Source organism: Choloepus didactylus, chromosome 6, assembly GCF_015220235.1.
Source record: "Choloepus didactylus isolate mChoDid1 chromosome 6, mChoDid1.pri, whole genome shotgun sequence".
In the NCBI taxonomy this organism is placed as follows: Eukaryota; Metazoa; Chordata; class Mammalia; order Pilosa; family Megalonychidae; genus Choloepus; species Choloepus didactylus.
In genome coordinates this window covers 11,382,854-11,523,919 of record NC_051312.1, presented here as the reverse complement: position 1 = coordinate 11,523,919, position 141,066 = coordinate 11,382,854, and the positions used below count along the sequence as shown (strand labels likewise).

The following is a 141,066-nucleotide window of genomic DNA, read 5'->3' as shown; positions in this document are numbered from 1 at the left end:
GCAGCTGGCAATTACCCAAGAACTATATGAAACAGTGTTTTCGGGGTCTCCAGTAACCAGTCACACATTGGACACAAGTTTGGAATTGGAGGAAAAGCTGAGACCGCAGGGAACATTGTAAGTTCCCCGGACCAGGGGTCTGGCACCCCTCCCCACCCAGACCTCACAGACTGTCTTGCTGCCAGCTCCCTGAAAGGGGGGAAAAAACACCAAAAAACAGCAATCTGCTGAGGGCAAGAAGAGATGCTCAACCCAGCCTCAACTGCAGAATTAATTAACAAATTAATTAACTAACTTTGGGAGCTGGGGTACTAAAGAAGGGCTGGGCTCCAAGAAGTGGGGGCACATAAAAGCGGGCACCCATTCCCAGACTCCAAAAGAGCCATTTTTTTTCCCCCTACATTTTGTCCCTTCTGGCTTCTCACTGATCCCTTATCTTTTTGCATTTCAATAGCCCCCGGCAGGGGTGGAACTGAAGCGGTTGGAGAGTAATTATCAGACAATAGCCCAAAGCATATCTTTAAATGCTCTATTCTGACACTGACAAAACTTCCAGGCTAGGGAAAGACTTTTAAAAGAGACTCTTTTTTTTTTTTTTTTTCCTTTTTTCTTTTTCTTGATTTCTTTTCTACTTTTTTTTTTTAAATCTAAAAGTAATATATGTGGTTATTTTCTATCAGAAAGCCCAGGTTGAGGGACTAGGCTGGGCTTGGGGGAGACAGAGTACCCACAGTGTCTTTGAATTCCGTATTCACTACTGAAGGCCTCCACCCCCGTCTTTAATTGGCAACTCAGGCTGACCAAGGAATCTACCTGGAGAGGCCCCAAAGAGGAGAGAGGAGAAGGGAATAGTGCCCCTGAGAGACAACTGGAGTTCTGAGGATTGGGAGAATGGAGGGAGGTCCAGCTCAACTGGCAGTCCTCATTCTGGGAATTCAGACCCCAGGGGCTGGAATTCAGATTCTGGCTTCAGTCAGCCACGTTCCTGACAGGATCAGAGTCACCAGGAGAACTAAAGTCTCCATACCTCCTTACACTGGTGGGGGAGCTGCGGGCTGGCCAGCGCCACTTGCTGGACAGGAGAGGAAAAGCACCAATTCTGAAGGCCTCATAGGAGGGTCTCATTCTCAGGAAAACTCCATACCCTCCCAATGAGACCTGGGCCTCACTAGACTGGGAAAATCTGACTAGGGTCGACCATATCTGAGGAGACCCACTCACAAAAAGGTTACATAGAGGCAGAGCAAGAAACAGAAAAAACAAGAGGGGAAAAATTCTGATCAACTAAATAGAACCTAAGTTAGAGGTCTAGAATAAGTTGAACTGAATAGCAGAGGCCAGAGAACAAAGCCAACCAACAAGAAAACCACTAGGTAAAAGACAGAAAACAAGCTCCAAAATAAACTAATCAAGAAAATCAGATGCCTAGACAACTTAAGATAACAAGCCATACCAGGAAACACGAAAACATGGACCAGCCAAAGGAACAAACTAATAGCTCAGCTGAGACACAGGAGTGGAGGCAACTAATGCTAAATAAATTTGATGAAATGAAGGAAGATATAGTAAAAGAGCTGAAGGATATAAAGAAGACACTGGCTGACCATAAAGAAGAATTCATAAACTTAAAAAAAAACAAATGGCAGAACTCATGGGAGCTCCATTTTCAATGGAGGAGATGAAAAACACAATGGAGGGACGCAACAGTAGATTTGAACAGGCAGAAGAAAGGATCAGTGAACTGGAAGACAGGTCATTCGAATTCATACACACAAAAGAACAGATGGTGAAAAAAAATGGAAAAATATGATCAGGGTCTTAGGGAGCTGAGTGACAACATGAAACGCACAAATATACATGTTATGGGTATCCCAGAAGGAGAAGAGAGGGGAAAAGGGGCAGAAAGAGTAATAGAAGACATATTCACTGAAAATTTCCCAACTCTTATAAAAGACAGAAAATTAGAGATTCAAGAAGTACAACGTACCCCAAATAGAATAGATCCCAATAGACCTACTCCAAGACACTTACTGGTCAGATTGTCCAATGTCAAAGACAAAGAGAGGATTCTGAAAGCAGCAAGAGAAAAGCAATCCATCACATACAAGGGAAGGTCAATAAGACTATGTACAGATTTCTCTGCAGAAACCATCGAGACAAGAAGACAGTGGCATGATATATTTAAGATACTGAAAGAGAAAAACTGCCAACCAAGAATTCTATATCCAGCAAAACTTTCCTTCAAAAATGAGGGAGAGATTAAAACATTTTCAGACAAACAGACACTGAGATAGTTTGTGAATAAGAGACCGGCACTACGAGAAACACTAAAGGGAGTGCTACAGACTGATAGGAAAAGACAGGAGAGAGAGAGTTGGAGAAGAGTGCAGAAATGAAGATTATCAGGAAAGGTAAAAGGAGAGGAAAAAATAAGATATGACATGTAAATTCCAAAAAACAAAATGGTAGTAGAAAGTACTGCCCTTACAGTAATAACACTAAATGTAAATGGATTAAACTCCCCAATAAAAAGACACAGACTGGCAGAATGGATTAAAAAACAGGACCCATCTAATATGCTGTCCACAAGAAACTCACTTTATACACAAGGACAAACATAGACTGAAAGTGAAAGGTTGGAAAAAGATATTTCATGCAAACAACAACCAGAAAAAAGCGGGAGTAGCTATATTAAAATCAGACAAGTTAGACTTCAAAAGCGAAACAATTAAAAGAGACAAAGAAGGACACTATATATTAATAAAAGGGTCAATTCATCACGAAAACATAACAGTCATAAATATTTATGCACCAAACAGGAATGCCCCAAAATTCATGAGGCAAACACTGTGATCACTGAAAGGAGAAATAGATACCTCTATCTACAATAGTAGTTGGAGACTTCAATACACCACTCTCATCAATGGATAGAACATCTAGACAGAGGATCACTAAAGAAACAGAGATGTTGAATTGTATGATAAATGAACTAGACTTGACAGACATTTATAGAACACTACATCCAACAACAGCAGGATACACTTTTTTCTCAAGTGCTCATGGAACATTCTCTAGGATAGACCACATGTTGGGTCACAAAGCAAGTCTCAACAAATTTAAAAATATTGATATTATACAAAACACTTTCTCAGACCACAATGGAATGAAGTTGGAAATAAATAAAAGGCAGAAGGTCATAAAATTCACAAACATATGGAGGCTAAACAACACCCATTTAGAAAACCAGTGGGTAAAGGAAGAAATTACAAGAGAAATTAGTAAATACCTCGAGGCAAATGACAATGAAAACACAACTTATCAAAACTTATGGGATGCAGCAAAGGCGGTGCTGAGAGGGAAATTTTTTGCCCTAAATGCCTATATTAAAAGAGAAGAGAGAGCAAAAATTGAAGAGTTAACTGCTCACCTGGAGGAATTAGAGAAAGAACAGCAAACTAACCCCAAAGCAAGCAGAAAGGAAGAAATAACAAAGATTAGAGCAGAAATAAATGCAATTGAGAACAGGAAAACAATAGAGAAAATCAACAAAACCAGAAGTTGGTTCTTTGAGAAAATCAATAAAATCGATGGACCACTGGCTAGGCTAACAAAAAAAAAAGGGAGAGCAGATGCAAATAAATGCAATCAGAAATGGGAAAGGAAATATAACTACCGACCCTGCAGAAATGAAGGAGATAATGAGAAGATACTATGAGCAACTATATGCTAATAAACTAGACAACTTAGATGAAGTGGACAACTTCCTAGAAAAGCATAAACAACCAACATTAACTCAAGAAGAAATAGATAACCTCAACAAACCAATCACAAGTAAAGAGATTGAGTCAGTCATCAAAAAGCTCCCAAAAAGGAAAAGCCCAGGACCAGATGGTTTCACATGTGAATTCTACCAAGCATTCAAGAACGAATTAGTACCAATCCTGCTCAATCTCTTCAAAAAAATTGAAGAAGAGGGAAAGCTACCTAACTCTTTCTATGAAGCCATCATCACCCTAATACCAAAACAAGACAAAGATACTACAAAAAAAGAAAATTATAGACCAATTTCTTTAATGAATATAGATGCAAAAATCCTCAACAAAATACTCGCAAATCGAATTCAGCAGCACATTAAAAGAATTATACACCATGACCAGGTGGGATTTATTCCAGGTATGCAAGGCTGGTTCAACACAAGAAAATCAATTAATGTAATACACCACATCAATAAATCAAAGCAGAAGAACCACATGATCATCTCGATTGATGCAGAAAAGGCATTTGACAAAATTCAACATCCTTTCCTGATGAAAACACTTCAAATGATAGGAATAGAAGGGAACTTTTTCAATATGATAAAGGCAATATATGAAAAACCCACAGCTAACTTCACACTCAATGGGGAGAGACTGAAAGCTTTTCCTCTAAGATCAGGAACAAGACAGGGTTGCCTACTATCAGCACTGTTATTCAACATTGTGCTGGAAGTTCTAGCTAGAGCAATTAGACAAGAAAAAGAAATAAAAGGCATCCAAATTGGAGAGGAAGAAGTAAAACTTTCACTATTTGCAGATGACATGATTCTATATGTAGGAAATCCAGAAAAATCTACAGCAAAGCTACTAGAACTAGTCAATGAATACAGCAAAGTAGCAGGCTACAAGATCAACATGCAAAAATCTGTAGTGTTCCTATACACAAGTAATGTGCAACAAGAGGAGGAAATCAAGAAAAAAATCCCATTTACAATAGCAACCAAAAGAATCAAGTATTTAGGAATAAACTTAACCAAGGACACAAAAGACCTTTACGTAGAAAACTATAAGAAAATGCTAAAAGAAATTGAACAAGACCTGAAAAAATGGAAGAACATACCATGTTCATGGATTGGAAGACTAAATATAGTTAAGATGGCAATTTTACCTAAACTGATTTACAGATTCAATGCAATACCAATTCAAATCCCAACAACTTACTTTACAGAAATAGAAAAACCAATAACTAAATTTATTTGGAAGGGTAAGGTGCCCCGAATAGCCAAAAATGTCTTGAGAAAGAGGAAAGAAGTGGGAGGTCTCACACTACCTGACTTTGAAGCATATTACAAAGCTACAGTGCTCAAAACAGCATGGTACTGGCATAAGGACAGATATACTGATCAATGGAATCGAATTGAGTGTTCAGAAGTAGACCCTTACATCTATGGACAACTGATCTTTGATAAGGCAGTGAAGCCGAAGCAACTGGGAAAGAGCAGCCTGTTCAATAAATGGTGTTTGGAGAACTGGATATCCATTTCCAAAAGAATGAAAGAGGATGTCCATCTCACACCTTATACCAAAATTAACTCAAAGTGGATCAAAGACCTGAACATTAGCACAAGATCATAAAACTCTTAGAAGAAAATGTAGGGCAATATCTTAAAGATCTTGTGAAAGGAGGTGGTTTCTTAGACCTCACACCCAAGGCATGAGCAACCAAAGAACAAATAGACAAATGGGATCTCCTCAAAATTAAACACTTTTGTACATCAAAGGACTTTGTCAGAAAAGTAAAAAGGCAACCTACACAATGGGAGATAACATTTGGAAACCACATATCAGATAAGGGTTTAATATCCTGAATATATAAAGGAATCCTGCATCTCAATAACAGAAAGACAAACAATCCAATTAAAAATGGGCAAAAGACATGAACAGACATTTTTCTGAAGAGGAAATACAAATGGCTCAAAAGCATATGAAAAAATGCTCAACTTCACTGGCTATTAAGGAAATGCAAATCAAAACCACAATGAGATATCATCTCACACCTACCAGAATGGCCATTATCCAAAAAACAGAAAATGACAAGTGCTGGAGAGGATGTGAAGAAAGAGGCACACTTATTCATTGTTGGTGGGAATGTAGAATGGTGCAACCACTCTGGAAGACAGTATGGAGGTTCCTCAGGAAGCTAAATATAGATTTGCCATATGACCCAGCTATTCCATTGCTGGGTATATACTCAGAGGAACTGAAACTTAAGACACAAACAGACATTTGTAAACCAATGTTTATTGCAGCATTATTCACAATTGCCAAGAGATGGAAACAGCCCAAATGTCCATCAAAGGACGAGTGGATAAACAAACTGTGGTATATACACATGATGGAATATTATGCAGCTGTAAGACAGAACAAAGACATGGATCATGTAATAATGTGGATGAACCTTGAGGACATTATGTTGAGTGAAGTTAGCCAGAAACAAAAGGACAGATTCTGTATGGTCTCACTAATATGAACAGACATTAATGAACAAACTTTGGGAGTTAAAAGCTGACAACACAGGCGACCAGGAGATAGAAAGAGGGCAGAGATCAGCCATTTGATGCTGAAGGACTACAGAATGTTTAGGATTGATTGCATAGATCCAGAAATAGATAGCATAATACTGTGTGATGGTAGCATGGTATTGTAAGTACACTGAACAAAGATGTCTGTGAGTAAAGCTGAAAGAGGTGGGATAGGAGAATGTATGACACCAGAGGTAAAGATAGATGATAAAGACTGGGACTGTATAACATGGCAAAAACTGGAGTGGCCAATGACTGTTACTAAATATACAAATATAAAAATGTTTTTGCATGTGGGAAAGCAAATGAATGTCAACCATGTAGAAATTTGAAAAAGGGATGGTATTCAGGAAAAAACATAATCAAAGCAAACTGGAGTCTATGGTCAACAGTAACATTGTAATATACCTCCATTAAATGTAACAAAGGCAATATGCCAATGCTAAATGTATATGAGAGGGGGATATAGGGGAGTAATATGGGATTCTTGGTAGTGGTGTTATTTGCTGTCCTTAGTAGTACCTTGTATTGTATGACATGTTATTTTTCTTTTTATCATTTTTTCTTATTGCTAAAAAAAAATTTTTTTTCTTGTAGTAATCAGTATGTTCAAGTGCTGATTGTGGTGATAAATGTACAACTTTATGATGATACCATGAACAACTGATTGTACACTGTGGATAAATGTATGGTATGTGAATATAACTCTATAAAATTGTAGGAAAATATATATATAGGAGTAAAAGTGTTGGAGAAAACATGGTGAGAGGGATGATGCCTCACCAATATGGACTAACTACAATGTGTAAACTCAGAATTGAATCTTAGAACATAGCCTAACGTGGACACAATAATTGTAATAGTCCCTAGATTGTAAGCTCTTACAGCAGTTAACTCTATCCCTGAATTGTAAGGCCTATCTCTAAACTTTGAGATGCTGATCCCCTAGCGTATAACCTAATTGATCTCTGGAACAATGCATATCTCTGAGACACCTGAAACTCAGAGCTAGAGCTCGGCAGATACGAATGTCAGTATTAGTGCATACAGCCACTGTCAAAAAAAAAAAAAAAAAAAGCTGAAAAAGAGCCCAGACTTCAATTAGTGATATGAATGAAGCAGGTCTGGTTAAGACCAGGGCAAGCCAGGCCAAAGGATAAAGGTTGAAACTGATTGTGTTTTAAAACTTCAACTTTCATATGAGACCAAGGGAATAGATATCTATTTGGTACAGGATCTAAATTTTCTAAACGGTACAACTCTACAGTTGATTTGTTCAAACACCACAATTGCATGGAACTTTGAATAGGAAGTGAGATACGGTAGGGTAGTATAGGCTGGAGTGAAATAGTGACACATCCTAGAGTAATTTGGGCAGATAATAAAAAATATATTTACAGCCTCCCCCTCCCCAGCCCCGAGGATCTGGGGGAAGGTGCGGATGTGTTGTACATCCTCACCTGGACTGGTGTTGATGTTGTCACAAACATTGGGACTGGCGGTTTGATGTGCTGAGCCCTCGAGCATGGGACTTGCCCTTATGAAGCTCATTACCACAAAGGAGAGTCTAAAGTTGTATGTAATGGTGCCTAGGAGTCTCCCCCTGAGTACCTCTTTGTTGCCCAGATGTGGCCCTCTCTCTCTCTAACTGAGCCATCTTGACAGGTGAACTCGCTGCCCTCCCCTCTACGTGGGACCCGACTCCCAGGGGTGTAAATCTCCCTGGCAACGCAGAGTATGACTCCCGGGGATGAATGTGGACCCAGCATCGTGGGACTGAGAGTATCTTCTTGACCAAAAGGGGGATGCAAAATGAGACGAAATGGTTTCAGTGGCTGAGAGATTCCAAATGGAGTCGAGAGGTCACTCTGGTGGACATTCTTATGCACTATATAGATAACACCTCTTAAGCTTTAATGTATTGGAATAGCTAGAAGTAAATACCTGAAACTACCAAACTCCAACCCAGCAGTCTGGACTCCTGAAGACAATTATATAAAAATGTAGATTACAAGGGGTGACAGTGTGATTGTGAAGACCTTGTGGATCACACCCCCTTTATCTAGTGTATGGATGAGTGGAGGAATGGGGATAAAAACTAAAGGACAAATGGGGTGGGATGGGGGGATGATTTGGGTGTTCTTTTTTCACTTTTATTTTTTATTCTTGTTCTGGTTCTTTTTGATGTAAGGAAAATGTTCAGAGATAGATTGTGGTGATGAACGCATAACTATGTTATCATACTGTGGACAGTGGATTGTATATCATGGATGATTGTATGGTGTGTGAATGTATTTCAAAAAAACTGAATTTAATTAAAAAAAAAAGAAATAGAGATGATGGTAGCCTGTTGTGAGAATAACTAACAGTGCTGAATGGTGCATGAATGCAGTAGAAAGGGGGAGCTCAGAGTCACATATGTCACCAGAAGGGAAGTTGGAGATTGAAACATGAGAATGTATAAAACAGTGAACCTTGTGGTGGGCAATGTCCATGATTAACTGTACAAATATTAGAAATCTCTTTCATGAACCAGAACAAATGTATGACACTGTAACTAGGAGTTAATAATAGAGGAGCATATAGGGAAAAAAATATACCTATTGCAAACTACATACTACAGTTAGTATCTTAACATTCTTTCATTAATGGCAACCAACATGCTATACCAATACTATGAGTCAACAATGGAGGGGGGATGGTTAGGGTATGGGAGGATTTGAGTTTCCTTTTTTTGCCTTTATTTCTTTTCTGGAATAATGAAAATGTTCTAAAACTTGAAAAAAAATTAATTGTGGTGATGAATGCATAGCTGTATGACGGTACCGGGGGCAACTGATTGTAGAATTTGGATCTTTGGATGATTGTATGGTATGTGAACAATCTCAAAGGAAAAAAAAAAAAAAAGGCCAACCAGATGGCCCTACTTGCCTCCTGCAAAGCACCAATTGCTGCACTCCGGAAGCACAGATCTGTTTTGAAGTCCTGAGCAATTTCTCACACCAGACGCTGGAAAGGAAGTCTGCAAGTCAGAAGTTTAGTGGACTTCCGATGATGTCTAATTTCACGGAGAGCCACAATACCAGGCTTGTAATGATGAGGTTTCTTCACCCCTCCAGTAGAGCGCACACTTTTGTGAGTGGTTTTTGTAGCCATTAGCTTCCGGGTTGCTTTACCGCTGGTCAATTTGTGGGCAGTCTGCTTTGTATTAGCCATGATATAGACCTCCTTACTTACCCCCCTTTTCCTTCGGCTGGAGCTCGGCGAGCTAGAGGCAGCTCTGGTGTTACAGAGTGCCAGCAGCGCAGCAGTGGCTAAGAACACAATTCAACCAACAACTTCCATAATAATTTTTTTTATTTAAAAAAAAATTATTTGCAGATGTAATTTTAAAAATATATGTATATTTTTAATTTAGATTGTTCACATACCATACAACTATCCAAAGATCCAAAGTGTACAACCAATTGCCGATGGTACCATCATACAGCTGTGCATCCATCAACACAATTAATTTTTTTTCAATTTTTAGAACATTTTCATTACTCCAGAACAAAAAAAAAGGAAACTCAGTTCCTCCCATACTCTAATCATGCCCCCCTCCACTATTGATTCATAGTTTTGGCATAGTACGTTTGTTACTGTTGATGAAAGAATGTTAAAATACTAATAACTATAGTATATAGTTTGTAATAGGTATGTATTTTTCCCTATATGCCTCTCTATTATTAACTTCTAGTTATAGTGTCATCCATTTGTTCTAGTTTGTGAGAGAGATTTCTAATATTTGTATGGTTTATCAGACATTGTCCACCACAAGATTCACTGTTTTATACAGTCCCATCTTTTAACCTCTAACTTTCCTTCTGGTGACATGTGTGACTCTGAGCTTACCCTTTCCACCACCTTCACACACCTTTCAGCACTGTTAGTTATTCTCACAACCTGCTACCATCACCCCTGTCCATTTCCAAACATTTACATTCACCCTAGTTGAACATTCTGCTCATAATAAGCAACTGCTCCCCATTCTTTAGCCTCATTCTATGTCCTGGTAACTTATATTTCATGTTATGAGTTTACATATTATAATTAGTTCATATCAGTGAGACCATACAATATTTGTCCTTATGTGTCTGACTTATTTCTCTCAATATAGTGCCCTCACGTTTTCTTCATCAACCCATTTTTTTTAAGATGCTTTTGTTCACACACCATACATTCCATCCTAAGTAAACAATTGTTGGTTCCCTGTATAGTCACATATTTACGTATTCAGCACCATTACCACTATCTATATAAGGACATCTCCATTTCTTCCACAAAGCAGAAGAAAGAGTCAAAGAAGGCAGAGAGGCAAAAGAAAAAGAAAAGAGAAAGAGAGAGAAAAAACAAACAAAAACACACCAAAACTTGATACCTAGAAAGTGACAAAAGGAAAGACAGCATTAACCTAAAGTAGAATAAAGAGTCAGACAACATCACCAATGCCAGGAGTCCCATACCCTTCCCCTATTCCCAACCCCACCCCCCCAATATGCATTTAGCTTTGGTATATTGCCTTTGTTATATTAAAGGAAGCATAATACAATGTTTCTATTAATTATAGTCTCTAGTTTGCATTGATTGTATTTTCTCCCCAATCCCACCCTATTTTTAACATCTTGCAATGTTGTCATTCATTTGTTCTACCTCATGTAAAAACATATTTGTACCTTTTATTACAATCATTGAGCACCCTAGGTTTCCCTGAGTTACACAGTCCCAGTCTTTATCGTTCATCTTTGTTCTGGTGTCCCACATGGTCCCAGCCTTCCTGTTTCAACCATACTCAGTCATCTTTGTTCAATTGTTGTGCTACTATCTCCCAAAATTGTTTTCCAAACCTCCCACTCCTGTCTTTTCCTTTCTGTCTGCAATACTTCCTTTAGTGTTCCTGTAGAGCAGGTATCTTGTTCACAAAGTCTGTCATTGTCTGTTTGTCAGAAAATATTTTAAGCTCTCCCTCATATTTGAAGGATAGTTTTGCTAGATATAGGATTCTTGGTTGGTGGTTTTTCTCTTTCAGTATCTTAAATATATCACCCCACTTCCTTCTTGCCTCCATGGTTTCTATTGAGAAATACTTACATAGTCTTATCAAGCTTCCTTTGTACGTGATGGATCGCTTTTCTCTTGCTGCTTTCAGGGTTCTCTCTTTATCGTTGACATTTAATAATCTGATTATTAAGTGTCTTGGCATAGGCCTATTCAGATCTATTCTGTTTGGGGTATGCTGCGCTTGTTGGATCTGTAATTTTATGTCTTTCATAAGAGATGGGAAATTTTCATTGATTAGTTCCTCTATTATTGCTTTTGCCCCTTTTCCTTTCTCTTCTCCTTCTGGGACACAAATGACATGTAAATTCTTGCTTTTCATTTTGTCCTTAAGTTCCCAGATACATTGTTTGTATTTTTCCATTCTTTTCTCTATCTGTTCTTTTGTGTGTAGGCTTTCAGGGTGCCTTGTTCACCAGTTCCTGAGTGTTTTCTTCCACCACTTCAGATCTGCTGTTGTATGTTTCCATTGTGTCTTTCATCTCTTGTGTTGTGCCTTTCATTTCCACAGATTCTGCCAGTTGGTTTTTTGAACCTTCAGTTTCTACCTTAAGTACACCCAGTGTTTCTTTATACTGTTCAGCTTTTTTGCCATATCGTCCCTAAACTTTTTGAATTGACTTATTATTAGTTGTTTCAGTTCCTGTATCCAAGTTGAAGTGTAAGTTTTTTCCTTTGACTGGGTCATAACTTCGTTTTTCTTAGTGTAGATTGTAGTTTTCTGTTATCTAGGCATGGTTTCCTTGGTTATCCCAATCAGGTTTTCCCAGACCAGAACAGGCTCAGGTCCCAGAAGGAAGAAATATTCAGTATCCAGTTTCCCTAAGGGTGTGTCTTAGAAAATTGGTACACCCTGTAATGCCTCAGGTCTCTGTGCTTTTCTGCCCAGCAGGTAGTGCCTGTCAGCCTGTAATTCCAGACTGGTGTAAGGAGGTGTGGCCTGTGACTGTTTTCCCCCAGGCTCTGGGGTCTGGTACTGAATGGAAGGCAGGTAGTAGAGCTGGGCCCCACCTCTTTCCTCTTAGAGAAGATAGACCCCCTAGGGAGAGGTCATTAGCACTTCAATGATCTCTCTCTGCCTGTGCTATCTCCACCCTTGTCTGTGTCAGAGCACTGGGAACTGCAAATGGCTGAGGCTTTCTCCACTGAGCCAAAACAGGGACAGAAAGTCCTCTTCATGGCTTGTCCATGGCGACCGTCCAGCTCTCTAAGGTCAGTCATCACCCAAAGCCTCTGTCTACTTGTTGGGGACTCGTACCTCATAGTGAGCAGTTCACACCATCTAATTAAAACCCCAGTTGGAGCTCAGCTGAGCTATATTCACTTGCTGGGAGAGAGCTTCTCTCTGGCACCACAAGGCTTTGCAGCTCGGGCTGTGGGGAGAGGGGTCTCCTGGCTTGGATCTGCAGTTTTTACTTACAGATTTTATGCTGTTATCTCAGGCATTCCTCCCAATTCAGGTTTGTGTATGATGAGTGGATGGTCATGTTTGTCCCCCTGTGGTTATTCCAGATTATTTACTAGTTGTTCCTGGTTTTTCATTAGTTGTTCCAGGGGAACTAACTAGCTTCCACTCCTCTCTATGCCGCCATCTTAGATCCTCCTGCAGATGTAATTTTTAAAAGACGTTATTTACAAAAGTTTTTATAGCGCATCAAGAACAAGTCTAACAAAAACTAGGCAGAATCTCCATAGGGAAAATTCTAAAAGCTTAAGATACAATAAAGGAGTCCTAATTAAATGGTGAGAAATATCATGTGCATGAACAGAAAGACTTAATATTCCAAAGGTATCACTTCTCTCCAAACTGATCTGTAGTTTTGGTGTAATCTAAATAATTGCAGTAGAAATTTTCATAGAACCTTAATGATTATGGAAATGTAAAGAGCCAAATAGAGTGAAGACTCTTCTGAAAAGGAAAGCAGAGAGAAGAGTCTTGTCCTGTTGGTATCAAAGCTTATTATGAAGCTATAGAAATTAATAAAGTGAGGTATTGGGTCAAGAATAGACATATTTAATAACCCAGAAAAAGACCAGAAACAGAGATGGAAATCTTTGTTTTCCTTGTGAACAAAAGTTAAAACGGATATCTACCTTATACCATATAAAAATAGCAACTCGATATGGATAAGAATTTAAAACAAAACTTTAAAATTTCATAGACCCACTAAGATGGCTATTATTTTAAAAAGTGAAAATGACAAGTGCTGGTGAATCAATTTTTAGGTTCTCAAAAAGTTAAACAAAATTACCAGATGACCAGTTAATTTCACTCCTAGGTTTATACCCAAAATAATTGAAAACAGTACTCAAATAGATATTCAAAGCACAATCTCTGACTACAATGGAATACAAATAGAAGTCAATAATTTTTTAATTGTAGCTCCACTATTTACTTCCTACATGATATAAAATACACAAACTCTAATGACAAATCAGTGGTTTTCAACTCAATGTAAAATATGTGTAATTTTTGACAAGAACTATATAAAAGTGGGGGAATGGAGGAGTATAGGTACATAGTTTGTGTCCTATTGAAATGAAGTTGGTATCAAAGAAAAACAAGATTGTTATGGATTTAGGAGGTTAATTTTAAGCCCCACAGTAAACACAAAGAAATTATCAGAGAATATGACCATAGAGATGAAAAGTAGAGTATGGGTTAAGAGGAATGGGGGAAGGGGCAATGGAGTGTTAAGAAATAAGTGTAGGGTTCTTGCTTGAGGTGAAGGGAAATTTCTAGTAATGGATGGTGGGAAGGTGATAGCATTAGAACATTCTAAATGTGATTAATCCCACTAATGGAAGGCTAGGGAGGGGGTGGAATGGGAAGATTTAGGCTGTATATATCTTTCCACAATTGAGAAAAAAAAAAAAAAGACAGTCTAAATAGATGACAATTGAATGCCAAGGATGACCCTGGATGGGATCTGAGGATGAAGGACAGGAGGCTCAAAGGGACACAGTTGAGACATAAGGAAAAGGAAATATAGAATGTAAGCTTTGTATCATTGTTGAATCTCTTGTACTTCTTAGCTGGGCTTAATGGGATTGCATAAAGGAATGTTCTTGTTCATGGGAACTGTATATGTGAATTATATTGTTTGTTCAAGGATGTGTGCAGCTAGCTCTCATATGTTCAGAAGACAGAGCAATAGATGATGGATGATAGGGAGGGAGGGAGGGAAAGAAACAGAGGTGTGACACCATGTTAAAGTTAGTGGATCAGGGTATCAGGGGAGGGTCAGGGAATGCTGGAGTTCTGTGTATGAGGTTTGTATTGTTTTTGCAACTGTTCCTATAACTTTGAATTTATTTCAAAATAAAATGTAAAAAAAAAAATCTTATATTCATAGATATTTCATGTTGATTCTGTTTCCCTGGAGAATACAGACGGTAAATTTGATGGATGGATCTGCCATATCACGAGATTTACATTTATCATAACCATGTGTAAAAGAAATTAATGTATGATGACATTTCACAGGTCTTGCCTTTAAATTACCCCTCCCGCACACACGTGCACAAACACACATGAATATAACAATGTAACCATCTTCTAGAAGGTTTAAATGTATAGTAAATGATCGGGTTGGTCTTTATTAAATGATGAGGGAAACCATAATTAATACCACCCCGGCATATTGTGAATGTCATTTTAAACATTGGTAGGTTTCATACGTGTTGCTGGATTGCCTCTCCTAAAACAAGACACTCTTGCTCGCCTGTTGGTGTCAGCCTTTGGGAGCCGGAGCCCCGTACGGCGGGCTGGCTCTGTCACCTCTGTGTGGTCACCACCACTCTGCTCAGTCACTCCCGAGGCTGCTTTCCCACAGCTTCAGTTCTGTCCGTGTCATCAGTTTCTTGGGACTGATGAACAGAGTCAGAAGCTGGAAGAATTGCACTGTGGCAGCGTCAGATGTGCTCGTCATGGATGAGAGGCAAATGTTGACTGATTGACCCAACAGGTTGGGGAAAAAAAGTCAATGCTTTGTTCTCTAAAAGGGACCATGCTAAATTACTATTGGTTCATGTAGTGCCATTGAACTGTTATTCAGAGATGCTTAATGCAAATTTAACTTACTTAATGTATTTCACTCATGTTTTCTTTTGTTTTTTCTTTTATTTCTTTTTTTTTTTTCTGAAACCTTATTTTGTTGTCTTTCTTTCACCCCTTTTGGTAAAAAAGGCATTCTCAGTCCCTCAATGCGAGGGTCAAGTTCATTTCCAGAATCCATGTCCCATGGCCCCAGGGATACTTACTCACCAGGGGCTCCTGTCCCATGTCAGGGGGAGGGTGATGCATTTATTTTCTGATTTGGGCTTAGAGAGAGAAAGTCCACATTTCAGCAACAAAAGAGGTTCTCTGGAGGTGACTCCTAGGCATAATTATAGGTGGGCTTAGCCTCCACTTTACAACCATAAGTTTCACCTGAGCAAGCCTCCGGATCGAGGGCTTGACTTACAAAGTAGCCGTGGGCTCCTCTCTCTCTGGGGTTTTCTGGGCACTATGGACCTGTGGAAGGCATGACTCTGTTGAAAGTTGGAAACAGCAGTCAGGATGTGTTTTTCTGCATAAATAAATAACAACTGTCATAGGGAGGGAAATTCTTAGTAGCAACAGTCAAGTCTAGATTGCCTTTCTCACTGTGGCCCCAGCTTGGAGTCATGAAGAGTGAGTCAGGCTGTAGAGTGGTGGGAGAGAGGAGAACCAGGTACAGGTGGGGAGGGGGTTGTGAGAGAGACTCTTCAAGTAATCCATCAAGTAGTAATTGGAAGTTTGACTGTGAATTAATTCTATGCCGTAAAAGACCAATCCAACCCTGTTTGAATTTGTAGCATCTTAAAAAGAAAAGAAATTTAAATAAAGCCCCAAAATTAAGAGGAAAAAAACTACAATAAGCTACCACTTCCCACCTACTAGGGTGACTATATTTTAACAATAGAAAATAAGTATTGATGAGGATGTGGCAAAATTGAAACCTACATACATTCCCAGTGGGAATGGTACAGATGATGTGGAAGATAGTTTGGCAATTCCTCAAAAGGTTATATTGACAATTATCATATGACCCAGCAATTCTACTCCTAGGCGTATCTCCAAAAGAATTGAAAGCACTGTGCAAACAAAACCTTCTACATGCATGTTCATAGCAATGCTAGTCACAATAGGCAAAAGTTAGAAACATCCCAGATGACCATCAACTGATGAACAGAAAAGCACAATGTGGTGTGTACACACAATGGGATATTATTCAGACACAAAAAAGAATGAAGTTCTGATACATGCTACAATATGGGCAAACCTTGAAAACATTGTGCTAAGTGAAATAAGCCAGACACAAAAGGTCATTTAAATGAAATGTCAGGAGTAGGTGAGTCCATACAGACAGAAAGCAGATTAGTGGCTGCCAAAGGTTAGGGAGAAGGGAAAAGGGGAGTTATTGTTTAATGAGTACAGGTGATAGTGGCTGTTCTAGTTTGCTAATGCTGTAGAATGCAAAACACCAGCGATGGACTGGCTTTTATAAAAGGGGGTTTATTTGGTTACACAGTTACAGTCTTAAGGCCATAAAGCATCCAAGGTAAGGCATTAACAATCAGATACCTTCACTGGAGGATGGCCGATGGCATCCAGAAAACCTCTGTTAGCTGGGAAGGCACGTGGCCAGTGTCTGCTCCAAGTTCTGGTTTCAAAATGGCTTTCTCCCAGGACATTCCTCTGTAGGCCTCAGCTCCTCAAAAATGTCACTCTTAGTTGCTCTTGGGGCATTTGTCCTCTCTTAGCTTCTCTGGAGCAAAACTCTGCTTTCAAAGGCCATCTCCAAAGTGTCTCTGTAAGCCAAAGCTCCTCTCTTAGTTCCAGCATGTTCTTCAGTGTCCCTCTTGGCTGTGGCAAGCTTGCTCCTTCTGTCTGAGCTTATATACTGCTCCAATAAACAAGGCCCACGCTGAATGGATGGGGCCACACCTCCATGGAAATTATCTCGTCAGAGTTATCACTTACAGTTGGGTGGGGCACATCTCCATGGAAACACTCAAAGAATTCCAATCTAATCAGCACTAAAATGTCTGCCCCATAGGAGTGCATCAAAGAATATGGCTTTTTCTGGAGGACATAATACATTCAAACCGGTACAGTGGCACAACATTGTGCATGTACTAAATGCTATTGAATTATACACCTTAAAATGGTTAAAATGGTATATTTTGTGTTATGTGTATTTTGCCATCAAAAAGAAAAAGTCTTGAGAGGTGGCGCTAGTGTTGTTTAATTTGGCAGCTCAACAAACGCAGATCAATGTGTTGGCTTCTGTGTGAATCTTTTAGCTTTCCCTGCATGCTTTCAAGATGCTGCCAGTGTCAGGCTTCTCACCCTTCCATGGAAAGGGAAGGAAAGATGGGGGCAGAGACTTCTCCCTGATGGTCTCACTCATTTTCTCAGGGAAGGAAATCCTTCCCAAGGAGCTCCCAGCAGACCACCCCTTAGATTCTCATTGGTTAGAACTGGGTCATGTGCAGACACATTAAGCCAAACACTACATAGGAACGGGATTCCAGTGCTTGGGTTAGACTGGTTATGGTTTGTCCAGCGGGTCTAGCTAGAGACTCTCCTTCCCTTAGCAAACTGCTGCCTGGTAACTAAACAAAATGGTGACTTTGTTAGCAAGGAAGAAAAGAGTCATACCTGTTTGATAGACACATCCTTCTTCTATAATAATATCATCCCAAATTTACTTTGGGAAGTCCCATACATCACTCTCAGAATAAGTAGTTTACATGAAGGTGATCTCACCCCCCAGGCTTCAGATGTGGACAGGTGACACAGGTAGAACCAGTCAGAGTGACAATGATGGTTCAGGGATGGGTAGATGACACAACCTAGCTAATAAGAGGCATTCTCTGAACTTTTCTGGAATTTACTGGACAAGATGTATTCATTCTCTGTTGAACTTGCTAAAGTACCTGATTATAAGCCTCAAGTGATGTTCATCTTTGCTACCACATAGTATATTTTGCCTGAAAATGAAATCAGTGCAGAAGACAGAGCCAAGAGATGATATGACATTCTTGATAATACCAAGTACACCCCTGAATCTAGCTGAGCCTGAAGCTAGGGCAGCCCAGACTTCTCAGAAACATGGGCTAATATTTTCTTTTTTTCACTTATCCAGTTTGTATATGGTTTCTATCACCTGTAATTGAAGAATCTTGAATAATACAGGAGATAAGAAGAGGCCAGATATTGAACAGCTTCAATATGAGGCTGAAAGGTTTAGATTTCATCCTGGGGCAACTGGGAGCTGAGGGTGGGTTTTAAACAGAGGAGAGGCATGACCAGATATGAGAGATAAAATCCCTGTTATAGAAATTGGGGAGCCTAACCTTCTGCCCTTGGATAGGCCAAAGTCAGATCCACCTCATGTACTTCTGTTTGAAGCAGGATGAATGATCAAATTCCCCCTACCCCAACACTATCAACTTCATCAGAGAGAGATGAACTCTGAATCAAAAGAATTTAAGGAAAATTGGTACCACTCCCTGGGTTATAAACAGAGCAGCCATTGAAAGCAAGTATGGATTTACGATGCCTCCAAGCCCCAGGCAGTGCAGGGTGGAATGCTATCTGATAAGATAAGTCCTGAACCATGCAAATGGGGAACATTCTTTTTAGACATACTTTTATATTTATTGCTTCCAAAAACATTTTTACTGCTTTTGGAAGACATGCTTACTTAATAAGTCACCTAGTAAGGGAACCAGCATGCCCCACAGCTTTCACTCTTCTAACTAAATTAAAATTGGAGGATCCAGGATTGAGATGGCAGAGTGAGTCACTTCAGGGCTCCTTTCCCCCACAGAAGGTTTGAACAACCTGAAAAAGCTGGCAGGAACATCTTTGTCAAAGCTCCAGAAAACAGCTAAAGGAGTGTAATAATAGGGTAAACCTGGGTGTGGAATTGGTCTGCTCCCTCAGTGTGGATCCCTGGTTCTGGCTCCAGATGGAGAAGAATAACCCTCATGCACATACTGAGAGCATGTCCATCTGGCCCAATCTGTCTGGTGGTGGCCACTCCAGAACTTGCCCTGTATGTAGAAGGCAGTTCACAGGACTCTCCTACAGACCACTGTGGGAGCATAGTCAAGTTGTGCTCCATGGGACAAGGGATTGCTGGCTGTGGGATATACAGTACAGTGCCTGAGACTATGAAGAAACTTTACTATGGAAGAGAGGACATTCATAACTGTATAAATGGTGGAAATCCCAGAATCACATGAGCACACACAACATAAGACATATGCACAAAAAGGATCAAGGAAGCCCCTATGCTTTGGTCTGGAGCTAATCTCTAAACTCATTGTATGAATAAGCCCTGAAGGAGGGCACTTGCACAAGTCAATCTGCAAAGACTGGGAAAGGTTTTTTTTTCCTTTGGTTAGCTCCTGGCATTCAAGGAAATCTCTGTCCTAACACAGCTTAAGGAAGAGATGCCTCAGAGTCTAAATTCCAGTGATAACACATTAAAATATCGAAATGTCTAGGTTTCAACAAAGGATTACAAAACATACAAAGAAACAGGAAGTGATGGCCCAGGCAAAGAAGAAGATTAAAGCAGTTGAAACCATCAGTGAGAATCAGACCTGGGACATGCCAAAGACTTTTTTTTAAATGGTCCTAAATATACTTGTGGCAGTTTGAACGTATTATGTCCCCCAAAATGCCATTATCTTTGATGTAATCTTGCATGGGCAGGTGTATCAGTGTTGATTAGATTGTAATTCTTTGAGTGTCTCCATGGAGATGCTCCCCACCCAACTGTGGGTGATGACTCCGATTGGATAATTTCCATGGAGGTGTTACCCCACCCATTCAGGGTGGATCTAAATTAAATCACAGGAGCCATGTAAATGAGCTGACAAGCAGAATGAACTCAGTGCAGCTGAGAGTGACATTTTGAAGAGGAGCTACAGCCAAGAGGGACACTTTGAAGAATGCACAGGAGCTGAGAAGAGAGGAGCTGCAGATGAGAGACAGTTGAAGATGGCCATTGAAAGCAGACTTGCTCTGGAGAAGCTAAGAGAGGACAAACGCCCCAAGAGCAACTGAGAGTGACATTTTGAAAAGGAGCTGCAGCCTAGAGAGGACTGTCCTGGAAAAAAGCCATTTTGAAACCAGAACTTGGAGCAGATGCCAGCCACATGTCTTCCCAGCTAACAGAGGTTTTCTGGACACCATTGGCCATCCTCCAGTGAAGGCACCCGATTGTTGATGTGTTACATTGGACACTTTATAGCCTTAAAGATGGTAACTTTGTAACCAAATAAACTCCCTTTATAAAAGCCAATCCATTTCTGGTATTTTGCATCACGGCAGCATTAGCAAACTAGAACAATACTCAAAGAAATGAAGGAAAACATGGACAAAGAACTAAAGGAAATCAGGAGAACACTAGATGAACACAAAGAGACTATCAATATAGAGATGGAAAATATGAAAAGGAACTAAACAGAGCTGCAGACCACAGTACAGAAATTAAAAATTCCCTAGAGGGGCTCAAGAGCAGATTGGAGCTAGCAGAAGAAAGAAGCAGTGAAAGTGAAGTAAGACCACTGAAGTCATCCAGTCTGAAGAGCAGAAAGAAGAAAAAATGAAAAAAAGTGAACAGAGCCTGAGGAACCTGAGGGACCCCATAAAGGCTACCAATATATGCATTGTGGGTGTGCCAGTTTGAATATATTGTATCCCCTAAACACCATTATCTTTGATGTAATCCTGTGTGTGCAGACATTATCAGTGTTGATTAGACTGTAATTCTTTGAGTGTTTCTTTGGAATGCACCCCACCGAGCTGCAGGTGATGACTCTGGATAATTTCCATGGAGGTGTTGCTCCGCCCATTTGGGGTGGGTCTAAGTTGAGTCACTGGAGTCATATAAATGAGCTGAGGGACAGAAGGAATTCAGTGGAGCTGAGAGTAACATTTTGAAGGGAGCTACAGCCAAGAGGGACACTTTGTAGAAAGCATAGGCACTGCAGATGAGAGACAGTTTGTAGATGGCTGTTGAAAGCAGACTCTTGCTCTGGAGAAGCTAAGAGAGGACAAATATCCCAAGTGTAACTAAGAGTGACATTTTTGAGGAACTTCAGCCTAAAGAGGAATGTCCTGGGAGAAAGCCATTTTGAAACCAGAACTCTGGAGCAGATGCCAGCCACGTGCCTTCGCAGCTAACAGAGGTTTTCCGGACACCATTGGCCATCTTCCAGTTAATGTACCCAATTGCTGCTGTGTTACCTTAGACACCTTATGGCCTTAAGACTGTAACTGAATAACCAAATAAACCCCCTTTTATAAAAGCCAATCAATTTCTGGTGTTTTGCATTCTGGCAGCATTAGCAAACTAGAACAGTGGGTATCCCAGAAAGGAAAGAAAGAGAGAAAGGAGCAGAGAGACTATTCAAATACATAATGGCTGAAAACCTTCCAAATTTAACAAATGACACAAAAATACACATCCAAGATGCTCAAAAAACTCCAAACAGGAGAAACCCAAATAGATCCACACCATGGAATATTATAACCAAACTGATGAATGCCAAAGATAGAGAATTCTGACAGCCACAAGAGAAAAGAGGTGTGTCATGTACAATGGAGGAAGTGAGATCTGGTAGGTTTGTACAGGTTAGTATGAAATCCTGATACATCCCAAAGTAATTTGGGCAGACAATGAGGATATATTTGCAGGGACCCGTGGGGAACTGGGGAAGAATGCGGGGATGTTGTACATCCCCACGTGGGTTGTTACTGGTGTTCTCACAAATGTTGGGAACTGACAGTTTGGTAGGATGAGCCCTCAATCTCGGGGCATGCCCTTGTGAAGCTTTTTGTTGCAAAGGAGAGGCTGAGCCTAGTTATAATTGTGCCTAAGAGTCTTCCCCCAGAGAACTTCTTTGTTGCTCAGATATGGCCCTCACTCTCTCTCTCTCTAAGTCCACATGGGAGTTAAACTCACTGCCCTCCCCACTACATGGGACTTGATTCCCCAGGGTATACATCTCCCTGGCAACACGGAACATGACTCCTGGGGATGAGACTGGACACGGCATCATGGGATTGAGCAAACCTTCTTGACTGAAAGGGGGAAGTGAAATGAAACAAAACAAAGTTTCTGTGGCTGAGAGATTTCAAATGGAGTCGAGAGGTCACTCTGGAGGGCATTCTTATGGAATATTCTTATGGAATATTGTATTGGAAAATACCTGAAACTGTCGAACTGCAACCCAGCAGCCTTGATTCTTGAAGATGATTGTATAACCATGTAGCTTACACGGTGTGACTGTGTGATTGTGAAAACCTCGTGGCTCACACTTCCTTTGTCCAGTGTATGGACAGATGAGTAGAAAAATGAGGCAAAAACTAAATGAAAAATAGGGTGGATGGGGGGGAATGGAATGTTTGGGGTGTTCTTTTTTACTTTTTTTTTTTTTTTGGAGTAAGAAAAAATGTTCAAAAGTTGATTCTGGTGATGAATGCACAACTATATGATGGTACTGTGAACAGTTGATTGTATACTATGGATGATTGTAGGGTATATGAATATATCTCAATAAAACTATATTTTTTTAAAAAAATGACTCAGGACTCCACAACCAAAGATGGAACCAATTTGCACTCAATAAGGATACTAACTGTAGTAAAGAACAGTGTAATGACATGACAGGTAGATGGTAAGCAAATTCCAGACCATAGAAACTCCACCAGATTTGTCAACAAATAAACTCATGCAAAATATGAAGAGGGAGAGGATCAGAAATTTATAAATTATAAGGAATTTAAGGATAATATCAAGTAGTTGCCATGTTAGGACTTTATTTGGATCCTGAGTCAAACAAACAAAAAGTAAAAATAAGTATGAATTACCTATTATTTGATAAAGAAAGCAAAGAAGATCACTTAGTTACCTAACATGAATCAATAAATGGGAGAAAGGAGTGCATGTATAAAAGAACCAAGAACTAAAACCAGACCCAGGACTCCCATCCCAGTAGCCAACAATTCAAACTCTTAGCTCAAAGAGGGAGAACAGTAACATATTCAGCAATAAAATTTCCCTCTACTCAAAAAAAAAAAAAAAAAAAAAATACAGGATTTGAATAGACATTTTTCCAAAGAAGACAGTCAAATATTGAATATAAAGATATTTGATAACTATATGAAAAGTTTCTCAGTACCATTAGCCATTAGAGAATGCAAATTAAAACTACAATGAGGTACCACTTCACACCCACTGGGATGGCTATTATTAAAAAGAACTGAAAATAAGAAGGTTGATGAGGATGCAGAGAAGTAGGAACCCTCATACTTTGTCGGTGGGAATGTAAAATGGTGCAGCCACTGCAGAAAGCAATTTGCTGGTTCCTCAGAAAGTTAAAAATAGATTACCATATGACGTGGCAATTCCACTCCTATGTATATACCATAAAGAATTGAAAGCAGAACTTGGAAAGATATCTGCACACATGGTATTATTCACAACAATAAAGCAACACTTGTGTTCATCAACAGATGAATGCATAAACAAAATGTGGCATCATATAATGGAATATTATGCAGCTGTAAAAATAAGTGAAGTACTGGCACATGCTACAACATGGATGAACCTTGAAAACATTGTGTGGAGTGAAATAAGCCAGGCACAAAAAGACAAATATTACATGATTTCTCTTTCATGAAGTGCTTAGAATAAGCAAATTCACAGAGACTGAAAGCAGAATAGTAGTGACCACGGGTGGCGGGAAGGGGCAATGGGAAGTTATTGCTGCTAAATGAGTATGAGTTTTTGTTTGGGATGATGAAAATAGTCTGGAAATAGTGGTGAGCATTACACAGTATTGTCAATGAATTGTCCACTTAAAATGGTTAAAATGATTTTATGTTATGTATATTTTATCAAAATAAAAAATAAATAACTTATTAAATTTTAAAAATGAAGAGATTAAGACATTCCCAGATAGACAAAAGCTGAAGGAGTTCATCAGCACTAGACTGATCCTACAAAAGATACTAAAGAGAGTTCTGCAAGTTGAAAGGAAAGGAGAGTAAGTGTGATGGTTAGGTTCATGTGTCAACTTGGCCAGGTGATGGTACCCAAGTATCTGGTCAAGCAAGCACTGGCCTAACCATTACTGCAAGGATATTTGTGGCTGGTTAATAAACCAGAAGGCTGGTTTATTAAATCATCAGTCAATTGGCTGCAGCTGTGACTGATTACATCGATGAAGGGCATGTCTTTCACAATGAGAGAATGCAGTCAGCTGGATTTAATCCAATCAGTTGAAGACTTGTAAGCAAGACAGATAGAGGACCTTCACTTCTTCTTTGGCTGACCAATGAAGCGTTTCCTGAGGAATTCATCAAACACATTCGTCAAAGTTGCCAATTCGTTGCCTGACGAGTTCATCGAACATCTTCATTGGAGTTGCCAGTTTGCTGCCTGCCCTATGGAATTTGGACTCGTGCATACCCACAGTTGTGTGAGACACTTTTATAAATCTTAAATTTATAGATATCTCTTGTAGATTCTGTTTCCCTAGAGAACCCTAACTAATACACTAGGCAATAGATCAAAACTGCAAGAATAAACAAAGATTCTAGTGAATGTAACAACATGGGTAAATAGAAATGCTGGTATTATTGTATTTTTGGTTTGTAACTTCACTTCTTACTTCCTACTAGATCTAAAATGCAAATGCATAAAATGAAATGATAAACCAGTGATTTGGGGCTCATAATGTATAAATATGTAATTTGTGACAAGAATTATGTATGTGTGAGGGGGCGCAGGCATATAGGAACACAGTTTGTGATACCATTGAAGTTAAGTGGTATCTAATCAAACTAGATTGTTATAAATTCAGGATGTTGAATTTAAGCCTTGTGGTAACTACAAAGGAAATATCAGAGAATATGCATATTCATAGAGACAGAAATTGGAGTACAGGTTCCAGGAGCAGGGGACAGTGGGAGGGAGAGTTAATGCATAATGGGTGTTGGGTTTCTGTTTAGGAAGATGGGCACGTTTTAGTAATGGAAGGTTGTGAGGGTACTACAACAGTATAAATATGAGTAATCCCACTGAATGGTATGCTTGGGAGTGATTGAGATGAGAAATTTTATGTTGTGTATATGTTCCCACTATTTAAAAAAAAAAAAGAGCAACTAAAGACAATATCAATTAATGCAAAACATGATCCTGAATGGGATCTAACAAGGGAAGAAGAAGGGCTCAAAGGGGCCTTATTGGGACATATAGAAAACTTGGACTGTAAGCCTCATATTAATATTCCTTGAACTTGATAACTGCACTTAAGGTGATTATATAAGTGAATTTTCACATTCCTAGGGAATATACATGGCAGTAATAAGTGTTCAGGGAACGTGATGTTTACAGTCTACACTCAAGTGTTCAGAAAATGGGTTGATGGATGGATGGATGGATGGATGGATAGATAGATGGTTGTTCAATAGATAGAATGATATGACCAATGCGACAAAATGTGGTGGGTCTGGAGGTATCTGGGATGGGGGGGGATGTTGGAGTTCTCTGTATGGGGTTTATTTTTGTAACTGTCCTGTAAGTTTGAAAGTATTTCAAAATAAAAATTAAAAAAAAAGTTAGAGTGTCCACCACATTCATCCTTGTTCTGGGTCCTGGAGGCCATTCATCACCTGGAGCTTGCTGGGCTGTCAGGAAGTGAGCATCAGTGTCCTTCCAGCTGAACCCTAAGACCCAGCTTTAGACAGCAGGATGCAGGAAGGAGCCAAGAAGCAAAACCTCCTCCCATGGAAAGGGGTGGAGTCTTTCTTAGGAAGAAAAGTTGTCTTATCTAGAAACTTAAAGAAGGAAGTTCACGTGTACATGCTGCGTGAACCTGAGGACAGGAGGGTCAAGTCAGAAGAGGAGGAGCATCTGGGAGGTGCCCTCTTTGAAAAGGCAGAAGTCAAAATACTTTTCCTTGTATATCAACAGGAACCTCCAAATGAGCCAGAATTGTAATCTCTTTTCCATTTATAATGTAAATTCCTTTTGAATATGTCCTAATTCGGTGTTTCAAAAATTTTAGTCTGCATAATAATCACCTATAGTCCTTGTTACACATACAGATTCCTGGAACTCTTCTAGAGTTTGATTCGGCAGAAAAAGTGGACAGCTGTGGTTTACACCCGCTCAGCATCCTTCACCCCTTCTTTGGGTATCCTTTAGGGAAACATAGTGGCCCTTGAAAAGGTATCCCCACATCTAACCTTGGAACCTGTGACCATTACCTTCTGTGGCAAAGATGATAGTAAGTATATTGAGAGGAAGAGATTATCTTGAGTTATCTGGGTGTGCCCTACATGCAACACGTACATCCTCGTAAGAGAGGCAGCGGGAGTTTTGAAACAGAAGAGGAGGAGGTAAATGTGACCACGGAATCAGAGATTGAAATGATGCAGCCTCAAGGAACACCTGTAGCCACCAGAAGCTGAAAAAAGAAAAGAATAGATACTCCCCTAGAGCTTTTGGAGGGCGTGTGGGGCCTCCAACACCCTGGTTTCACAATTCTGGCCTCCATAACTGTTATAAAATGCATCTCTGTTGTTTTAAGCCACTGCAACTAATACAGGGACAAAATGTGTAAGCATTTATCCTATAGCTCCTGTCACCACTGGTCAATGAAGGCCCCATGCTCATCAACTCTCTCTAGCTCCAGGATGCACCTGTGTTAGTGTTGAGCAGGTTTCCACAAGTGTCCCATTCTGAGGTATCAGAGAAGCCTCAGGGCAAGAAGCAGGAGGTACAAGTTTGGACAAGGTGCTATCAGGTTGTTCAAAGCCTGTCTAGAACTGGTTGCAGCAGCAACGGCTGGAGAAAGAGCTATAACCAGGAGAATTTGAAGTTTCCTATGTAGTCCACCTCTTAAACTGTTAGATCTGCTCATGCCCTTCCTTCAGCCCGTTCCATCACAAAAGGACTCAGGAAACAACCTACAGTCATTATCTTCCTTCTCTAGCCCCATTCTCAATTTCTCTCACCTACAGCAGCTTTATGCTTGCCTGGTGGGGAGACCCAGACCCTTACGCTCCAGGTGAAGAAAACACCGCTAAGTGGTAAAGTTTGTTGGGATTTTAACCCATCCAGTTGGTCTCCAGTGCCTACACTTTTAACCATGAATATTCCTATAGCACAGTGGTGAGAAAAATTTCATGGTAGACAGTACCTAGGTTCATTGAGGAAGAATGCCATAACTGACTAGACATGTCTATCAAGAATAAGGATGTCAGTAGATATGACATAAAAAGTACAAATGACAAAATAAAAAATAGATAAATTGGACTACATCAAAATTAAAAACTTCTGTGCTGCAAACTATATCAAGAAAATGAGTAAATAACCCATCAAATGGAAGAAAATATTTGTAAGCCAAGTAATTGATAAGAGATTTGTATTCAGAATATAAAAGAACTCTTTCAATTCAATAATAAAAAGACAAATAATCCAAGACTCCTGGAGATGTCAGTGAAAATGGTGGAGTAGAGAATTCTGGGGGTCCATCCCTCCCCAGACACACTGAAAACACTGGCAAAAGATGGTCAGAATCAATCTTCCTGGAGCTCCAGGAGAGAGTCAGATATTTACAGCAACCAAGTGAACATGTAACTAGAAGAAAGGCAACCTCAACACAGTAGGGGATCTTTATGGCATTTTAACCTAACTTAACCTGGCCCCAACCCCTCCTGGCATGGAGGCATCCTTGAAGAGAGCAGCTGCATCCCTGATGGGGTACCTAGCTCTGCAGGGAGCAGAGCAGAACTTGTTCCCAAGGAACTTTATCCATTTTGGCCTGACTGGGATTTCCCTGAAGGACTGATGCAAGGGGCTTCCCTTTTTTTGGCATAACTCAGAGCAGAGCAACTACACAGAAGATGTTCCTGATTAGATAGAAAGACAAATGAATGTGATTCTGATACCTGGTATATTAGTCAGGGTTCTCCAGGGAAACAGAACCAACAGGATATATATACACACACACACATATATATATATATATATGTATACATATATACACATATACATATATATATATATATATATATATGTACACACACATTACATAAATATTATGAGATTTATTACAGGAGTTGGTACTGTGGGTATGGGCAAGTCCAAATTTCATAGAACAGGCCATAAGCTGGGAATGCCAGTGAAGGTTTTGATGAATTCCCCAGGAGAAGATGGCTGGTTGAAATAGAGACAGAAATTCTTCTCTGTAAATGCTGAAATCATCAGTTCTCCCTTTAAGCCCTTCAACTGATCGGATGAGACTTCTGTCATTGCTGAAGGCAACCTCCTTTGTTGATTGTAGATGTAATCAGCCATAAAGGTCATCAACTGACTAATTATTTAAATCCACAAAATATTCTCACAGTAACAATCAGGCCAGTGCTTGCTTGACCAACCACCTTGACACCATAACCTAGCCAAGTTGGCACATGAACTTAACTGTTACATTGGGGCAAAAAAAATAACATTTAGGACAAATAATAGACATGTGAAAAGCCAGGAAGGAAAAGCCAGGGGTGAGATTTGGGGAGGAATAGGGCTTTGAAAAGTTGTCATATATACCATTTCTTACGTATACACACAAGCATAGGGTGGGACACATGATCAGAAAAGACTTGAAAAGACCATAAGCTTTCACCTCTAGCTGATATTTAGGCTCAGTGCAAGCAGGAAGTGAAAACTAATGCAGAGTTGTAAATAGACTGGCTTAGCATAGAAGGAGTGACCAAACCCAGAGCCAATTTGTAAAGACCTGGAGACTTTTTTCTTTTATTCTCTTTTTTTCTTATTTTTCCTTTTACTTCTCATTCCTTTTTTTTCTTCTTTTATTTTTAAATAAAATAAGGAAATCTATTTCAGGTCATTGGTTAACCAGTGAGATAATGGAACAGAGACTTCAGTGACCACACGTAATAGGGAATACAGACTTTGCAAAACCCATTTGGAAAAGTCAGAAAACAAATGGATGACTATAGCCCACAAAAAGCAACAACAGCAAACTTTGGAGAGAGAGGAGAGTCTGATTTTCAGAAATACTACATTATGATATTCAAAATGTCAAACTAGTAGCAGAACACTAAACTGAAAAAAAAAAACATTTCAGAGACCACACACAACAAAGAATGCAGTCTTGACAAAAATACTCAGGATAGCCAGTTTTTAGCAACAAAAAAAAATTATAAGGCATGCAAAGGAACAAGAAAGTATGGCCCACTCACAGAAAAAAAATTAACATAAACTGTCTCTGAAGAAGCACAAACATTGCTCCTACTGTCTTAAGCATACACAAAGAGCTAAAGGAAAACAATGACAGAGGACTAAAGCAAACAAAGATTGATATTTCAACAAATAGAGAATATTTGTTGAAATATCAACAAATAAGAATAAAGAGATTGAAATTATAAAAAGGAACCAAATAGAAATTTTGGAGCTAACAAGTGCAATAACTGAAATGAAAAATTCATTAAAGAGTTCAACAGCAGGTTTGAGCAGCAGAAGAAAGAATCAGTGTAATTGAAGATAAGTTAAATGAAGCCACCCAGTCTGGGGAGCAGAAAAAAAAAAGAATGAAATAAAATGTGTGGAGCCTAAGAGACCTGTGGGACACTCTCAAATATACCAGTATATGCATAAAGGGAGTCCAGGAAGGAGAGGAGAGAAAGAGGTAAAAAAGAATATTTGAAGAAATAAGAGCAGAAAACTTCCCAAATTTGATAAAAGACATGACTCTATCTATACATCCAAGAAGTTCATGAAATTCCAAGTAGGATAAACACAAAGAGATCCAAAGAGACCACACTGAGACACATTATAACCAAATTGTTGAAAGTCAGTTTCAAAGAGAATCTTGAAAGCAGCACAAGAGAAGAAACTCAACAAGAGAGCCTCAATAAGATTAACAGCCAATTTCTCATCAGAAACCATGGAGGCCAATAGGCAATGGGATGACATATTTAAAGTGCTAGAAGAACAATCCAAATGCTCATCAGCTGATGAATGGATAAATGAATTCTGGTATTTCCAAACAATGTAATATTATTCAGCCAAAAAAGTAAATGAAGTACTGATATATGCGACATAGATGAATCCTTGATAGGAGCCAGACACAAAAGGCCACATCTTGTATATTTCGGTTTGTATGAAACACCCAGAATAGGTATATCCATACAGACATAAAGCAGGCTAGTGGTTGTCAGGGCCTGGAGGAAGAAGGAGATAGGGAGTGACTGCTTAATTGTTGCAGGGTTTACTTTTGGGGTGATGAAAATATTCTGGAACTAGATAGAGGTGATGGTTGCACAATATTGTGAATGTACTAAATGCCACTGCATTGTGCACTTTAAAATGGTTGTTGGTTATTTTTATTTCATGTGAATTTTACCTCAATAAAAAAGGCAAATAATCCATTTTTAAAATGAGCAAAGGATTTGAATAGACATTTCTCCAAAGAAGATATACTAATGGCCAAACAAGCATATAAAATGATGCTCAACATCGTTAGTCACTAGGAAAATTCAAAGCAAAATTACAATGAAATACTGCTTCACGCTCACTAGGATGACTATAATCAAAAAGACAGACAATAAAAAGTGTTGGTGAGGATGTGAACTGCTGATGGGTATGAAGTTTCTTTTAGAAGAGAGAAACCCTCATTCATTGCTGATGGGATAGTAAAATGGTGCAGCTGCTGTGAAAACAATTTGGCAGTTGTTCAAAATGTTATGCATAGAGTTACCATATAATCCAGCAATTTCACTCCTAAGTATATACCCAAGAGAACTGAAAATACACATCCACACAAAAACTTGTACCCAAATGTTTATAGCAGCATTATTCATAATAGCAAAAAAAGTGGAAACAAATGTCCATCAACTCATGAGTGAACAAATAGAAAGTGGTATATCCATAAAGTGAATATTATTTGACAATAAGGAGAATTGAAGTACTACTACAACATGGATAAACCTTGAAAACATTATTCTAAGAGAAAGGGGCCAGTCAGAAAATACTACATATTGTTTTACTCCATTTATATGAAATGTACCGAATAGGGAAATGTATAGAGCAGAAAGTAGATTAGTGTTTGCTTAGAGGTAGAGGGTTGGTAGGATGTAGCAGGAATGGGATTGACTGCTAATGGGTATGGAGTTCTTTTAGAAGAGACAAAAATATTCTAAAATTAGATTTTGGTGATGGTCCCACAATCCTGTACATATGCTAAAAACCTTCGAATTATACACTTTAAATGGGCGAATTATATGATATGTGAATTACTATGTGAATTAAAATAAAACTGAAAATTCCACATCTTGGAAAACTCCTCAAGCCCCAGCAATCCAAAACGGTTTGTCCCCTTAACACCACACTTCACAGACCCCCCATTAAAAAAAAGAAAAAGAAGGAAGTCTGGGGCAGGATGTAGCATCTGGAGTATTGGTCAGTTTTCTGCTGTGGCAATTTTGTGTAACAAACATCCCTGACACTCACTCATTTACAACAGTAAATATTTATTTTTCACTCACAGGTCTCTGGTTCGACGGCAGTTCTGCTGGGCTAGCTGGGCTCAGCTGGTCTTGGCTCCAGGCTTCAAGTTGGGTTTGGGCCTGCTCCACATGTCGCCATGTGACTGTCATTCCAGAACCCAAGCTGAAGAAGCAGCATTTATCTGGGGCATGTTCTTCTGGTGGTGGATTAAAGAACCCAAGAGGCCAAACCATGCTACACAAGTGTTCCAGTTTGCTAATGCTGCTGTTTGCAAAACACCAGAAATGGATTGGCTTTTATAAAGAGGGTTTGTATGGTTACAAAGTTACAGTCTGAAGGCCATAAAGTGTCCAAGGTAAGGCATCAACAATCGGGTACCTTCACTGGAAGATGGCCATTGGTGTCCAGAAAACCTCTGTTAGCTTGGAAGGCACGTGGCTGGCACCCACTTGCTCCCAGGTGGCGTTTCAAAATGGTGTTCCCCAAAATGTTACTCTTGGGGCATTTTGTCCTCTCTTAGCTGCAGCTGCTCTTCAAAATGTCACTCTCAGTTGCTCTGACGTCCTTCAGTCTGTGAATTCCTTTATATGACTCCAGTGATCCAATTAACATGCACCCTGAATGGGCGGGGTAACACCTCTGTGGAAATTATCCAATCAAACCTTTCATTCACAGTTGATTGAGTCACATCTCCATGGAAACACTCAATCAAAGAATTCCAATCTAATCAACACTAATATGTCTGCCCCCACAAGATTGCATTAAAGAATATGGCTTTTTCTGGGGGACATAATATATGCAAACCAGCACAACAAGTATATGTAAAGACTCAACTAAGATAATAGTTACTGTACATCTGCTCACATTCCACTGGCTATAGGAAGTCCCATGGCCAAGTTCAAACTCAATGAGGTGGGAAAGTCTTCCCTACCTAATGAGAGGCCCTAAAATTCTCAAGGTAATGGGGCTGGGCATGTAATCTCATTACAGGAGGGAGTGGAATAGTTGGCAACAATAAGCTGTTGGGCCAAATACTATTCCTATTCTGTGTGACACTTGGGGACAGGCCAATAAGGATTGGCCTATTTTGTCCAATGTCTGCTGCATCGGGATCTTTTATTTATTTATTTTTAATACAAATGACTATATTTTAAATTCTAATTATAAAAACAAAAGCATCAGACAATACAGAAAAGTTTTTAAAATGTAAAGGTTAGCCATAATGTCACCACCTACAGCTAACCAATGTTTTTTCTTATAGAACTTATGTATATATAAATACATGTATACTATCTTTAACAAAAGTAGGATTATGATATACATACTATTTTGTAATCTGTCGGTTAATATTTCATGGATACCTTTCTATATAGATCTATGTCATCATTTTTAGAGTTTGCATGAATTTTTATGGTCTTAACACATTTGTATGTGTTTATAAACATTTTTTCACCAATGATGCTACCACCACAAATTATGTTTGCATAATCATAGCATTTAAATGTTTGTGGGTTTTCACACTTAACATTATTTCAGAAATGCTTTTCCCTGTTGTTATAACCCTTGTATCTATTTTTTTTGGTGTGGCCTAACACACCATCATTTAATTAACCAGTTTCCATATTTACATATTGTGATTATTTTTAATGCTTTTATGATCATATTCTCATTCCAAAAATTCTGATTGCATTTGATTGGCTATCTGAGTTTTCTCTGACTTTCTTTCCTTGATTCCTCCCTTCATGAAGGGCAGAGCTGGAATGGCGTTTGGCATTTTCCAACTAAGGGGAAGCAGAATCCAGTATATATATTATCTTGGGTGTAGTGGTGTGTATTTGTATAGTTGATGTCCCTTCCCTGGGGAGCAATGGCTTCCAGGAATTCCCCTAGTGCCCACCAAGCTGCCTCACCTCTTTTCATGGTAAGGTGATGCAGGGCCAGGAGTCGTTTGGTGATATGAGCTTGTCCTACAGTGCCCAGCACCAGATGCACTTGTGGAGAATAAGGGAGAAATGAGGTTTGAAATGTACAGAGCTAGAAGCTCTGCTGGAAATAATGGCCACAACTCAGAAAACAAAGCCAGTCTGCAAGGAGAGAATAAAGCTGATACCCAGAGAAGGACAGAGATCAGAGGTGGAAAGGAAGCCCTGGTGGCCTGTTATCCCCAAAGTCTGCCTGTATCCTGTCCTTCCATGATTGGGCACTCAAACCTTCCTTGAATTCCATGAGCCAATAAATCCCCCATTTCATTTGAGCTAGTTTGAGTTGAGATCTTTGCAACGAGACCTCCAAGGTCTAGGTACTGAACTGGTCACAAGAACATATGCCCTGGGCCAATGCTGGGACTACAAAGATGGACAAGAGTTGGACCTGTCTTCCAGGCACCCATAGACTCTGAAGGTCAGGGAGAGGCAAATATAATTATAGTACGGGTGCCAAGTTTCATAATAGAATTGTCCCAAATGATGATGCTGGAGCTGAAAGAAGGGGACATGTGACTACCCATGAGAATGGAAAAAATTTCACTTGGGAGTGAGAGGCTGCTAAGTTTCAGAGAATGAATAGGTCAAGTGGTGAACACTGCTATTGACATCATTGTTAAGTCATTATTGCTCTTCTTTTGATGACTTCTTCAGGATAACACTGGTGAGAGGATCGCTGAGCCAAAGATCATGCACTTTGTTTGGCTCTGCTGAAGAGTGCTACAAAATGCCAAGCAAGCTAGAGGTGAAGCCCCCTGTCTGACTTGGTCTTGAGGCAGCCCTCCTCTCATCTAGAGCTTTGTTTAGTTTTATTTCCTATAGCACCTACTCCCTGTCCCCCGTCTCATCACCACGGCCCTAAAATGCCACGAACAGTAAAATCTGGACCAAGCAGAAATGCTTCATCCCAGCTGAGGGGACATCTGGGGAGTGGCCTGGAGCAACTATTGCTGAGACAGGCACTCAGCTCACATCCCTGACCTGCTGCTGTTGGAGGAATCTCAGTCCAAGGCCAAATTCACTAGGTCAAAAGACAAGTTACAGACATAACTTGTTTGAAAAGCTCCCTCGTCCCTCTCTCCTCCACATGGGGATAGCTCAGCAATTCAGAGTCCATTTCCCTTCAGCAAATACTCAGTAAGCACCAACTATGTAACCAGTGGATGGGAATTCGTAATAGCTCCATCCACGAGAGTCTGGCACTTCTCTCATGCCCTTGGTGCAGAAAGAACTTGCTCAGAGTAATGGGAAAGAGGTTTTGCTGTCAGACAGAAGCACCTCTGTCACTTGCCAGTTGTTTGATCTTAACCAACTTATTTCTCTGGCATTCAGTTTCTTCATCCATACATGAGAGCTAATAACACCTCCTCTTTCATTTATTTAACAACTATTTAAAGCTCACTAAGAGATAATGTGGTACAGCAGGGAAAAGAGCTCAGACATAGGGGCAGCCAGACTGGAGTTGAGTCCTCTTGGCAATTTACCATGTTTTTTTGAATCTTGCACCTCATGGTGTGAGAATTAGATTAAGTTTAGCTTTCACACAGGTTGGGGGCAGCTCAGGGGAATGGCAGGAGGTTAAGAAGCCAGGCCGTAATTGGCAGCCTGTCCCCCTGTTTATCCGCCCACTATCCTTGCAAGGTGGAGACCAGGGGGTTAGAAGTTCCTAAAATAGCCTCACAACTTGTTACCAAACTAGCTCAGACTGGCTCTGCAGTGAAAGATCAAAGGAAAGAGGCCAGGTAAGCATAGAAGTGGTGTCAGTGCCTTATATGTGCATAACAATTATAGTCAGGGGTGGCGACTTGTTTCAAAAGTTCCTTGTTTGAAATGTTTCAAGTTTGCCCTGGAGACTTTTTCAAATGTTTCAAATTTGCAGGGGCTGCATGTTTCAAATTTGCACAGGCTAGTCAGGCTTGTCCAATAGAAGGTAACCTCTGAAGTATCCAGCCACTAGAGAAACGGGAGGGACTTGTGGGTTAGGTGTAGGAAATAAACAGTGCTGGGTCTATTGTTCGGTGTGCCAACCCTCCACGTTTTAGTTGTGTGCCTATTCTTGCAAGATCGTGAATAAATTCTTTTCTTTTCCACAATTGGGTGAGCATTTATTCCTTTTTAGGTATAGTGCTTGTTTCTCACAATAGGTTGTAAGAGGAGTCATTATTTTATCTCCTCCAAAGGAAAAAATGCTTCTAATTAAACTGTTACACAAAGATTTTTACCATTGTAGTTTTATCATTATTAGTTCTTTTACTCATATCTTCACATAGATTTTTATTGCATATCATTCTTTTATACATAAAAATGAAAATGTAACAAAACAAATTTGCTGAGGTAATTAAAGCCCTATGACTAGAGATTGCCCAGCACACACTTGCAGATAAAAGTAGGTTAGGTTTATTGAGCTTGTTGCAATAAAGAGATACCCTCAGGTATGTCTCCATAAGGATTTGGGCGTGTGTTGAATGGTTATGCAGAGGAATTAGGAAAGTGGGGACAGTTCTGAATTCGATGCTTCCAAAAAGCAGGGGAAATTCAGAGGCTGGTGTCTTTATAATGTTTATCCAGGGGGGTTAATGCAAGACAAGAGTTGTCATTGGTAGAGAAGCAGCGATCACTCTGAGAAAGTCAAAGCCACTGTTGTGGTCATGAAGTGCCTTGTCTAAATCTCATTTTGAGCATTTTCTATGTTCTGTTGGGAATGTCGTGGTCTGTTTCTTGGAAGGGCTATGTGTTAGATTAAGTTTAGCTTTCACACAGGGTGGGGGCAGTTAAGGAATTGGCAGAAGGTTAAAAAGACAAACTGTAATCCACAGTCAGTCCCCCTGCTTATCCGCCCACTATCCACAGTCAGTCCCCCTGCTTATCCGCCCACTATCTACTGTCCTTGCAAGACTCCGGGTAGAGTTTCCTTAAACAGCCTCATAAGTTGTTACCAAACTAGCTCAGACTGGCTCTGCAGCTCAAGAACAAAGGAAGGAGGGGTGGAGACTTGTTTCAAACTTTCCAAGTTTGCACAGGAGACTTTTTCAAATGTTTCCAATTTGGGCAGGCTGCATGTTTCAAATTTGGGTGGGCTAGTTAGGCTTGTCAAATAGAATGTAACCTCTGAAGTATCCAGCCAATGGAGAAACAGGGGAGGGACTTGCAGTTAGGTATAAGGAATAAATACTGCTGGGTCTATTGTTCTGTGCGCCAACCCCCACATTTTGGTTGGGCACCCATTCTTGCAAGACCATGAATAAATTCATTTCTTCTCCACAATCGGGTGAGTGTTTATTCCTTTTTAGGAATAGTGCTTGTTTCTCACAGCTATGTCTCACTTTCTTGGGTGTTCCTAAAACTTCACATTACTTTCAGTTATAAGATGCATCCCATTGCAGGGATGTTAAAATAAGAAGAAAAAAAAACAAACCTTATTCATCCTAGATTTGATGAACTGTGATCCTTGCTGTATTACCTTGGGCGGTAACTTAACCCTCTAAACCTCAACTTCCTGCTCTGTAAAATGGGGCAAAAAAAACCTACCTCATAAGATTAAGAAATAATGTACACAAATATAAAAAGATGCTCAACATCATTAACCATTAGAGAAATGCAAATTAAAACTACAATGAGATACTACTTCACACCCACTAGGATGGCTATTATTAAAAAAAAAAAAAATTGCAAATAACAAGTGTTGGTGAGGCTGAGGAAATAGGAACCCTCATGCATTGTTGGTGGGAATGTAAAATGATATAGCCACTGTGGAAAATAGTTTGCTGGTTCCTCAGAAAATTAAACATAGAACTTCCATCACATCCTGTGATTCCACTTCTAGGTTTATACTGAAAAGAATTGAAAGCAGGGATTTGAACAGATGTTTCTACACCAAAGTTCACCACAGCATCATTCACAAGAGTCAAAAGGTGGAACCAACCTAAGTGTCCGTCAACAGATAATGGAGAAACAAAATGTGGTCCATCCACACCATGGAATATTATTCCGCCATAAAAAGAAGTGAAATGCCGGTATATGCTAAAACGTGGATGAACTCTGAAGACATTATGCAGAGTGAAATAAGCTAGACACAAAAGGAAAATATTCTGTGATTTCTCTTATATGAAATACTTAGAATCAGCAAATTCAAAGAGACAGAAAACAGAATAGTGGTTACCACAGGTGGCAGGAACAGGGGATGGGGGAGTTACTGCTAAATGAGTAAGAGTTTTGATTTAGTACAATGAAAACAGTCTGGAAATAGTGGTGAGGGTTACACAGTATTGTCACACCATTTAATGTCAAAGCATTGTCCACTTAAAACAGTTAAAATAACTTTTGTGTTAAGGATGTTTTGCCAAACTTAAAAATAATTAATTAGATTTAAAAAATTAAGGTATACAAAGTGCCAGGTACAATATACTGGTATTGCACAAGGTCCAACCAGGAAAACAGGACCCACTCTAAGTATTTAAACTAGGATTTAATGCAGGGTATTGGGGGTACAGTGAGGCAACCCAGATAGGACCAAAAACAGGATACTGTTCATCGCTCCTAAACTGGAAGGGCAAAAGGAGGAGTTACTGGAGCTCACGATCATGAATCACCCTGCAGAAGTTGGAATCACAGAAGGTTTCTCCAGCAAGAGCTGCGACACAGGGGAACCTTATCTGCTGCTGCTGGAGACCTGCCAGAACAGAGAGAAAGAGAGAAAAGGAAGAAAAACTCTGGCCTTTCCTTCCTCCTGCCTTCCAATCTCCTGCCACGGTTCCCCATCTGCCAAACCCAGCCAGGAAGCCAGCTGGCCCAGGAACCCGAGAATCTGCAGCCTGCAGCAACACAGAGCAGAACAGAAGGGCAAGGAAACACCTAGATTCCAGGTAAAGGGAAGAGAGCAACCCTTAAACAGGCTTAGTAATACCTTTATTTAGAAAACTCACAAAGTGCTGGAGGGATTTGACAGTGACAGAATTATTTGTTTAAAAATATACTGTGGTTCATAGACTACTCACATGCTCTATCTGCCTCCCCCTCCCCCACCCCCAGCCATCCTTCTATATTTTCTGAATTACCACTGCCTCTGCTCTGATATGGTGGCATTTTAAGATGGATTTTTCAGTGTCAGAGACTTTGCTTTCTTCTCAATTGAAATTTAATGAAGGTTTTTACAACAGAGGGAAATGCACTTTCCACTCAAATTGATGAAGTCACCCCGAATAGGATTACGATGCCAGCAGTGTCATGGGAATTGAATTCTGGTTTTGGGGCTCCCAAAGGATGCCGCATGACCTTGGATAGGTCACAGAGGCTCTGGGCGCACGTCTCGAACGTGGAAATCATAATCATCGGGTATGGTTTGTGTATGCCCACACTACACTGAGCTCCTCTGCGTCTTTGCATTCCCTTGTCCAGAAGGTTCCAAGAATGTTTTTTGAAATGCCGTCTGAGCTAGCCTAAGGGCCTGAGAAAACAGTTTAATGTGCCCAAGTCACTGAGCTGGCCAACCAGAAGGAATCCGGCCACGGTTCTTCCATGCCAAAGCCTTTCCACTCCTCCGCGGGCTCTTTTCCCGCCCTGGACATCTTCTGGGGGAGGAAGGCATGTTCAGGGAAAGGGCAAAATCCTGGGGCACCTGGTAGAAGGCCTGCAAAAATGCCCAACTGGCACCCCATCACTGGTTCCGCCCCATGGCCTCCACCGTAGGGTCGCGACGGGCCAGATGCTGCCCCCCACCCACGCGCTTGGGAAGTTTGGGGGCCTAGACGCCACGCCGGCGCACCCCGCCTCCGCACTGGGGGGCGGCCGAGAGCCCGCGCGCGGCCTTTCCCGCCTCCCTGCTGGTCCCTGGGATTCTAACCCAAGCCCGGCGCCGGGGGCGGGGCTAGGGCAGGGCCGCGTGCGATTGGCTGCGCGGGCCTGGGGGCGGGCCCCGGCGGGCGGCCGGGCGGGCGCGGACAATGAGCCTCCATAAAAGGGAGCGGCGAGGGGCTGGGGCCCCGGATTGAGCCCTCCCCGCCCGGGGTCCCGACGCTCCGCGGTGCCGGGGAGGCCTGGACTCGCCCGTCGCAGGCCCGGCCGGCGAGCAGGAGAGCGAGCGGCGGTGGGTAGGGGGCAGCGCGGGGCGGGCCGCGGGCCCGGCGCTGTCCAGGCGGGAGGGGGGCCGCTATCCGCGGCGCCGAGGCCTGCGCGCCCGTCCTCCCGAGTCCGGTCCCCGCGCTCCTCCCGGGCCTCGCCATGGCTCTGAAGGCCGAGGGCGCCCCGCTCGACTGCTTCGAGGTGACGCTCAAATGTGAGGAAGGGGAGGACGAGGCGGAGGCCACGGTGGTGGCCGTAATCCCGCGGCCCGAGCCGATGCTCAGAGGTGAGGATGGGAGGGGAACGCCCTCCCACTTCCGCGTCAGGGTCCCGGGCTCGGGCTTCCCCTCCCCCAGTCGGGGCCGGGGCGCCCCCTCGTCCCCCTCGGGTCTGGGGCCCGGCGCCCTCTGGCTCCGCCCCCACCAGGGTTTGGAATCCCAGGCCTCCCCGAATCCGTCCCCCTACTCCACCCCCCACTCCCGGCCCCGGGTCTGGAGCCTTCGATCCACGCCCCGCGCGCTCCGGATCTTCCGGTGCCCGAGCGCCCCCTCTCCCGGGCCCCGCACGGGAGGCCCGATCCACGATCCCCGGCGGCGCTGGGTGGCTGCGGCCGCCGTCTCCCCGCCGCGAGGCCGGCCGTCAGCTGTGTTTTAGGCCGAGGGGCCGCCAGGCCTCCGGGCCGGACAGCTAGGTGTCCCGAGCCATTCGGAGGATGGGGGCAGGCTCCGCTGCCGTCCTCCGAAAAGGAGGATCTTGAGGGCGCTCCAGGAGTAAAGCTTTGCTGCCCCACCCCCCACTCCCCATCCCAGGCCTTCCACTTGCTTAAGCCACAGGTGTCAGATTCGAGAGCGTCGGGAGTGAATGGGACCGCACACAGCACCCAGTTTTGGAAAAGAAATGCTTGTCTGGGGGCCCTCGGCCGCCCTAAAACGAGATTGGCCTTGAGAAGGGATTTGAGGAACAATCTGGAAAACTCGCTTTCCCCTCCCCCTACATCAATACCCAGGATCGTGGAAATAAGGAAAACAAAAGGCCCCCTTTGTAGAAGACTTAATATTCATGAAAGTACTGCTATCTTCAAATTCTCCAACAGCACTTCCCACGGCAGGGACAGTACCCAAAAGAGGTGGGGATCAAGGTTTTGTGGGAATGGGATAGAGGAGAGAACTGGTTTGTTCTTTTAATCTCAGCAAAACATACAATGTCTACTCGACCTAGACTGTCTCATCATTTTCGGAATTGGGAAGGTTATAAAATAAGAGAAGTAAAGGCTGCTATTCTCAGAGCCATCCATCCAACAGAGAGGTTAATATTGATTGAGGTTTTGCATGCCTGGCTATTGCCAGAGGCTGTCCCGGAGAATCCTCTCAACAGCCCTGTGAGGGAGACCTTCTCCTCACTGTGAGGGATGAGGAAGTAGATGTCCAGAGAGTAATTCATTCAACAAGTACTTCTTGGACAGCCAGTGCATGCCAGGCTCTCGCTTAGGCTGGGGATGCCAACAGCCGTAAGCAGAGCAGACAGAACCCTGCCTTTGTGGAACATGTATCCTAATGGCTGAAGAAAGCCAAGCAGGTAGCTGAATGTGAAGTATCTCAGGTGCTATAAGTGGTGCAGAGAACCCTAAAGCAGGGGAAGGAGAAAAGAGAGTTGGGAGTATTTTGTTTGGTATGTCAGGTGGTCAGGGAAGGTGTCTCTAATAAGGTGAGTTTTGAGCACCAACCTGAAGGAAGTGGGGGGTTTGGGGGGCTTGTAGATAATTGAGGATGAGCATTTCAGGTAGAGAGCATAACAGATGCAAAGGTCCTGAGGCAGAAGCTTCTTGAAAAAAATTGTGTGAGAGAAAGGAAAGATGAGTTCAAGACTTTGATCTGAGCAACCGTTAGGATAGAGTGCCATTTCCCAAGACCAGGAAGGCCGGGAGATGGAGGTTTATAAGACTGGGGTTAGGATTTGAACCTGGCAAGTCCGAGATGCCCTTACACATCCAAGTGGAGAGGTCTGCCAGGCAGTTAGCTCCAGGAGTCTGGATTGCATGGGAGAGACCTGCTGGAAATACAAATATGGGAGTTGTCAGCGGGCGGTGATTGGATGAGACCATCAGAGGAAGGTGGTAGACAGGGAAGGGGTCCAAAGACTGAGTCCCGGAGTAGTCTGGTGATTAAAGGTTGGAGGTGGCGCCATTCCTTCATCCAGTCTTGCTGAGCGCCACTGTGTTCCAGGCCCTGTTCTAAGTGCTGTAGACACAGGCCTCAGCAGTCGAATATCGATACTCGCGTGGAGTCTACAGTGTCATGGGGAGAAGTGATAAACAAGTAAGACATGTTTGGTCAGGGGGTGATGAGTGCTGTGGAAGAAAACGAAGTTGTGCAGGGGTCAGGGTGCTCAGTTGGGGGGATGGCAGCTTTCTAACAGTGGTCCAGAAGGCCTCGGTCGGGCAGATGGTTGGTCAGCAATGACCTGGTAGAAGTAAGGGAGCCATACAGATCTCTGGGAAAGGATGAGGATGGAGACCACGAGTGAGCAGAGGTGGATCAGGCAGGTAGTTCACTCAAAGCTCACTGAGCACCTCCTCTCCTATGTGCCAGACCCTCCAGAGAACATACACTGTGGCCTGGAAGTCAGAGGTGGATACAGTCACCTGCCAGGGTGGGAGGCCGGGAAGTCTTCACAGAGATGACGGGTTGAGCAGGGTCATGAAGGAGGCCTGGGAGCTCTGCAGAGGCTGAAGACACACAAGAGCACAGCTTATGGTTTAAGGCTAGGTTGGGAAAAGGTGTAGGGGTGTGAGTAGCAGGATATCAAGGCACACAGGTCATGTTCCATGTAGCTAGTGCTTCATGGGCTCAAGGGGAAGGGAGAGAAAGACTTTGGACAGGGATCACACACACACACACACCGCCAAGTTTGGGGAATCAGGTTCTAAGTACCGTTGACTATCGGCACCTGGTAACATCCCCCTCCCCCTCCACAGTGGCCCAGCAGGAGAAGACCCCGCCGCCCAGACCCAGCCTGCTGGAGGCGGCTGGTGATGGCTGCGAGGAGCCCAAGCAGCAAGTGTCTTGGGAGCAGGAGTTCCTGGTGGGGAGCAGCCCAGGAGGCAGCGGGCGGGCGCTGTGCATGGTGTGTGGTGCCGAGATCCGGGCCCCCTCGGCTGACACGGCTCGCACACACATCCTGGAGCAGCATCCCCACACCCTGGACCTGAGCCCTTCCGAGAAGAGCAACATCCTGGAGGCCTGGAGCGAGGGGGTGGCCCTTTTGCAAGACGTCAGAGCCGAGCAGCCGTCCCCACCCAGCTCAGGTAGTTGGGCCTGGGGTGGGAGGAGGGGGAAGAGAAGGCCCTGCTGGAGCACGTGGGCCTCACTGGGCATATGCCCCCTTCAGACTCAGGCCGGTACATGGATCTAGACCCAGACTCCAACCCAGATCCTGCCAGAATGCCAGCGGAGATTGTCGTTCTCCTTGACTCCGAGGACAACCCGTCTCTCCCTAAGAGGAGCCGGCCCAGGGGCCTCCGCCCCCTGGAGCTTCCTGGTTAGTTATCTGGGAAGCCATTGCACCTAAGGGTAAATGGGGGCCCGGGTGAGGCACAAAACCTGTGTTCTGGGGTGCAGAAAGGCTGCTGCCGAGCAGGTATCTTGAGGGGTACTGGGGTGGTGGGGTGCAGGCATGGACTCTTAAAAAGGTTTAAGGTCTTTTCTTTTTGCAGCTGCCCCTGCTCCAGAGCCAGGAAATAAGAAGCCCCGTGGTCAGAAATGGAAGGAGCCCCCTGGGGAAGAGCCAGTCAGAAAGAAAAGAAGCAGATGTATGACCAAAACCACGGACCCCGACCCAGGTGAAGGAGAGACCCCAGAGGTGCGGGCACAGGCTCTGGCTGTGGTGCTCCAGGAAGACAGCCAAGCCAGTGAGGATGGGGCGGAGCCCAGGCAGGGTCACCTGGCAGCTCACCCGGGGCCTCGGGGTGCAAGCCTTTGGGTTCCGGCCTCGGTGGGTCTGGGAGGCCTGGCTGCCTGAACTCACAGTTCCCTTCTGTTCTCCCTTCCCAGATCCCCCATCACCCGACTCGCCCACAGAGACTTTCGCAGCCCCAGCTGAAGTCCGACACTTCACTGATGGCACCTTCCCCCCTGGCTTTGTCCTTCAGCTCTTTTCCCACACTCAGTTCAGAGCCTCAGAGAATAAGGACTCACCCAATGAGGGGAAAGCGGTAGAAGGAGGCCTTGGCCAGCTGGAAAGCCCCTCTCCAGGTGAGCTCTCCATGAAGGGTTGACAAGGAAGGTTGGCAGGTGGCATCCCTGGGTTTTGAGCTCAAGCTGCTCTGGAGCGCAGCACGGGGGGAGGCAGATGGTGCTCAGGTGCCCTGGGAGACAGGGCTAAGGAATAGCAGGGGGATTTGAATGATCGAGGGGCTGACCAGAGAGCTAAGCTTTTCTGAGAGCTCCTTAAGAGTTTTCTGGAATTGGTTGTCAGTTTGGGCTAGGCCAGCTTTGTCCCAAAGCCTGACACCTGTCTCCATATGTGAGGTGGATTCCTGCTGGGCCTGAGAGGCACCTCAGCCTGGTGGAGCAGGGGCCCAAATGGGGCCACCCAGCGACTCAAACACTTGACGGGTCTCGAGAGAGGAGGCCAGTGTTGAAGGCTGAACAAACACCTCTGGGGAAAATAGCAGCAGTAACTGCTTGTGTTAGTATCCTGTTCTACTGATGAGCTAATGATGTTCTATAAATGAACTTTTATATGCAATTCATTTGGTCCTTACAGAAAATATCTGGCAGTGAAAGGGGTAGATGTCTATCCCCTTTTCCAGGTGAAGAGTCTGAGTCCCAGAAAGATGTTTCCCTTCTCCCAGTGGTCATTTCATGCATTTCCTGTGGCTGCTGTAACAAATGACCACAAACCGAGTGGCTTGAAATAACACGAATTTGTTATTTTACAGTTCTGGAGGTTAGGAGTCTGACGTGGGTCTCACTGGGCTATAAAGTCAAGCTACTGGCCATGCTGCATTCCTTTCTTGAGGTTCTGTGGGAAACTCCATTTTCCTACTTCTTCCAGCTTCCAGAGGCTGCCCACATTCTTTGGCTCGTGGCCTCCTCCCATCTTCAAAGCTGGCAGGGGCCAGCCGCATCTTTCCCAGGAGGCCATCTGTGCTTCTGACTCTTCTGCCTCCCTCTTCCCCATGTAGGACCCTTGTGGGCCCACCAGATAATCCAGGTCAGCTGATCAGCAACCAGAATTCCATCTGCCTGCCTTTTAACGGGGCATAGTCACAGGTTCTGGGGATTCCATCTTTGGCGGGCCTGCCTTGGCACTGCCTACCCCAGTCACCGAGCAGTGATGGGATCAAGATGAGATTGGCATGCGTTCCAGTCAGGCAGAGGCTGCACCCGGTTCCTTTGTCTGTCTCTCTGTACTGAGCCCCATCACAGCATCTCAGGGGCTCAGGAAAAGCTCCTGGAAGGAGTGAATGAGTGACCCAGCGAGTGCCTGTGTCTTTGTCCCAGCTTCTCTGAAATGTGCGTTTGGAGTGAGAGCCCAGAGAAAGATGGCGCATGACATGGCCGGAGGCTCCCTAGAATAGGGCCCTCAAAATGGAGGTGGGCTTTTTGCAAAAAGAAAAACTCATGTTACTGCTTTGGTCCGCTCCCCCTCTCACCAGTAACCACTGTCAGTGGTTTAAAGGGGCTCCTCTTCTGTGAGCTCGAGGCAGGCCTTGCCCCTCACCCAGATCCCAGTACAGCTGTCTCAGGTTTCAGTCCACCCTGCCTCCCCGAGACCCTGCACTTTGCTCGGACCTGAGTGTTTCAGATCTCCTCGCAGCCTTTGGCGGATTACTGCCCTCAGCAGCTGACCTCTGCCACTCTTGGGGTCTTCTGGTTTCGTTCCCAACAGGGAGCCTTCATTTTGAGTCCTGGGATGCCCTGTGCCCAAACTCCACATGAATGGGGTGGTGAGTAGATGACAAGGTAGTCCCCAAGATTTGAGGTTCATTTGGGGTGGGTGGGCAGAGTCGGTGAGGAATGATGTTTGAGGAGTTGGTTGGATGATGTGAGAGTAATGGAGGAGACTGAAGGGTGTGCCAGCAGGGCCCAGATGTACAGAAAACACAGGAGATGCTAAGGACGTGCAGAGGTCGGAGAGGGTCCCGAGACCACAGGAGGTGCTAAACAGTGTAGCACCAAGTGTGCCCGGAGAGCAGCTCTGAAGGAAGCACTCTGGGAAATGACGTAAAAAAGACAGGTTTTGTCCCTAAGAAACTGGGGGGTAAAGGGGCAGGTGGGAGGCAGTGAAGCAAATAGAGAAGAGCGGGACACCCCCAGCCAGAGCAGGGGTCAGGACCAGTGGTTTCGGACTGTTGCAAGAACCCGACGTTGAAACCTGTGAGGCTTCAACCAGAGCGTCTCTTCTTTGAGTTGCTTTTTATATTGAAGTTCTTTGAAGATTTGATTTGAATAAAGATTCTGCCACTTAAAAAAAAAAGGTTTAAGAAAGTATGTATTTATAAGTTGGAAAAGATCACTGTAGTCCGGCCAGGTAAGCTGATGGATGTGAGTGTCAGGGAGGCAGTCAGGGAAGACTGTAGAACCTTCCAGGGGCCTGCGGGATGGGTGTTCAGGACAGGAGAGGTGAGCCCTGAAGTCCTGCTCGCAAATAAAGAAAAAGAGCCTCTTTGTCTCACTGGTGTTTTTAGAGATCTGGCTTAGGATACCTTGACCGGACCTAGTGTGTTTCCAGGCTAGACCAAGGAAAAGGGGTCGTGTGTGCCTGTGTGTGTGTGAGAGAGAACTTCACGAGGGGCAGGGTCTTTGTTTTGTTCCTTGCTGTCCTCAGCACCTAAACCAGTGCTTGGCGTAGAGAAGGCCTTCAGTAAACATTCATGGAGAGATGCCTGGATGATGGCTTCCTTCAGTTGGCATTTTGGTGGTGATGTTTCCAGAGTCCCTGTTCAGAGGGAGGCTGTGGTGAGAAACGAGAAATAGCTTCAGTCCCCACCCCCGGGAGAAGGAGTGGATAGATATATCAGGACATGTGTGAGTGCATATGCAGAAATGTGGAGAAATAGGGGGAAATGAAGCTTGAGGAAGCAGGGTCTGTGGGCAGGGAGGGAAGGAGAGGCAGTTCTGGGGTAGGGTTATAAGGGGCTCAGCTTGTCCCATCTCAGGCCTCAGTCTCCTGATGTGCGCCCACTCCCCACCCCCATGCCCTCCTTGCTACCAGAAAGGATGGGCACTTAATTCCACTGGTTGGCAAAGTCCCTTGCAACGCTAGTAGCTGTCACCTATTGAGCCCTTACATTGTACTGAATACTTTAATACGTTATCTCAGTTATATCATTAAATCCACACAACCACTGTGTAAAGAACTGTAGCTTCCATTTTACAGAAGGGGAAAACGGATCAGGGCCACTTACCTCGTAAGCTGTAGCCAGTGTGCATTTCCACTGCCCCCACAGACACTGGGTGGGGGGCTGCCAAGAAGCACTGCCGCCCTCTCCCACCCTCCAGCACCAGGCCGTATTCTCTCCCTTCTGTCCTGCTGCTGTAACTGAACTGCACCTAGCAAAGGATGTCCCTTCTACTCACTCGCTAGAGCCCACCCCCTCTCCCCTGCCAGGAACATATATCTGGGGTCAGTTCTCCCCTCTCCGTGGCACCATCAGTTTTACCCTCTCTTCTGGATCTTTCCTGTCTGCAAAGTTGTTGACCCCGTATCCCTCTCCAACCCATGTCCCATTTGTCCCTTAACCTTTTCAGCAAAGCTGGAAAGTGTTTACTTACTGCCTCCATTTTCTGGAACCCACGTTAGTCCTTTGTCCTTTCATCTTCACCACCCCACAATAAAAGAGCTCGTGGCAAGGTTGCTGCTGACTTCCATAAAACTAAGTCTGGGGGTCAGCTTCCAGTCCTTACCTTTCTTGATCTGCAGTATCCGCGGACCCGCCGCTCACTCCTTCCTGGAGACACGTCCTTGGCTTCTCCAGCACCCCCCTCCCTGGTTTTCCTCCTCCTCCCTCATGGACGGTCCTTCCCAGTTTCTCTCGATTCTTCATTCTCAGTTCCCCAAGTTGGGAAACTTACCACACTGTGGCCTTACTCCAGTTTCTAGAAAGTCAGCTCCTTCCAGGAAGGGAGGTTTGTCTCTTGTTCATGGCGGTATCCCCGGCGCCCACAATGGTGCCTGGCACAGAGGAGGTGCTGCTTCTGTAGTTAGTGAGTGAGTGGATGACCGAGTCCCCCACTGTGGGCTGGGGTCTGTGTTTGCTCCCTGGTGATCTCCTTTAGGTTCAGAGCTTTCAGTGCCATCTGGGTGCCCGCCACTCCCTACTTTATTCCTCCAACCCAGACCTCTTCCCCTTGGCTCCAGCCTCTCCTACAGCCGTCAATTTGCCATCTCTTCTTGGATGTCTTATAAGTTCTCTCACACTCAACGTATCCAAAGCCAAAGGCCACTTTACTCCTCCCCCGTCTTCCCTTGCTGCGTTGACTGGCAGCTCCATCTTTCATTTGCTTGAGCCAGAGCCCTCAGACTCATCCTCTTCTGTCCCTAACAAACCACGTCAACCCACCAGCAAGTCCTGTCAACCCCACCGTCCAAATATACTCAGAATTCATCCTCCTGTCTCCACCTCCACGGCCACCGCCCTACTCCAGGCTGTCTCTTGTGGTCCGGTAATGCCCTTCAAACAGTCTCCCAGCTCCAGATCTGTACCCTCTCTAGTCTGGATTCAACGCAACAGCCTGAATGTCCTTGTTGAAGGCACAAGTCTGACCCCGTCACTCCTTTGCTCAGAACCTTCCAGAGCTGCTCCCATCGCAGAGTCCTCACAGTGACCAGTGACCCTCATCTCAAGGTCTTCACCTGTCCCCCTCACTCTGCCCACTGCACACAGGCACACAGCCTCATCGTTCCTCCAGCACCGGCCGTGCTCCCCCAGAGCATCTGCACCTGCTCTTCCTCCACCTGGAACCCTGTCCCCTGAGCCAGCCACCCAGCTGTCTCCCTCAGTTCCTGTCAGCTCCATGAGGCCCTCTCCGCTGCCCCGTCTAAATGACAAAGACCACCCATGCCCGGCAACTATCTGTTTCCTTTCCCTCCTATATCTTTCAACTTCTCTTCAGTCTGTACCTAACAGTCTGCATCTCTCGTTTATATTATCTATTGGCTCACGCCCATTAGAATTCAGTTCCAAGAAGGCCCACTGGTCTGCTCCATCTTCTAACATCCCTTGCAACTGAACAGTTTTGGGTACGTAGTCATTGCTCAATGAATTATTACTGACTTAATGAACAAACGAATAGAATTCCGTTTTCTCCCAAGGTGCTCGTGGCTTATCAAGGAAACAATAGCATAGAAGGCAGCATCTGCTAAATTTTACAACCCGGTGGCAGCCCACTACCTTTAAGCCGTTTTGAACCTCAGCAAACTGTATTACAAAATTATTCTTAATTTCTCTGCCACACTTTAAATAATTATGTCTTTTAAAACCGTGGAGGAAAGAAACAGATCAATCCTTCTCAATACAGATATCACAACAACGGCAATCACCGTTTTTTCTGATTTTGCTTTTTATTGTAAGATAACTTACACATGTGGGACGTTCCTATAGCTGCTCATTGGACATCAGTGATCTGCTTCCCCTCCTTTGGTGTCTGGTCTTGTCCATTATGAGGAGCTTCTCTACTGCTAGGGCGACACGGATCTCTGTCACCTAGATACTGACTCGTGAGATAGGAAGAGTCCAGCCAAAGGGGCGACGGAAGTTAGCAGGGTTGCTCACCTGTGACTCTCGGTCCGATGCTCTTTTCTCGATGAGCTGCTTAATGGGAAAGGCCATGTCTTACTCTTATCCCTGTCACCTCTCCCCACATAGGGGAGAACCCATGAGAGTAGGGTGCCCAGGAGGTTTTAGGTAAAATGGAGTCATCGAAGGTAAGAGTGGGAGCCAGGAGAGGGCAGCTCTCGGTGTCCCTGTGCCAAAATAAGTGAGGGAGGAAGACTTCCCCTTGGCTCAGAGGAGGAGGCTCTGAGCTTCGCCTTCTGGTGGATAGTGCTCATTGAGTCAGCAAAGAGGAGCCTCCCGTTCTTGGGTTCCCCTCGTAGCAGCACTGAGCCATAGAAACAATGGCCCTGGACACAGAGGGTGCGGTTTGCAGAGGCTTTCAGGGAACACCCTCATGGCGGGTGTGTGGGGGGCCCTGACTCTGCTCTCTGCCCCCCTCCCTGCCCAGCTCCTCCTCCGGGGCTTCGTGGGACACTGGATCTCCAGGTGATCCGCGTGCGGATGGAGGAGCCGCCAGCAGTCAGCCTCCTGCCGGACTGGTCCAAGCACCCCCAGGGCAGCAAAGGGTTGGGGGCAGGTGACCCCGCCGAGTGGCCAGCAGTTCTGTCGGAGTCCAGTGCCACTGTGGGAGGGAAGCCCGAGGCGGGCAGTGGTGTGTAAGTTCTCGCTTTCCTGGGGAGGGGGGGAGGGAGGGGAGAGGCTGCGTCCCCCTTTGGCTTCTAACTCGGAGCTGCCCCGCTCTGCCACCTGAGGGACAGAGCAAAACCAGGTGCCAGGGCAGGCTGGAGGAAGGAAGGGGGCAGCAGCCACTGTTACTTTGGGCCACTGGAAAACGTCTACCCCTGGAAAGGCCTGAGGTAGGCGAGGATGGCGGCCGTGCGGTGGGGCGTTGGGCCTGTGGAGAACACCTACCCCAATCCTTTGGCTGACCCAGACCTCCCTTCGTACCCGACAACCTTGTTGCACCCTCGCTCTCCCGCCATTCTCCCTCGGCACAGTGCCTTACACCAAAGCTGGTCGCGCGGGGTTTGAACTGAGGCCCACTACCTCGGGGGACGCCTCTCCTCCCCCACCCGTTCAGGCTCCTGCACCAGGATGCCTCCATTACCTCTGCCCACTCCATCCCCGCGGGGGGCTGTGCCAGCCGCCTGGGGGCGCCACTCGCTCCCCACGCTCATTCTCACCTCTTTTCCAGTTGTATATATCTCCTTTGTTGACAATAAATTATTTTTTTTTATTAAGAGAGTTCCGTCTGGGCCGTTATTGGGGGAGGCGGTTGCTAGCGGGATGGCTGGCCTCGTGGAGGGAACTTGAGGGGCTCCCTGGGTAGGAGCTGGAGGGCAGCTTGGCAGGGGGTTGGCTGTGCAGGCTGGTGGCCTGGGGCTGACATGATGCCAGATCCAGGGAGGGCACCTTGCCCCTCCCCTTGCCCCTGCTCTCAAGACAGGGTCACAGGAGAGCCTGTCACTCTCATGGGCTGGACCTCTGCCCATGAGAGGCCACGAGGGGAGTGCCGGTGGCTGTGGGGGTCCACAGCTGCTCACACTCCAGAGCCGAGAATGAACAGGACCTCTCTCAGGTGGAAGGCTTGGGGCCGGCCTGCCAGGGGCAGCGATCCCTCCCCCTCGCCCTGCCCCCTTACAGGGAGGTGAGCACATGGTCCCTACACCCATCCCGCCTTGTCCAGCCTTCAGCTGCACTCGCGGCTGCACAACTTCACCCCAGCCTTGGCTTAATGAAACCTGAGTCTTGGTCCAGTTTTACCCCCTTCCCCAGGTCGCAAGCTGGCTCGTCGGGGTCTCTTCAGTAGTTTCCTTACCTCCTCCACTAATCCATCTCCAGCCAAACCTGGGTGGTCTCCCCCTTCAGGGATACGGGGCTCTGGGGAGGGGGATGGGGAGCTTCCCTCTTGGGCCCCCGTCCCCACTGTCCTGTCGAGGGTTCAGGGGCAGGTGTGGTGAGTAGGGCAGTGTGCCCTCTGCACCGGGGCTGCTCTACAAGTGAATCCTGTGCAGTTAGGGAAGGAGACGGGAGAGACCCAGGGTGGGACATGTAAGGGGTTGTTCCTGTGCAACCCTGACTCAGCCAGATTTGAAACTGACATGACAATCTCTAAATCAGGAAGGGCGGGTTGCGGGCAGGGCGTGCTGGGTGCTTGGCTGAGTTGGCACCACCCATGGGTCAGCCACAGCTCGGTGACTCGCGTGATGTGGTCCTTCCACCCCATATGAAAGCTCGGGGAAAGGATCCTGAGAATGCATGGGGTCCGTGTCCAGAGGGAATTGAGAGATGGTGAGTGTGGGGAGAAAAGGCAGTAGCCAAAGGCTCAGGGTTCTTTGCCTTTAGAGTGACCCTGCCTCCGTGATGTCAGGGAAGCCATGGAACTTCCCTGTGTCTCTACTACCATTTCTGCAAATTACCCAAACTCATATCCTGCCTAATAGGAAGGAATAAATAATGCTGAAAATCTGGTTCTAAAAGCCCAAAGATTATCACAGGTGATTTTTGTTCATCCTTTCAATGGTGTGACTGTGTTTACATTTATGCCAATGTGCTTTTAAAACAGATGACTATGTTGCTGGGTGTTTCTCAATTGAGAAAACGTATATAAAAGCTCGTTGTAAAATCTTGATGCTAAATGTGCCTTCGCTGCCCGTAATCTAGCTGATGCTTGGCCCGCTAGACTGTGCGCTCCTTCGAGCAGGGACCAGGTCACATTAAGTTTGTTTTCCCAGTGCCCTGCAGTGGGCTGCCACACAGTAGGTGCTCAATAAATGCCTGTCAAGTGCCCTCTCGGCGTACATTCTTCTGTGTGAGATTTTTCTACCACAAGCTGGTCTCTGGGGTGCGTCTCTGTGCATGGGGTGGCTGCCGTGGGGACTTGGGTGGTGGTCTTGTCCCCTGACTTGAGCCCCACGTCCCAGTTGGCAGGGGTGTGCCCAGCCTCAGCCAGGTTTAGGGACTTCCCGAGCCTGTGTGGCCAGGGGCTGGCTGCCTGTGGGCACCTCTGGGTGGTGGAGAGGGTGGAGGTAGAGGGCGTGACCCCATCCCAGCAGGGAAGGAAGTTTCTGGGCACAGGCGATGCCCTGCTGAGAACGCTGGCAGTGGCAGGCATCCCCTAGTGCCAGCTCTGCTTTGCACACTGCCCAGCAGCCCCCCACTTCCATCCTGCCACCCTGGAGCCACTGCCATCGTTTGCCCGCAGCACTGGGGACACTCCCCGTGCCAACATTGGTGACCCTGGGGCTGGTAGTAACAATTTTTTTCCTTGTGCTCTGAGGCCCAACCCCAACTAGGTGCCGCGGGCTGGGTGGGGAGCACTGCAGCCCTGGTGGCTCCCTGTCCCCAGAACTCCTTTAATTGGATGCAGGATGCCCCCCACCACTCCCACCTGCCCTCCTTTTTGGATACCAGTAAAGGGCTCTCTTCTGTGGGCCTAGCCAGTTGGAGACAAGGAAAGAAGCAGCCCCTTTCCTCCTTGAGATGAGTGCATAAGGGTGCTGAGGGGTGGATGGGAAGGGGGACACAGTCTGATCCTCCCTTTCCTCTGCAAAAAGTGCAGGAGTAAACCCACCCCACCCCCCAAACAGGTGGGCCGCTGCTGTGTAACTCAAATGACACTCAGTGCATTTGGAGCCCTTTGGAAACTATAAAGTTCTGCATGCTCCTCAGGTGTGGGGGTCCTGGAATGGGAAAGGGTCGCTGACGGGCTTGCCGCCTCTCTTTGTCTGCCCCCCGCCCATGTCTGTTGAAGAGGAGGCTGCAGGTGTGGTGACAGGTAAGTGGCTTCTGCAACACCTGCATGCCTGTTTTACCAGCCTCCCTGGAACCAGGTGCCAAGGCCTCAGCCCAGAGCAGTCACACCTCCAAATCTGGTCAGCCCGTTCTCCTGTAGAGTGGACACCCTGAGAAGGTGGGACCAGCCTCCAAGGAGGAAGAGGAGCAGACTTTGGCTTTCCCAACAAAAATGCCAGTGCCAGTGCCTCAGATCTCCTCTGCTGGGAACTACAGAGTGCAGACAGGACAAACTCTGGTCTCCAGGCTGTGGAGGTGTAAGCATGGGGTACACAAGGCACTGTGGAAGCAAATGGGGGGTAGTGCCAAGGCCAAGATCAGCACATAGGCCTGCCGGGAGAGAACAGCAGACAGCTTTGAGCTTATGATGCTAGTCCGCGTTCGTTGTGCACTTACTGTATGCCAGGCACTGAGGCAACCCTTTATGTTCACTATGTGGTCCTCAGACAGCCTGATGAGGAAGGAAGTGCCAGCGTTGTGCCCATTTTATGGGTGAGGAAACGGGGGTGTGGCCAGATGAACAGGGTGACTTGCCTGCCATCCCAGAGCTCGTAAAGGAGCAGAGCCAGGCCCAAGCCCAGGTCTGTCTGTCTCAGAGCCTGAATGTTATCTACTGTGCTACATGGTCTGTTTCTGCTTTAGGAAGACCGTGATACATCTTCTCAGGAGAGCTTGAGGATGGGAGTGGGCTCAAGTGGGAGTGGGGAGGGCCATTTGCAATGAGCTGCACTATGACAGTGGTGCCCCAGTGACCCCACCATGCTAATTTCGGGAGTCCCCCAGGTTCTGGCATCTGCTGGGACCATGCCCTGTGCCTGCAAAAATGTGAGAGGATGCTCGTCTCACCTGTCCCAGGTGACAGTGGCTGGGGACCAAGCTGAGGGCTTTGAGGTGGAGGGAGTCCTTACTTGCCCCTTTTTCCAGAAGGTGGTTCTTGAGCCCCAAGGTAGGCCTGCATGCCAGCCCTAGGTCTCACTCAGCAACCTCTGACCCTGGCTCAGGCTAGGTCTGAGATTTTGGAGGCTACAAAAGCAGTGACTAGCACAATGGCCCAGATGGGTTGGGCCTCTCCTATCCCTGGCCCTCCCCTGGCCTTTCCACACTGGCTTGCTGACCTGGGACGAGTCTCTGTCCTTGCTCACATGGTACCCACATCTTCCTAGGCGGCAGTTTGTCCTCCAAGGTTGAAAGAGCAGTCCATTGGTAGTGGGTCAGGCTCCAGAGGCCACACAGGCCCTGGTTCAGATCCGTGAGTTTGGTGAGATGTATGTGTGCCCGAGTTCCTGGAGTGACGTCAGCATGGCAGTGCTGTTCCAGGCTGTCTTGGCACTCCCACCTGTGGGGAGATGGACAGTAAACAAGGAGAGTCCTGATGTGTCCTGCAGGGGTATGTGCTAGGAACAAAATCAGGGCATGGTAGAGAGACACTTGTTCCAGTTTGCTAATGCTGCTCTTTTGCAAAACACCAGAAATGGATTGGCTTTTATAAAGGGGGTTTATTTGGTTACACAGTTACAGTCTGAAGGCCATAAAGTGTCCAAACAAAGGCATCAACACAAGTATACCTTCACAGAAGGAAGGCCAATGGCAGCCGGAAAACCTCTGTTAGCTGGGAAGGCACGTGGCTGGCGTCTGCTGATCCCAGGTTGTGTTGCAGCTCCTCTCTCAGCTCCTGTGCTTTCTTCAAAATGTCTCCCTTGGCTGCAGCACCTCCTTCTGTCTGTGAACACTTTTATAAGATTCCAGTGATTCAGTTAAGATGCACCCTGAATGGGTGGGGTAACACCTCCATGGAAATTATCCAGTCAAAGTTCTCGCCCACAGTTGATTGAGTCACATCTCCATGGAAACCTTCAATCAAAGGATTCCAACCTAATCAACACTAATACGTCTGCCCCCACAAGATTGTGTCAAAGAACATGGCGTTTTGGGGGACATAATACATCCAAACTGGCACAACAGTATTTTTTCTTTTCACCTTTTTTTTTTTGGTCATGGTCATTTTCAAACACAAACAAACGAAGAGAGAATAGCATAATGAATCCCGTTTCCATGACCCACTTTCACAAACATGGCCAATCTTGGTTTATCTTTATCCTTCTAGCCCCACCTCCCCCCTTCTGGATTATTTTAAAGTAAATCCAGAACTTTATATCATTTCATCTGTAAATGTTTCTGTCTGCATCTCTAAGAGATTCAGGCTCCTTTTAGTAAAACATCACATCTTAAAAAAATGTAACAATATTCAACACATGGTGCTGGGAAGACTCACCAAAAATTAGCTCAAAAGGAGCACCAACCTAAATATAAGAGCTGAAACTATAAAACTCTTAGAAGAAAACATAGGGAAATATCTGCAGGATATTAGATTCTTAAACTTTACACCAAAAGCATGAACAACAAAGGAAAAAGTAGATAGATGGAGCGTCATCAGAGGGTTTTACCATGAAAGTTAAAAAGAATGGGAGAAAACATTTGAAAGTCACATATCTGATAAGGGTTTAATATCCAGAGTATGTAAAGAAATCCTACAATTCAACAACAAAAAGACAATACAATTTAAAATGGGCAGAGAACTAGAATAGACATTTCTACAAAGAAGATATACAAATGTACAATAAGTACATGAAAAGATGTTCAACTTCATTAGCTATATTAATCCAGGTTCTCCAGGGAAATAACCAACGGGAGATACATACTTATATATGTAAATATTATGAAATCTGTTATAGGAATTGACTTATGCAACCACGGGGATTGACAAGTCCAAATTCTGTCAGGCAGGGCACAAGTTGGTAACTCCAGTGAAGGTTTCCCTGAATTCCCCAGGAGAAGCTGGCTGGGTGACATGGATATAGAAATTATCCTTTCTGACTGCTGAAAATCATCAGCTCTCCCTTTAAGCCCTTCACCTGATTGCATGAGACTTCTGTCATTGCTGAAGGCAGTCTGCTTTGTTGATTGTAGATGTAATCAGCCATGTATGCAATCAATTGTCTAATGATTTAAATCCACAAAATATCCTCCTGCTACCAATCGAGCCAGAGCTTGTTTGGCCAAGCAACTGGACACCATAACCTGGCCAAGTTGACCCAGAAACATAAACATGACATTAGCCATTAGGGAAATGCAAATCAAAACCACAATGATATACCACTTCACACCTACTAAAACGGCTATTATTTAAAAATTGGAAAACAACGGGCTGGAGAGGATGTGGAGAAATAGGAATACTTGTTCACTGTTAATGGGAATGTAAAATGGGGCCCTGTTGTGGGAAACAGTTTGGCAGTTCCTCAAAAAGTTAAACATTCAACTACCACATGACCCAGCAATCTCGTTTCTAGATATAGACCCCAAAGAACTCAAAGCAGGTACTCAAACATATTTGTCCGCCAATGTTCATTGCAGCATTATTCACACTAGCCAAAAAGTTGGAAGCAACCCCAAAGTCCAGCGGATGAATGGATAAACAAAAGGTGGTATCACATACAATGAAATATTTTTCAGCCCATCGCATAATGAAAAACTTGTCTGGTTCTTTGTCCCCAGTTCCAGGGAGAAGGAATCTCTATAATCTTTGTAATTTCCTATGATAACAGCATCTTTGGTGAGCCCAGGACCACACCTGATAGTTAAGCTAAGAAGAAGTCAGGTTGGGGCCAGCTTCACCTATAGTCTTGGGGTGGGGGCTGGCCACACCATAAACATCAACCTTGTGATTTGGACTTTGAGCCAAGCCTGTCAGCTCCACCTTCCTGACCTCTGGGAGGAGAGGACTGGAGCTCCAGCTCAACCACCTGGGCACCGATTCCACCAGACCTATATAATGAGACCCATCTCAGGTGAGCTTCCATGACAGATAATATACATCACTGTGCCTGGAGAGAGACGCATGCTGACCCCACATGGAGGACACTGACACTTGCTTTGGGACCCTCCCAGGCCAAGCCCTTTGCATCTCTTCTTTTGGCTTCTCATTTGTATCCTTTTACCACAGTAAAACTAAAATCGTAAGTATAGAGCTTTCAGCAAATTCTGTGAATCATTATAGTGAATCATAGGACCGTAGGGGGTGGTGGGGACCCCCAATTTGTAGGCAGTTGGTCAGAAGTGCAGACAGCCTGGCCCCTGATCTTGCAACTGGTGCCCGGAGAGAGACTTGTAGAGGTGTTGGGGTCTGGCCTGACTCCAGCTAGTCGAGTCAGGATTGAATTGCATTCCTGCAGGCTTGGCAGTTGTTGATTGACCTTTTGAGCCCTACAGAAGCTGTTGAAAGTTATCAAAGCTGTATAAGTTTTCGGTACCTTTGTAAGCTGTAGAAAGGAATGAAGTTCTGATACATGCTACAACATGGGTAAACTCCGAAGATACCACACTGAGGGAAATAAGCCAGACACAAAAGGACAGATACTGTTATATGAAATAACTAGAATACGCAAATTCTCAGAGACCGAAAGCTGAGTACAAGTACAAGTTACCAGCGAGAGAAGAAGGGGAAGTTAAGGCATAAAGGGTGAAAAGGGTCTCTGTGTGGGGTGATGGAACATTTCGGTAACGGATGGTGGTGATGGTAGCACAGCATAGTGAATGTGATTAATGCCACTGAATGGTGTGCTTGGGAGGGGTTGAGTTGGGAAATTCTATGTTGTAAATATGTTACCACAATTTGAAAAAGAAAGAGACTAAAGGGACATGACTGTGGTGGTTTGGAGCTGTATGTACCCCAGAAAAACATGTTCTTAAACTTATCCATTCCTGTGGGTATGAACTCATTGTAAGTAGGAACTTTGGATGAGGTTACTTCAATTAAGGTGTGACACAGACCAATAGGTCTGAATCCTATTACTGGAGTTCTTTGGAGTTAAATTAGAATGTAATTAAATAGAAAGCCGTGGGAAGTAAGAAGCTTAAGATCATCTGACCCAGAAGAGAAAGGAACGCCACCATATGCATTGCAATGTGACAGAAGAGCCCAAGACCAAGGATCACTGACAGACAGCCCCAGAAAACCAGTCTTCAGGAAGAAAGCATCGCCTTGGTGATGTCTTGATGTGGACTTTTCTTAGCCTCAGAACTGTGAGCTAATAAATTCCCATTGCTTAAGCCAATCCAATCCATGATACCTGCTTGAGCAGCCAAGGAAACTACAATGACAATTAAAGGCAATACATAATCTTGGATTGGATCTAATAATGCAGGAGAAAATGCCCCAAATGACATCGTATTAGTCAGGGTTCTCCAGAGAAACAGAACCAACAGGTGATAGATTAGTGTGCCTGTTTGGATATTTTATGTCCGCTAGAAAAAGCCATGATCTTTTAATCCAATCTTGTGGGATATTTGGATTAGGTTGTTTCCATGGAGATGTGATTCATCCAATTGTAGGTGATAATTCTGATTAGATTATTTCCAGGGAAGTATGGCCCTGCTCATTCAGCATGGGTCTTGATTAGTTTACTGGAGTCCTTTAAAAATGCTGGCACAGGCCCAGAAGCTTGCTGGCTTAGCTCAGAGATGCTTGGAGTTGTGAACCCCTGAGGTTGGCTGATGCTTAGACATTTTGGAGAACGCCATTTTGAAATGCAGTCTGGGAGCAAGCAGACACCAGCCACGTGCCTTCCCAGCTAACAGGTTTTCTAGACGTCAACGGCCTTCCTCCACTGAAGGTACACTCATGTTTGTGCCTTGGTTTGGACACTTTTATGGCTGTAGAACTGTAAATTTGTAACTTAATAAATCTCCTTTATAAAAACCAATCCATTTCTGGTATTTTGCATAACAGCAGCATTAGCAAACCAGAACAGTTAGATAGATAGTTGATAGATAGATGGGTAGAGAGATAGATAGATGGATAGATAGATAGATAGATAGATAGATAGGAATTGGCTTATGCAACTGTGAGCATTGGCAAGTCCAAATTCCATAGGGCAAGCCGCAAGTTGGAAATTCCGATGCAGATGAAGTTGAATTCTCCAGGAGAAGCTGATTGGCTAAAGTAGAGGCAGAAATTCTTCTTTCTGACCTCTGAAATCCTCAGTTCTAGCTTTAAACCTCCAACTGATTGGATGAGCGCAATCTCCTTTGTTGATATAGATGCAATCAGTCTGAGATTTAATCAACTGACTATAGCTGCAAATCCATCTATGAAATACCAATCACTGTAACAATCAGACAATGCTTATTTGATCAAATAACTGGACACCATAATCAAGCTAAGTTGACATATGAAATTAACCATCACAGACATTATTGGGATAATTAGGAAAACTGGAATATGGACTGTGAATTTATATCAGTGTCAAGTTTCTTGAACTTGATAGCTGTACTTAAGGTGGTTACATAGTGAGTGTCCCTGTTCTCAGGAAATGTATATGGAAGTGTTAAGTGTTAGAGGATGAGCATGATGTATGCAACCTACTCTCAGGTGTTCAGAAGATAGATAGATAGATACATAGACAGATAGAATGATATAACAAATGTGGCAAAATACTAATAATTGGAAAATTTGGGTACTTGGGTAGGTGTGGGGGGGTGTACATTGGAGTTCTATGTATTGTTTCTATATTATTTTTGCAACTCTCCTGTAGATTTGAAATTATTACAAAATAAAAAGTTTCAAAAAACAATAATTCCTTAATATCATATCTCATATCCAGTCGGTGTTCGCAATCCCCAGTTGGTCCAAAATACCTTTTTTTACAGCTGGTTTGTTTGAATCAGGATCTAAGTTAGGTCCACGCATTGCCATTTGGTTGACATGTTTCCTCATTTTTTTTTCCTTGTTTCTTTATTCTTTTTTAAGAACTGGGTCATTCTGTAGAAAGAATTTCCTACATCCTGGAATCGTGGATTCAGCTGATTCCACCCCCACGGTGTCATTTAACATTCATCCTTCCAGGGCTGCAATTTTGAGACAGGAGTTGGAGAGGGGATTTTTTTTTTTTTCGGGAGACATCTAAGCAGAGACACCGCCCGTAAAGTGAAGCAACAAACCCTGCAGTTAAGCAGAGAAAGGGAGTACCAGGTCAAGAAAACGGCAAGCGCGAAAGCCCTGAGACTTTCATCCCCCCCGGGAGTCACTAAGGTTCACTGCGACGTGCCAGGCACTGAGGACATCCCTGCTCTCCACGGTGCTGGCCCGCTGAGGGTCAGCATCCTCTGGGAGGCTCCCGGCAGCCACTCCAGCCCCCTGCACCCCCGCTCAGCTGAGCTGGTGCACACCAGATATGCACCGGCTGTTTGTGCTCATCCCCTTTAGCTGCATCTGAAGGGAGGAGGGTACCAACAGAAAGGGGGAACCTGGGATCCTGGAGCCAGAGGGGCATACAGGGGACAGGGCTGTTGCCCACCCTCCCTGGGGAGGGGACCCCCAGGCACTGTCCTCCCTGGACAGGATGGCAAGTGAAGGTGGGGGGGTCCGCTGTGGGCACTCTGCCTGGCGTCTCCTGGAGCGACTGCACAGCTTTGGGTACATGGGGACATCAACTTGGTGAGTCGCCCCCCTGCCTGCCCCCCACCCCCCACCTCCAGGAAGTCAGTTAGCACCCTGAATATGAGCCGATACCAGTTCCCCTCTGCTGGCTCTGAATCTGTGGCTGCTGTGGGCCCATCCGACATCCCCACTAGACAGGAACCCCTTGTGGCCAGTCTCCTTCACCCCACCACAGGCAGCTCCTGTTTCCACAACCCCTTCCTTGCAGTGCTTTGCTCATCCTTTGAGCCCACTCAGCATCACCTCCTCTAGGAAGCCTGCCTTGCTGCTCTCTGCAGTCCCCATGCTCCCCTGGGCCCCTGGATGGGCTTAACTTACCAGCCCTGATCCTCAGCTCTTGGTATTCCCCTGTGAGCTGCACGGTTCTGCTTTCTCCTTTGTCCTCACAGGACCTCTGCCAGGAACCGTGATAGAAGGGCCCACCACCCAGGATGCACAGCCTTCTCAGCGGTGGGAGCAGCAGAACCCTGCCCGTGAATAGTGCCTGAGTGTGGGTTGGTCCAAAGGGCATCTCCTCCCAGGAGAACACCCCAAGTGTCAGAAGGTGGCCAGCCCTGCCCAATGCCCCTTCCCCCTCCACAGGCATTTGGACCTTCCTACAACACAGGAGGCTCATAGGAGCAAGTCAGGCATGGACACCATCTCCTCCGTCACAGGCATAGTGCCAGCATCACGGGCAAGGAAAGAGGGAGAAGGATGCTGTTGCTGAGTGAGGGTTTTAGAGATGGAAGACCCTATTGAGAGTGAACAGTCCAGTCCCATTGCCTTGTACAGAAAAGGAGCCTGAGGTCCCAAGAGGGGAAGGGAGTTACCTAAGTCACATGGCCCGTATGACAGCGCTGGGACCAGAAGCAGCTCTCTTACTTCTGATCCATTGTTGTTCTTCTGGGAAGCAGGGAGGATACAGGTGGGAGATGGAAAAGAAGGCTCACAGAGGCTGGGGGGTCTACACCTCATAATGATGACAGCCCCCACAAAGCACAGGCCATGTCCCAGGCTCCATCAGGCCTGTTTCACATATTAACTCATTAGATCCTCACAAAGCAGCCCCCCATGGCAGGCACTATCATTGTCCCCATTTAACAGATGGGGAAACTAAGGTGCAGAGAGATTAAAGAGCAGAACTAGGAATCCAACCCAGGCAGCCTGGCTGCTGCGTCCCGGTGTTCGCCCCACTCACCACCATGCCCTGCCTCCCCCAGCTTGGTTCTCACCCTCTTCCCACTCCCATGCACAAGAGACTGGACTTCCCTAAGCTTCAGTTTCCTCATTAGTAAACTAGGGAAAATCCCAGTGCCTCTCCACTCATGGATTGGGAATTAAAAGTAATACTGCTCACCCAGGACCCAGCTGTCAGCACGCGTTAGCCAAAACAAATCAAGGGGAGCTGGCCCCCAAGGTCCTGCCCTTGCGTAGCGTGCGTCCTAGTGAAGGTTGGGATGGCTGGGGCATAAGAAGCATGCTCTTTTTCATCAGTTCTAAGAATCACATTTTTTAATTTTCTTTTTTTTATTGTGGTAACATATATATAGCATAAAATTTGCCATTTTAGCCATTTTTAATTGTACAATTAATGGCATTAATTAACATTTACAATGTTGTTCTACAACATCATCACCCAAAACAGAAACTCTGTACCTACTAAGCAATAATTCCCCATTTCCCCCCACTATGGCAACGTCTAATCTACTTTCTGCCTCTATCAACTTGCTTATTCAAGATATTTCATACAGGCGGAATCGTCCAATACCGTCTTATACTCCATGATATGCTAAACTCTGAAACACAGGATATGTTGAATCATGGGAATAAAGTGCATGATGGAAATTCAGAGACGCAAGAGAAAAACAAAGCATAGGACTGTACAACACAAACAGCGAACCCTAATGCAAACCATGGACTATCGTTAATAGTGCAATTTTAGAAACGTTCTTTCATCAATTGTAACAAGCATCACACTAATGCAAGGTGTTAATAATAGAGTAGTACATGGGAACTCTGTATTTTATGCATGATTGTTCTGTAAACCTACAACTTCTCTAGTAAAAAATTAAAAAATAGTTTAAAAGAAGAAAAAAATGAAAAAGAGAAGAAAGATAGGGTAGAGCTTTACGAGATGGGAGGGGCTCTGGCAGGGCAGAGGGCATGAGGGGATCTTGCCTAATCCCAGGCCTCTGATCAGAGGCAATTCCAGACTGTTCCCCACCCCGCACCCCGGAATGGTGGGTCCGCCTGGAATGAGCCTGCTCTCTGGCTCCACTGGTTGGAAGGAGAAAGAAGAGGAAGCTTTGCAGTGTTCCAGAAGGGTGAGAATAGGGATGACTTCTCTTCCAGCACCTTGCCTCCCCCCAGCTTCTTTCCTCTACTTGCCCATGCTGGGAGAGAGCTACCCTAAGGTCCCCTGTGCCTGCTGGTGCTGGGAATCCCATAATCCCTGCCTTTCCCGACCCCAGGGGACATCGCTGGGCTCCCCGGAGGGCTGGTCCTATTGGTTGATGTGGTGGGTTGAATAAAGTCCCCCCAAATTCACATCTACAGGGAACCTCAGAATGTGACCTTACTTGTAAATACGGTCTTTGCAGAGGTAATCAGGTAAGATGAGGTCATACTCTTTTAGGGGGGCCCTAAACTTTATATGACGAGGAGAGGACACACAGACTAACAGAGGGACAAGTAGCCACGCGAAGAGGAGGAAGCAGGGGCTGAAGTGAGGTTGCCACAAGCCACAGAGGGCCTGGGGCCACGAGTAGCTGGAAGAGGCAACACAGGATTCTTCCCTAGAACCTTCGGGAAGAGTGCGGGCCTGCTGACACCTTATTTCAGACTTCAGGCCTCCAGAATTACATGAGACTACATTTCAATTGTTTTGAACCATGCAGATGTTGGTACTTTGTTACAGCAGCCCAGGGAAATGAAGAGGTAGTCTCTACCCGTTCTGCTACATGCCTCTGCTTTCATGGTTGGTGTTTGTTCGTTTGATTTGTTCCAGCTGGAAAGCTTGGAATCATCCTTAAATCCTGTCTCACATACCCCTGAACCCCATCCATCAAGAACTCCTTTTGGCTACAACTTTCAAATATATCCTGAGCCTGCCTCCTTCTCGCGACTTCCATTGCTCCCGCCCTGTCCAAGCCACTGTTACCTGTCACTTGAATTATTGCAAAAGCCTCTTTCCCAGCTTCTAGACTTCTGTTTCTGCCCTTCACTCTCTTCTCAACCCAGAAGCCTGACAGATCATGTCACTCCAGCCACTCTCTGTCTCACTTCCAGGGACAGACAAAGCTACGGCCACCAGGCCTGGTCCCCCATCTCCTCTGCCCTCACCCCCTCCTATACACCCCTACGCACACTCTGCTCCAGTCTCATTGGCGTTTTCCCTCAAACAGGCCAGGCACATGCTTGCCCCAGGGCCTTTGCACTGGCCAGTCCCTGTGTCTGGAATGCTCTTCCCCCCCCAGTTATCCTCAGGGCTCACCCCCTCACCTCCTTCAAGTCTTTTTCAAATGTCACCTCAATGAGGCCTATGATGACCACCTTAATACTGCAACCTGTTCTGCGCCCCCTCACTCCTGCAACCCTTAGCTGGCTCTATTTTATTCCCATAGTAATACCTACTATTATGTTTGTTGTCTGTCTCCCCCCACTAAAATGTAAGCTCCCACATGGGGCACTGGGATTGGAGGCCACATATAGAACTTACTATCTTTGGTCTCCCACCGATGAACATAGGGTTTTGCCCTTAGCAGATACTGGATTAGACTCACCCTAATTTATGGGAAATGGCCTGAACTGAGGGCCCTATGCTAACCACTGTCAGATATGGGGGCCAAAGTATTAAAGCAATACAACTAAAAAACAAATATTAACACAGATTGGCCAATTACCACCTCAAAGGTATACAGTGTACATATCTCCTATTCTAGAATATATATTTGAGTTGATATTTTGCAAAATATCATTTTGCAAACCACTGTAGGTAAATTCTGTCTCTGGTGCCAGGTGGTCAGAACTGTTCATGTCTCCCAATGGTGTTAGTCTCCCTGGAAACATGGGACATGACTCCCAGGGATGAGCCTGGCCCTGGCATCATGGGATTGAGAATGCCATCGTGACCAAAAGGGAGAAAAGAAACTAAACAAAATAATGCTTCAGTGGCTCAGAGATCTCAAATAGAGTCAAGAGGCCAATCTGGATGTTATTCTTACACATTATGTAGATACTCCTTTTTAGTTTATAGTATATTAGAACAGATGGAAGGAAGTCCATTGAAGGAAATCCAGAAGACTTGGTTCTTGATGATAAATGTATAACTATATTGCTTTTATCATGGGACTGTGTGATCGTGAAAATCTGGTGACTGACACTCCCTTTAACCAGTGTATAGGCAGATGAGCAATAAAATAATGACAAAAATATATAATGGGGGAAGGAAAAGGGATATGGGATGGTTTGAGTGTTCTGTTTTCTTTTTTCTTTCTTTTTTCCTTTATTTTTTTTTAATCATCATTTTATTGAGATATATTCACATACCACGCAGTCATACAAAACAAATTGTACTTTCGATTGTTTACAGTACCATTACATAGTTGTACATTCATCACCTAAATCAATCCCTGACACCTTCATTAGCACACACACAAAAATAACAAGAATAATAATTAGAGTGAAAAAGAACAATTGAAGTAAAAAAGAACACTGGGTACCTTTGTCTGTTTGTTTCCTTCCCCTACTTTTCTACTCATCCATCCATAAACTAGACAAAGTGGAGTTTGGTCCTTATGGCTTTCCCAATCCCCTTGTCACCCCTCATAAGCTACATTTTTATACAACTGTCTTCGAGATTCATGGGTTCTGGGTTGTAGTTTAATAGTTTCAGGTATCCACCACCAGCTACCCCAATTCTTTAGAACCTAAAAAAGGTTGTCTAAAGTGTGTGTAAGAGTGCCCACCAGAGTGATCTCTCGGCTCGTTTGGAATCTCTCTGCCGCTGAAGCTTATTTAATTTCCTTTCGCATCCCCCTTTTGGTCAAGAAGATGTTCTCCATCCCACGATGCCGGGTCTACATTCCTCTCCGGGAGTCATATTCCACGTTGCCAGGGAGATTCACTCCCCTGGGTGTCTGGTCCCACGTAGGGGGGAGGGCAGTGATTTCACCTTTCAAGTTGGCTTAGCCAGAGAGAGAGGGCCACATCTGAGCAACAAAGAGGCATTCAGGAGGAGACTCTTAGGCACAAATATAGGGAGGCCTAGCCTCTCCTTTGCAGCAACCGTCTTCCCAAGGGTAAAACTTATAGTAGAGGGCTAAACCCATCAAACCACCAGTCCCCTATGTCTGTGGTCATGTTAGCAACCATGGAGGTGGGGTAGGCGAATACCCCTGCATTCTCCACAGGCTCCTCAAGGGGGCACTACATCTTTTTTTTTTTTTTCCTTGTTTGTCTTTTATCTTTTTTTTTTTTTTTTAACTTTCCCTTCTTTTTTAAATCAACTGTATGAAAAAAAAAAGTTAAAAAGAAAACAAACATACAATAAAAGAACATTTCAAAGAGACCATAACAAGGGAGTAAGAAAAAGACAACTAACCTAAGATAACTGCTTAACTTCCAACATGTTCCTACTTTACCCCAAGAAAGTTACCTAATATAGCAACATTTCAGTGAACTTGTTCCTACTACATCCATCAGAAATTAACAGACCATAGTCATTTCTGGGCATCCCCAGAACATTAAATAGCTTATCTGTTCTTCTTGGATTATTGTTCCCCCTTCCTTAATTGCTCTCTACTGCTAGTTCCCCTACATTCTACATTATAAACCATTTGTTTTACATTTTTCAAAGTTCACATTAGTGGTAGCATATAATATTTCTCTTTTGTGCCTGGCTTATTTCGCTCAGCATTATGTCTTCAAGGTTCATCCATGTTGTCATATGTTTCACCAGATCGTTCCTTCTTACTGCCGCGTAGTATTCCATCGTGTGTATATACCACATTTTATTTATCCACTCATCTGTTGAAGGACGTTTGGGTTGTTTCCATCTCTTGGCAATTGTGAATAATGCTGCTATGAACATTGGCGTGCAGATATCTGTTCGTGTCACTGCTTTCCGATCTTCCGGGTATATACCGAGAAGTGCAATCGCTGAATCGAATGGTAGCTCTATATCTAGTTTTCTAAGGAACTGCCAGACTGACTTCCAGAGTGGCTGAACCATTATACAGTCCCACCAACAATGAATAAGAGTTCCAATTTCTCCACATCCCCTCCAGCATTTGTAGTTTCCTGTTTGTTTAATGGCAGCCATTCTAACCGGTGTTAGATGGTATCTCATTGTGGTCTTAATTTGCATCTCTCTAATAGCTAGTGAAGCTGAATATTTTTTCATGTGTTTCTTGGCCATTTGTATTTCCTCTTCAGAGAACTGTCTTTTCATATCTTTTGCCCATTTTATAATTGGGCTGTCTGTACTATTGTCATTGAGTTGTAGGATTTCTTTGTATATGCAAGATATCAGTCTTTTGTCAGATACATGGTTTCCAAAAATTTTTCCCATTGAGTTGGCTGCCTCTTTACCTTTTTGAGAAATTCCTTTGAGGTGCAGAAACTTCTAAGCTTGAGGAGTTCCCATTTATCTATTTTCTCTTTTGTTGCTTGTGCTTTGGGTGTAAAGTCTAGGAAGTGGCCTCCTAATACAAGGTCTTGAAGATGTTTTCCTACATTATCTTCTAGGAGTTTTATGGTACTTTCTTTTATATTGAGATCTTTGGTCCATTTTGAGTTAATTTTTGTGTAGGGGGTGAGGTAGGGGTCCTCTTTCATTCTTTTGGCTATGGATATCCAACTCTCCCAGCCCCATTTGTTGAAAAGACCATTATGGCTCAGTTCGGTGACTTTGGGGGCCTTATCAAAGATCAGTCGGCCATAGATCTGAGGGTCTATCTCCGAATTCTCAATTCGATTCCATTGATCTATATGTCTATCTTTGTGCCAGTACCATGCTGTTTTGGCAACTGTGGCTTTATAATAAGCTTCAAAGTCAGGGAGTGTAAGTCCTCCCACTTCGTTTTTCTTTTTTAGAGTGTCTTTAGCAATTCGAGGCATCTTCCCTTTCCAAATAAATTTGATAACTAGCTTTTCCAAGTCTGCAAAGTAGGTTGTTGGAATTTTGATTGGGATTGCATTGAATCTGTAGATGAGTTTGGGTAGAATTGACATCTTAATGACATTTAGCCTTCCTATCCATGAACATGGAATATTTTTCCATCTTTTAAGGTCCCCTTCTATTTCTTTTAGTAGAGTTATGTAGTTTTCTTTGTATAGGTCTTTTACATCTTTGGTTAAGTTGATTCCTAGGTACTTGATTTTTTTAGTTGCTATTGAAAATGGTATCTTTTTCTTGAGTGTCTCTTCAGTTTGTTCATTTCTAGCATATAGAAACATTACTGACTTATGTGCATTAATCTTGTATCCCGCTACTTTGCTAAATTTGTTTATTAGCTCTAGTAGGTGTATCATTGATTTCTCAGGGTTTTCTAGATATAAGATCATATCATCTGCAAACAATGACAGTTTTACTTCTTCTTTTCCAATTTGGATGCCTTTTATTTCTTTGTCTTGCCGGATTGCCCTGGCTAGCACTTCCAGCACAATGTTGAATAACAGTGGTGACAGCGGGCATCCTTGTCTTGTTCCTGATCTTAGAGGGAAGGCTTTCAGTCTCTCACCATTGAGTACTATGCTGGCTGTGGGTTTTTCATATATGCTCTTTATCATGTTGAGGAAGTTTCCTTCAATTCCTACCTTTTGAAGTGTTTTTATCAAAAAGGGATGTTGGATTTTGTCAAATGCTTTTTCAGCATCTATTGAGATGATCAATTGATTTTTCCCTTTCGAGTTTTTAATGTGTTGTAATACATTGATTGTTTTTCTGATGTTGAACCATCCTTGCATGCCTGGAATGAACCCCACTTGGTCATGGTGTATGATTTTTTTAATGTGTCTTTGGATTCGATTTGCAAGTATTTTGTTGAGGATTTTTGCATCTATATTCATTAGGGAGATTGGCCGGTAGTTTTCCTTTTTTGTAGCATCTTTGCCTGGTTTTGGTACTAGATTGATGTTAGCTTCATAAAATGAGTTAGGTAGTGTTCCATTTTTTTCAATGTTTTGAAAGAGTTTGAGTAAGATTGGTGTCAGTTCTTTCTGGAAAGTTTGGTAGAATTCCCCTGTGAAGCCATCTGGCCCTGGGCATTTATTTGTGGGAAGATTTTTGATGACTGATTGGATCTCTTTGCTTGTGATGGGTTGGTTGAGGTCTTCTATTTCTTCTCTGGTCAGTCTAGGTTGTTCATATGTTTCCAGGAAATTGTCCATTTCTTCTACATTATCCAGTTTGTTGCCATACAGTTGTTCATAATATCCTCTTATAATTTTTTTAATTTCTTCAGGATCTGCAGTTATGTCACCTTTTTCATTCATTATTTTGTTTATATGGGTCTTCTCTCTTTTTGATTTTGTCAGTCTAGCTAGGGGCTTGTCAATCTTGTTGATCTTCTCAAAGAACCAACTTTTGGTGATATTTATCCTCTCTATTGTTTTTTTTGTTCTCGATGTCATTTATTTCTGCTTTAATCCTTGTGATTTCTTTCTTCTACTTGGTTTAGGATTGGTTTGCTGTTCATTTTCTAGCTTCTTCAGTTGATCCATTAGTTCTTTGATTTTGGCTCTTTCTTCCTTTTTAATATATGCGTTTAGTGCTATAAATTTCCCCCTTAGCACTGCTTTTGCTGCATCCCATAGGTTTTGGTATGTTGTGTTCTCATTTTCATTCGTCTCTATATATTTAGCAATTTCTCTTGCTATTTCTTCTTTAACCCACTGATTGTTTAGGAGTGTGTTGTTTAACCTCCAGGTATTTGTAAATTTTCTAAGTCTCTGATGGTTATTGGCTTCTAATTGTATTCCATTGTGGTCAGAGAATGTGCTTTGAATAATTTCAATCTTTTTAAATTTATTGAGGCTTGTTTTATGTCCCAGCATATGATCTATTCTGGAGAAAGTTCCGTGAGCACTAGAAAAGTATGTGTATCCTGGTGATTTGGGATGTAATGTCCTGTAGATGTCTGTTAAATCTAATTCATTTATCAGATTGTTTAGGTTTTCAATTTCCTTATTGGTCTTCTGTCTGGTTGATCTATCTATAGGAGAGAGTGATGTGTTGAAGTCTCCCACAATTATTGTGGAAACATCAATTGCTTCCTTTAGTTTTGCCAGTGTTTCTCTCATGTATTTTGTGGCACCTTGATTGGGTGCATAGACATTTACGATTGTTATTTCTTCTTGCTGAATTGCCCCTTTTATTAGTATGTAGTGGCCTTCTTTGTCTCTCAAAACATCCCTGCATTTGAAGTCTATTTTATCTGAGATTAATATTGCTACACCTGCTTTCTTTTGGCTGTAGCTTGCATGAAATATTTTTTTTCCATCCTTTCACTTTCAGTTTCTTTGTGTCCCTGTGTCTAAGATGAGTCTCTTGTATACAACATATTGATGGTTCATTTTTTTTGATCCATTCTGCGAATCTATATCTTTTAATTGGGGAGTTTAATCCATTTACATTCAACGTTAAAACCGTGAAGGCATTTCTTGAATCGGCCATCTTATCCTTTGGTTTATGTTTGCCATATTTTTCCCTCTCTCTATTAATATCCTTTATTGTACCCATACCGAATCTCTTTAGTACTGAACCTTTCTCCAAGTCTCTCTGTCCTGTCTTTGTTTCTCTGTCTGTAGGGCTCCCTTTAGTATCTCCAGTAGGGCAGGTCTCTTGTTAGCAAATTCTCTCAGCATTTCTTTGTCTGTGAAAAATTTAAGCTCTCCCTCAAATTTGAAGGAGAGCTTTGCTGGACAAAGTATTCTTGGCTGGAAATTCCTCTCTCTCAGAATTTTAAATATATCGTGCCACTGTCTTCTCGCCTCCATGGTGGCTGCTGAGTAGTCACTACTTAGTCTTATGCTGTTTCCTTTGTATGTGGTGAATTGCTTTTCTCTTGCTACTTTCAGAACTTGCTCCTTCTCTTCTGTGTTTGACAGTGTGATCAGTATATGTCTCGGAGTGGGTTTTTTTTTGGATTTATTCTATTTGGAGTTCGCTGAGCATTTATGATTTGTGTATTTATGTTGTTTAGAAGATTTGGGAAGTTTTCCCCAACAATTTCTTTGAATACTCTTCCTAGACCTTTACCCTTTTCTTCCCCTTCTGGGACACCAATGAGTCTTATATTCGGACGTTTCATATTATCTATCATATCCCTGAGGTCCATTTCGATTTTTTCAATTTTTTTCCCCATTCTTTCTTTTATGCTTTCATTTTCCATTCTGTCATCTTCCAGGTCACTGATTCGTTGTTCAGCTTCCTCTAGTCTTGTACTATGAGTGTCCAGAATCTTTTTAATTTGGTCAACAGTTTCTTTAATTTCCATAAGATCATCCATTTTTTTATTTAGTCTTGCAATGTCTTCTTTATGCTCTTCTAGGGTCTTCTTGATTTCCTTCATATCCCGTACTATGGTCTCATTGTTCATCTTTAGTTCTTTGAGTAGCTGCTCTAGGTGCTGTGTCTCTTCTGAAATTTTGATTTGGGTGCTTGGCCTTGGGTTATCCATATCGTCTGGTTTTTTCATATGCTTTATAATTTTCTGTTGTTTTTGGCCTCGTGGCATTTGCTGAACTTGATAGGGTTCTTTTAGGGTTTGTAGACCTATTGAAGTCCTTATCTCTAATTTATCAGATCTACAGCTTCGTGGAGTACACTTTCTCTAACTAACCAGCAGGTGGCGTCCACGAGCCACCTGTTCTCCACAAGCCAGTTCTCCCCTGCTTAGCCTTTTTGGTGAGTGGGGGAGTGAGTCTTGTGGGGCCCAATTGGTGTACCAAGCTTGCGTGTGTAGTTGGTGTTGCCTGCCCTGTATGTGGGGCGTGTTTCTGGGCAGTCGGGGAGGGGGGGGGGGCCCCTAACAATCAAATCTCCCTGATGATCCTAGAGTTTTAAAGCTGCTGCAATAGTCTAATCCTTCAGTTCAGTCCTGCCACAGTTTGTCTCTGCCACTGACCCACAAGTCTTTGGTATTGGCGTATGACTCCTGAGACTTGCAAGTGGGCCCCTCTTCCAGGCCGTGCACCCCGGGTCCTCTGTTGAGGGATGACTGTGCTATGTCACAGGTGAGTGCCGTCCCCCCAGGGCAGTTCTGGGCTGCTGGGCTGTGTAGGGAGGCTCCCAGTCTGCTCAAATGATGGCTGCATGGGGCTTTGTTAATTCACACTGCTCCACCTTCCCAGCTCTGGGACATTCAGCTGAGGTTGCAGGGAAGGCTAATGTCCACGCCCAGTTTTGTGGTGTGTGCCTGTTATTTGAAGCACTTCCGTCACACTGGGTTGTCTGGGGCAGCTCTGGGCTATGGCGCTGGCGATGGGCAGGAGTGTTTCCTGTCCACCAGGATGGTGGTTGTGAGCGGACACCCCCCTTTTCTTGGGAAGTTGTGTTGTTTAGTGAATTTTCTCAGCCACTGGATTATTGCCTTTTGTCTCAGAGCTCTCTTAGTTCTGCTCTTGACTTGACGTGCCCAAATTGCAATTCTTTGAAGCTTTCTGTATTGGGCTTCTTAGAGTAATTGTTTTAGAAAAAGAAAAAAGGATTTAAAAAAAACAAACAAAAAAAAAACAACAGCCCTCCTCAGAGATCTAATGGGTTATTGAAATGCTAATAGACAAAGCAACCAGGGCCATTAAGGAAAGGTCCACAGGGCAGAGAGATCAGCTTTTCTTCGGGATTTGCATATGCGCCTCAAGGCCTGAGCTCCGCCCTTCCCCTTTCTGTGTTCACCAGAACTCCAAAAATCCTCTGCTTTTATTTTGGAGTTTTTCGTGTTGTTTTTTTTCTATGCCTGTCTCCTCTCTGCTGGGCTGGCTGCTCTCAGAGTCTCTGGTGTCTGGTCTCAGTCTATCTATGGTTGGAGTATGGATCAGTAGAATGAGTTTCCGATAAGAGCAGCCACTGCAGTTCTCCCTTCTCCTTCCCGGAGCTGACAGCCCCTCCTCCCCCGGGACTGAGCCTGGCAGGGAGGGGCGCGGGTCCCCTGGCCGCAAAAACTTACAGATTTCGCTGATCTCAGCAGTTCCACGTTTTCATGAGTGTTGTATGAAGTATGCCCAAAGACAGATTGCTCTGTGGTGTCCGGTCCACGCAGTTCCTGGCTTTTTACCTACTTTCCTGGAGGAGTAACTAAAACTTACAGCTCACCAGTCTGCCATCTTGCCCTTTTCTCCTTTATTTTTGAGTAATGAAAATGTTTGAATATTGATTGTGGCATTGAATGAACAACTATACAATGATACTGTTAGCCATTGATTGTGTTCTTTGGATGGGTTATATGGTATGTGAGTATATCTCAATAAAATTGCATTAAAAAAAAAAGAAAAAAAATGTAAGCTTCCCAAGGGCAGAGATCGTTGTTCATTTTGTTCAGTGATATACCTGAAGAGCCTAGAACAGCACCTTGCACAGGGCAGGTGCTCAATAGAGATGTGTAGGTTAAATGAATTGATTTGCAAATTAGAGAGGGGTTAAATGTGTGGCCATAATTAATCTTTGAGCAGAGCTAGTGGGATGGGTTCAGGGATTTGAGAAGGTATTGTTTGAACTAGCTCTTGAACTGCATCTGAAAGCTGGGATGGGTGACAGGCAATCCAGGTGGAGAGATAGCCCGAACAAAGTCATGGAGGCACAAAAGCAGGGGGCAGGAGTAAGGGAGAAGTGTCAATCAGTGGTACCCAGTGGAGAGGAGCAGGGTAAGGTGAGGCCAGATTGCACAAAACTTGGAAGGCAGAGTAAACGTTTTATCCTACAGCCAGGACCAGCCATGTAATTTGCGGGACACAGGGCAAAATGAAAATGCAGGACACCCTTGTTAAAAATTTTCAAGACAGCAACAGCAGAGCTTAGTTTAACCAAGCGCAGGGCCCTTCCGAGCCTGCACAGGTCACACGCCCAGGTGATGGCCTTCAAGTCGGACAGAGATGAATTGGAGCTGGACTTTAGGAAGATTATTTTGGCATGTCTGGTGACGTCGCTTGGAGGGAGTCAGAATTAATTCTAGGCTGGAGACTGGTTAGGCAGCTCTGAGCTGAGACCCAGGTGGGAGCGAGGATGAGGTGGGGACAGGTGGAAGAGATGACAGTAAGAGGGCAGGTGTGAGGCAGGAGTTAGAACTTGAGTGAGAAGAAGCGTGGCGAGGGGAGAGGTTGCTTAGAGGAGAGCAGGGGCCAGGGAGAGACTCCTGGGTCCAACTTCTTTTGCTCCCCACCCCCCCAACCCCTTCCCCTCTCTTTTCCCTGCTTTCTGGACCTCAGAGGTGGTATCAAGCTCTGGGTCAGCATGCATCTCCCTGCCACCAGAGGGCAGATCAGTCTCATGGATTTTCGGGAGGAATTTGAGGTGGGGGGAGTGGAAGATGGAAGAGACTGACCTCACCTCCTTCTATCTTCCTTCATCAACTTGTTCCTCAATGACGTAGCTGGGTTGAGGAGGTGCCCAAGACTCCCATGCATTTCCTAAGACCGTACGTCACACCTGTTGCCTTTGGAAGTATTTTCCCACCCCTTTCATGGCCCCCTGTTCAGCTGGCTATTTCTTTTGCTGTAGCTGGGAGTGGGAAGTCAAAGGTCTGAGGTTTAACCAGCACTTTTTCCCGCAACCAGTGGGGCCTCCTCTGCTCCTGTACCTTTGGGGATGTGTTGCCTGAGCCTGGTTTCTAGCTCCTGCCCACCTTAAGCTGCTATTGAGCCCCAGGGGGCAAGTTCCAACATGTCTGGGGTACAACGGGTGGGGAAAGCTTGGAGCCAGAGAAATCAGACTCAGGCTACGGCCACTCCCTGGTGAGAATGTCTAGGTCTAGGAAGAAGCAAGGAGTGGACTGCCCACAAGGACTTCCTGTTAGAGGCTGGGGCTCTCCAAGGCTGTGAGGGAATTCAGGGTTCGTGAGCCAATAGGGAAACTGAGGCCCAGAGAAAAGGAACTTCGGGGGCCCATTCTGAGAATTCCTCAAGTTCAACCAGTTTCCCTTTTCCTTTCTGTGACTTTCTTCATCTTAAGAAGTTGTGAGTTAGGATGAGAATGTCTCTTCCCCCTTAGCTTATAGGGACATCTAAAAAGATAAATGGAATGCAAAGATATTCTTCAGAAGGGGAAGGATGCAACAGAAGCATGGGTCTCTTGATACAGGGCCGTGGAGCCTAAGCTCAGAGGTGTTATGGGGTTTTTTCAAGATCACATGGCAGTTTGTCAGATCTGGGGCTGGAATGCAGGGCTCCTCATTTTTGAGTGTTCTCTTGGGAGGACTTCCGGAACCTCCAGGATCTGGGAGCTAAGGATGCTGACGCTGATGTCTGTCCAGGTGTGGGAACCAATGGGTGGGTAAACAGAAGTGGAGAGATGGATGGCAGGTAGGTAGATAACAGATTAAAGCTACATTTGACAGGTGACAAGCACGTTGATAGAGAGGTCGGATGAAAAACAGAAGATGGATTTTATGAGCTGAACGACAGATGGACGAACAGACACGCAGATGGACAGTTACTCTGGAACCAGTAGTTGCCAATTGCAGGGAAACTTAACAGCCTTATTTTCTCTTTAGTCAAAAAATACACGCGCGCCAGTGCCCACGCTCCCGGTTCAAGGTTTGAAAATACCCGAAAACTGACGGAAAGAAACGAACAGTCGGACAATGGAGACCACCCCGGGGAATCACTGGGGGCCCGCCGGGCCCGGGGTGTTGCCGGAAATGGCCGACCACCGCCCTCGGCAGAGGGGCGGGGCGGGGGCGGGGTCGGCTTTACAGCACGCGGAGTTTCTTCGGGTGTTTCCGGAAACTACCGAGAGCCAGATGAAGGGGGGGCGGGGAAAGACCAGTGGGCGTGGCTGGATGGCTCTGGAGTACCCGGAGTCGCTTCGTGGATTTCCGTAAACAGAGCCGAAACTTGGTCTTCGGAATCGAGAAGGCGCGCGTGCCCCCGGGGGTTACCCTCTTCGGGTGTTTCCGGAATTCACCCGTAGTCCGTGGCCCCGAGGAGGAGGCGCGCCCCCCCTCCCGTTCCTAGCGGCTTCGGATGTTTCCGGCTGCTGCCGGCGGAAAGAGCCGAGGGCCGGCGGTGGTGGCGGCCATGTTGGGAGCAGCAGGTCCGGCGGCGGCTGCCTGTGTGCCGGGCGCCGAGCAGTGCCGCTGAGGGCAGGGGAGGAGCGAGGCAGGCGGCCGGCTGCGGCGGCAGAGAGTAGGCGGAGCGGCGCGGCCCGGCCGAAAGGCGGCACAGCCCAGCCGGGGGTCGGGGGGGTGCGGTCTGGAGCCGCTCGGAGCCGGCGCGGCCTAGCCCGAGCGGCGAATCCCCGGGCTGGCGTGAGCGGCTGCCCGGCCTCCCCGCACCCCCGGCCGGGGCCCATGCGGCGGGTGCTCCTGCTGTGAGAAGCCCCGCCCGGCTGGGCTCCGCGCCTTCCCTTCCCTCCCTTCCTCCAAGCTTCTCGGTTCCCTCCCCTGAGATACCGGCGCCATGTCCAGCGCCCGGACCCCCCCTACCCACGCTGAACGAGAGGGACACGGAGCAGGTAAGGAGCCGCGAGGGCTCCCCGAATTCTCTGGCTGGGCCCCGGCACCTTGCGGAGCCTCCTCCCTCCTCTGCTCTCCTCGTGCCCCTGCTGCCATCCTGCAAGCCTCGGCTGCCCTGTCATCTGGCTCCCGGCCCCGCACATCCCCTTCCGAGTCCTGTCCTGGGACCCACCTTGTCGTGACTCCAGGCTGCACACTTGTCCTTCTGCCAACCCCGCTTCTCCCTTCACCGCCCTCCTGCGCTCTTCCGTGTTACCTCCCCAGCTCCCCCTTCTCTTCCCTTTTTCTCTAGGGGCCCTTTCTGGTCTTCTCCCACCCACGCTTAAAGCAGCCACCTCCTGCTCCTCGAATAGCACCCTGCGATTTGTCACAGATTGTTGTCCACCCCTTCCTCCGTCTCTCTTGCCTTGCTTCCCTTCAGCTCGCACCGGTTCTCCCAGTCCCTGGTTATCACCCCCAGGGTCCTGGCCCTGGAGTGTATTCTCCTTCCCTCTCCCCTTTCACTTCTTCAGCTTTTTCTGCCCTGCTTCTTCCTTTTCCAAATTGTGCCCTCCCTCTTGCTTGCAACCCACCAGCTCCACCCTCATCACCTTTCTAAATCACTCGCCTACTCTTTGCTCATCACTTTCCCTTCTTTTCCCCAGGAGCTCCCATGGTTCCTGGTGCTGGCATTTGTTGCTTCCGTGTTTCTCATGCAGCTGTCATGCGCAAAGATTTCCCACAGGTTGGCTTTGGGGTTCCAATCATCACTCCCTTGTGAGTCTTTGGACCCCTCACATTCTCCACCCCCCGGGGTTGGCTCTTACTTTCTTGGGCCTCCTGCTTCTCACTGAGTGTTCTACCAGTTTTCTCCCTGGGCTCTTGCTACCGAAGGAAAAGGCCCACTGTATTAACAACCTGTTGCTGAGTCCTTTCCCCTGCCTTGCTGCATCAGCGCCCTTGCCTTTCCTCTTCTTACACTGCAACACAAACCCTGATGCCTTGCTGTCTCCTTACTCCCGTATCCATCGCTTCTCACAGTGTCTTCCTCCTTGCTGCTGCCTTCCTGTTTCTCTACCCTCACCCCATCTTCCTTACTAAGTTTCTTAATCAGTATTGCCTTGCAGCTCCATATTAGTCTACTGCCTTCTTCATATCATATTTTATTCTCTCCACATATACCCCAATCCATCCCCTTCCTCTTGGCTGATCTTTGTAACTCCCAGTCCAGGAATTTTGCACACTTGTTTCTTGAGCTACATTTCAGCCACAGGACCCTATACGCCACCCCTACACCCCCATCCTGGCAATCACTGCTGTCGTGCGTCACCCAAAGCCTTAGCCTTTTGTGTGTCATCTCACCTCTCAGCCGAGAGGTATCCGCATTCCACCTCTCCCCCTTTCTCTTACCATTTCTAGTTGCCTTTGCTGACTGCTCTGTGGAGAGTCCCCTGCTTGTTGCACCCTTCTCGGTGGAGAACTTTATTAGGCAAAAAAACAAAACAAAACAAAAAAACTTGGTTAGAAAAGGGAGCTCTTCCGCCCTAGGCCTGCAGTGCTTTTTGTATTCTTTTCCCTCATTTCATCCTTTGTGTATGCCACTTTCTCCCTTCTTTCCTTGTAACCAGATTGGGCCATTGTTATATTCTCTTGTATGTTAACATCCTTCTCTGAAAAATCTTTCCTTTTTAAAGTTTTTTCTTCATTTTTCTGTTTTTTTTTTTTTACCCCCTCACTCTCTTGTCAACTGGGCAGTTAGGAACTCAAGAAGAGTTCTGAGTTCTGGACAGGGTGTTTCTCTGCAGTGGTTGACTCTTATTACCGATGAAGAGATTGCTTTGGGGGTGAAATAGGGGTTTGCGAGGGCAGAATGGTTGATTTCCATTCCATCACTGGTTTTGGCAGCTGGTTCTGCACGGGACTAAGGACTTGAGAAACAATCCTGTGGTCTGCACTTTGCAGTCTGCCTCCACTGGCTTGCCAGCCATTTCTCTCTCCCTACAGGGAACCACTTTCTCTGGGTCCTCTTAGAGTTGCGTGTTCCATCCCTTTTCCTCCCACCACCTTTGTTTCAGCAGGTAGACCCTGCTTAACCAGAGAACTTTCCCACACTGTTGATTATGAGTTGGTAGGAGGAGGCAAGTGACTGGCGGGCACCCTCAGGCCTTTGGGGAGTGGCGATTGAAGGCCTGCTCTCTCCCTGAGGCTAGGGGTGGGGTGGGATGCAACAGACTGCCTCATGTGATTTCTTTGTGCTGTTTACTAAATGTAAATGTATCATCGGTGTAGTCTTTTTCTTGCAATGTGTGCATTGATTTCTTCTCTTCCTGCATGTCTCGCCTGCTGCTGAGCACTTAGGGACTGAGTGCACATCCACTGAGTTCATGACAGCAGTGATCAGTGAGCCATTCTGGAATACAAGCTGCTCGTCAGTAACTTTGTCTGAAGCAGTGGCTGCATAGGTTGTCCTCCTGTTCCAAATTATGAATTACTCACCTTTATGGACTTAGGCTCCTGAGCCCGAGCCACTTTAGAGTTCCTGCTGTAGGACTCAGGATAGTCGATCACACAACTGACTCAAAACATTAAGTCTCATCTCAGTAAAAGCATGAACTTTGGTAAACCTTGGATGCATCTATTACAGGCAGGTGCCTGTATTCTTTAAAATGAGAAAAAAGAAACGACACAAGGCTAGGGCTGCCAGGAGCACTGGCCTCCTTTAGAATAAATCATGCCACCAGGTGAGAGCAAGAAACCTCCTCTTGGTCCCATGGTGATTCTAGCTAAAGTAGTAATGGAAGCTCAGTCAGAAGGCTTCCCCTCCTTAGCCCTGATGTTATGAAATTAAAAGCAAGGGCTGATACTTTCCCCCCAAAAGTCCTCTGTCACCTTACTTAGATTTAAATTATCTAAACTGAAATAGGTAAACAGACTCCACTGGTAGTCTTCAAGCTCTAATCTCTTCTTGGTCTTCCTTTCCCTCTTTCTTTTAAGAATGTGTCTGATGAGAAGCTGTTTCCAGGAGCTCTTTGATCACATCTGAATTAAACACATGCGCGCGCGCATGCGCGCGCACACACACACACACACACACACACAGAAAATGTTGAAGCATAAAAATAAACCTCATGCTGCAGGGAGGTTGCCTGTTTGCTGTTGACTCTGCTTCTGACCAAGTGTGAAATGAAAGTCAAGCCCTGTCTTTAAGATGATTTTTGACACACCGGTTACCGGATGTACTTTTTCACAGCCATAGACTTGTTCTTCCTTTTGCAGAAGGGTGTTGTGACCCAGAGCTGGTGGTTTAGGGGATTCTTAGTCTGTGAGCTGAGCTTTCTGTTCACTTCTTTTCCAAATGGCTCTGTTGGACGGGAGGCTTGGCAGTGGTGAAGGCAATCAGCAAGATGACTGTTTGTCTTCCAGCCAGCAGCAGCAATAGCAGACAAGTGTGGAGAGGGGTCCAGCTTCTACTTGCTGCTGGCTAAAGCTTTGTGTAATACCTGGGAGAGGGGCTACATGGCTTCAAACCCCCACCTCTGGGCCTCAGAACCACGAGAGAAACCGGGAGCCTGCCACTACCCTTCATGCTTCTGTTACATTGAGCCAGGGAGGGGGTTGCTGTCACTCTTCTAGGAGTGAGTAGCATTGTTTATTCTCTCAGACAGTTCTGGGGAGAAGAGTTTGGAAGTCTTGGTGGAAAGAGCAAAACTAATTTATATGTTCCTAAAAAGAACAACTGAGCCGTTCCAAACACATATCCCTTGAACCCCAGTGACAAGAGTGTGTGTGTGTGTGGAGGGGGTCAATCCTGAGATTTAGAGTTGATTCTGGCCAAATGATGTACTGCATAATTTGCTTCTGGTGTTTTCTAGGTGGATTGACTTGGTTAGGATCACTTTACTCCCTGCTGCATAAGGCTCGGCGAGCTGTGTGGCGCCAGCTCTGGGTGCTGGCTGTCGAGGGCCCTTTAACCCTGGCCAGGGGATCCTTGGTGGTGCTGCCTTCTGGTCGGGGATGTGGGTGAATATCAGACCATGTGTTCTCCCTTTCTGCCTAGCCCTAGAGATTAGGAATGAGGCTTTAGGAGTCCCTGGACTTTGTAGAGTTGCCATTTTATAACCTCTGGACCTGGTTAAAGTAACTGGAAAAAATACCTAGTAAATCGTAATGATTTTTCTCCTATCTATGGACTTTGAGAAGCATCTAAACAGATGGATACAAGGCAGTCATCAAAACTTGGCCTACTTCAGGTTAAAATCAAGCTTTCACAGGGATAACTGGATCTTTCAGATTGGGCTGGAGTTTGTTCCTTTTTTCAGCGTAAGTATCCCAAGCAGAGTTGATGCCTGTGCAGTAGGAAAAGATGGCGTTTGTTTGCCCAAGAAGTTTATGAGTTTAAATCTCATTGGGAGTCAAAAACTTTTCAGACTAGACTCTTTTCCCTTTGGACAGAAAAACCCAGTTCTCAGTAGGCATTTGACCAGGCCTAACTCATGCCTTCCTGAACTCTTTCCCATAGAGCACTTAGCCACCTGGCTGGCATTTCTCTTCTCCCAGGAGCTTCCATGATGTTCCTACATATGTTTTATGCTGACTTGAATGAATATTTTATGTCTAGAGTGCAGCCGAGCCTCCGGCTTTGTGGCCCATTATCGACAAGCAGTGTGGGGGCTGGGCGCCACCTTTGGCCCCATGGTAGCGTCTCTGCTAAATGGACTCTCCCCAGCAGCACTTTGAAGCCCGTTAATGGACTGGAATGCAGTAACCTCAGCAGATGGAAAGGACAAGGTGGTGGGTCCATCACCCAACCCTGAGACTGCCTGAAGAGGCTTTTCTGCAGTGACCAGGGCCAGCCCCAGCTGTGCTTGGTTAAGCTGTAGACTTTGTCTCCCAGGCTTCTGCTTTGGGAGGAGGTGCAGAAAGGGTTCGCTTCTGTTTTAGCTGTGGTGGTGCCACCAGGTTCTCTGCTTTCCCATCAAAGCACAGATTGGGAGGGGTGTGGAAAAGGTGGGTGGACTTTAAACCCCGGTCCTTTCTCCTTCATCGGAAGTTCAGCAAAATGACCAACCAACCAGAGAGGTGGCCGAGTTTCCTTCTCCTGATGGGCGATTCCAGGATTTGTACATTTTGCACTTGAAACTTGGGTTCGCCAGGTTTTCTCCCAGCTTTAATCAAACATGAGCAAGTCACCGAAGTGTTACCTATGCCTTTTCCCCTTTCTGTCTCCGCAAGGGGAAGAGCAAGCCTTAACAAACCTTGTGGGGGAGGAAGTTGCCCATTTCCTACTGCAGGTACAGGAAGAGGTAAAGCCTCTTGTCCACGTTAACTCTGAAAGTTCTGACTCTCAGAGCAGAATGCCACTTCTGTGCCACAGCCGTTTTGGTGTGGGCCATTGGATGTCTTTGCTCAGCTTTTAGACTTTGAGATGGTACTTCTGATTCTGAAACAACACCAAGGGTAGAATCTGGCCTCTTGGTTTCCAGTTCTGTTTCAGGAGGTGGAACCTGAGGAGTCTTAACTCCCAGCTTCTCCTCTTGCCCACTAGACCAGCTCCTCTTCTGGGGGTATAAATAGGCTAGGTATCTTTTGCTGAATGTCTGTGTTTGTCTAGAGTGTTTCATGTTTCTCAGTCCCTGTGGGGAATTCTCTCCACAGATGTCTGTCATTGGGTTGATGCTCATTTCCCCCCACTTCCGATTATTTCTTGCATATCACGTTAGAAAATGGCAAAAAGGGGCAAAAATAAGTGCTTGCCCTCTTATGCATCAGGTAATTCATTTTAGACTTATGAAGCCATAAACCACAAGTTTTGGTAGGAGAGAAGGTGAGACGGACATTCATGCTGATGGCTTGGTGAGTCCTGAGGGACACCGGGGTGGGAGGGCCGTGTAGTGTGTTCAATGACTGGCTCCAAGCCATCCTTTTGGCCTTTTTTTTTTTAACATAAGGAAGGCGGGGAGCAGGCCAGGGGCTTTTCTGCGGAACTGGTCCAGCTGGTTTTGAGCAGCCACTGCCTATATTCTGTGCTCTTTGGAAAGTTGGCAGTACAAAGGTCCGCCTCCTCTGGGGCTTTGCTCATTGAGGCGTGAGCTAGGAAGTTGTCTGTGAGCCCCCACCCCCAGGACTGAGAGGGTCTCTGAGCCCGGCCTCTCCTTCTGACTGCTCTTTTTCTACATCCCATGCCGAACCTCAAGGCAGTTTTTTCAGATTTGCACACCTTCCAGTTGAAGCTCTAAAATATGCTGCCTTTTCTTGGGCCTCTTTCCCAAGTCCCCAGTTGACAAAAGCCCTCAGCCTGGCCAGGAGGGAGGGACTGGAGTCTGCGGTGTTGGCTCCCCATGTGTGGGTCTGGAAGGGAATCGGGGCTCCTTGCTCCTAGCTGCTGGGACCCGGCTTCTAAACTCAATGAGACCCCAGATCTTTTGGTACAGGGCAGTGGGACAGTCTTCCAGGTCTGCTGGAGGAAAAATAGAATTGATTTTGGCCTTTGGCTGCTCGGCAGGTGCTTTAGGCAGGGAATGGGTTGATTGAAGTACCTTAGGGAAGGTGAGGGTGATCGTCACCACTGTGCTGGCACTTCCTGGAACAGTAGTGAGACTGTTTCTCAGGGGTGGGTCCTAGAGGGACTCTGAGGCTCATGAGATCACCAGTGCTGCTAAAAAAGTGTAGCAGGATTGTTTCCCCAGTTTCCCCACAAAGCAGAAAAGTCTGCAGTCAGAGGTTGGGTAATGAGTGGGAGAAGCTACCTGCAGACAGAGCCCCAGCCTGGGCCCTTGTCTTCAGGGCCAGGCTGCCTCTGTTGCCACCACAACGACCTCCTCATTGCTTCTGAGCATCATTCCTCTGGGGGTTTTGTGTTGGTTGCTGACATCCGTGTGGGGTGCTTCCACCCTCTTGAGACCCGGAAGTCTGCTGGCCCTCCCTTGCTCCGCCACTTCCCCACCTCCCCACCACAGGTGGCCGTCATTGGGCTGTCTCTGCAAGTAGTGCCAGAGGCCCTTGTGGCTTGTTTCTTTGTCTTTTTGCCCACACGAGTTTGAATTACTGGTTCTCCAGTCACAGGAAGTGGGCCTCTTCGGCCAGCTCGGTCTAGCCTAGCATTCTTCCTGAATTGAGCCTATAGCAGACCCGAGAAGAGATCCCAGCCCTTTCTGACTTCCAATAAGGTGTTGTGGTTAAGACAAGCTCAGCAGCTGGGTTCCTGTGCGGGAATCCTGGCTCTGCCTCCACCATGACCCCGGGTTGACCTAATCTCCCTGTGCCAATGGCTCACCTGTAAAATGGGAGTAATATTAGTACCTGTCTCATAGGGGTAGTTGTGAGAATTTACAGAGTGAATAAAGATAAAGCCCTTAGAAGAGGGCTCGGCAGTTAGTCAGTACAGCGTAATAATGTCGTCATCACTGTTCCGGTTGAGCAACTTAGTGAATTTTCTCTGAGCACCACATAGCTCCAGGTCAATATAAAGGGATACAGGTCATAATTTCTCTGTAATTGGTTGAAAGAATGTTGTTCTCCGTGACCTCTTCCAGCCACTGGTGTCCCATGGGTGCTTTTTCTAACCTTTTTTTTTTTTTTTTTAACTTTGTGTCTTTTGTTTTTGTTTCTGTTTGTTTACCAATCAGCTACCTGAAAGAAAATAGAATACTGTTGGAGAGGTTCATGTACAGCTTGAGAGCATTAAAAAAAAGATCATTTGTTTACAAGACCCTCAGTATTAGAGGAGGTTTTGTTGATTAAAGAAACAAACCACACCGCCCGCTGCCTGACATATTTCTAGGTCCTGAATGTTGATGGTGAGTGTGCAGTCTCATGGATGGCTAGAAGGCCAAGTCTAAAGTCACTAGAGCTGGTGGTTTTCTGAGCATTGGTCTGGGTGTTAGAGGAGCCCGAGACTTATGCTCTACAAGGCCCCACCAAGTGCAGGGAGTTGTCCCAAAAATCTTGTCTCCCCAAAATCCCATTTCTTTCATCATGGTTCTTTCTTCAAGTTCAGCATTTACCCTGTAGCAACAGGAGAGACCTCCCTGGTCCTCTTAAAGACCACATGGGAATTGAGCAGCAAAATGATTTTAGGATCCTTTTTCACTTGCAGCAGGGCCTTCAGACAGGTTCTTGTTGCCGCTGTTGGCTTCTCTGAGGAAAGCAGTCATTTCTCAGCCATCCCTGTGAATTCGTGGACTCTGAATCTTAAGCTGAGATTTTGGTCTCCACTGGCTCCTCATTATCTTCATCTCTTACCACTTCCAGAGCCTGAATGCCCTTTCGGAACAGCAAGTCAGTTGCTTAGATTTTTCACACTGAAAGGGTGACCAGAGAGAAAGGTAAAAGTGTCCCCTCAGCTCATCAGGGAATGGGGCTTTCATCATATTCTCCTCTTCCTTTTGACCTCTGCTTACTCGTCTCACTTCCTTCTTGTGTTGTTGCTTGTCTTTGAACTCCCTTCCTTGGTTATCACCGACCGTGTTCCTGTCCATCTCAAGTTCCCATCTCTTTGTCCCACTCTCTCTTGCCATTTCCATGCCTCTTTTGTGGCACAGCTCAGAAGAGGAATTTTGGTGAACTTTTCTTTCTCCCATTCCCCTCATTTCTGTCAAGTGGAGAATTCGCTGCTTTAGAAAACATTGTCTTTTTAAGTCTTTGGAGCCACCTTTGCTCAATAAAGGCAGGTTTGGCAACCTGACAACTTGTTAGGGATGGCATCGCAGTTTTCCTGGTGACAGGGTCTAAGCTAGTGCTGGGCTGTTTCCGCTGACCTGTCAGGAATGCCGTGAGTCCAGACCCTGTCTTGGGAGAGATCTGGGCAGGCACTTGTTGATTTTGGACAGCATAATATCAGATTTGGTTTTCACAGTGTGGTCTGGGGACCCTGGGGTTTCCTAAGCTCCTTTCAGGTGATGCACAAGGTCAAAATTACTTTTATTATAACACTAACACATTATATATATTGCCTTTTTTACTCCCAATCTCCAATGAATATACAGTGGAGTTTTCCAGAGGCTAAATGATGTGTGATGATATCATCGCTTTTTCAGCTATTGAAACATACGTGTATTCTTGTGTTTTCTAGAATATTTAAGGTAGTACTTTAAGATATTAATACAGAAAGTTTCAGTGATGAACTCAGTTTGTTTTTGGTACTTCTGTTGTGCTCTTACTAGCTGTCTTCAGATATACCTGCTATAGTCTCTGTAACCTCATTGTTGTCCAGTGAATGGTTATTTTGAAATCCTGGCATTTTCTTGGTGCCTTCCAGGAAACACAAGAAGTTAAGTACAGCTTATAATTGACTTATAAAAACTTTTGAGAAAACTTTTAAATTTAAAAACTTTTATTTACAACTTATTTTAGCATTTAATTCTATGGTATTCTAAAATAAATGAAAATTTATATTATTTCTCTTATATTTAAGGATGAATTGTTAGCTTAAAATAGGGAGATAGAAGACTTTACTTTCTCAACCCACAGCTGCAAACTATGGTTTAAAGATACTGAAACTTGTAAGAAATAGAAAAGGTAAAATAAATGAAAACAATGAATGCTGTCTTCCCCTCAGCTTTATAGACATTAATAATGTACCTTACCATGTCTTACATAACATTCATATAGTATTGTTGCAGCAGCATTTCAAGACCTATCATCAGAATTTAAGGAAAAAAAGAATTGAACATTTTAAGTATACACAGTCTGATCTCTTTAAAAGCCAAAAATTATTCCAGGTGTTCAAACTAGAAATAAAAAAGCCACTGAAGCCTCTTACAGGGTAAGTTATCACCCTGCTTTGCTGGAGAAGCCCACACAGTAGCTGAGAGATGAAGAAAGTCCTGAACAACTGATGTGCTAAATGCCCACTGGATGAATAGTCAGCGAAGAATCAAGGCAGTGCCACTTCCATTGTTACTGTGACATGTCAAAATAAAGATTTAGCTGCAGACTGAGTTAATATCTTGCTTACGGAATGTTACTTCTGCCTTACAAATGAGCAGATATACAGACATGGCTGGACTTGCTGCATCAGCACCAACTACTCTTTGAAGGATATTTTCCTTTATGGGAATGCTTGGCAACACTCAAGTTGTGATAAATAATCAGAGGGTTGAAAACTTTTTTGAAACTCATGGTTTGTCCTGGAATACCTTTGTTTATGTTTGCACCGTTGGTGCCAGAGCAATAGCAGAGAAGATGGAAGGCATCAAAGCACAAATCGAGGCAGTGGCCCCAAACCCCAAGCAGGCATAGTTGGCAGTCTCCTTCCCTGCCACACACTTACAATCCAAAACACAGGAGCCAACTTTGCTCGAGACCATCCTGGATGGAGCACTAAACATTTTATTAATTCTCTTGTAATTTTGTTAAATCTTGTCCATCTAATAAATATCTCTTTAATATTCTGAGGGATGAAATGCAAGATTATCCACTAAGTACTGCTGCTACACTGGAGTACGACAGTTGTCCTAAGGAAAAGCACTCACCTGTTTGGCTGAACTAGCTGCATGGAACATCATTTTTACGTGCAAGAACGACTGGCAGACAACGATGGTTATTCAGGCTTGAGTATTTAGCCAACATTTTCTTGAAAATGAATGAAGTGTGCCTGTCCCTGTCACCAGTGATGAAATTAAAGTTCTCAAGTGAAAATTAGAATTCCAGAAAACTTATATTTGTCACAATGATCTTGACACCTTCTGAATACATAACCACTTTTCTGATGAGATCAGTTTTAATGACTGTGATTTTTAAAAAATATTTTATGAAATATCACTATATGGAAATCCTGCATAATTCAGTGAAGGAATATTTTCCTAATTACCTGTGGGTAAAAGAGCCATTCACAGTGCAAGACGACTAATGGATTTTAATGTAAAAGTATAGAAAAAGTTCTTTGATAAGATTCCAGCTTCTACATTGCAACTAATCTGTATAAACTACCACTTGTTGAGTTTTGGTCTAGTATCAAAGAAGAAAATTCTCAGTATCTGTATGGCTGTTTAACTCCATTTTCCAACTACAGGTCTGTGTGAAGTGGGATTTTCTTCCTACACTTCAACCAAAACAGCATATTAAAACAATGAATGCAGAAGCAGAAGTGAGAAGTTAGCTATGTAACATTAAAGTCAGAGATGAAAGAGGTGTGAAAGAATGCAATTCTTGTCATGAGATTTCTTTGTTTTGGAGAAAAGTTTTTTTTATAAAAAATAGGTTGTGTAAATATTATTTATTTTGAATTAATGAATAAATATTTTTAAAATTATCAGTTTGACTATCTAATAAGGTAACTACCGAAAACTGTAACCCACAAAAAAGATCTTTGGGGTCCTCAAAAATTTTTAAGAGGGTCAAGTGTTCTTTGAGACCAAAAAGCCAGGAAAACACTGTTAGGGACAAAGCCCTGGGTTGATCATCCCGTTCCTGATTAGTGGTTTACTTGCTGTGACTTCAGAAGGAGCCTTTGTTTTGCAGTTCCCAGCCCCCGTGTGATCCCTGCCTGGGAGGCACTTGATAACTTTGGTTTCCAGTCCTTCCGACTCAGGTCGCTTGTTCTGTGACCTGAGGGACTTGGGCCAAAGGTAGCTTATTCCCTTCTAATACATACAGCGTTGATCTTATGGAGTTTTTATTGTGTCTGTGTTTTTTTTTGTTGTTGTTTTTTTTTTTTTTAAACAGTGGTTTCTTTTTTTTCTTTATTCTTTAAATTGTTTTTTAGTTTTTGTCTCGTGTGTTTTGTTTGCGTTTTGTCAATTAGGTAGATTTCCTTTGGTATGTATGAAGTTGTGTTTTGGAAAATAATAGTTTTTTTCATGAAAGATAAGTTCTTTATGTTTACATGTAAAGGGTTTTTTAATGTTCTTTTAAAAGAATACATATTTAAATGTTTTCCCATTTTAATTTCTAATATAGTAAATATTGATAGAAAATAATCTATATGAATACAAGCTGTTTGGGGGAGTCAGTTATTTCTAAGAGTGCAAAGTGTCCTGAAAGTAAAAAGTGTAAGAATAACTATTGTAGACAGAACTTGAGTTGATGATCTTGGCTTTGGTTGGTAGATTTCTTGACAACTTCATAAGAAACTTTTGTATCACAATTCCCAGCCTGTTTCGTCCTGGGTGGGCCTCAGGAAGACACTTGTCTTGGTTTGTAGTCCTTCTGTCTGAGGAAGCTGGTTCTCAGTGACCCAAGGGCCAAAGTCAAAACCAAAGTTGGCTTATTTCCTCCTAATGCATAGCATTGGCCCTTGTGAGTTTTGGTTTTGTTTTGTTTTTAACAGTTTTAATTTTTAGTTTTGAGATTTTAAATTGCAGAAGAGTTACATAAATAGTCCAGAGTTCCTGTACATTTTTTACCCATCTTCCCCTTATGTTAACATCTTACACAACCAGTAATGTATATCAAAGCTAAGAATTAATCTTGGTGTAATATTACTAACCAAAGTACAGAACTTAAGAGTTCATCACTTTTTCCACTGATGTTTTTTTTTTCTCCTCCGGAAATCCAATCCAGGATCCCACATTGCATTTAGTTATCAAGTCTCCATAGTCTCCTCCAAGACTGTTTCTCAGCCTTTCCTTGTCTTTCATGACCTTGACAATTTTGAAGAATATTGGTTAGTTATTTTATAGAATGCTTCTTAGTTGTGTGGTCTGAAATTTTCTCATGGCTTTATGCTTTAATTCCATTTTAAAGGTTAGTTAGCTTACTTGCATTTCACTATGACTTGACTGTATGTATTAAGTTGATAGTTTGGAAAGTATAGTAATTTTTATTAAAATATGTCATGTTTACTTGTAATGGGGTTAGTAATAATATAAATTATATAAGTAGTTTACATTTTCTCAGTTTTAATTTCTAATACAGTAAATATCAGTAGCTCTAAACCACATAAACAAAAGCTGTTTGAAGTCCTCAGTAATCAAGAGATTAGAGTGTTTCCAGACAGAAATGTGAGAACTGCTCTTGTGGACAAATATAGGGTTGATCTCCCTATCCTTCATTGGTTGGTACTTGTTATGACCTCCTAATGAGCCTTTGTGTAGCCATTCCCGGCCCCTATTTAGCCTTGGCAGAGCCTCAGGGAGGCACTTGCTGCCTTGGTTTGCAGTCCTTCTTGCTGGGGAAGGTGGTTCTCGGTGACCCAGGGGACTTGGACCAAAGCTGGCTTGTTTCCTCCTTCTAATACCCTTTTTTTTTTTTTTTTCCCCTTTAAAAAGATCATTTGGCTTACTTGGATTTCATTATGTCTGACAATAGGTGTTTTTTTCAAAGCTTGTATCTTGGCTATTGGTCAGTTCCAAATTTGAAAACCGCAGAGCTTGCTTTAGCCTCTTATCCTTGAAGAACCTTGGTGCCTATGACAGCTGAAGGCACTAAGGCCGGAAGACCCAGCAGATAGTCTGATCACCATTTTATTCCTATTTTTTATTTTACCTTTTTAGCCCGTTTCTTACTAAAGCATGCCTACCAAATTCCACATTCATATGGCTACACTTTATCTTCTCCTGTGAGAGGCAGACAGATAAGGTATGCGTTGGAAACAGCACATGAACATTGTTTCTGCTTGATGAATCTTTAAGAGGCAGGTAAAATTGTGGTAGGTACACAAGTCTCTCAACTTCCCTGTAAATCTTGACCTTGTTCTTTTGCCTCTCTTCCTGCAATTTCCATAGCACCTCTAACTTTAAAAGTTTACCATAGTACTGCAAATGGTAGGCATTGGCTTTCTCTTAATAATCACTTGGACCAGCTTTAAGCAAATCTTTTAAAGCTCATGTCATTTGCTCAGATTCACTTCTCATTGGGATAATTAAAAAGAACAACAAAAAAACTTTCACATGCTTACCTGATACCAGCTTGAGTCCACATATAGATTGTACTTCCATTTGCCATAATCCTCTGACCTTTTTTTTTAAAAAAAAAAAAACCCATATTTCTTTTCAGGTTCACATGTGGCTTTTGTTTCAGTTCTAGAATTGAACTTGATGTGTTATTTTCTATCATTGGCCGCTGGTCTGTATTGAAAATAAAGACTTTTGCTTTCAAAGGAGATCTGTTTGCTCTATTAGCTAAGGGAACACCTCAGTAACAGTGCCTGCTGGATGGCTCTCCCATCGTTGGGAAACTGTTTCCGGTCACTGGGAAACTTGATATTGTGGAGACTAGACTGAGTCCTTGGAGGGTAGAAAATGCCCTCACCCATTCTCACTCTCTCTGCCTGGTTTGTCTCTGAGGCTACATATCTTTAGCTATAGACATAATTTAGACATAGACAACAGTTATTGAGAGCTTACTATGTCCCGAGGTCTTGTTTTAGGTGCTTTACAGACATTAACTTTTAATTTTCACAATGGTAGATCTTATTATTTCCCCCCCTTTACAGGTGAGGAAACAGGTTCAGATACGTCGAGTACTTTGTTTAAGGTTACAAACCCAGGTGGTCTCCAGAGCATGTTTGGTGTCAGAATTACACTTTCTTGGCTGTAGAGAGCCCTGAGCCCCTGCCTTCAGTTGTATGCAGGCAATAGAAGATAGATAGTTCCCTCTGGATTAGCCTCCAGCCAGTGGGGCAGTGAAGGTCTCACAGATTGGATTTAGAGTTGTGCATGGTCTCCTCTGCCCTCAGTTGTTTTTCTGTCCTCAATAGCCTATTGTCAAAGTGGTAGAGATTGTGTAGATACAGGTAGACCCAGTTCTCTGGTCTTACCTTCCTGATATTTGGTACTCCATACAGGAGCTTTGGGAAACACTTTAAATTTTATTATTTAATCCTAGTTTCTGATTCTCCATCTTCTGAAATTTCATGAACCCTCTAGAAAAACCAGAACCCTGGGACCTAAAATTATTCTCCAAGAAGCAAGTACTGTACAGCATAGGGTAGTCTGGATTCCTAGATTTCACTGTCCTACTCTGTGGCATCCATGAAATGCTGGAATTCTAGAATCCCCATTGCCCCCCCCCCCCATGAAACCTGTGAAACAAACTGATATTCTCTCTTTACAGCCCTCCATGTGCCACTGACACACTCAGAGGCACAGACATACTTGCTTTTAGCCTTTACTGCCAAGAGCACTGAGCACTGCAGCTGGTAGTGCCAGGCGTCTGCCAGGCCTCTGTGTGTCCTTGCGATGTGCCAGTTCAATCCTGGCCACTGAACTCTGGCCATCCTGCTGTGTCTCTTTATCCTGGTGTTTGTGTAATATTTCCTGTTTGCATTTGTTCAGTCTTTCTTTTGGTTCTCCTCTCTCTCCTGAAGCTCGTCCCCATAGCTCTGTGTGTGGTACTCCTAGACACCTGCAGTTGTTTCTTACTGAGATTAGTTGCTGTGGCCCCTCTGTGGAATTTAAACTTGAATTTATGGTTTGATTTATGTGCTTGTCTAACTTGGGTAGAATATTTTTTTAAAAAAATTCTGTTAGCTGAGGTTTTGCATTTTATTAGCAGAGGTCTCAGATTTTGAGCCTATTTTTGAGATGCCAGCCTGAGATGAGGGTAAAGGGGTAAGCTGCTGCCCTTGATTCAATTAGGCTACATCATCATTTAGCCCCATGTGCCCCTGTTGCTGCTGCAGCAACAGCTGGACTATATGGTTTGTGTTTGTGTTCAAAGCTGATTCACTTTGCCAGGATCATGGTTGTGTGCCATTTCTAAATTACTTTAAAACTCATCTCTTTTTGTTACAGTAGAAAAACCAAGGTCCACCTAAATTATTTGGAGACTCATAGGCTTTCTTATGAGTTGTCCTCACCCTCCTCACACCCCATCTCCAACACACGTTTACTTCTCAACAGAGGGGCTGCACTGGAAGACGTAGCTGTTCACACACAGTTCTTTAGCGAGCAGGCCACAGCTTCCATGGAGAGGGCATGGCAGCATTTTCCTTGCTAGTAAAAAAGACTGCCATAATGGGTTAGGTCCATAGGGGCTCAGCCCTTCTGTTCTTGAATTCCCAGGGAGGAAAATCTCTACCTTAATTACTGTCATTAGGTTGGCAGAGAGGTGTAGCTGCTAATTGATTAGACGACAGTCCTTTGCGTTGATGTGGAACTGTTGGGATTTTTTTTTTTTTTTTTTTTAAATAAATACATTTGGGCCAGGTAAGCTTGTTTTGGAGAGGTGAGGATCTGTGTGGGGATTTCCCTTAATTAATCTCATGTCTTTAGTGCCATTTCAGTGTCCTAATTTTCTCACTTGGTAGTAAGAAGCACTAGGCTGACTCTTCTAAAATGTCATCTTGGTGCAGGAGGTGAATAACATCCTTTCCTAGCCTGCAGCACTGATGTGCTCCCTTTCTGTTTGGTAGTACCAGATTCTTTATTTAGTTTGGTTTTTATTCCCTCCTGCTGTCTTAGAATGGTTTGAACCTTGTTCTGAAATATATTTTTCAGAGAGTGTGTAAAAGCAAACACTCTGCCTTTCTTGAAACCACAGAAACTGCTTGTGAAACAGCCGATAGGGCAAGTTGCCAAATCCAGACTGTTAAAACCAATCCCATAATAACACAATGTCAAACACTGATGTTAAACCTTCATTATGATTGTGGCATGAGGATTTTTCTCAATAAGTGTTTAGTTGCTGAACTCCCAGTTTCACATTCAGAATGCTTACATTATAAAATTCTTCATGGTAAACCATTCCAGAAGTCTCATGTAGCAAATCTGACATCTACTATACAGGAAAAGCTTTTTTAAAACCTTTTTTTTTTTTTTCAATTAGAGAAGTTGTACGTTTACAGAAAAACCATGCAGAAAATAGGGTCCTCAAATACCCCCCACCCCCCACTTTTCCTTATTGTTAAAACTTTGCATTAATGTTGTGCCCTTGTCACAATTGATGAAGCTGTTATTATAGTTATACTATTAACTATAGTCCATAGTTTACATCGGGGTGCACTGTTTGTGTTGTACAGTCCTATGGGTTTCTTTAAATTTTATCTAGTAATATATATGTAAATATATAATATATATATACACACATACAACCTAAAATTTCCCTCTTATACCACATTCTAATACGTATTTCAGCAGAATTTGAATTAACTGACTTTACTTTTTTCAAATGGCATAGAATCGTAGAATCTTCTCTGTTTGTTTAGGGAATTCTCTTTCTTCTCAGGCACTTTCAGGAAAGAATAGTCTCTTCCTACCATCTTTCCGAAGAGCTCTGAAGCTGCTGGTAGCCTGATGGGTGAGGGTGCAGTTTGAAAACTGGTATCAGTGTGAACTGAGTTGCGGCACTGGTTTAATGGGAAAGAAAGGAGACCAAGCTTGACAACCAACAATTGGGAAATGAAAGGAAAAATATATGAATGTGCCTCTCAGTCATAGCCTACATTAAGTTGGGGGTTCTGGGTGCAAGTCTTCAGTATTCCCTTCCAAATCTTTCCCAAGATAACCCTCCTCTGTTCCTGTTCCTAGGCTTTTCTGACTTCATTTACATGACCAAGAGTTCCAAGCCACATTTTTGGCTTTGACTTTGAAGCTCTTCCTGTATCTTCTTTTCTTGTCTATGGGGCCTATTTGTATTTTCCAGGTGGGGATAAAAGATGAGGAAGGCTGAATGGTTTTTTCTTCAGTGAGTCTCCTGGAGTGGGCTTCCTAACTCTGGTTTCCTCTTATTCCAACATTGCGCTACTCTGTTACCATTGAATTGAAGCCCTAGAATAGATAGGTCCTGGCAGAACTTGTGGTCCTAACAAGAAGTGACACCTGGGAACCTCAGCTCTCTCTTAGCCTATGGTTCCTCTGAAAAGTAACAAAAGCCATAGACTTCCAGTAAACTGGGGGGAAGTAGACATCAACTGTAACTTCAGTTCCTGGATTTGGTGCCGCACTGGATTGCATGATTTGTCCTTATCTCCTGCTTGGCTATCAACTCCTTTGAACGCTGGGCTATATTTTATCCTTCTCCCCCAGAGCCTATTAGAGTACTTTGTATATGGTCAGCTCTCAATTATTGTGAAATAAAAATAAGAATTGTAATATGGGTATTGTTCTCTACTGTTAAAGCCAACCTTGAGGGAAGTTTATCCATATTGATTTGTGAATCAGTCACCTGTCTCTATCAACTCTTTGGCCATGAAGTCACAGGTCTTAATTGGTGTCTTAATTAGGTGCAGTAATGACTAAAAAGACCAACTTATTGAGAATGAGAGGATGAGGGAGGTTTCTAGTATTACTAGATTGTGTTAAGAATGCATAAGAAAGAGGAAACCACAGGGGGAGAATTAGCTGCTGGGGAAACTCTGTCTGGCTTCCCAGAGTAGGCACCAGAGCCAGAAAGCCAGGCCCTCCTGGTTTTCCCGAGTTCTGTTCCTGACACTTCCACTAAGCAACTCTGGCCACATTGCTGCTTCTGGTGAAGTTGGCCTCCTCCTTCCCTCTGTTTGACACTGGGCGAACACAAGTACACTGAGTGTTGGGAATTTTGTCCAGAGTTGGAGAGATCATGTGGTCTGTGTCAGAAGTCTGGAGTTATTTATAGAGGGAGAAAAACTCAGGAACATGGCACAGGAAGAACTGATTTCACACCACCTCAGCGCCTGGGGATGGCGAGGACCCAGATTTTCCTTTGAGCATCTCAGGGGAGAAAAGTTGCTTCTCTGAATTGACCAAGAGCTGTGAGGAGATCAGCACCATGTTTTCCAGGACCATTGTGGGTAGGACAAGGGTGGAAAAGAGCACCATTTTCTCTTTTCTTCTTGATTCCCTGGCCTGATGGGTTCTGAATTGAGATCTCTGTGGTTCGGGTGTGAAAGCTCCACCTGACTTTCGAATCTCCGGCTGCTGAACCAACAGAGAAGGCACCAGCTCTGTAGGGTGGTGGAAATAAGGACCTGTTAGACTGGTCTGCCTATACCTGCCTCCCTCCCCTCTCCCCCCTTCCTCTCTGCTCCCCACTCTGGCAGGGAGACTGAAACTGCTGCTTGCCCAGCTTTGCCAAGGCAATTTCTCCTCACAGGTGACCCACCCGACAGGAGGCAGGTGGGCAGCTCCCCACCCAGGAGTGCCCAGCAGAGCCCTGCTGCTGTGGGTGTCGTGATGTGGGTGGGGGCAGGTGCCAGGTGCTGGGTGTGCCGCTGACCCTACCAGGGGGCTGTGCCTGCTCAGAGCTGCGGGAGCTGAGGCTGTGGAGCCCTGGGACCTGCTGGAAATAGACTCTCTATCCTGGTGTCTCTCTCTGCGCCTTGTGGCCATGTTCCCGGTTTGTGAGAGGCTGGGAGGGATGAGGAGCTTGTAAATTGTGGGGAGATGAAGTTTAGGGAGGAGAGGATCCTTTAGAGTTCAGGGTTATAGTGTTTCTGAGCTGAGCTGCTGTTTAGTACCTTCATTCGGGGGCTGTCACCTAGGTTACCTGTAATGTTTTCAGCCCTAGGCAGAAGAGATTTTTCCCATATGGGAGCCTGGTGTCCAGGGCATGCTCGGTGAGGTTTTCTTAGGGTGGATTGAGTCTATGGAAGCCAAGGTCAGGAGTGGTGTTCCAGACATGCAGGCATTTGCCGCTTCCTGCGGCCATCTCGGCCGAGGCCAGAAGGCTGAGAGCACAGGGGCGTTCTCACACCCACACCCACACAGAGCTCATCTCCAGCCCTTCCTTTTACAAGTTGGGAAAGGAAGGTCCCAAGAGAGTGGATGACTTGCTCAAGGTTATGTAATGTGTTGGGGCAGAGTTGGGGTTAGACTGGATCTCTCTTGGGGCCATTTGTACTGTACCCCCATTGCTTCTACTTCAGGGGCAGTCCTGCTGTTTAGAGGACCTGTATGGTGGCTGGGGGCTACCTGCCAGACCTCAAGGCAGAAGGGAAGCTGGGGAAGGACAGGTGGAAGGGCAGCAGGCCCCAGCTCCAACACTGGATATGAGTTCTGAAATCCTGCCAGAGACTGCATCCAGGGAGACGCCACAAGGCCCTAGGGAAAGAATTTAAGGCTCTGGGCACCAGCATTCTAACCCTGGCCTGGGGTGAAGGGTTACTTGGAGCCAACTAGTGCTAAGAGCTTTTGGATGAGGGGTCACTCAGAGAAAAGCAGGAAGACCCTGACCCTCTAATTTTGTATTAGGAAAGCAGATTTGAGAGCTTGATAGCTTCTGGGCACTGAGGACACAGAGATGACTTTTAAGTACTGGAAATGGCCCTTGGGCCACTCCCAGTCTTGTGTAATGTTGAACAGGAGAGCCACCAAAGAGTTGTGAAGGAGACAGGTCATTCAGCGAGCAGTGAAGACCCAGTGCAAGAAGAGCTGCCCTCAGGGACCCTATGAAGTCAGAGGCATGGGGCATGGAGAGCTTCCTGGAGGCAGTGATGAGTGCACTGAAGCTAACCAGGAAGGGGGTTGGGAGCAGATGATGGAAGGAAGGTGCTTCAGGCAGTGGAGGGGTGGAGCAAAGGCCAGGAGGTCTGAGAGAGCATGTGACCTCAGGACAGGTGGCTGGAGCCCAGGGTAAGACTCTGGGAAGGGAAGGGGGTGAGGCTGGAGCTGCAGGCAGGAAAAGGGAGCCAGCAAGCTCATCATGCAGTTGCAGGAAAAATCCAGAAACCATGTGGGTCTAGTCTGGAAATCAGTTTCATACATGTATGCTGGGGCCCTGCTGAGGTTCCTGTCGGTGCTTCCCCTCTCCCCCATGCTGTAGAGTAAGGAGTTTTCTGTTTGCAGGTGGGGGGCAGAGAGTAGACCAAGGTTTTGGGCCTAGCCGGGGACCCTGGCTCTGTAGCGCTGGAGAAGGTCTGGCTGCAGGCCTCTTCAGGTCCGGGGGCCCAGGACCACTTTCCCTTCTCTTTTGGAGAGAGAACCACAGGCCACTGCTTCCCCTGGAGGTTCTGCCTGCTTTTCAGAGGCAGCCCATGTAGAGGGCAAGGGTAGCAGTTGGTGAGAAAGAGGAAGTATCCAGTGGCCATGGCTCCCGCCACTCCTGGCATACATTTCTGTCACTAAACAGCACCTCTGTGTGGCAGCCTTAGGCCCCGCTCTGGAAAAGTAATCGTCCTCCCCTCTTTGTGGGAGGAGCCATCGTCCCTGGCTTCTGGCCCTGCCCTTGGTCATGGACTGGATTCAGCCAATGAGATTCCCCTTCCTCCTGTCATTGGTAGTCGGTAGCACAAGTACTTGGAGCAGCAGACCTTAACTTCCAGAGTAGTGGAGATGCCCCTGCTCCAACCACAGGGTTCAGGGCACACCAGGCAGAGTGTGTGGAAATTGACCCGAGGTTACAGACTGACTGGGGAGGGCTTCACAGGACAACATTTCGCCACTGACTATGTACAGATGTTGCTCTGCAGACAGCTGGGCTGACCCCTCTCCTGCCGGGGAGCAAGTTTGGTTTCCGTGTTTGTCTGGTTTTGACTGTTTTCCCCTCCTGCCTTCTCCCAGAGACCATAAACCTGTCCACCTCCTGTTAGGTTCCAGTTCTGGTCGGAAGACCGTTCGGAGCTCCTGGCAGGAGACCAACCCACTTCTGCCCTGGGCGGTTTCCCCTCCTTCTCCCAGCTTGCACGTTCCCCAGATTTCTTCTCATGCAGCTGGTTGGCTCTTTAGTGCCCAGAGATTGGAGCTCTCCTGCAACGTGAACCCAGCTGCTTCCCTCCCTGGTTTGGGGCGGGGCCTGAAAATAGAGAATCATAATCTCCCTTCCTACTCTACCCTCCTCCCCGTCCCCCCTGCCAAGCAAACTGGAGTGACCGGCTCAGAGTGAGCCCGCCTCACTGCTCTGCATGACAGCCGCAATCTGGAGGAAGATTAATGGACGCGTGAGTATCTGAACTCTGGAGCACAGTTCCATCTTGGGCTGGCCCTCGGTGGCAGCTGTGGGCTCACCCTGGTGTTAGTGGAGACCAGGGTTCCTCTGGCGATGGTGATCAGCTAGGTGTGTCTGCCCAGGGCCCCCCCATTCTCTAATGCTTGGGGAAATGGAGAGCGCCTCTAAACACCCCTGTTCTTCAGAAGAGCTGGGTGGGTGGTTTGGGGAGTTTATTCTTGGAATCCCTTGCAGCACAATATCCCTATTTTTGTTTTTCCTAAGCCAGGTTCTTTAGTTCCTAAGCCAGGTTCTTTCATTCCTAACTTAATTCCTTCAGTTTTCTTAGGATGGGCACATCTTCCCTGGCCTTGGCAAGACTGTGGGTGGAAGGTTAGGAAAGTGGTGGCTACGTCTTTGCTAGAAAGAGGATGTTGGAGAAGAGCACAGGTTGTCAGCAGGTGATTCACTGTTCCCCCTTTGGCTGGCTTAAGGAAGGGCCACCAGCTCAGCCCTCTTATGCCGACCTTCTCAGCCTAAGGAACACGCCACTGGAAACCTTGCTGCCGAGACTTGAAAGCCTAAGGCAGAGACCAGACCGAAGCAGCCTGAGCTTGCCGAGTGGGGAGGATTGGTTATTTAGGGGCTGTGACAAATGGTTTTCCAGAGGAGCAGGGGAGGAAGAGTCTAATTTTGCAGAGCCAGGGGCCAGCTTCTGCAACATAGCTCTGGAGGGCATAGACTGCCTGGAGCCAAGGGCTCAGGTGCTGACAGCCTCCCTCTCTCCCTTCCTCTGTCCTATGGCTAGTGACTGTAATTGTGTCATTGTCAAGTTGACCCTCTGCTCAGAGAGGGATGACCCTGACCTGGTCTCCAGTCTCCCTGTTCCTGAGTCCCTCTGCCCTGGAGTTGTACCTGAAGGTGATTTTTTTTCTCCCACTTCTGTTACTGATTAGGGTGAGAAGTGGTCATAGGAAGTTCCATTTTGGTAGTTTGGATTCTGATTGGGAGTTTAGGCATCTGAGAACGAATGCTTTCTTTATCCACGTGTACCCTTGAAGCAACTTCTCCCTCTTTCTTACACCCTATGCACACATTTCCCAGTGGGCCAGAAAGGCTTTGCTTGGGTGTTAACTTGGGCTCCTTAGTCTCCAGAGTCACCTCCAAAAAAACCCAAACATTAACCTTTCATACAAAGAACACTGGAGAAATTGAGCAGTGCCTCAAGGTCACTTGATCCTAAGTGGTATTTGGCACAGTTTGCTGGTTTGGTGTTTGTGGAGAGATTTCTGCTTTATATTTGAGCAAAAAAACTTCTTGGCGGGGGCCTCTGTGCTGCGTTCCCAGTGCAAAAGGTTTGCCCCTGTGCCTCCCCTGACAGGTTGTTTTAATCCTCTTGTCTATAAACAAGTGCAGCAGAACGTGTCAGTCCAGCTCCCGTGACCCTGGCTATCTCGTCATGGGATGACCGGCATCAATGGTAGATACCATGGTCACATGACATTGTAGAGCTGTCAGGACAAAGAGGTGCAGGCGCCAGGAGGAAGCCGGGGCCTGCCCGGGAAGGTAGATGGGAGTGTGTGTGGCTCCTCAGCGAGGACCACCCAGAGGAAGTCAGTTCCTCCTGGGGAGGGGTGTCGCACTTTGAGCTCTGAGAAGACAGGTAATCACTTTCATTCCTTCTTGCACTCCTTTATTACCCTGAACTCCTAGTTTTTGCATCTCATTCTTCTTTCCCTTATATCTCAAATCCTGTCTGCAGGGGCCCAGTAAATGCAGCTGTTTCAGGAAACGGCTCTGAGACAGATGCTAGTTCATGGCATACAAAACCCAATACCAAAAATCCCATCTTCTCAAATAGGGAGCCTGTTATGTTGTTGAAGGACAGCTGGTGGTGGGAGCCTGGCTGCCACACAAAGCTGCTGGGTCTCCACACCAGAGACACTGAGGAGCTTGAACTGCAGCTAAGTTCTCACCCACCGCCACACATACACACAGGTTGTCCTCATCTCAGCAGAGAGGCAGAACTCAGCTTTAGGGTGTATGTAACAATTAGGGACTCCAGCCAGACCGTGTGTGTGTGTGTGTGTGTGTGTGTGTGTGTGTGTGTGTGTGTGTGTGTGTTTTCTAATCACTAGTCACATTTCCCATTGTGACTGTTGATGTGCAGAGTTTCCAAGTGCCTATATCTAGAAGGTCTTGGCAAGATTGCTGATGTCTTGGATCTCAGGAGTGTCCTCTGGATTTTCCTAGGGTGGGATGTATATGTTTAAAGTGCTTTTTATCAGGGGAGAGTAGAGTGACAGTGGCCTTTTATGGAAGAGAAAAACTGGTAGAGCTGGCTCTACTCACATCCAGATCTGAGCCTTGAGAGATGACCAGAACTTGGCCTTCAATGGCAGAACTCTCCTAGGCCAGTTTGAAAAGTTCCATCTCTTTTGGAGATGCAGAGCAATTGTGGTGAGCAGTGGGTAAAGAAGTTCAAGCCAGTGGGATGTCTTTTGACAACCTACAGAATAAGTTTGGGAAAGCATATGAAATTATAATAATAGTGAGATTCATGTGCATTTAGAATACGCCAGGCACTGTTCTGAGTGTTTGGATGGTGTTGGATGTTTGGCAATGTCTGATTTTACACCTTCTGTTTTCAAAGCTTGGCAGAGACCCCTTCGTGCATGTGGCGTTGCTTGTCCTTGGTAGTTAGCATGGACTGGGTAGAGCAACAGGGTGGATGCAGTGGCCTCAACGCAGCCCAGTGAAATTCTGCTGGAGGTTTCCTAATCTTCAGGTCTTTCTTTAAGCTTCCATGCCTATTGGTAGCTAGAGCTGCCCTTTAGAATTTGTAGGGGGAGGGGGGTCCTGTATTCCTTTTGTAGCCATCCTTTTTTCCCTGCCCTCTCAGTGAATTTGGAGGTGAAGAGTTACAGGCTTGACTCCTTGCTTCCTTCAAAATAACGATCATTCTCCTGTCTGCAGTCTGTGTAATAGTACATTCAACAATGCCCCAAACCCACCCCCCCTTTCTCCCCAACACCACCTGCTAATTGGTGGTTCTAGTTCCTGAGGGCTTCCACCAGCACATGAGCTAATCTGTACCCAAGAGCCCCCTCCCAGACCCCCATCTCTGGTTAGAAAGCTCAGAACCTCTGACACTCAACTGTGAACCCAGGTCTCTGTTGCCTTGGCCAGAGCTAAGCTGGCCCTCCTCTAGGCCATTCCCTTCTCTTGAAAACCATGCAATCAGGCTCGCTTTTTAAGAAGGCACTTGTAATGGTAAATGGCTATCATCTGGTTTACTGTACTCTCTGCTCCTAGGCCAGATGCACTAACAACTAGGGCCCCCTGGAGTGGAACTGTCATTACCGCTGGCAAGTGAACAACAATGTTTGGGTTTGGGAGCACCCTAGGCCTGATGCCACAAGCTGGCATAGCTTCCGTCTCACTGAGAGGCTTGCACTCTCCAGTCGTCTCCACCTAACTTTGGACAAACAAAACCTCCTCCATTTATCTGGCAAGCCACTCAGGGCACCTGCCCAGGTCATGGCCACTTCACAACAGGACCCTGCAGTCTGCCATCAGCCCAGCAGCAGGGGCAGCAAGCCCGGCAAGGTAGAACGAGGCCCATTCCTTGCTTCAGTTGTAGGAGAGACAGCATTTGACCTGATGTGTCAGTGCACTGACTCAGGCTTCCTTTTCTTCTCTCCTCTAGCTCCAAGTCGTCCTACCTGGTCTTTCTTAACCATTCCTTTTCCTGTAAGGCACCCATTCAGAGTTCCTTTCCTCCAGCCTCATTCCTGATCTCCATGTGGGTCAGCATCTCCTCAGACCCTCCCTTCTGCCAACCTTAGGCTCCAATCCCCCCAAATGCCCAAGTCTTTACCACCAGGGCTTTGAAGCCCCTGTCACCTCCACCACCACTACCACCACCACCCCCAGCTCTTGTTTCAAGCTCTCTTGTTTCACACCCTCACCTGTGATCCTTAGAAAGGTTAGGGAGCCTCAGTTTCTGCTGCTCGTGGTGCATGGAGAGCAAAGATACGTTCCTGACTCCCAAGTTGGAACCCTCAAGTCCTTTTTCTGTGATGAACTATGCTTTAGAGCTGAAGTACAGTTAATATTCTACTTCAGATCCAATGGTGGGCCCTTATGGGCTGGTCTTGAGAACACAACCACCATTTGTACAATGTCTCTAAGGAAAATAGTTCCTTCTTAGAATAGGAAAGAACTGTTGGTAAGTTAGGGATTTCTTGACTAATATGCTGCAGCAGATTTGCTTGTGCCCTTGTGGAAGTGTTCTCATTACTTTGCAGACATAGCACCATCTATCTCAAAAATAAGTTGTCCTTCTGGATGCTGAATGAGCATTAAAGACAAAAACAAACCAACCAACACTCTCCCCCTTCCCATCCAAAAAGTTTGCTACAGAGCTGTGCTCATTTTCCCTGATTGCTGTAGTTAGCAGGTGTGTGAGTTCTCAGTTTGAGCTCACTGGCCCATAGGTAGGTAGCACCAGAAACAGGGCACCACCACCAGCACCCCCCACCCCGGGCTCACATGCCCCCTTGCCTGCTTGGGTTCTTGATGATCTGCTGCATGAGGAAGATAACACCTCAGCCTATCTGCAGGAGCGGCCCAGCGGAGGGGTTTGATTTTGGAAACTGCAGCCAGTTGGATTTTTAATGGTCACTTAAATGGAGCAGCTGTACTGCAGCCTGGCCCTGTGGGGACAGTTCTGAGGCAGGGTGATAGTGACAGCCTGAGGGGTTTTTGTTACTTCTCCTGCTTGGGCTCTGACCTCTAGCTATGGTGACTTCTAGGGCAAGCAGACTTTGCCCCCATGTTTTTTCTGACATTTCCTCTTCATTCTTCATCTCCCCTTTTGAAATTGGAGGAGTAAGAAAGCAGTATGTTTCCCATTTCCAGATGAAGATGAAATGGAGAGAGGAGCAGTGTCTTGTTCAGCACCTTCCAGTGGTAGGACTGGAACCAGATGGGACCCAGAAGGCCTGTTTCCTGCCCAGCACTGATCCACCCTGTAGCATAAAGACATTTTAAGGAAACCACATTGCAAAAGGGCAGACACAAAGAATTAAATCTGCACCTAGGTAGAAAGGCTGTTGCATAAATGCTGAGGTGTTTTGGTTTTTTTTTTTTTGTTGTTGTTGTTGTTTGAAAAAAAAAAAAAGATCTCGTGCTTCTTTTTTGCTTTGTGTTGGCAAAAACCCCAGGAGAAGATGGGAGATTCTGGGAGGAGATGATTATGCTGGGTGAGTCAACTGAGCTCCCCAGCTGCCGTTTTTAGTTCCTTGGCTTTTCTGTAACTGGAGGCTGGGGAGTAGTGGGGGGCAGGGTGGGGAATGCTGGTTTTGGGCATCAGGACAGGAAACAGGTGTGTATGAGTGAATTTTTCTGTTGTTTTTTGGCACCCTGGGATTGACAGGGGCTTATGATCAATACATTCGTTCAAACAGGAGACATCAAAGCAGAGGTTACAGTTCTTTTACAAGTCACTGTCACTTCCTCAAATTAGTAGTGCTCAAGTTGCATCACGTTGTAGTAAGATACAGTGTTTTTGATGGCATATCAGTGAAAAGATTGAAGGCAGAGAGACAGAAGAACTATCTTCAGTGGGAGGGCCTGGTGGTTGTCACAGGCAACAGGAAGTTCAGGGGAGAGGGTTGCCCCTCTGAAATGAAAGGAGGGCTTGGGCTTGATGGAGGGTGGCCCTGCTGGTCCTTGGCTGGGTTTGTGTTCTGAGTTCATCTCCACTTCACCTTTACCTTTACTCGCTTTGTGTCAGGAGAGAGCACCGTGGGCCTCCCACCGCCTGAGAAAGCCCCTTAGTGGAACTAGCTTTCCATCAGTGTCATCCATCCTCGGAAGAGGGCATCTTGTGGCCCACTGCCCCACTGGTTGTCTTCAGAGTGCCCCAAGGTGGGGGATTTTGTGTGGATCAGAGAGATTTCATGAGACACCCCACCACGTTTTCTTATTTGTTCACTCTTACATATTTATTCTTTCAGGACTTTATTGAATACGTCTGCTGTGCGGGACATTGTTCTGGGTCATGAATAAAATGGACCAGGGTTCCTCCCTTTCTAGTTTAGTCTAGTGGGAAGGACAGACAGTAACCAACCAATTTCAAGGGCGATGAATGCCTGGAAAGGGGAAGCAGGTCTCATGGCAAGTGGTTTTGGTCTTCCTTCCTCGGCCCTTGTCTTCTCAGTAAATGAAGGCCACTTGTCTTCTGGGGGCTTTAGATTCACAGAATTGTGCCTCTTATCCTATAAGTATGCAACACAGACCAGCTAGAGCCGTGCACTGGTAGGCACTGGGGGCACACAAAGTGAGAGAACCACCATCTCTGGCCTCTCGGGGCTTGAGGGAGGTAAAGCTTGAGGGAGGTAAGGCGTGGAGACACAGAGTAAAAGAGATAAGCTAGTGTAGATAAGGCCCGTTGAATGTCCAGAAAAGGGAGCAGTTACTTCCAGCTAAGAAGTGTCTGCATAGTTCTTTGAACAAAAGGATTTGGGAATACAAGGGATAGAGGATTTACTTACCTGAATCACTTAAAAGAAAGCCTGTGGTAGATGGAGCTCTTCATCCCCAATTCCATTCCGTTCCCTCCATGGCAGCCAGAGGGGCAGAGCTGGGACTTGACCCCAGGACCCTTCACTGCCACACCGGATAGCGCGTCCCCGGAGCTTGTGCTGGGGGGACCCAGCAGTGTGGTTGGGTGTGGACACCCAGGGTCCTGAGAAGGTGCTAAAACATAAACCATTAGGCAGAGAAAATGAGGTTAGAGGGAAGCCCAGGCACCTCAACTCAACTCCCACAATCTTCTGTAAAGGGAGCCAAACCTTTGTGCTGCAGGCTGCCTTCTGCCTACCCCCACCACCCCCATTCCCCAGGGCCTCAGGCTGCTGGCAGGCTGGCTCTCCTGTGATATGGAGGAACTTGCTGGTCTCCATGGTTACAGTAACCCACTGGTACGGGAGGAGCCGAATGGAGTGCAAGGCTGGCAGTGCGAGCTTCCCCCAGCCCTTGGCACCACGTGGTACTGGCATGTCGGCTGTCTCTCTGACCTTTTCTGGGAGGAAGGAGTTAAGGAACTGGTCAGAAAGGGCAGGGTCCAGGCAGGGCCTGGCAGGACCACCTTGGGGCTGCTCAGGAGGCAGAGGCGTGGCCGCCATCTCATTCACTGACTCTTCCAGCAACAATTTTCTGTTAGGGAAGAGGGTCCTCTTTGCTTGACAACCCAGCCAGGGCAGAAGTGTGCCTTTTCCTTGTCTTAGAAGGAATCCAAGGGTGGTGAGGACCCCAGCGCTTGCAGTGCTTAGAGGATACAGCTCTTCTCAGGGCACAGAGGATCCTCTGGGATGGGAAGTAGCATCATGTCCTTGCTGTGCACCAGGCACTGGGTAAGCCCTGACATGGAGTCTCTCATCTAATCCTCACACAAATCCTGTGAAATGGGTACAGTCACTAGCCTCTACTGCCCTTGTGTTACAAAGAGGAAATAGTCTCAGAGAAGTAGTCTTGCTTGTGTGTTCCCTCAGCTAATAAGTAGCAAAAGTGGGGCTCAAACCCAGGTCCGCCTGACTCCAGAGCTCTGCTCTGCAGCCTCCCCTAATAAAGTGAGCAGAGCTACTGTAATACTGAGTTTCTAGAATGCGGGAGCCAGGTCTCACTGAACTTTGCATCTGGCCCTGGGCTCCAGAGATAGGTGCTCCACAAAGGTTTGAGGAAATGGCAGCAGTACTTGGGGATGGAGACAGAGCCCAGTGAGCAGATCCTCACAGATGAAGCGGTGGAGGCTGCTGAAGCCCTGGGTGCCTTAGCCAAAGAGGAGCCCGGCATTTCAGGTGACTTTGAAGACAGATTTGTGTGGTGCTCATGGTCCTGTGGGTTCCGTGCTTGAAGGAGAGTGAGCTGGAGGTGGCTACTTGTTCTCATCTCACTCGAGGTCGGTTCTTGCCTGCTCATCTTCCCCAGGGAGGCTTGGCTGGGCTGGCCTTCTTGCTTTGGGATGAGGGTTGCAGCTCAGAGCGTTCCAGCAGGGGCCTGTTGGTAATGGAGGGAAAGCCGACCACCTTGCTTTTGACTCTGTGTTTAAGTAGCAGGCTCTGCTGGTCTCCTGTATCAGGGAGGCACCTACCCTGGCTAGAAAAAGGGAGCAGCCCTTTGGTGGCTTTATGCGGCCGCAGCGTCCTCTCTACAACAGGAGCTTAAGGGAATGTGGGCATCTGCCGGTGGTGCCATCACAGTTCATTTCGGGGGTGGGGGTGCATCTGGCCTCTGCAGTTTTGTGCTCACCATAGTTTTGCAAGATCTCTCCTGCCCAGAATGCTTCTCTGGTTAATTGGTTCTAGGCAGTTGAGAGTGACAGTTACTTAGGATGGAAGAAGGCAAAGGAACGCTCCTGGATGCAGCAAAAGAGGAAGGGTTAAATAAGGACTTGCCACAGGCATGTGATTTTCAAACGGAATCCTACGCATTCTCCAGCCTCTCTGTTTGAGGTCACCGCTCTGCACTTCCTCAGTTTACCAAACCTCTCCCACAAATAGGATTGAGGAAACGATCCTGTCACATTGCAGAACGCTGGGGACTGGAAAAATGAAGCTGTTTGAATCTGCTCTGGATTCTTACTCTACCTGTTAGTAAAGTGGCAGGTAGTTGTGGGCAAGGCTGAACCCAGGTTCCAGAATAAAATGTGACCTCTTCCACCTGAGATCAGGGTCTCAGCCTTTGGAGAGGGTTGAGGAGGAAGGAAAGTTGCTCCAGGACCACCTGGAAAAGGCCCTTTTTAAAAAAAAAAAAAAAAAAAAACTAGTTTCCATTTTTTAAAAATTCAGTTTTAATTGAGATATATTCACATACCATACAGTCATCCATGGTGTACAATCAACTGTTCACGTCATATAGTTGTGCATTTATCACCCTAATCAATTTTTGAACATTTTCCTTACACCAAAAAGAATAAAAATAATAAAAAATAAAAGTAAAAAAGAACACCCAAATCATTCCATCCCCGCCCCCATCCCACCCTATTTTTCATTTAGTCCCTGTCGCCATTTTTTTACTCATCCATCCATACACTGGATAAAGGGAGTGTGAGCCACAAGGTTTTCACAATCACACTGTCAAACCATGTAAGCTACATAGTTATACAGTTGTCTTCAAGAATCAAGGCTACTGGGTTGCAGTTCGACAGTTTCAGGTATTTCCTTCTAGCTATTCCAGTAAACTAAAACCTAAAAAGGGATAGCTGTATAGTGCGTAACAATGCCTTCCAGAGTGACCTCTCAGCTCCATTTGAAATCTCAGCCACTGAAACTTTATTTTGTTTCATTTCGCATCCCCCTTTTGGTCAAGAAGATTTTCTCAGTCCCACGATGCCGGGTCCAGGCTCCTCCCCGGGAGTCATATCCTACTCTGTAAGGCCCTTTTAAAAACAACTCTCCACCACTGGCCTTAACCAAACCTTGCCACTTCTGTCATCGCAGGCACGATATCCTGATTCTTCACATCTTCTCCCTTGTAGCCTGTGCAGGAAGAGCCAGGGGCTTATCTTTTTTGGGGGGAAATGAGAGCCAGTTAAGCATCAAGAAGAGTAGGGAACAGCCGAGTGCTGAAGTAAGGATGAAAACCCTGGGCTCCAGTCCCAGCCCTGCACTTGGAGGTTGTGGGGCTTGGGGCAAGTCTCTTAACCTCTGAGCTTCAGTTTTCTCATCTATAAAATAGGGACACCACCTGTATACCCTGTAGGTCTGTGGGATGGATAAAACTAAGTGTAAGTGCCAGGCTTACGGTAGAAAGGTGGGGTCTGCCGGCCAGGGCTTGAAGGTAAAGCAAACACGGGCCGTTCTTGAGCAGCAGGGCCTCAGGATGTGCAGGCCCAGGTGCTGTGAGGGCAGCGGGAGCTTTGCCCTTCTCTGGAGAGGTTGATGGCCTACCAATATGAGTTGCTGAACAAGAAAGATCTAGTCTAGAGTAGTGGAACGAATGGTGAGGCCAGAAGAAAGGCCGTGACCAGAACATGGACAAGGGAGTAGTGGTCTGGAAGGAGAGTCTTCCTGACGAGAGCTCGCCAGCCTGGGAGTGGAAGCTTAACGGGTGCAGAGTCTCTGGGGTGAAGGAAAAGTTTTGGTAGCAGATGGTGGTGAGGGTGGCACAACATTGTGGATGTGATTAATGCCACTGAATGGTGTGCTTGACAGTGGTTAGAGTAGAATTGTGTGTTGTATATGTGTTACCACAATAATAAAAAAGAAAAAGAGAGCTCGAGTACCAGCCTGCACCCAGGCAGAGGAGCAGGCCCCAGTCTCGGGCCAGCAGCCGTCCAGACAGCAGGATCTCTGCAGGTGGGGGGTGGGAGGGTGTCTGCCCGCTGCCCCCCCGGCCCTCAGAGTTCCTAAAGAAAACAGTGTTGTTTCTGGGCTGGGGGCCTGATTGGAAACCTGAAAGTGGGCAGGAACCGAGGGCTAGACCCCCAGAATCAGGACTGGAAGAGACTTAGAAGGAACATTTGGCTTGCTCCCCAGCCTTTGGGCAAAATTTCGGATTACACAGCTCCTTCTGTCAGTGGCACAGGTTTTTCGTCTAGAACCCATAGACCTCTAAGGAGCTTCATGGGGTCCCCAAGCCCCGTGAAATGTAAAATATTTTGTGTGGTAAGTGTTACATGTGTTTGTCTAAGGTTAAACACTACTTTTTAGGAAGCAGGAGGTCCACCCACCACTGTTGGATGGCTGGTTTCTGCTTACCTTCCTCCCCACCCCCAGCCTTTATTCTTTGGGGGTGGTGGGGGCGGGGGGGGGTGGTGTAGCTGGTCTTTGGCAAGGCTGCCACTCTTTCTGAACGCCTGATCCTCCCAGCCCCGTCTGAGCCCTTGTAAGGTAAAACTCTGCCCCTACCCAGGTCCCACCTCCTGCAGGTGAGATAAGGACTTTATGACAGCCCTGACTGGGGCAGGTTTCCTCCTGGCCTTCTCACCAGCTGTTACCCAGTAAAGCACCTTGGGGAGGGTGGGGCAGCCCATTTCCGGGGAGGGGAGACGGGGAGAGGAGAAGGAAGTTGATCTCAACCTGCCTCTCCCTCGGTCTCCGTTCCTCCCCCGCCCCCTCCTGCCCCCTTCCTCCCACCTTGCTCCTGGTGCCGGTTCCTGGAACTGCATGTGCTTCCTGGCCACCGGGCCCTTCCTTGCCCACGAGAAGCTGCGGGGTTTTGTCCCCTTTGCTCTCCCTGCCAAACCCCGTCTCTCTGTTAGTGGTGGTTTCGGTTGCGACACCGTCCAGGTTCCCAGGCAGGAGCTGCTCGGCCTGGCTGCTTCGCTACTACTTTTCACTGAGGAGGTGGTGGCTGGTGTCGCCCGTGCCGGCTGAGTAAGGGTGGCTGGCTGAGCCGGCCGGGCCCGGCTCTGCCAGCCTCTGCACTTTGCCCTCACTGCCTGGCAGGTTCTGCTGTGGGCTCTGCTGAATGGAAGTCGCTGGTAGTCCTTGGCCCTTTCTCCAGCCGGGTATGTTTCCTCCTTTTTTACTCTGGGATTGCCCCCTCCCCTTTCCTCCCTCCTACCCACAAACACAGCAGTTTTAAAGACTTGCCGAATGGAGCCAGGCACTAACACGGGGTGTTAAAATTCGCGGGAAGAGTTTCCAAATGTTGAATGGGCATGGACTAGGAAAGGAGGAGGGACAAATGCCAGGAGGGTCTCCCTTAGGCCCAGGCAGCAGGCCCCACAAGAGGGAGGGAGGGACTGGTGCAGGCAGAGCTCTGGGAGGTGAGGCAGGTGGTGGACAGGGTGGGCTCCAGGGCTATGGTGAAGATCTGGAGCCATCCCCAGGGCTGGCATCCGGAGGACCCTTGTCTCCCTCCACTCCACAGTGCCCAGGCTTCCTCTGCCTCTGGCCAGGGAGTATCTGCCTGCCACCCCTCCCAGCTTGGCCCCTTCCCAGCCCTGAGGAAACCTCCTGACACTTCAGGCCAACCCTGACTGCAGAGCTCCAGAGTGTGAGCTTTCCCAGGGGAGAGCTGTTGGTGGGAGCCTGGGCATTAGGGAAGGCGCCCTGCCCACCTGAGTCAGCGCCGGGCCTCTCGGGTTCAGGCTGTCTTCCGGGCGAGCCAGGTACCACGCCTAGGCTGGGTGCTGAGAGCCCAGGCTGCAGGGCCTGGTGGGACCCACTGGATACAAGACTCTTTGTCTTTTATCCTCCACGTCCTGTATTCTCTCCTCCTTTCTGTCGAGGCCGCCAGAGCCATTTAGATTCTTCTGAATCAGGCCTGCTTAGTAACCTGCCTGGTCAGCCAGTTGGTTCCAAATACTGCCTTGCCGGGTGACCCCCTTATTCTTTCTGAATGCTGCCTGGGAGCTTTGGAGATTAGGGAGAATCTTTCCTTTCGGTGGTTCTGACTAGGCCCATTCAGCTTGGCCCTAGATCTCATCAACAGGGTGGGGGCTGACAACTGGCTGCCCTTCCAGACCAATTAAACAGGATCTGACCCAAGTCATTCTCTCCTTTCCACCTCTGTCCTACTTGCTCACAGTAACATTCGGATGTTGGGGAGAGGACACCAGATGTCCCCAGAGCTCTCCATAGTAGGCACCTGCACTCTCATCTCTACTCCATCCTTCAGGGATGTAGCAGATGAACTTGCCTTGGTTGGGGCTGTAGCCCAAGAAACATTTTCTGTTAGAGACCTTCTTTCTATACTCCCTTCCTTCTCACCCTGCCCCACTTGGGGAAACATCTTACAACATAGGAAAGACAAAAAGAAAAAGGGGAGGGTAGGAGGAGGACTGTGTGCATTGAGTCCTGAGAGTTGTGTGCTCCAGTCCTGAAGGGGATTGGTAACTTTCAGAACTGGGGATTGAAGAGTAAACCATCATGTGCTCTGCTTGTCTGGGTCCTAAACAAGCAGAGCCATCTCTCCCTTATTGTCCTGGAAGTCCAACTTGGGACCAGCCCTCCACAGCTGCCCTGTGTGAGTTCCTGGTTCCCATCTTCCAGTCATTTGAAAGCTAGAGGTTCTGGTTTAGGCTAGCAACGGGCCTGCGGGGAAGGTAGCATTTCTTCATGCCTCTTGACAGGTGCTCAGCCTGAACCCCTCTGGTGGGGAAGGCCCCCAGAGCATCTCTTTTCTTGGCCTCCATCTGGGCTGCGGCTGGCTTAGAAAGGCTTGGCTTAGATGCAGAAGGTTGTTGACAACTGGAACTTTAGGCTTTGCGGTCCGTAGTATCTAGGGACTAAAAACATTAGCAGTAATGGTTACCCTTTATTGAGCTTTAAAGAAAACATTTTACATGCATTCTCTTATCTTCCTTTGTGAAATAGGGACCATTTTACAGATAAGGTTGAGGGACTTGGCAAAGCTATTGAGTGGGGATCCAGGACTTGGACCTAGTTCTGTTGGACTGTAGAGCTCTTCAGCACCTACCAGCTACCTCCTGGCACAGATGTGGGGGGCACTCCCCCCGCCAACTGTTGGGTAGTTCTTTTCTCCTTTAGTCATAATCTTCCCTCCCTCTTTGGGATGGCATTGATAATAATCAAGTCAGTGTTTGTTGGCTTAGGGGCAGAGTCAGGATTTGAATCTGGCAGTTTGTCTCTAGCATCTACACTCTTCATCACCAACTCTCTACCATGGTAAGGAAGAGGGGCAATGACGGAGGCGCCCTTGTGTCTGTTGACGTTCCTTGGAGTCCAGTGTGCAGCTGAGTCTGGCATGGAAAGCTGTCCTGCCATGTGGGCCCCTCAGCCCACCTTCTGGGCCAGAAACCTCAAGAGGGATGGCAGAGCAGAAATCAGTATGGGCCATAGGATTCCCAGACCTGGCTTCAGCGGGGCCAAGAGCCCTAATCCTAAATAGACATAAAATCCCTGTTCCAGACTTGAAGGACTTGGAGGCTGACATGCTCCTGCTGCTTTGGACTTGTCTGCTGCTGTCTTAACCCAAGCCATGTCCCCAGAAGAAGGGAGTGACAAGAAACTTTAGGATGAGAATCGAGGTTGCCAAAACCTTTGCCCCCTATCTTCCTTTTGTGGGAGTTGGGGTAGAGGGAAGATTTTCCCTCACCATGGCCCCTTAGGCAGGCTGGGTAGGTTGGGAAGCAGCTTAGCAGTATTTTTGGAAAATGGAACAGGGGAGATAGGCCATGGAGGCCAGGCCTTCAGGACCTTGCCAGGAGGGTCAGGGTGCCCTTCAACAGACTGGCCCAAATGCAGGTACCAGCAGGGCCTGGAAATGCCCCTCACCCCAAGGTGTATGAATCCTAGAGCTCTTTTTGGAGAGAAAAGGGCAGGTAATTTGAAAATCTGCTTGTCTAACAAATGCTGTTTGAGAATCAACCAGACTTAGGTGTGCTACAGGCTGTGCAGAGAACATAGGGGAAGAGAGCTATATGGGCTGGAATGTACAGCAGAGGCTTTGGGACTTAGATGGACATGGAGCTTAGAGATGAGAGAAGATTCCCCAAGGAGGAGAGATTTTAAGCATCTCCCGATTCAGAGTCTACCACATGCATGGGATCTTCCTTCCTGGGTTCTTAGTCTAGTAGATCACCAAGAAACAGCCTGCAACTGCTATGCAAAGAGAAAGGAAGGCTTGACCCAAGGAAGAAGGAAAATATTTGTATCAAGATACTCATCTGTTTTGCCTGCAGAGTATCTGGTTGGTTAAGCAAACGTCTTGTCAAGAAACCCTGGACAGTTTCTTGTGTGGTAGCAAGTCATTCCTTTTCTCCTGGTTTTTGAGGACTTCACTTAAGCCAGGGGGCTTATGGAAGGAAGACCTTTGACTCACGCTCCTCTGGTCATCCTGCTGCCCTCCAGACTGCCTCCTTTCCAAGGCAGCTCTGGATGGTTCTGGGATGAGGCTCTGGCAGCAGTTTTGTTCCAGGATGCTGGAGCAGTGGCACCCGGTGTTCCCTGAAAGGGATAAATCAAGGCTGTAGGCAAGAGTTAGACCAGACTCTATTTAGCAGCTTTATTGAAGCATAAGCATAATTTAGATACCATAAAATTTCCCCATTTTAAGTTACAGTTCAGTAGTTTTATTAAGTTTATAGTATTGTGCAGTCTTCATCACCATGCAGCTTTAGAATACTTCTGTCACTCCCAGAGTTCCCTCGTCCCAGTTTACAGTCAGTCTCCACTCCTGCTCCCAGCTCCAAGCAGCCATTGGTTTGCTTTCTGTCTCTATCGTTCGGGCTTTTCTATACTTGAAATGGAATCATACAATACGTAGTCTTGCCCCTGACACCTTTCATTAAACATACCACTTTTGAGGTTCTTCTATGTTGTTACATGCGTTAGAAGTTCATTCCTTTTTATTGCTTAGTAGTAGTCCGTAGTATGAGTGTACCAGCACCTCTGGTTTATCCATTCTCCAACAGTGACGAACATTTGGATTGTTTCCAACTTGGGACTATTATGAATAATGCTGCAGTGGACATTTGTATTTAGGTCTTTTTTAATAGCTTTATCAAGATAAAATTCACATACCATGCAATTCACTCATTTAAGGGATACATACAATTCAGTGGCTGTTAGTAAATTCACAGAGTTGTACATCTGACACCTCAGTCAGTTTTTTGAACATTTTCATTACCCCCAAAAAAAGCCCTGTACCTCTTAGTCATCACTCCCAAATCCTCCCATCCCTCTAAGTCCTAAATAACCGCTAATCTATTTTCTGTCTCTATGGATTTGCCTATTTTGGACATTTCATGTCAATGGATTCATATAATATGTGGTCCTTTGTGACTGGTTTCTTTTCCTTAGTATAATGTTTTCAAGGTTCATCCACCCTGTAGCATGTCACTACTTTTTGTTGCTGAATAATATTCCACTGTATGGGTATATACCATAATTTACTTATCCTTTCATCATTTGATAGACACTTGGATTTCCACTTTGGGGCTATTATGAATAATGCTGCTATGAACATTCCCAAACAAATTTTTATGTGGATGTACATTTTCATTTCTGTCAGGTATGCACCTAGGAGTAGAATTGCTGGATCATATGGTAACTATAGTCTTTTATATGGGTGTATGCTTTTGTTTGGACCAGGCTCCCCTTTTTTTTAGGTTTATACACTGTTCAGTGCCAGTTGTTGTAGTTGTGACTTCTGCTTCCTCACACCCTTATTTGAGCTGTGGGGTGTCTAGGGAAGACAGAGCAGGACAGGCTGCCGCCTTGCTCAGACTCGGTCATTCCATTTAGTTCGGGCACATCTACCTACCACAAGCCAGTCTCTGATGTGGTGCTTGGATGTATTGAATAAATGATATTTGCCTGCCCTTGTGAAGCTTCTGTTCACATCGGGATAGACAGGCGACAAGTAAATGTAAAATGAGAAATAAAAAAGGCAAATGTAAGAGTGTCAGGTGGCAATGAGGGCTCTGAAGCAATTCTGACCATGTTGCCCCTGGACTTTGAGATGCAGCCTTCTTGCGGTGTGAACAGGCAACAAGGAGGGTAGTAGGAGACTGGCTCTCCCACAGGAGGTGAAGGGGCTGCTGGGTTATTGATGAGGGGGGTTGTATTGCCCGGTGGTGGAGCCAGTGATGGAACAGCTCACGGTCTCTTGGTACTGACCTTGGGCTGTGCTCTTCTGGAGGAAGGTCTGGCTCTCTCTTCTCATTCCCTTCTCCTTTTTTCCCTCCTGCCTTAGGATTCCTTACATGACTACCAGCCCCCTCGTGTCTGCCCCTGCCCCCCGACCTCTTAATGTTTTTCACAGAGGGCAAGGGTGTGGGGAACTAGAAGGGCAGTGTGCCTAAAGGTGTGTCTCTTTCCACCCGGCAGCCCACCTTGGGACACCTTGACTCCAAGCCCAGCAGTAAGTCCAACATGCTGCGGGGCCGCAACTCGGCCACCTCTGCTGATGAGCAGCCCCACATTGGCAACTACCGGCTCCTCAAGACCATTGGCAAGGGTAACTTCGCCAAGGTGAAGTTGGCTCGGCATATCCTGACCGGGAAAGAGGTGAGTGCTGGGGTGGGGGACATGGAGCATCTCCTAAGTCTGTGGGCAGCAGGTAGCGGTGGGACTGCTACCACAGCCACGCCAGCCTCTCGTCTATCAGGGAGATGTGAGGTCTGGGCACATGGTGTTGCTAAGAGGGACGGGGTGAAAAGAAGTAGGAAATAGAAAGGAAGTAGATTAGAGTCTGGGTTTAGCTTGGTCAAAGAGGTAATCCCAGGCTGTTTGTCTCACATGCAGGTAGCTGTGAAGATCATTGACAAGACTCAGCTGAACTCCTCCAGTCTCCAGAAAGTAAGCACATAGCACCTCTCTTCGTGGTTCAAAGAGCTACTGACCCCATTTGGACCTTTTGAGTCCCTAGTTGAAAGTCTCTGGCCATTGGACTGCCCCCACCATCCCTCCCTCTGGCTCTGCTCCCTTTAGGGCCTCAGCCGCCAGAACCTTGTGGGGACTTCTCCTGGGTGGGCTTCCTGGCCCGGGACACTGGCTCTTTTGAAGTCATTCTGCCCCTTCCCAGCCATGTGGCCTCCCTATCTGCCCTACTTCCTGCATCTCCATATTTTCTGGCCTGGGGCCAGCCCTATGCAAAAACACATGCTTATAACCATTGCTAGAAACACATGCGGCTACTCCCAAGATCTGGAGTGATCCAGGGAAGCAGCCCTAGAAGTACAGGGATGAGAGGAGGCAGGGAAGCTGCCACTGGGTTCTGTGCCAGCTCGAGTATCAAAGACTGGGACCTTTAGAAGCTAACCTCTACTACCAGACCTCTGGCAATGTGGACACATGAGGGACAGATCCTCCCAGTTTTCCTTCTCACTTCTGGGCTGCTCTTGGCTAGAGTGCCCAGTCATTTGCACACATTCTTCTCTAAATGAGACCGGACACTTTCTTCTTCAACTTGCAGTGGGAAACAGGGTTTAGCTGGTAGGGAGAGCCTTCCAGGTAGGAACACACACACATGCTTCTTGCCCAAGAAACTGTGGAGAGCTGGTAGGAGTGAGAAGAGAAAGACGGTAGATTTTTATTTGCAGAAGGGGGAAATCTTGCCAGTGACAGGTTGTTACAGAGCTGAAAACTTGTCTGTCCTTTCCTTACCTCATGGGTTCCAGCATTTAGGGGTCCCCTTGTCTGATTCCAAAAAAAATAGCTGACCCTGGCCCAAATTTTCTGACCTTGGTGAGCCTCCTAGTTCCCGTAGTTCTTTTTGTCTTGTGGCAGATTGAATTTTTCTCTTCGTGAGCGTGTTGTGGCATCTGAGTTGGGGGAGGGGCATCACCCAGGCTGACAGAGTCAGGCATGGGGAAGCTGGGCAGCCTGCGACCAGGGGCGGGGGGGTGGTCGTCGTGAGAGAGACACTTACTAGATTGGGGTATGTGGATCAAGTTTCCCCAGTGTGCTGATGGACAGAACCAAGGTGTTTCCTATTTTGGGGGATCTCCTCAAGGATTCTTGGGTTCACAGGAAACACTGCTATCATCACCAGGGCTTGCCTACTTGGAGCTTTCCAGGAGGAAGAGAAAGAGGGCTGTTCTTGACATACGACTCCCCAAAGAAATAGAAGCCAGCTTGGTGTGGGTCATTTGGAGCCATCTAGCCTGCCATTGAAATTGTCTCTAGAGCCAACCAAACCATCTGTGCCAGTTTGGATGTATTATGTCCCCCAAAATGCCATTATCTTTGATGCAATCTTGTGGGGGCAGACATATTAAGGGTTGATTAGATTTAAATCTTTGAGTGTTTCCGTGGAGATGTGACTCCATCAACTGGGAGAGACCTTTGATTGGATTAATTTCCATGAAGGTGCTATTCTGCCCATTCAGGGTGGGTGTTAATTGGATCACTGGAGTCATATAAAGAGTTCACAGACAGGAGCTCAGAGCAACTGAGAGTGACATTTTGAAGAGTGCAGCTAAGAGAGGACAAAATGCCCCAATAGCAACATTTTGGAAACGCCATTTTGAAACGCAACCTGGGAGCAAGCAAATGCCAGCCACGTGTGTTCCCAGCTAACAGAGGTTTTCTGGATGCCAATGGCCTTTCACCAGTGAAGGGCAGCATTAGCAAACAGGAATACCATCTGATTTCCTGCCTCTTTTTTCTCCCTACCTCTTCCCAACTGGCTGGAAGGACCTAGCACCAGACAAACGCGGCCACTCTGAAAGCCTAGTAGCGCACTGTTACCAAGGCCACTCTGATTTGACCACCTCACTCTGGTTAAATCTGATCCCAGCAATGATTGCTAAAGGAAGAACGTGAAAGAAGTTAGCAACCTTGGGGTTCTAAACCAGCCCCAGAAACTCCAAGTTCTTCCAAGAGAATGCCACTTCCAGGCCAGGCAGGCGCCCTCGGGAAGAACCCTGTGTTCTGCAGTAATCACAGCTGCCTCCTATTGCTCCCTCTGGACTGGTATCTGGGATTTTTTGCCTCTTCATCCAAGAAAACCTCTGGGCTGGAGAGGAAAGTAAGAGAAACCTGGGGCTCTAATAAGAAAAGGGAGCCAAGATCCGAACTGGGTTCCTAAACATTGAAAAACCTGCCTCTTCTTTTCCTTTCCAGCTCACAAAAGTTCTGGGGACTCAATAAGGAGGGAAAAAAATTTGTGTTCACTTTTTCCATAAGCTGTATCCTGAAATTGGGCACCCAAGTCCCTACCACCACACTCCCCCCCAGAAAACAAAAACAAAAAAACAAAAAACTCTTCGTGCAGGTGATAAGACCTGGAAGTTACAGAAATCCCCACCTCCAGTTCTCTGGCCCCCACAGACGGGATGGAGTTCATTTCTGTCATCTTTCTTTTTGGAAATGTATGGTTTGGAGCCCCTGAATTTGTTTCACAAAGAGAGCGTGAGTGTGTGTGGAGGCGGATTTGATTAAAATTGGCATCAGCTATATATAGTAGTGGCTTCTTCCACCACCTCCTGGGAGGCCCGGGAGAGAAAGGCCTATCCACTAAGTTCAGAGCCCTCTGACTTCTATAAATCCAAAAATCATGGTGTTCCCCTTCAGAGCTCTACCACCCCTTTGTACAGACCAAGCTGGAGTCTGTTTAGTCACTGAACTTCAGAAGCAGTTCAGGTCTGAATATTCATGTCCATGGGCTCACACTCCCTCCTTCAGAGGCCCCAACCAAAGCCTGTCTGCTCTTGGCGGGGCTGGATTTGGGTAAACTGTAGAGAGGGCAAAGCCAGCCTCAACATAGGTGTGTTTGGGGGGGGCAGGTAGCAAGTCCTTTGAAGAGAATTCCAGTCCAGCGTTTCTCCAGCTTACCCTCCCCACCCCCACCGCCTCCCTTCTCGCCATCTGGGAGGGGCTCGGATGATCTAGACAGCTGCCCTGTGTCTTTTTCTTGCCTGTGCTTCTGAAAAAAGAATCCTAGCAGTGGCTCTGTTTGGAGGGGATCTGAAAGGAGCGAGTAGAGCAAGCATGACCCCTGGCATTTTATTTTCCAGCTATTCCGTGAAGTAAGAATAATGAAGGTTTTGAATCATCCCAACATAGGTGAGAACCACTTGTCATTCCTTTCTTCCTTCCCCCACAGCAGGGCTACACTTTCTGGCACGTAGTCCTCCCTGAGGCACGTTGCTTTCTGGTGTCTGTAGTCTTCAAGGATGCCTCTGGGGAAGTTCAGCTCCAAATCCAGCTCTACCTCTGGCACACCGGGCTGTCCCTAGTAGTTTGGCTGGTATGAGAGGAACTTGTCCTTGGGAGGGGGAGGATGTGATAGGGAGGGAACTTTCATCCCTAGGATGCCCCCGTACATGTTGGGACTTGATGTTTGGCCCCTGCTGCTGCTTTGACTCATGGCTTGGCCTTTCTCTTTTAGTTAAATTATTTGAAGTGATTGAGACTGAGAAAACACTCTACCTTGTCATGGAATATGCTAGTGGAGGTAGGTGTGGAATTGCCTCTTCCTATTGTGTCCTCATTACCCCCACCCCACCCCCCACCCCAACACCAGCAAGCTCTGACCTAGTTCCCTACCCCTGTCTCTTTCAGGAGAGGTGTTTGATTACCTAGTGGCTCATGGCAGGATGAAAGAAAAAGAGGCTCGAGCTAAATTCCGCCAGGTGGGTGTGACTTCCTCCACGGAGAGCGGGCCTGACCTCTGCCTTTTAGGGTTTGGCATAGATTGAAGAGCTGCCATCTCTAAGTGGCCCTTGGAGGGTCCTTTCGGTGTGGCTTATCTGGGTGGCAGCTTAGAACTGGTCACAGGGTCCCAGTTCAGCCAGTGGCCCCTGGAGCCCACCCTCAGGTACCCTGGGCTGACCCTTCTTGCTTCCTTTCAGATAGTGTCTGCTGTGCAATACTGTCACCAGAAGTTCATTGTTCATAGAGACCTAAAGGTAGGCCATGCTGTTATCCCCTGTGTCTTTTCGCGTGGGCTGGGTGGTCCTCCTCCATTCACCAGCACGTGAATCATCAGGCCCCAAGGAAACTCCAGCCCTGATTGTCTTTGAGCTGATGAGGAAGCCCTAGGGCTGCTTCTGATACAGGCCCTGAGACTGGACTTAGGATCCTGTTCCAGCAGAAGAGCAGAGAGCCTCTGCCATTTCAGCTCCAGGCCCATCACCTCTCAAGGCTGCCAGACGTGGCAGGAGTACCCCAGGCTTTCCCGTCCTTCAGGCAGTTTGGGGACTGACCAAGGAAAGAACCTTGAGCGTCCCCACAGCTGTGTGATTGGAGTTTTGCAGATGTGCACACACGACTGCACCACCTCTTTCCCCGAGACGTTCGCACTTGGGGCTGACTACCTCAGTGCTCTTGGGCATGGCCGTGATGAAGCGGGGCCCGGCGCGGAAGCCTGGTGCAGCTACCAGGCTCCTGGAGCCTTCAGATCCCAGTCCTCACCTGCTGCCTGTGGTGGAGGTGCCTGTGTTGCCCTCCTCACACACTGACCGAAGCACTGCCCCGGGGTCAGTGGAGAAAGTCCTAAGACTTTCTGTTTGTCCTCCCGTTCTCCTCAGCTCCTTCCAGTCCCATTGCCTTAGTGTGGGCTGCTTGGTTCCGTGACAGTTTCCATCTTACCTCCCAGGCAGAAAACCTGCTCTTGGATGCTGATATGAACATCAAGATTGCAGACTTTGGCTTTAGCAATGAATTCACCTTTGGGAACAAGCTGGATACCTTCTGTGGCAGTCCCCCATATGCGGCCCCGGAACTCTTCCAGGGCAAAAAATACGATGGACCCGAGGTGGACGTGTGGAGCCTGGGAGTCATCCTCTATACACTGGTCAGCGGGTCCCTGCCTTTTGATGGACAGAACCTCAAGGTGGGGTGAAGTGCAGGCTTAGCTCATTTTTGTTACTTCTCATTTCCTCTCTCAGCCTCTGGTCTGAGCCCTGACCTCTCACCTTTGCCACCTCCCTGCCTTTCTCCCAAGCCAGAGCTTCAGAGAAGGGCTTGGTAAAGGTGGCAGCACTGAAAGGTCTTCTGCACCCGAAGCAGTAACTTCACTTCCTTTCTGAGGCGTGGGATGATTGTACATCCTCGCTTGCCCTGCTGCCCCAGGGCACTCTGGGATTGCTGGGTTCTGACAGATCAAGCTAGAGGGCACCAGGATATTTGAATTCACTGCCTCTCTGATGAGGTGTCTTGTCCCAGGCTGTCTGCCTCCTACCAGATGTCATTTATGTTTGCCTGGCCGGTCTTAGGTCTGAAGATCCTGACTGTTAGGCTTCTTCCCTTGGCCCTGGGGTGATTTAAATGTCTTAATCCTGGATCCCTCTCCAGGAGCTGCGAGAGCGGGTGCTGAGGGGAAAATACCGTATTCCGTTCTATATGTCCACGGACTGTGAAAACCTGCTCAAGAAATTTCTCATTCTCAATCCCAGCAAGAGAGGCACTTTAGAGGTGAGCAGCCTCGAGCCGCTGGCTTGCAGGTCCTGGGGTTCCCAGGCAGACCCCCCAGCTGAGGTTCCTGCCTTTATGCCCTTTTCCCTTCCCTTTGCTCCCCAGCAAATCATGAAAGATCGATGGATGAACGTGGGTCACGAAGATGATGAACTAAAGCCTTACGTGGAGCCACTCCCAGACTACAAGGACCCCCGAAGGACAGGTAAGGCCATGCTGGCCATGGGGTTGGGTCTGCTGAGGGGTCAGAACCTGCCTTAACTGTCTATCCGCCCTGTGTAGAGTTGATGGTGTCCATGGGTTACACAAGGGAAGAGATCCAGGACTCTCTGGTGGGCCAGAGGTACAACGAGGTGATGGCTACCTATCTGCTCCTGGGCTACAAGAGCTCCGAGGTGCGTGCTCCCTGGTCCGTTCCCTGGTCCAGCCAGCCATGCCGTCAGTGGCACCCCCAGGCTTCTTGCACCCTTTGGGGGCAGAAGCTCATCTCCCTGTAGGTGTGCCCTCTGCTGACCGAATTGAAGCCTTAGCTGTGGGCCCCAGTTCCCTGAGCCTGGCTTTTCCTGATCTCCATTGGTGAATGAATAAGAAAGCTGGTGGGAGGGTCTGGGTCTGGGTCTGAGTCTCAACCTGGGTGCGGTGGTCTGGCTCAGTCTGTGTTGTTTAGACTGAGTCTAGGTCAGTCAGCCTGGGCCAGTCAGTCATTTGTTGTGTGTCTGTTGATCTGGGTTCTTTACGTCTGCTTCCATGTGTTTGGGTTGGGGGGCCGGCGGGGGGGTGGCGTTGAGTGCTTCTGTAGCCTTCTTCTAGGAATCGGAGTCTGTGTGTTGTTTCTGTCTGGGGCTTGTATTTGGTCTGTGTCTGAGTGTGTGCGTGCCCATCCTCCTGTCTGGGCTCTGGAGGATTTGTGGGGAACCATGTCTGTGAGTCTGTGGGTATCCCTGGAAGTGGGGTTTTGTTCATCGTTGAGCACTCGCATGTGCCCTCAGCCTCCCCACCTGCTCTCCCCGGCGGTGGTGCACTCCTTTTCCAGGTTCCTGCCTTAGCCTACTCAAGAGGCACTGAGTGGTGGTTGGCATGGGCCCTTGTTGGTGCTTGTGTGGTGGGGTGAGGGATGTGGTCCCTAAGTCTGAATATGTGTTCTTGTGGGTATTGGGGTCTCTCGGGGTATCTTTCTGGTGCAGGAGGGTACATTTGCTGGTGTCTGGATTGGGGCATGTGTGAAAGGCAGGGACAAAAGGGGAATACGTTTAGTTGCACATTGGTCTTTGGGGGTGGTGTCTCACGAGCCCCTGGGGTGCGCCCTGTCGAGGCAGGGCAGTCAGTATGTCTATCCGTAGGGATCTTTGCGTGACTTCTGCCCTCCCATGATGCCACGTTTTCTGTCCTTGCAGCTGGAGGGTGACACCATCACCTTGAAGCCCCGGCCTTCAGCTGATCTGACCAATAGCAGTGCCCCTTCCCCATCCCACAAGGTACAGCGCAGTGTCTCGGCCAACCCCAAGCAGCGGCGCTTCAGCGATCAGGGTAAGTGCTTTGGGGAGTTGCAGGTGGGACACCAGAGGGGTCAGAGGCTCTGGGGGCTTTGGGTGACACAGCTTTGTTTCTTTCCCAGTTCAGCCACTTATTAGTTGCGTGGCCCTGGGCGAGTCACTTACCTTCCCTCAGCCTCTGTGAAATGGGGGTTTGCTGGGTTGCTGGCAAGACTGTAGGACAGGAGCACACACCTGATGGGCCCGCAGTGGTCCCTGGACTCACCAGCTCCCTCTGGCTCAGCAGCTGGTCCTGCCATTCCCACCTCTAATTCCTACTCTAAGAAGACCCAGAGTAACAACGCAGAGAACAAGCGGCCTGAGGAGGACCGGGAGGCAGGGCGGAAGGCCAGCAGCACAGCCAAAGTGCCTGCCAGCCCCCTGCCCGGCCTGGAGAGGAAGAAGACCACCCCCACCCCCTCCACGGTGAGCCACACCCACCCCTTCCGCCCCTCCAGCCCCCGCCAAGCCTCCCATCCCGCCGCCCGTGCTCCCTCCCTGTCTGAGGTGGAAGGTGTGGGGAAGGGGGTTTCTGTGCCCTGGGGAAAGAACCTGACAGCAGAAGCCTTTGGTTTTCTGTGATACAACTCTCACTCTTTACTCCCCACAGAACAGCGTCCTCTCCACCAGCACAAATCGAAGCAGGAATTCCCCACTTTTGGAGAGGGCCAGCCTCGGCCAGGCCTCCATCCAGAATGGCAAAGACAGGTGAGCAGGCCCAGGCCCCAGCCTGCCACTCTCGCAGGAGTCAGGTGCCAGCAGCCTCTCACCGCTGTGCTGTCTGTTGGCAGCACCCTCCCGTCTCCCAGCCGGAGCCTTCCTCCCTGCGCCCTAGAGCTCGGCCCTGCTCTGTTCAGCCCAGCTTTCCTCACACCAGCACCTTCCCTTGGCCTTGCTCCACCCTCTTCTTTTCTCCTCAGTGACCATCTCAGCTGCCTCCTTGCTTCTCTCCCACATCCAGGGCAGGGCACTGCCCTCCACCAGGCATTAGTGCCAAAGGCCTTGCCCTTTGGGCTCTGGCTCAGGGCAAAACCGAGATGCCCGTCTGAGGTGTGCATGTGGAGGGCAACTCCAGCGTTGCTGCCCCTTGCTGCCCGGGAGAGCAGGGTCCCTAATCCCAACAGCATTTCCTGGGGGGTGGAGTTCCAGGCTCCACCCTTTCTGAGCTTAGTAAGTTTCCCTTTAGCGACACCCTGCTCTTTTCTGAAGGAGAAGCATCCTTGTTTTTTGAATTCCTAGGAGACCAGTGTAGCCGGGAGGTAGTTGCCTCCTGGCAGCTTTCCTTCATTTCATTTTTGGTTTCTTCTTCCCAGGCTGTGCGCCCCCTCTCCATTGCTTCCTCACCCTGCCCTCGCTTCCCATCCCCACGGTGCTCAGCTTTGACTTGCATCTCATTGCAGCTCGCTGGGCCTGACCTGCATCCTGCGGGTGCACTTCAACTCTGGCTCTTCCCCTGCCCTTGCTTCCTAATCCAGGCCTCCTGCCCCCCACCCCCTAACCCGGGCCTCTCCGCTGCTTTTGTCTCCTAGCCTAACCATGCCAGGGTCCCGGGCCTCCACGGCTTCTGCTTCCGCCGCAGTCTCCGCGGCCCGGCCCCGCCAGCACCAGAAATCCATGTCGGCCTCCATGCACCCCAACAAGGCCTCTGGGCTGCCCCCCACGGAGAGTAACTGTGAGGTGCCGCGGCCCAGGCAAGTGTGCTGGGGCAGCTGGTGCATCTGCTGCCTTCAGCCTGCCCCACCCCCACCCCCAACAATTTCTTCTTCCCACCTGGGGGTCTTGCTCTTTTCTTGTCATCTTAGCCACAAGAAATGGTTCGGTCCCCTGCAGCCAGGAAGGGGAGAGAACAAAAAAATGGCATACATGCCCCTCTTTTCCTCCAGCTCTGCCTGTCAAAACAGATTTGCAGGGAGTGGTCCTGAGGCTCAGAAAGAAGCCTTTTTTTCTGGGCCTTCCTGGACTCCCTTAGGACCCCAGGGACGGTCAGCAGCACAGAGACGCCATCTTTGAGGGCTGTTCGGCATTGTCCCCTTGAGCTTCTAGCTCCATAGGAGCCACTTCTCTTCAGCCTGTACTGCTCTCCCTCACTCTTGACCTTCCTTGCCTCCCTCCCTCACCCAAACCATCTCCGTCCACCATTCACCCTGACTTCCTCCTTACTGGTGTCCTCAGTTGTCTACCCCTTCCTTCTGTGTCCTCTGTGGTGGCTGCCTCTGACCTAGCCTCTCCCTTCCCTGTTCCTACCACAGGGCACTCCAGGTGCTCGGTGGTGATGGCTTTTCTGTGCCCTGATGCTCTCCCCTCCACCCCACTCTGTTCCCACAGCACAGCCCCCCAGCGTGTCCCTGTAGCCTCCCCCTCCGCCCACAACATCAGCAGCAGTGGTGGAGCCCCAGACAGAACCAATTTTCCCCGGGGTGTGTCCAGTCGAAGCACCTTCCACGCCGGGCAGCTCCGACAGGTGCGGGACCAGCAGAATTTGCCCTACGGTGTGACCCCAGCCTCCCCCTCTGGCAACAGCCAGGGCCGGCGGGGGGCCTCTGGGAGCATCTTCAGCAAATTCACCTCCAAGTTTGTACGCAGGTGAGTGAGGTGTTCAAGGTGTTAGGGAGACCGAGTCCAGGCCTTCCTGCCTGCCTGGGGGTGGGGTTGGGGACAGCCAGAACTGGGCTTGGGTCCTGGGGAGAGAAAAGGCCTGAGGCCCAAGCTGGGAGTGGGCATGGTCTTTGTTGACACCTCCTGTGCCCAGGCCTGGCCCCTCTTGGGTCCCTCCCCACCTCCTTGCACACACCCCTCATTCTCTGGCCCCAAGCAGATGGCCCCTGCCGCCTCCTCTAGGAGAGTGTGAACTCAGATACTAAAATAAAAGCCCCCCTCTTCTCTCCTGGGTTCCCATGGAAACTTATATTTGGTGACGCAGCTGCAAAGTCATGAGGCATGAGCCGGCCTGGGCCCACGAGGAAAATAGGCCTTTTCCTAATCTCTTGCCTCAGCCCCTTTGACCTCCTTCCCTCCCGCCCAGTTGGTTATGGTTATTTAAGACAAGAGCAGGGGTCTGGCTGCAGCCGCTCCCCTCTCACTCCCCAGGGTGGATGGAGCCGATAAATGAAATAGCTGGTGGGGGCCCTTGGTGGCCCTTTTCCCATGGAGCACTGGGGTGCCGAGGCTCTCCTGTGGGTGAGGAGCCTCTTCATGGGTTTCCCACGCCTGAGCCCCTGCAACCCCAAGGGGGTAAATTTGTTTCTCGCAGTGCACCTGGGAGTTCTGCCTCCTGGCACGTTCCCTGTCCCCATCCCACGTCCTCCACCCACCTTGGAGTAGGGGTGCAGGAAGCACTGGGGGGCTCTGGGAGCTCAGGCTGGCTTGCGTTTCCCTCCACGCAGCTGGACTGGCCCAAACCACTGCCGCTCTCCAGCCCTGGAGCATGGGTGCCAGGGTGGCTGCAGGGAGGGGCGTGAGCAGGTCTGGACATCTCGGACTCTAGTCTCGCTGAGCGGCTCTTCCAAAAATGGGGTGTCTCTTGGACCTGTAAAGCCCACTCCCCACCTGCTTATCCACATACCGTCTTGTTGGTTTTTTTTTTTATTTCTTTTTTTATTTTGTCTTTTTTTTTGTTTGTTTTTTTAGAAATCTGTCTTTCAGGTTTGCCAGAAGGTAGGCGTTGAGCCCGCTGTGTGTGTATGTGTGTGTCGGTGTCCTGTGTCCTGCCTCCATCACTAACTCCCCTTTTCTGGCTCTCGCTCCCTTCTCCGTCTGCTAACCAGGTCTGTGTGGCCTCCTCCCTCTGCCATCTTAAAGGGATGAAGACTGCCTCCAGCTGCTGCCCTGCCTGCCATCTCACAGACGGGCAGGGCTGGGGAGCACACGGCCCCTGAGAGGGCATGTTTGCCCACTCAGGACAAATGGCTTTGCAAATGATGGGCCTGGGGCCTGCAGCTGGGCCTGTCCCCAATCCCTGGGGACCTGCTCAGGGAATTCTCCCTTTAAGATTGTCATCCTCGCTGCCCTCCCCCCCTCCTTGGGGTTTGGGTCACGATGTTGGGTTCCTTTTTTGTCCCTTTCTCCTGCTGTGTGCATGCGCTATGAGAAGGCTCCACTGGGATTAAGAGTGCATCTGGGATGGTATTTCACGTGGGGGTCTCCTGGGCTGCCCCTCCTCTGGGCCCCTGAATGTCAGTGCTTTTGACCTCTTCTCCCTGTCCTATGGGATGGCAGAACTTTGAAGGCACCTCAGGGACACTCAGTCCCCAGGTTTCAGTCTGACTCCTCCAGGCCCATGGAGGCTTTGCCTCACAAATGGGGTACAGCACCCCCACCTGGCAGCTCCTGCAGCACACCTCCCCAGCACGCCCCCTCCCTCCAGCAGTATCTGGATAGAATCGAGCCTCTTCTCTCCTGGACTGCTTTCTCCTGTAGTTTCCAAAGAGTCTGGAGCTGGCATATTCTAGAGCAGGAGTGGTTCTGCCCCCAAGCTCTGAGAAAGAGTATGAGGCCCTGCCCTTGGGCATCTCCGTTCCCAGGCCAGGTCCTGGCTCTTCTACCCCTGGCCCCATTGTCATCCTCTGGGGGCCCAGATGGGCCAAATACCAAGCTGAAGACCCAGGCCAGGCCCTCCTTGGGGCACTGGTTCTCCAAGGCAGCCCAGGCCCTACAGAGGGGCCGGGACACCAGGCAGTCCCATGGGTGCCCCCACTGGTGGCGAACCTGTCTATACAGGGGCTTCAGGCTCTGCCCCTTCTATTCACTCCTCCCCACCCAGCTCTTCACACGGCTACCTAATGTCGCCCAAGGCCTGCAGGGGCTTCCACCACCTGCAGGAGCCGGGCCCTCGGGTCGGGCTGGAGAGAGCAGCTGAGGGCTCCTTCCCTCGCTTACCCCGGGCTCCCCGCTCACAGTGCGCTTGTTGCATTCGTGTGTCTGTGGTGTCTTTGTGTTCCTTTTACATGTGCTGCTGCTGCTCCTCTCTTCCTCCTCCTCTCATCACTGCCCTCCTCTGCAGTCCCCAATTTCCCAGCTCCAGGCCCCCAGTCTTCCAGCCAGGAGCTGGAGAAGCCGCTCAGCGGGGCCAGACCTTTTCCCCACAGCCCCCTTCCAAAGTGTCTGCCCCACCCTGCCCTCCGTCCTCCCTTCTGTGCAAGCAGATGTCCCGGCAGGCTGGCAGGGAGTCTTTAAAGCGTGTGCCCTTCTCCCCCTCCCGTCGTCCCCAGGCACACTCTGAGCAGCTCCAGGTCTTGGCCCTCTGGGCCTCCTGGGAGAGGCTGCTACATTACTCCCCTTCTCCCACAGAGATGCAAAACATGGCAGCCCCTTCCCTCCGAGAGGACTGCAGTTCTGAGACCCGGGTATATTGGTGCAGAAACCCACTCACAGCCCTCCCCCAGAGCAGAACGTGAGCCCTGGCCGCGGGGCCGCCTTGAGCTGGGGCTGTGGGCTCCAAATCTGGGTGCGCACCCACGCTCCCCTCCCCCTGCTGGGACAGAGGCCAGGAGCTGAAGGAGTGCGGGGAGGGACAGTGGAGCTGCCCGTGGGAGGTGCCGCAGGGCCTGCCCGTACCCACCCTCACCTGGGCCTGCGGCGGCGGAAGGAGCAAGAGGCCCCGGCACTAAACTCTCCCTCGCTCTGTTTTTTGAGGAACCTGAATGAACCTGAGAGCAAAGACCGAGTGGAGACGCTCAGGTGAGAGGGCTGGAGCCAGCACCGGCCCTGCCTGGGCCACCGGGCTCGCCACAGCCTCCTGCTCCTCTCTTCCTTCTGCCACCTGGCTCTTCCTCCAGTGCTTCTGCCCTGTCCCCCCGCCCTTCTTGGGGCCTCCCTTTCCTCACACGACCCCCACTCACTCCCCAGCTGCAGTAGCTCTGGGCTCTTCTCCAGTGTGCTGTGTTCTGGAAGTAGGCGCCCTGGGCTGGGTGGTTGGGGCTGCAGATTCCTGCCCGCAGCCTTGCTCACCACGTGGCTCTCAGTCTGTGAGCTGCTGGGTGTTGGAGCACACACTCCTGTTTCTTCCCTCAGCTCCCTTTTCACAGAAAGAACTGGTAACTGCATGGAACAGGCAGACACACGCCCAGGGGCTGGCTTCTCACCTGTCTCCTCCGCCTGGGAAATGGAGGGTCGGGGGGGGGGGGGGAGCCGCCCACCCCCCTCTTGCCCCGACCAGGTTCCAGCCACTCCCTCTCGCAGCCCCCGCCGCCGCCTGCACCCTGCTGCTCTCCTCTCTGGTCTCAGGGGCTGTTGGCGGGGGAGTGGCTCAGCCCCTGCCTGACGGCCGACTCTGCCCTCCCCACAGACCTCACATGGTGGGCAGCGGAGTCAGTGAGAAAGAAAAGGAAGATTTCCGAGAGGCCAAGCCCCGCTCACTACGTTTCACGTGGAGTATGAAGACCACGAGCTCCATGGAACCCAATGAGATGATGCGGGAGATCCGCAAGGTGCTGGACGCAAACAGCTGCCAGAGCGAGCTGCACGAGAAATACATGCTGCTGTGCATGCACGGCACGCCGGGCCACGAGGACTTCGTGCAGTGGGAGATGGAGGTGTGCAAACTGCCGCGGCTGTCTCTCAATGGCGTTCGATTTAAGCGGATATCGGGCACCTCCATGGCCTTCAAAAACATTGCCTCCAAAATAGCCAACGAGCTGAAGCTCTAACAGGCTGCGGGGAGCCGGGGGAGACCGGAGGCCAGCTGGACCTCGCTGCTGGGGCCGGCCGCTCGCCCCGGGAGACTGCGGCCAGGGTTGGTGTGTCTCCCCCTGCTGGCACTTGTCCCTCCCCGGCCCTGTTTTTCCTTCCGTGTTTGTGGGGGAGGGGAGATGGTTCTTTCCCCCCACACATTCACCCCTGCCCAGAATTCCCCTTTCCCCCCTCCCCCCACAGGAGGCAAAGGAAGGGGAGGGAGGGGCGGGGGGGCAGGGCTCCCCCTCGGTACTGCGGTTGCACAGAGTATTTCGCCTAAACCAAGAAATTTTTTATTACCAAAAAGATAAAAAGAAAAAAAAAAATCCCAGCGGCCACCTTTCCTCCCTGCCCCATGGGGACAGTCGAGACTGGATCCTCTGGGGTTTCCCGGGAGGGTGGCTCAGGGCTGGAACACTCTCAGGCAAGAGTGGTGGAGTTCCCCGTCAGTCCCTCCGCCGGGCCCACTCGAGCTTCTCCCCTCTCCTTCCCTCCTTCCCCTCCAAGCAAACCACCAGAGGTGGCCTTCCCCCGACCTCGGGCCCTGGGCTTGAGACCTGGGCAGCTGGGTGGGGGGTGCCGCGCGGCCCGGAAGGAGGGGGCTGGCGGCTGCTCTGGGGGCTGCCGAGGCAAGGGCGAGGGGCTGTGGCCTCCCTCCACACTGTACCCTCTGGCCTCCCCCCCTCCCCAGAGCTGGGCATTTCCTACCACGAGCTGCTGTGGGGGCATTCGTTCCCCTTCCTCAAAAGTCTGTGCCATCTTCTCCCACCCCTTCCCGGGTAGAAGGAGGGACTGACCCCAGGCCGGGAGAGGAGAGGGGGCTGCGGGCAGATCGCCAGGTGCCCAGGGGGCCGCCCGGGCTGCTTGTCCCCGAGCAGGGACGCTGGGCATTCTCCGTTGTGGGAGAGCTTTTGTCTGAAAGCACAGCGCCCCCTCCTCCTGCTTCCCGGAACTTTGTTGGCATTAATCTGGGCACCAGCTACTTCCATAGCAGTGACTCCCCTCACCACCGTGCTCTTCCCGGCCTCCCCTTCTCTTCCTGACACTGTCGCCCCTCCTCTCAGGAGACATTGCCCCGGGCCTGGGCCTCTACTGCAGCCGGCCGGGGAGCATCCGCCCTCCAGGGTGTGGGGCAGACGGACCCAGAGGCTCCCAGCTTGCTAACCTCCATGGCCAGGGTGGGTGCGGGTGGCTGTGGGCGCTTGGCTGGTGGCGGCCGCTGCATCCCTTAATTTATTTCTCTGCTGTTTCTGTTCTTGAGAAATTGGGGGAGTCCTGCAGAGGCTGCCCCTACCCTCACCTGAGTTGTACATTTTTTTGTGATGGGTTTTATTTTCTATTTTATTATTTTATTTTTTTTGATTTATAATGACTCCACCCCTGTTCATCACCCCTGCCCCCAGGCCAGGCTCAGTGGCAAGTCGAGCCCTTGGGTCCCAGGAAGGGGCCTTGCCGACCTCAGCCCCCTACCCCCCACGCCCCCAACTGTGGGCTCCGGCTCAGACCAAGGGCTCCCCCTCCCTCCCTCCCCTCCCCCGTCGTGCCCTATGGAACAGCCCGGGTGCTCCAAGGGAGCCAGGAGGGCATGGCTTGGCTCCCAAAGGGGGCGGGGGCCGGGGGCACCCCGGCAAGGTGGCTCCTCCCTGCCCAGCCCCCCTCCTGCACTTAGTTTCTCCTCTGGATCAAACACGTAATAAAGAGAATGTTTGGAATCTGAGCTGCCTCCTCCCATTTCTTCTCCCTGGCAGGCAGGGAGGTCAGGGGATGAGTGGGCAAGATGGGGCCCAGCCCACCTGCCTCACAGGAGGGAGCCGATCCTGTCTAAGGTCTGGGAAAGAGGCCCAGGGCTGGCGGGCTCAGCTCCCTCCCCTCCCCAGGGTCCTACACCCAAGGGAAAGAGAACTCTGCAAGCTTAGGAGTTTTTATTTCTTTATTTTTTTAAAAAATGTTGAAAAATAAACCCAGGTCTGCATAAGTCCCCAACCTCTTTCTCCAGGCTTGGGCGGTGGGCACAGTGGGTACCCTTGGGGCTCCTCAGCACTTCCAATCCAGCCCTGAAGACAACAGCCTCTCCCCCCAGCCTCTGCTGCTGTCAGGCCCCAAGAAACCTCTCTGCCCACCTCCCCCTCAAGCCTCCCTCCCCATCTCACCCCAGACTTATTGCTAAAAGAAGGGGGACGAGGAAGGAGAACAGCTAACACTCCAAACTGTCCTCTCCCCAACCCTCTCGCGCTACAGTCACTACCCCCCTACACACAAAGGGCAGGGCCCAGAAGCCAGGCCAGGCCTACAGGAGGCAGCCATTCCAGCCCCAGCCAGGAAGCGGAAGGAGTATCCCCAGGCCAGCTCGGAGGGCTGTGAGCCCCAGCGCCTGGCTCAGCTGTCAGGAACACATGCAGGACCCACATGTCCAGGCTGTGCCAATCGGCAGCTCTGCGCCTTTGAAAGACCTGGCAAGAGCCCTAATCCCTCCTGTCCTCGGCAAAGTCGGAGGTGGCTGGGGATGCCCAGCAAACGAGTTCTGGAGCCCCTGGTCGGTAGAGGATCTCAGGGCTCAGAGTGAGGGCGCTGGGGGCTCCAGAGGGGCTCCGATCAGGGTGGGCGGGGGCTGGGGGCCCGGGCGGGTGCTGTGGCGGGAGGCAGCCAGAGCGGGGCGGATGAGGGGCGGAGGGGGCTGGTTGGGGGCCAGCCGGGGCTGGAGGAAGCGGCCCTGCTGCAGTGGGGGGGGCTGGCGGAGCAGGGTGGGAGCGGTGGGCAGAGGCGGCCTCAGCAGCGGCGGTGGCTGGGACAGCGAGGTGGGTGGTGGAGGCGGGGGTGGCGCAGGGGGGACTGGTCGGGGTATAGATGCTGAGACAGATGTTATCTGCACCTGAGAGGAAAGAGTAAAGGGGGAAACCAAGCCCTTTCACACCCTCGGCCCAGGCGGGCCCCCTCCTCTCTTCTTGAGAGGTTCCTCTCACCCCTTCTCACCTCGTCATCTTCCTCTAGGGTGGGGGCTGGCAAGGGAGCCCCTCTCCTGGCCTCCTCCATGGGGACCGGGGCTCCGGGGGCCCCGTCCTGCTCGGCCTCCCACTCCTGCAGCACCTCCTCCAGGTTGAAGCGGCGCCGATAGCTCACAAAGAAAGTCTTCACCTGGGTCAGAGTCTTGTTCCCAATCACCTCTGCGATAGCCCCAAAGTCTTTGCCATACCTACGGATGGCTGCGAGGGTCATGAGAGTACGGTGTGAGCACCCGTGGAGCGAGTTACTTCCCTGAGCCTCTCCCTCTACCTCCCAGCTCCTTGGAGGATGGGGAAAGAGATTTCCGGAGCACCTCCACTCTCTCCCCAGGGTCTAACCCACCTTGTACAGCCAAAAGCTGCTCATCCGTGGTCCAGCGGGAGTTGAACTTGGTGTTGGCCTGGACAGCAAGGAATATGTCCTTTAGACTCAAAAAAAAAAAAAAAAAAAAAAAAAAAAGGGAAAATGGGAGGCCCGGCTCCCCATAGCAGAACCTGCCTCCAGAGAACCCTCTTCTGTACCCAAACCTGAAGAGCAGCCTTACTTCCGGGGGGCGGAGTGGGTCGATGCCACCCTCCAGGGCTTGGCGGAGGCTGCTGTTGGTCTGCTTCATGCTTTGCACCTGGGAGAGCCAGGAAATGAAGGAACCTCAAACTCTGCACCCCAGGAAGGCCCCTTGCCACCCCCGACAAGGCCTGTATTGCTCCTGCAGACACAACCATACATCCCCCAAAAAAGCTCTGCCACCCTCCATCTTGCTCATTCCTCCTTCACAACCACTCAGTAGGGGAGATGCGGGGTTTCGCTCCTTTTCACCAACCAGTCTTTTTTTTTTAGAAGCCCAGAGAAGAAAAGCAAGTTTCCCAGAATCCAAAGGATGAGGTAGAGCCGAGCCATCTCCCTGAACACCACAGCTGTCCCCCGAACTTTGCTCCCAGGCACTGCCTGCCCCCTATGCACTGCCCCTTCTTTTCTCAGCCCCCCACCTGGCGCTTGAGGGAGATAAGCTGGGAGTCCAGGCCTCGAAGAGTGAGGTTGGCAAGGTCTGGGCTTCCCGACACAGCTGTGAGGCCCTCAGGGCTCAGGTACATGCCCTTGGGTGGGCGTCGCCGGGTCCGCAGCGGGTGGTGGCGGTACTGGGATACCTGGACCTCCTTCTTTCCAGGGCCTGGGCGGGCATTCAGGGGCCGAGAGGGCAGAGGCTGCCAGGGGAAGAGAGCGGGTGGGTGGTGCAGAGCCCAAGGAGAGGCGAGTGGGCCAGTGGGCGGGCAGGGCCGGGCCAGCTACGGGACTCACCTCTCGCTTGGGGTCCCCAGCATCCGGCTCGCCCTCACTCACGGCTCCCCGTCCCTCCTCAAGCTCATCGCTGCCGACACAGGGGCCAGGAGGGAATGAGGCGGGGGCCAGGGCCCAGCAGGAAGGCTGCTGGCCCCCACCCAGCACTCACCCATGCCCCCACCTGTCTTCTTTGTCCTTGCGGCCCCCCAGTCGTCGTGCCTGCCTGTCCATCACGCTGGTCCGGCTGCGAGTCTTTTTCCAGGAGTAGTAGTACTTCACCAGGCTGGGGATCAGCTTGTCAGGCAGCTGGGGGAGGCAATGCAGGAGGTCAGGGCCCACCCGGGAGTCTGGGCCGCAGGCAGGCACAACAGAGAGGACGGGCTAAGGCACACTGGCTGGGGATGGGCGGCTTTACCATCTGCTGAATGCGCTGGAAGCACTTGCCATGGAAGCCAAAGGCCTGCTCAAACAGCACCTTATCCTCTACTGTCCACTCATCAGGGAAAGGGGTAAAGTTGGCCAGGTCAGCCAGCGACTTCTCCACATCGTGCTTATGCCACAGGAGCATACCCAGTGCCTGGCCCAGAACAGGGGGCAACTCAGGTTCAGCTACCCCCAGCACTGTCCTGCCCCCAACCCTAAACCCGCACTGGGTTAAGGCTCACCTGCTCAATATTGTAGCCATGTTTCTCCTTGGCCATTGCAATGTACTTGTCCACTGGAGGAGGGAGAGGGGCCAGATATTGGAGGAGGGAGAGGGGCCAGATATTGGAGGAGGGGGGCTTACAGCTCCTAACCCAGGCCCTGCCCAGAGAGGGGGACCCCTCCCCCAGGGTACCTGCCCAGAGAGGGGGAGCCCCTGAGCTTGAGTCCCAGGACGTGGGTTAAACCCACACACCCCAGCCTCCAGCCCACTTCTGAAAAGAGATGGCCACTGCCTGGCACAAACCCAGGCCACCCAGCTCCCAGGGATGGGCTTGAACCCACGGCTCGGCCGCACTCACACTTGGCATCTGACACACAGTGGTTGGGCGACCACACCAGCATCCCCTTCAGCTCCTTGTTGCTGTAGCGTGCGGGGCTCTCTGAAAGTAAAGGCCAAGACGCAGAGGGGGGCAGCCACTCAGATCAGCCACTCGGCGCCTGCCTGGACCCACGGCCAGAGCAGGCGTTGGAAGTGGGGGAGCCTGGGAGGTGAGGCCCAGAGGGAAGGAGCGGCAGAGATCCAGACAGGAAGGCAGAGCAGGAAAGCCAACCATGCCACGGGGCCACCCACCCCCGCCTGCCCGTTGAGTGGGAGCCAGCCAAGGGCTCCCCCAGGTGGCGCATGGGCCAAGCCCTGGCCCCTCCACTCCCCTCCCGTGGCGGCTTGTCCTGCACTCACCAGGCTTGCACTCCGGAATTACAGCCTGGTAATTGGTTCCAACGCGGATCATGCTGTCTGTGGAGCCCGGGGAGGCAGTGAGGCTCCAGGGAGGGAGGGCGGGCAGGACGATGTGGCGGGGAGGTGGCTGGCCTGGGCTTCTCCTCCCTGACCACCCAGGACCCCCACCTTCCAGGAGGCTCACTTTTCCCTGATCTTTGCTCCCGGCCACCTTCAGCCACAGAAGGGACTGGAAGACCTTGCCCAGTCATGGCCGTGGGGGGAGGGGGCAAAGGGACAGTTATAGAGCCCAGGCCAAGTGGAGCCCTTTGTTCTGGACTGGGGGGGGGGGGGCGGTTGGAGGGCTGCCCCCCCCCAGACCTGGACCACAGCCCTGCAGGGAACCAAAGGCTCCTCCCTAGCACATAAGCCCGAGCCAGACTTCAGTCCCCTGCAAGGTGGCAAGGTCTGAGGGGTCCAATCTATGGACAGGGGGAACGCCTGGGTCCCTCTACCTCCCAGGAGCAACTGCAGGGGCTGAGAGCGGCCTCCCGGGCAACGCTACGGGCCCCGGCCTCCACATTCCCTGTGGCGGCGACCCCAGGCTTGCGGGAAGAAGCCAGGCGGAGGCTCCCATCCAGGGAGAGGCGGGCCAGAACCATCAGTATAATAAGCCGTGGTCAGCAACTCTCCGCCCCCGTCCGCCCCGGCCCGCCCCGGCCCACCCCGCGTCGCCGGGCTCACCGTGAGAGTGCTCCTCTTCGCTGCTGTCATCCTCCGAGGGGGGCTGTCCGCCGTTGGGCGCCGTCTTGGCCCGGCTGCGGGACAGGATCCCGGAGCCCGCGCTTGGCTTCTCCATCACCGAAGGCATTACCCTTCCCAGCGGCCCCAGGGGGGCGCGGGAGCTTTCGGAGAGCGCCGATGGTTGCCGCGCTCGCCCCGAATGCCGTGCCCGGCCCGGCCTGGAGAGGTCGCCACTGAGGCTACGAGAGGCAGGAGGTCAGCGTGGCTAGGGTCCGGCGGGGCGAGAGCCCGGCGGGTAGCCCCAGCACTCTCGGCGCCCCCCACGGGCGAGGGCGTCGGAAAAGTTTGTACAGAAGTAGGGTACGCGGGGGATGAGCGCAAGGTCCGGTGCGACTGGAGCGCGCCCGCTCGGTCCGCCACGCGGGGTCGGGGCTCCCGCGGAGAAAGTCGGGGCTCCCTGCCCTCGGGGGCGCCCCGGAGCTCCACCGCCCGCTGGCCCACGCCGTTCAAGGGGGCGGGAGCTGTAGCTCAATTTGCGTCCCCCGCGGACTCTGCGCCTCTCGGCTGCGCCTGGGATACCCCAGACTCCAGGCGGGGACCCCCGTCCCAGCCAAAACCCTGCCCGCGACGGCACCCCGTGGGGCTCCGGCGGTGGCGCGGTGGCGGCGGCGGGACGGCGCGCACGGCGCGCGGCGCTGGGGCAGAGTTGCCGAGAGGCGGGCGGAGCGCAGCCGCCGGCGCCGCCTCGCACCCTCCCCGGCGCGCTCGCTCTCCACCGGCCGCGCTCGGGCTGCGGCTCGCTCGTCCGCTCTCCGCCGCCGCTCGCTCCTCGCGCACACAATGAAGCTGCTGGCAGGGAAGTAGTGCCGGCTGCGGCCTCAGCACCCCTCCCCCAGCCGATGCCTCCGCCAGCTGAACATCTGGCCCTGGGGTGGGAGGGAGGACCCAGGGGGCGGGGCCTGGGGGCCGGGGCTAGACCTCCAGGGGGTGGGGTCAGGACGAGGGTAGGGAGTGCTTCCCTCCGCGGACCCCTCGCGTCCCCCGGCTCCCAGATATGCCCCAGGGGGAGACCCCCGCTGCCCCGCAGGAATGGCCCGGGGGTCAGCCCCACCCATGCACACACCCGCCCCGCAAACCAGTGGGCTCGGGTTACTGCCGCCTGCCCCAGGGGCCCTGAGGCCGCCTGCCCGCCCGCCCGGGTGGAGCCCAGCTTTTCCTTCCATTTCCCTTCCTGCCCAGGAACTCTCCGCCCCACCTTCCGCAGGGGGGACCCCCCCCTTCATGCGCCCTTGGGGTCCAGGGAGGATGGGAGACCGGACAGGGCGAGGGATGATTCCTCCAAGAGCTATCGGGCCAAAGCCTTGCTTCGGATGGATGTTCCCAAGGGGCACCCCAATTCCCCTTAACTGCTGCAGTCTACAACCCCAAGACAGTGACTGCAGGGGCCGAGGGATGGGGAGTGGGAGGTGTAAGGGGAGGGCCTGGACGGCCAGGGGCGGGAGTGAACTGGGTTCACTGTCACCCCAGCCGGGTAGCAGCATCCTCCCCCCCAACCCCCCCCCCCCCACTACACGCACGGGCAGAGTGACAGACAGGGAAGCTGGGTAGAGCGGCACAGACGGAGATGGGGGAGGGGAGTGGGCAGAGACTTTCAAAGCCAGACCCAGCCACCCTGCCAGGCACACAAAGAGCCAGCTCACACACCGGCGGCGGCTCCGAGCCTGCGAGCTGCGCCCGTGCCTGTCCCCGCCGCCCGGGGCACGTGCTGCGGCGCACACACAGGCCGAAGCCCCCGCCCGCCGCCCCTCCCACCCCGGAGCCCCGAGACTGCGGGACACACCTCCGCCCGGGCGCACCCCGCTGTGCCCAGACGGAGCCGAGCCCGCACACGCGCCCTCCTCTCCCTTCCCTTCCGCGGCCACTCTGTAATCAGATTCCTAAATTTAGCAGCAGCCCTGGGCCCAGCCAGGACTCCCCGCCCCCACCCGCTGCCTGCGGCCGGCCGGGGACCTGCGGTCCCGCCGCGACCCGGCTGGGGCCGCCTGTTCCCCGGGGCTCCCACTTGCGGCCGGGCAAAGGCAGGCACGACCCCACCCAGCGGCGGTGCTGTCGGGCCGCATGGGGCCACTCGGGTCACCCAGCCCGCGGCCACGTTGCCGCCACACCACGAGCCAGGCCTACCGGCCTTTTCCCTCTTTGTAAATCAGGGACTGGGCACCAAGCCCCAGGGCGGAGAGGTCTGGACAAAGAGGAGAATGAATGGGCCAAGGGCATGTCTGATTTAAGGGGGTCTGCTCCAGGGTGAAAAGCCTCCCCAACCCGACCCCCTACTGAGTGGCAGGGTGCCCTCCCTGCCCCCAGCACCTCCAACCTTTAGGGAGGCTCTCATCTCGGCTCCCTCCTGTCTGGCAGGCAGCCATCCACTGCACCACCGCCCCTCTCCTTGGATGCAGTCTTCCATCTTGCCCTGCAGCCAGTCATTCTTCAGGCTGGGCCTCAATTGGGGTCCCTACGGGCCCTTGCTTCCTTTCTCCACTCAGACCTGGGGTCCAGGGCCCAGCCCCGTTGCACCCACCGCCCCCACCCCTGCCTGACTCCCCCAGGCCTCAGCATCACACTTATTTCTTGCCTCGCTCCACCAGGGCTGCCCCAGGCCCCAACAGCTTCTCTTGCAAGGATCCCAAAGCCTCTGGCTTCCCCCTCGCCCCAGCACCACCACCAACCCTCACCCCCAGCCTGGCAACACCCAACTCTGCACTGGCTTCTCTCTAGAGTCAGGTCCCAGGGCCAGGAGAAGATTCTGCTCTGGAAGTGGGGGCAGGGAGGGAAGGTTTATTCCTTCGGGTGGAGGGGTGGGGGCAGGGCAAGGCCCTGGTGTGTTGAGGCTTCTGCCTAGGAGGGAGGACACAGGAGGGGTGTCCTAGGAGTTTTGGGGGACACTGTGGGGGGCCACAGCATCCTGAGAGAAGGAACATTCCCAGTGAGCAACCCCCTCCCCAAGGGACAATTGCTCCTCCGGGTTAGAAGGGGGAGGGGCAAGGCCCCACCCCTCCCACCTGCTGCAGCCGCCCCCTCCCCAGCTGGCCCCCTCTTTTGTGCAAAGCCACACAAAGGACAAGGGGCCCCGGCCGGCCTGGCCATCTGCTCCCAGCAGCCTGAAGGCTCTTAAAGGGACAGCAACCCCTCCCTGCCACCCTAGGGCTGTCGGGCAGGGCCAAGCAGATCTGCTGCTCCATAGGACCGTCTCGGCAGTACCCCAAATCCCACCCACCTTTCCCTAGTGCCCCGAGCCCCCAGGCCAGGAATCATCCCCCCTACTCCCCAGGCCTGGGGCGCCAAGGTGCCACGTGGCCAGGAACTGGGGGGGAAGGGAGGCAGCCCCTGGAGACCAGCCCCTCCCCTCCTCCAGCCTTGAGGTGGCCAAAGGGGCCAAGGAAGCTCGGTAGCACCTCCTGAGGCCCCCTCTGGGCTCTGTGAGAGCTGCCCGTCTCCCAGGAAGGCCCTCCCTGCCATTTCCACGGATGAGCTCGCTCCCAGCCAGCCACAGTAAAGGATGGCTGCTCCAGCTTTTTGAGGCTGCGGACCAGGATGCAGGCCACCTCCCCGTGACTGGGCACATTCATTTCCTGCAGTTTTTACAGATGAGGAAACTGAGGCTCGGTTAACCCCACCCCCACCCCCGGGCCTCCGCACACTGGTCCCCCGGCCCCACCCACCCTGCCTCCCTCGGATGCCGGCTCGGGGCCCCTGCCACGCTGCTCCCAGCTGTAAGTTCACGTTGTTTGAGTGACTGTTTATGTCTTGTCCGTCTGGCGGGCTGTGAGCTCCGGGAGGGGCCGGGATTGTGTCTACCTTGTTCCCCTGCCGTGCTCCCCCCACCTCCCGTGCCTGCACACAGTAGGTGCTCAAGATGGGTCGGGTGAGTAAGTGTGAGGAGCCCAAGGAGCTCTTCCTTGGTCCCTCTGCCCTCCGCCGGTAGGTAGGGCATCTTGCCCCCTCCCTCCTCAAGGTGAGGCAGAGGGGACAAAGGTCGAACAGGGATGCTGGGAGAGAAAAGCAGAGTGACCTTGAGCCAGCCACCGGCCTCCCTCACGGCTCCCTCCTCCCAAAGGCGGGGGCCGCTGCAGCCAATCCCAGACCCGCGGCCCTGCCAGACAGACCGGGACTGTCCTGAGCCCTGGCCCAGCAGGCTGGCTGCTGTGGTGTGGCGCCCGGGACCCCGGCCAGTCCAGTGGTCGCAGCCAAGGGGCTAAGCTTGGGGCGGATGGCAGGCGGCCGGCCCTGGAGGCGGGGAGGGAGGAGGGTGGCAGGATCTGAGCAGAAACCTGGCTGGACAATTGGGGGTGGGGGGGAGGGGTGCAGAGATGAGGCTGGGGAAACGGAGGGCGTGAGCTGCAAGGTGAAAGGAGCCCGGGGAGCCCTCTCCCGGGCCCCCACCCCCTCAATCCTGCCCAGACAGGAATTGGAGGCCTCTCTCCGCTCCCTGCACGCCGGGGCCGTCTGGGGCCCTCTGGGGCCCTGTGGCAGGCTGTGGGCCCTGTGGGTGATCTCCAGGCTGTGCTCCCTCCTGGGGCTGTGAAGAGGCCGAGAGAAGGTGACAGGGTGACAACTCCGGCGCTTTGCACCACCTCAGCACTGTGCATGGGTGCAGAGAGAGCTAGACAGGCACAGATGTGAGGAGTGCCAGGGGAAGGACAGAGCAGAATCAGGCGTGGGGTCAGAAAGAGGAACCTGGGAGGAAGGGTCAGCAAGACCTCCGCGGAGACGGGCAGGGGACAGGGCTTCCCTTCCAGAGGGGGTAGCTTCCAAGCCCATGAGCCCACTCCCTCGGTTTCTTGCCCCTTCCTCCTCAGAAGAAGCTGGAAAGGGGGCCTGCCTCCCCCCACCCTCACCTGGGCGGCCCGGGCTCCTGGGCCAGCCAGCGCCCTCTGGCAGTGACAGCTTAGACCCAGGCAGCGGTGGGGCAGTGGGTCCCACCCCAGCCTGGGCACAAATGTCCTCCCTGGCATTCTGAGGAGCCCATTCTTTCGTGGTGAGTGCCTGGATCAAGTACTCCAATGGGCCATGTGGGGTTACTGAGCCTTTGATCCATTTCCCAGCAAATCTCCTAGGCCCAAAGCCATCCAGATCCTTGAAGTGAGGCACCAGGAGCAAA

The 141,066-nt window shown here is 48.1% G+C and overlaps 3 protein-coding genes and 1 long non-coding RNA gene across 16 annotated transcripts; 2 read left to right on the top strand and 2 right to left on the bottom strand.

Moving 5' to 3' along the window:
• Positions 1–39,974: 39,974 nt before the first annotated feature.
• SPINDOC (spindlin interactor and repressor of chromatin binding) lies at positions 39,975–52,643 on the top strand. 4 transcript variants are annotated; one of them, XM_037838188.1, is made up of 6 exons: positions 39,975–40,347; positions 43,036–43,365; positions 43,449–43,598; positions 43,774–43,899; positions 44,111–44,311; positions 50,329–52,643. In XM_037838188.1, the coding sequence occupies exons 1-6, from the start codon at positions 40,221–40,223 to the stop codon at positions 50,421–50,423; spliced, it is 1,029 nt and encodes a 342-aa protein (XP_037694116.1). In that variant the 5' UTR covers positions 39,975–40,220; the 3' UTR covers positions 50,424–52,643. The 4 variants fall into 4 exon arrangements, with proteins under 4 accessions (XP_037694116.1, XP_037694114.1, XP_037694115.1 ...); XM_037838186.1 differs by having other exon boundaries at positions 39,978–40,347; positions 50,291–52,643; XM_037838187.1 differs by lacking the exon at positions 39,975–40,347 and adding an exon at positions 40,656–41,187 and having other exon boundaries at positions 50,291–52,643.
• Positions 46,483–77,015, bottom strand: LOC119535795. The gene is made up of 3 exons (XR_005217298.1): positions 76,958–77,015; positions 54,753–54,973; positions 46,483–47,018 (listed from the first exon to the last, which is right to left on the bottom strand). It is a non-coding gene; the product is annotated as an uncharacterized LOC119535795 (long non-coding RNA).
• On the top strand, positions 76,473–131,243 carry MARK2 (microtubule affinity regulating kinase 2). 9 transcript variants are annotated; one of them, XR_005217295.1, is made up of 20 exons: positions 76,655–76,784; positions 115,293–115,472; positions 115,710–115,763; positions 118,925–118,973; positions 119,299–119,364; positions 119,472–119,542; positions 119,762–119,818; positions 120,508–120,744; positions 121,206–121,325; positions 121,431–121,530; positions 121,608–121,720; positions 122,720–122,852; positions 123,105–123,283; positions 123,468–123,565; positions 124,387–124,548; positions 125,183–125,440; positions 126,485–126,511; positions 128,144–128,246; positions 128,489–128,533; positions 129,141–129,235. XR_005217295.1 is itself a non-coding variant. In XM_037838182.1 (19 exons), the coding sequence occupies exons 2-19, from the start codon at positions 115,338–115,340 to the stop codon at positions 129,499–129,501; spliced, it is 2,265 nt and encodes a 754-aa protein (XP_037694110.1). In that variant the 5' UTR covers positions 76,473–76,784; positions 115,293–115,337; the 3' UTR covers positions 129,502–131,243. The 9 variants fall into 9 exon arrangements, 5 of the variants coding, with proteins under 5 accessions (XP_037694110.1, XP_037694112.1, XP_037694111.1 ...); XR_005217294.1 differs by having other exon boundaries at positions 128,144–128,199; positions 129,141–129,210; XM_037838182.1 differs by lacking the exon at positions 128,144–128,246 and having other exon boundaries at positions 76,473–76,784; positions 129,141–131,243.
• A 251-nt stretch (positions 131,244–131,494) lies between these two features.
• RCOR2 (REST corepressor 2) lies at positions 131,495–137,814 on the bottom strand. 2 transcript variants are annotated; one of them, XM_037838958.1, is made up of 13 exons: positions 137,752–137,814; positions 135,912–136,150; positions 135,189–135,245; positions 134,809–134,889; positions 134,470–134,522; positions 134,220–134,381; positions 133,986–134,110; positions 133,823–133,892; positions 133,513–133,728; positions 133,071–133,148; positions 132,869–132,926; positions 132,497–132,726; positions 131,495–132,395 (listed from the first exon to the last, which is right to left on the bottom strand). In XM_037838958.1, the coding sequence occupies exons 2-13, from the start codon at positions 136,036–136,038 to the stop codon at positions 132,081–132,083; spliced, it is 1,572 nt and encodes a 523-aa protein (XP_037694886.1). In that variant the 5' UTR covers positions 136,039–136,150; positions 137,752–137,814; the 3' UTR covers positions 131,495–132,080. The 2 variants fall into 2 exon arrangements, with proteins under 2 accessions (XP_037694886.1, XP_037694887.1); XM_037838959.1 differs by lacking the exons at positions 132,497–132,726; positions 137,752–137,814 and having other exon boundaries at positions 135,912–136,672.
• Between the last annotated feature and the right edge of the window lie 3,252 nt (positions 137,815–141,066).

Bases quoted from the DNA above. Each gene is read 5' to 3' on its own strand.
- SPINDOC (XM_037838186.1), top strand. From the start codon at position 40,221: ATGGCTCTGAAGGCCGAGGGCGCCCCGCTCGACTGCTTCGAGGTGACG. The intron at 43,599-43,773 runs GTTAGTTATCTG...TTCTTTTTGCAG, and splicing joins CCGCCCCCTGGAGCTTCCTG to CTGCCCCTGCTCCAGAGCCA. The intron at 43,900-44,110 runs GTGAAGGAGAGA...CTCCCTTCCCAG, and splicing joins AACCACGGACCCCGACCCAG to ATCCCCCATCACCCGACTCG.
- MARK2 (XM_037838182.1), top strand. From the start codon at position 115,338: ATGCTGCGGGGCCGCAACTCGGCCACCTCTGCTGATGAGCAGCCCCAC. The intron at 121,531-121,607 runs GTAAGGCCATGC...CGCCCTGTGTAG, and splicing joins CAAGGACCCCCGAAGGACAG to AGTTGATGGTGTCCATGGGT. The intron at 125,441-126,484 runs GTGAGTGAGGTG...TTGTTTTTTTAG, and splicing joins ACCTCCAAGTTTGTACGCAG to AAATCTGTCTTTCAGGTTTG.
- RCOR2 (XM_037838958.1), bottom strand. From the start codon at position 136,038: ATGCCTTCGGTGATGGAGAAGCCAAGCGCGGGCTCCGGGATCCTGTCC. The intron at 132,927-133,070 runs GTAAGGCTGCTC...CTTGCTGTCCAG, and splicing joins ACCCACTCCGCCCCCCGGAA to GCCAACACCAAGTTCAACTC. The intron at 132,396-132,496 runs GTGAGAAGGGGT...CTTTCCTCTCAG, and splicing joins CCCTAGAGGAAGATGACGAG to GTGCAGATAACATCTGTCTC.